This window comes from Gorilla gorilla, chromosome 19 (genome assembly GCF_029281585.2).
Source record: "Gorilla gorilla gorilla isolate KB3781 chromosome 19, NHGRI_mGorGor1-v2.1_pri, whole genome shotgun sequence".
NCBI lineage: Eukaryota > Metazoa > Chordata > Mammalia > Primates > Hominidae > Gorilla > Gorilla gorilla.
Window position 1 is genome coordinate 22,316,984 of NC_073243.2, and position 121,896 is coordinate 22,438,879.

The 121,896-nt window shown below is 54.0% G+C and overlaps 11 protein-coding genes and 1 non-coding gene across 35 annotated transcripts in view; 3 read left to right on the top strand and 9 right to left on the bottom strand.

Annotated features, from left to right (window-relative positions):
- ASGR1 (asialoglycoprotein receptor 1) overlaps positions 1-4,046 on the bottom strand; it is a 7,154-nt gene extending 3,108 nt beyond the window's left edge. Inside the window, exons 1-5 of one of the 4 annotated variants that reach the window (XR_008673144.2) lie at positions 3,594-4,045; positions 2,908-3,002; positions 1,618-1,734; positions 1,384-1,479; positions 1,221-1,292 (exon numbers count right to left, since the gene is read on the bottom strand). Coding sequence is in view for 3 of the 4 variants with exons in the window: in XM_004058447.5 (XP_004058495.1) it covers positions 1,221-1,292; positions 1,384-1,479; positions 1,618-1,734; positions 2,908-2,977 (355 nt within the window). In the remaining variant the exon portion in view is untranslated. Of the gene's footprint in view, positions 1-1,220; positions 1,293-1,383; positions 1,480-1,617; positions 1,735-2,907; positions 3,003-3,593 lie in introns of all 4 variants that reach the window. The other 3 variants (XM_004058447.5, XM_019012910.4, XM_004058448.5) reach the window with 3 other exon arrangements.
- A 9,487-nt stretch (positions 4,047-13,533) lies between these two features.
- Positions 13,534-42,837, bottom strand: DLG4 (discs large MAGUK scaffold protein 4). Of its 12 annotated transcripts, XM_031003197.3 has the most exons (24): positions 42,807-42,837; positions 42,315-42,414; positions 41,936-42,029; positions 41,646-41,744; positions 41,346-41,386; positions 31,743-31,808; positions 27,889-27,942; positions 27,698-27,748; positions 27,382-27,506; positions 27,114-27,283; positions 26,875-27,011; positions 26,585-26,729; positions 20,416-20,711; positions 20,132-20,234; positions 19,879-19,993; positions 17,980-18,156; positions 17,597-17,633; positions 17,477-17,504; positions 17,300-17,347; positions 17,116-17,217; positions 16,578-16,750; positions 15,529-15,638; positions 14,897-14,988; positions 13,534-14,456 (listed from the first exon to the last, which is right to left on the bottom strand). In XM_031003197.3, exons 3-24 carry the CDS (start codon positions 41,952-41,954, stop codon positions 14,350-14,352), a joined length of 2,295 nt encoding a protein of 764 aa, XP_030859057.1. In that variant the 5' UTR covers positions 41,955-42,029; positions 42,315-42,414; positions 42,807-42,837; the 3' UTR covers positions 13,534-14,349. The 12 variants fall into 12 exon arrangements, 11 of the variants coding, with proteins under 11 accessions (XP_030859057.1, XP_030859055.1, XP_055223301.1 ...); XM_031003195.3 differs by lacking the exons at positions 42,315-42,414; positions 42,807-42,837 and having other exon boundaries at positions 31,644-31,808; positions 41,936-42,059; XM_055367326.2 differs by lacking the exons at positions 42,315-42,414; positions 42,807-42,837 and having other exon boundaries at positions 27,698-27,756; positions 27,888-27,942; positions 31,644-31,808; positions 41,936-42,059.
- A 100-nt stretch (positions 42,838-42,937) lies between these two features.
- ACADVL (acyl-CoA dehydrogenase very long chain) lies at positions 42,938-48,352 on the top strand. Of its 2 annotated transcripts, XM_004058449.4 has the most exons (20): positions 42,938-43,143; positions 43,219-43,294; positions 43,568-43,633; positions 43,708-43,780; positions 43,870-43,934; positions 44,028-44,162; positions 44,623-44,767; positions 45,037-45,166; positions 45,265-45,390; positions 45,753-45,951; positions 46,219-46,323; positions 46,730-46,816; positions 46,899-46,961; positions 47,054-47,155; positions 47,232-47,329; positions 47,407-47,479; positions 47,566-47,638; positions 47,728-47,800; positions 47,895-47,970; positions 48,043-48,352. In XM_004058449.4, the coding sequence occupies exons 1-20, from the start codon at positions 42,944-42,946 to the stop codon at positions 48,181-48,183; spliced, it is 2,106 nt and encodes a 701-aa protein (XP_004058497.4). In that variant the 5' UTR covers positions 42,938-42,943; the 3' UTR covers positions 48,184-48,352. The 2 variants fall into 2 exon arrangements, with proteins under 2 accessions (XP_004058497.4, XP_055223311.2); XM_055367336.2 differs by lacking the exon at positions 43,568-43,633 and having other exon boundaries at positions 43,012-43,143.
- Positions 46,359-46,470, bottom strand: MIR324 (microRNA mir-324). The gene has a single exon (NR_106343.1). It is a non-coding gene; the product is annotated as a microRNA mir-324 (primary transcript).
- A 75-nt stretch (positions 48,353-48,427) lies between the features above and the next one.
- Positions 48,428-57,665, bottom strand: DVL2 (dishevelled segment polarity protein 2). 2 transcript variants are annotated; one of them, XM_019013120.4, is made up of 15 exons: positions 57,170-57,665; positions 53,811-53,880; positions 53,368-53,513; positions 53,132-53,241; positions 52,894-53,029; positions 52,672-52,762; positions 52,459-52,528; positions 52,216-52,355; positions 52,050-52,126; positions 51,060-51,127; positions 50,738-50,866; positions 50,487-50,618; positions 50,173-50,352; positions 49,506-49,724; positions 48,428-49,398 (listed from the first exon to the last, which is right to left on the bottom strand). In XM_019013120.4, exons 1-15 carry the CDS (start codon positions 57,361-57,363, stop codon positions 48,950-48,952), a joined length of 2,211 nt encoding a protein of 736 aa, XP_018868665.2. In that variant the 5' UTR covers positions 57,364-57,665; the 3' UTR covers positions 48,428-48,949. The 2 variants fall into 2 exon arrangements, with proteins under 2 accessions (XP_018868665.2, XP_055223310.1); XM_055367335.2 differs by having other exon boundaries at positions 53,144-53,241; positions 57,170-57,636.
- Positions 57,666-58,137: 472 nt separating this feature from the next.
- On the bottom strand, positions 58,138-62,808 carry PHF23 (PHD finger protein 23). 3 transcript variants are annotated; one of them, XM_063700571.1, is made up of 5 exons: positions 62,678-62,808; positions 60,730-60,761; positions 60,486-60,578; positions 59,032-59,869; positions 58,138-58,942 (listed from the first exon to the last, which is right to left on the bottom strand). In XM_063700571.1, exons 1-5 carry the CDS (start codon positions 62,721-62,723, stop codon positions 58,728-58,730), a joined length of 1,224 nt encoding a protein of 407 aa, XP_063556641.1. In that variant the 5' UTR covers positions 62,724-62,808; the 3' UTR covers positions 58,138-58,727. The 3 variants fall into 3 exon arrangements, with proteins under 3 accessions (XP_063556641.1, XP_004058503.2, XP_018868672.1); XM_004058455.4 differs by lacking the exon at positions 62,678-62,808 and adding an exon at positions 62,344-62,638; XM_019013127.4 differs by lacking the exon at positions 62,678-62,808 and adding an exon at positions 62,344-62,593 and having other exon boundaries at positions 59,032-59,668.
- A 703-nt stretch (positions 62,809-63,511) lies between these two features.
- GABARAP (GABA type A receptor-associated protein) lies at positions 63,512-66,157 on the bottom strand. The gene is made up of 4 exons (XM_004058456.5): positions 65,332-66,157; positions 64,691-64,769; positions 64,432-64,550; positions 63,512-64,012 (listed from the first exon to the last, which is right to left on the bottom strand). Exons 1-4 carry the CDS (start codon positions 65,419-65,421, stop codon positions 63,947-63,949), a joined length of 354 nt encoding a protein of 117 aa, XP_004058504.1. The 5' UTR covers positions 65,422-66,157; the 3' UTR covers positions 63,512-63,946.
- Positions 66,158-66,661: 504 nt separating this feature from the next.
- Positions 66,662-74,344, bottom strand: CTDNEP1 (CTD nuclear envelope phosphatase 1). Of its 2 annotated transcripts, XM_019013130.4 has the most exons (9): positions 74,211-74,344; positions 70,354-70,420; positions 70,141-70,259; positions 69,868-69,939; positions 69,331-69,447; positions 69,103-69,214; positions 67,623-67,707; positions 67,261-67,317; positions 66,662-67,023 (listed from the first exon to the last, which is right to left on the bottom strand). In XM_019013130.4, coding segments are annotated over exons 1-9 (732 nt in total). In that variant the 5' UTR covers positions 74,313-74,344; the 3' UTR covers positions 66,662-67,022. The 2 variants fall into 2 exon arrangements, with proteins under 2 accessions (XP_018868675.1, XP_018868674.1); XM_019013129.4 differs by having other exon boundaries at positions 66,662-67,317.
- Positions 74,345-75,079: 735 nt separating this feature from the next.
- Positions 75,080-82,973, top strand: ELP5 (elongator acetyltransferase complex subunit 5). The gene is made up of 8 exons (XM_019013131.4): positions 75,080-75,612; positions 75,792-75,852; positions 75,940-76,020; positions 77,610-77,830; positions 79,892-80,073; positions 81,628-81,723; positions 81,863-81,963; positions 82,607-82,973. The coding sequence occupies exons 1-8, from the start codon at positions 75,519-75,521 to the stop codon at positions 82,719-82,721; spliced, it is 951 nt and encodes a 316-aa protein (XP_018868676.3). The 5' UTR covers positions 75,080-75,518; the 3' UTR covers positions 82,722-82,973.
- A 198-nt stretch (positions 82,974-83,171) lies between these two features.
- On the bottom strand, positions 83,172-86,250 carry CLDN7 (claudin 7). 3 transcript variants are annotated; one of them, XM_019013132.3, is made up of 5 exons: positions 86,188-86,250; positions 84,851-85,372; positions 83,852-84,016; positions 83,673-83,757; positions 83,172-83,567 (listed from the first exon to the last, which is right to left on the bottom strand). In XM_019013132.3, the coding sequence occupies exons 2-5, from the start codon at positions 85,071-85,073 to the stop codon at positions 83,405-83,407; spliced, it is 636 nt and encodes a 211-aa protein (XP_018868677.1). In that variant the 5' UTR covers positions 85,074-85,372; positions 86,188-86,250; the 3' UTR covers positions 83,172-83,404. The 3 variants fall into 3 exon arrangements, with proteins under 3 accessions (XP_018868677.1, XP_018868679.1, XP_018868678.1); XM_019013134.4 differs by having other exon boundaries at positions 85,640-86,214; XM_019013133.4 differs by lacking the exon at positions 86,188-86,250 and adding an exon at positions 85,525-85,611.
- An 18,889-nt stretch (positions 86,251-105,139) lies between these two features.
- On the top strand, positions 105,140-111,498 carry SLC2A4 (solute carrier family 2 member 4). The gene is made up of 11 exons (XM_004058459.5): positions 105,140-105,440; positions 106,720-106,836; positions 106,948-107,120; positions 107,213-107,337; positions 107,449-107,564; positions 107,692-107,854; positions 107,960-108,147; positions 108,307-108,411; positions 108,560-108,661; positions 109,178-109,381; positions 109,899-111,498. The coding sequence occupies exons 1-11, from the start codon at positions 105,408-105,410 to the stop codon at positions 110,100-110,102; spliced, it is 1,530 nt and encodes a 509-aa protein (XP_004058507.1). The 5' UTR covers positions 105,140-105,407; the 3' UTR covers positions 110,103-111,498.
- Positions 111,499-111,731: 233 nt separating this feature from the next.
- Positions 111,732-118,124, bottom strand: YBX2 (Y-box binding protein 2). 3 transcript variants are annotated; one of them, XM_055367338.2, is made up of 9 exons: positions 117,712-118,124; positions 116,957-117,020; positions 115,509-115,542; positions 114,550-114,639; positions 113,706-113,990; positions 113,423-113,526; positions 113,003-113,180; positions 112,227-112,311; positions 111,732-112,121 (listed from the first exon to the last, which is right to left on the bottom strand). In XM_055367338.2, the coding sequence occupies exons 1-8, from the start codon at positions 117,983-117,985 to the stop codon at positions 112,261-112,263; spliced, it is 1,080 nt and encodes a 359-aa protein (XP_055223313.1). In that variant the 5' UTR covers positions 117,986-118,124; the 3' UTR covers positions 111,732-112,121; positions 112,227-112,260. The 3 variants fall into 3 exon arrangements, with proteins under 3 accessions (XP_055223313.1, XP_055223314.1, XP_055223315.1); XM_055367339.2 differs by having other exon boundaries at positions 111,732-111,954; positions 117,712-118,028; XM_055367340.2 differs by lacking the exon at positions 112,227-112,311 and having other exon boundaries at positions 111,732-111,954; positions 117,712-118,030.
- Positions 118,125-121,896: the final 3,772 nt, after the last annotated feature.

A 121,896-nucleotide genomic window follows, 5' to 3' on the forward strand; every position in this document is an offset into this window, starting at 1 on the left:
CGCACATACACACACATACATGCACTTACACATATACTTACACACATTCTTACACACGCAACACACTAACACACACGCGTTCTCACACACATACACTGACACATTCTCACACATATAAACGCAGACTCACATTCGCACACACACCCACACTCCCTCATTCTCACACACATAAACACACAGACTCTCACACTCACAAACACCCATCCACACTCCTTCTCATTTTCACACAGGCTTACACACACACACACTCCCTCTCATTCACTCACACACTCACACACACTCATACACACCCATCTCATTCTCACACACAAACACTCCCTCATTCTCACACACAGTCTCACACACACACTCCATCTCATTCTCACACTCACAGACACAATCCCTCATTCCCCCACACACGCAACACACACACACATACGTTCTCACACACATACACTGACACACATGCTCACACACATAAACACACAGACTCACACTCGCACACACACCCACACGCCCTCATTCTCACACACACTTTCACACTCACACCCATCCACACTCATTCTCACACACTCACACACTCCCTCTCATTCTCTCACTCACACACACCCATCTCATTCTCACACACTCACAGACACACACCTCAGCTCATTCTCACACTCACACTCACACCCCATCTCATTCTCACACTCACATTCACACACCCCAATCTTTCTCACACTCAGACTCACACACTCACACACAAACACCCCATCTCATTCTCACACTCACAGACACACACACTCACAGACACACACACCCCATCTCATTCTTACACTCAGACACACACACCTCATTATCACACTCACAGACACACTCCCTCTCATTCTCAGACTCTCACACACACTCCCTCTCATTCCCACACACAGTCTCACACACACACTCCCTCATTCTCACACTCACACACACTCCCTCTCATTCCCACACACACACACCATCTCATTCTCACACTCACAGACTCACACACACTCCCTCTCATTCTCACATCCACACACAGGCTCTCATACACACACCCAAAACACACTCCCCCTCATTCTCACACACAGACTCTCTCACACACACACTCCCTCTCATTCTCACATCCACACACACTCACACTCTTTCTCACACACATCCACACACACTCTCACTCTCTTTCTCTCTCTCTCTCTCTCAAACACACACACACACACACACACACACACACACACACCCTCTCTAACCTTCACTCAGGTCCTTCTGCTGTTTCTCCAGCTGGGACTCTAGCGACTTCATCTTTCTTCCCACATTGCCTCCTGCGGGAGAGGCTCGCTCAGCGTTCCCGACAGCCCCCCAGCCCCAGCCCCAGCCCCAGCCCCAGCCCCAGCCCCGCCCCAGCGCCCTCACCCTGGGTGCTCAAGCCCTTGACCTGGGCCTCCGTGCTCGCTGTGAAGTTGCTGAACGTCTCTCTCAGGCCCCGCAGCTCCTCCTGCAGCTGGGAGTCTGGCCAGGAGAGCGTGCAGAGAGAAGAAAACGGGATCGCTGTGTCCGCCACCACTACACCCACCACTCCCTCGCCACGGTCCCCCGTCAACACCCCCCAATGTTGCCCCCTTCCCTGCCCACCCATGGGGCACCCACTTTGGGATCCGATCACACAGACAACCACAAGCAGCAGGAGGCTGAGGCCCAGGGAGAGCAGGAGGAGGCGAGGTCCGGAGCAGAGACGCTGCAGGAGGGGCTGGGGAGGAGGTGGCCCTGCAAGAGGAGGGGGTGTCAGGAGCGCGGGGACAGAGGGGAGCCTGGCACAGCTCCAGGGTCCTAAAAGGGGAGCAAGCTAAGGCGGCCCTAGTAGTCTAGGAGGAACCATGTACATGAAGAAATGCGGGCGGTGGGCGACCCTGCAGGGCCAGAGGCAACTGGAAATCGGGGAGAAAAGAGGTCTGGGGAAGGGGGCTAAGCGCTGAGCCGCCCCATCCCACTGAGGCCCTGAGCTTTTGCTGACACCTAACGGCATGACTGCGTCACTGCAGCCAATCCAGGAACCTCAGTCCACCCCCTCCTCCCGCGCCTTGAAACGCAATTGAGTGGCCCGCGCCTCGGAGTCGCTGCTTCCCCTGAAAGTGGGGAAAGAAGGAAGGTTTCTTTCTCTGTCCATGAATTCCACTCGTCTTTGGCTGCGTGCAGGGAGAGAAGGTGCAATAGCTACCATTCAGGCCCTCAAGTCTTCCACCCAGCAGGGGGAAGAGACACGTTAGCCCTGTCCCCTGAGAGCTGGAGGGTTGGGGGGGCCTCCCTGCCGGGTCTCCTCCGCTGCGGACCCTCCTTCCGTCAAAGCGCGCTGCACCCCATCCCCCACGAACTTCATCCTTGCTCAGCCTAAACAATTCCCTGCTCGGAGGACAAAGAAATGGGTCAAGGGGAATTTGTTTTTGAAGCAAGAGAGTCTCGTTCTCCCTCAGGTCAGAGACCCCTCATCCCCCCCACCCCCACACAGAATCCTCAGACCCTTCACAGAAACCTTTCCCCCCTTCACCAAACTGATCACTGACACACACACGCACACGCACGCACGACCGGGGTCCCTGGGTGGTGTTGGAAGGGGAAAGGAAGAGGGGGCCTGACTTCGTCATAGGAAGCCGACAGTGACCTCATCTCTCCAGCTTCCAGCTGTTCCCACACCCCCTGGGTCCACCTCCGAGGGTCAGGAGGCACAGGAAAGCTTTGGGCACCTGTCACCAATAAAGGGACTCCAACCCCACACTCTGCCGCTCTCCTGAGAGAGGCAGCTCCGACACCTTTCCCAGTGTTGGGGGAGGGAGACAGACCCAGAGAGAGAGCCAGGCTCACGGGCAAGAGTAGGAGCTGTGGCTAGGGGGTGGAGAACCGCCAAATTCTCGCCTTGCAGAGGCAGGGCAAGGTGGCCCTCACCTTTTCTGAGCTGATGGTGGTCACTCTCCTCATTGTCCAGATGCTGAAGGTCTTGATACTCCTTGGTCATGATAGGGCTGGCGCTGGACCTGGGACTGAGTCAAGATTGAGGCTGGGGCTGAGGTGGGGTCTCACCAGGGCTAGAGCGGGAATGAGGGGCCCATCTCTTTACTCCCATCTGATTGACGGCTCCATCATGGAGACCTTTCTTCTTTCTTTCCTTTTCTTTTTTTTTTTTTTTTTTTTTTTTTTGAGAGGGAGTCTTGCTCTGTCCCCAGGCCGGAGTGCAGTGGCGTGATCTCAGCTTACTGCAACCTCTGCCTCCCGGGTTCAAGCGGTTCTTGTGCCTCAGCCTCTGGAGTAGCTGGGACAACAGGTGCACGCCACCACGCCTGGCTACTTTTTTGTATTTTAGTAGAGACGGGGTTTCACCGTGTTGCCCAGGCTTGTCTCAAACTCCTGAGCTCAGGCAATCCACCCACCCCAGCCTCCCAACGTGCTGGGATTACAGGCGTGGGCCACCGCGCCCCACCGGGATCTTTCTTCTTTCCTCCATCCCCTCCCAGGCCTGACATCCAGAATCCTTCCTCTGATGTTTCCCACCCAGCACCCCCCAACACACCCTGGGTTCCCTCCGCACCCCTGCACCCCCAGCCAGCCTCCCGCCACCTCTCTTCCCATTTTACTTGCTCAGGGTCGCAGGGTCTGACTCCCAGGTTCTTCAGTGCTTTGCAGGTGCCGAACTAAGGAGGGGGGCTGAAGCTTGGAGAATGGGGGTGGGTGGACAGCCGTGGACAATGGGAGGGGAGCGGGCAGGGTCCATAGGAGGGCCCTGGGCCCCGGTGTCTCTGTGTCTGCGTGTCTATGTGTCCAAGCACGCCAAACGTGGCATCTCCAGTGCCCGGGACTTTGGACAGTAAACAGAGGTGGAAATGGATTGGAACTTAGGGGAGTGTGGGGGTGGGAGTGGGGGATGGGTTGCCTCTGCTCTGCTCCCCAGGGAGGAGAATCGTGTTGTCCCCACACATGCCAGTCACCTCACTCTTCCGTGCACCGTTTGGGAGGGGTGCCAGGCCAGGAGGGGCTGGGGTGGGATTTGCCATATCCCCCCTCCCTCCCCGTTTCGCTTCCTGCCTCTAAATTCCCCAGAACTATTGGTGTCTCCCAATATCCCTGAACAGGATCAGAGGGACCGGTTCTCTGCTCTTGCCCAATCCAGACCTGTGACCCTGGCACCTGAGCCGCAGGCCCCAGTTTCCTGTGGGGCTGAGCCCCAGGCTTCCCAGCTCTGGCCTGACTTGCTTCCCTCTCCTGGGGAGTAAAGTCCTCCAAGCAGCATGAGGGCCAGCTTGGTTCCAGGAGAGGCAGGAGGGCCTCCGCTGGGACTGGTGCCAGCAAACCTCCACTCACTACTACTGTGTGCCTCAGGTCACTGCGTTCATGAACTTCTCCCATTATCCCCAGAGCACATCCCATGTGAAAGCTTAGCTTCCATGAGAAAGCTAAGGCCCTACAAGGTAAGAGCTTGCCCAGGGTCATGCTGCACGGAAGCAGCAAAGGGTAGACTAGAACCTGGGCAGCCTGACTCCAGGCACTGCGTTCGGGCCCCAGAACCACACCCATCACACAGAGCCAGGATCCCATCCGGTTGACACAGCTGGGCTCCAGTGTCCCAGAGATGCTAAACCATGGTCCCTCACAGCCCCACGGGGCTTCAGAGAGAGCCATGTGAATTTGAATTATGCTCACTTGGAAATCAGGCAATATTAAAGATAAGTCTCGGCTGGGTGCAGTGGCTTATGCCTGTAATCCCAGCACGTGGGAGGCCGAGGCGGGCGGATCACCTAAGGTCAGGAGTTCAAGACCAGCCTGACCAACATGATGAAGCCCCGTCTCTACTAAAAATAAAAAAATTAGCAGGGCATGGTGGTGCACGCCTGTAATCCCAGCTACTCAGGAGGCTGAGACAGGAGAATCGCTTTAAACCCAGGAGGTGGAGGTTGCAATGAGCCGAGATTATGCCACTGTACTCCAGCCTGTTGACAGAGCAAGACTCCATCTCAAAAAAAAAAATAATAATAATAATAATAATAAGTCTCAGCTGGGTACAGTGGCTCATGCCTGTAATCTCAGCACTGTGGGAGGCCGAGGTGGGCAGATCATCTGAGGTCAGGAGTTTGAGACCAGCCTGACCAACATGGTGAAACCTCGTCTCTACTAAAAATATAAAAATTAGCCGGGCGTGGTGGCAGGCGCTTGTAATCCCAGCTACTCGGGAGGCTGAGGCAGGAGAATCGCTTGAACCCGGGAGGCGGAGGTTGCAGTGAGCTGAGATCGCACCATTGCACTCCAGCCTGGGGGACAAGAGCAAGACTTCATCTCAAAAAAAAAAAAAGATAATAAGTCTCACTTTAGGCCCAAATGTGAAGTCATCCAAATCCTATTTTACAGTTATTTCAGTGAGAAAACAAGGCTTGAATTTTGAGAGTTTTCAATGATGTGAGATACTCAGGAACACATCTCTTGCATAAAATGTGACCGCTCTGTGTGTGCCCTCCTTTGTCTGTGTCCTGACAACCACCATGTCATTTATATGTGCTGGGACAATGGCCAGTGATTTTGTTGACTATTGGGCTGTTAATTAAACATCCTCTAATATAATCACTTACAATAGGGCTTATTCAGGCAAATGAACCTACATTATTTTGGTCGGAATAGTGGTCACCCGGCTGGGCGCGGCGGCTCATGCCTGTAATCCCAGCACTTTGGGAGACCAAGCCGGGCGGATTACCTGAGGTCAGGAGTTCGAGATTAGCCTGGCCAACATAGCGAAATCCCGTCTCTACTAAAAATACAAAAATTAGCCAGGCGTGGTGGCAGGCACCTGTGGTCCCAGCTACACGGGAGGCTGAGGCGGGAGAAATGCTTGAACCCGGGAGACAGAGGTTGCAGTGAGCCGAGATCGTGCCACTGCACTCCAGCCCGGGCAACAGAGGGACACTCCATCTCAAAAAAAAAAAAAGAATAGTGGTCACCCTCACAGAAATAGTGACTAGCCAAGAGCACAAGAGGCACGTCGGGGATGACAGAAAACTTCAGCTCTTGGGTGTGGATGCTGGTTACACCGTGGTGGTGTTCAGCTTGCAAAGCTGCAGAAAGGTATGCAGTTATGATATGTGCATTTTTCCGTTTGCACATTATATTGGAGTAAGAGGCTTTCAAATCTGATTTCTACTCTATAACCACATTCCCCAAACTCATTGATTAGGGAGCAGTGCTTGGATCAGTGCTGAAAAACACCCTCTAAAGCCAATAACGTTTATTATTATTATTATTATTATTATTATTATTATTATTTTTAGAGATGGGGGTCTCACTGTGTTGCCCAGACTGGTCTCAAATTCCTGGCCTCAAGTAATCCTCCCTCTCCAGCCTCCTGAGTAGCTAGGATTACAGGTTTGTGCCACCACCCTTGGCAAAGCAAGTAACTTTAGAATGGAAGTCGGAGATGGAAGGCAAACAAATAATACCATGTACCAGGCCACTAACTTCCAAGCCCTCTGCAAAATACCAGAGATAATACTGAAAACCAACAAGTAGCTAAAAACAAAACTATGCCACAATGGTGGTAGATTGATGCCCTCTGAGAATTCATTCACCCTTTACATTTATTCCTTTAAGAACATGTTAGGCCGGATCTGGTGGCTCACGTCTGTCATCCCAACACTTTGGGAGGTCAAGGCAGGAGGACTGCTTGAGGCCAGGAGTTTGAGACACATGTCCTGGGCAACATAGCAAGACCCCATCATGCCTGTAGTCTCAGCTACTTGGGAGGCTGAAGTGGGAGGATCACTTGAGCCCAGGATTTGAGGCCACAGTGAGCTATGATGGTGCCACTGCACTCCAGGCTGGGTGATAGAGTGAGAACCTGTCTCAAAATAAGTAAATAAATAAATTAAATTAAATTAAATTAAAGGTTATAGGCCAGGCGTGGTGGCTCATGCCTGTTATCCCAGCACTTTGGGAGGCCAAGCAGGTGGATCACGAGGTCAGGATATCCAGACCATCCTGGCTAACGCGGTGAAACCCCATGTCTACTAAAAATACAAAAAAAAAAAAAAAAAATTAGCCGGGCGTGGTGGCGGGCGCCTGTAGTCCCAGCTACTCAGGAGGCTGAGGCAGGAGAATGGCGTGGCGTGAACCCGGGAGGCAGAGCTTGCAGTGAGCCGAGATCGCGCCACTGCACTCCAGCCCAGGCAACAGAGCGAGACTCCATCTCAAAAAAAAAAAAAGAAAAAAAAAGAAAATAAATTTTTTGGCCAGGCATGGTGGCTCATGCCTCTAATCCCAGCACTTTGTGAGGCCGAGGCGGGCAGATGGTTTGAGCTCAAGAGTTCGAGACAAGCCTGGATAACATGGAAAAACCCTGTCTCTACCAAAAATACAAAAAATTAACCAGGTGTGGTGGTGCATGCCTGTGGTCCCAGCTACTCACGCAGCTGAGGTGAGAGGATCACTTGAACCTGGGAGGCAGAGGTTGCAGTGAGCCGAGATCATGCCACTGCACTCCAGCCTGGGTGACAGACCAAGGCCCTTTCTCTATGCGCCTGTAGTCCCAGCTACACAGGAGGCTGAGGCAGGAGAATGGCTTGAACCCGGGAGGCGGAGGTTGCAGTGAGCCAAGATCCCGCCACTGCACTCCAGCCTGGCGACAGAGCGAGACTCCATCTCAAAATAAATAAATAAATAAATAAATAAATAAATAAATAAATAAATAAATATTTTCTTTAATACAAATTAATAACGTTTTCAAATATTGAAGAATTTTAGAGGATATGGACCTTGGATTTTCCTTGTGGAGAAAGTCTCCTGTATTAATTTTGTATTGCTGATAACAAAGGAAGACCCATAAAGAGTTGCAGTCAGGGTAGTGGTGAGGTCAGATCTGTGAGTTTAACAACAGCCTGGCCTTGGAGTGGGTGATGGCTCAGAGATGGTTTGCCCAGAGGCAGGGAGATGAGGTCAGGAGGCTGCTGCGTTGGTCTCAGTGAGAAACTGTGAGGCTGGTGGCCAGACAGGGAAGGCCAGATGAGCAGAACTCTAGCAGAGGAATGAAGTGGACCTGTAGCTACTGAATGTGCAGTCAGGAGGGGACCAGGGAGGTGGGGGACAGTGGCACACCTGCCCAGGGTCCAGAGGCTACTGTAGATGGGTCTGGAGTCTGAAGAGACTTATGAGCAGGAGCCTCTGAAAGCAGAGTTGTGGGCGAGGTCCAGGTGTGGCAAAGTGCCCTGTGGCGACCCTGCTCCGTGAGAGGGCATGGTGGAAAGAAAGCAGCCCAGGACAGTCCCTGCCAGTGGGAGAAGCAGAAGGAAGTACCCAGGCCTGGCAGTCATCCAAGCTTCAGGGCCAGCTCTGGGGACCATAAGCACCAAGTTAAATATTGCTAAGGAGGCCGCGCGCGGTGGCTCATGCCTGTAATCCTAGCACTTTAGGAGGCCGAGGCGGGCGGATTGCCTGAGCTCAGGAGTTGGAGACCAGCCTGGGCAACACGGTGAAACCACGTCTCTACTAAAATACAGAACAATTAGCCGGGCATGGCAGCGTGCGCCTGTAGTCCCAGGTAGTCTGGAGGTTGAGGCAGGAGAATTGCTTGAACCCAGGAGGCGGAGCTTGCAGTGAGCCGAGATTGCGCCACTGCACTCCAGCCTGGGTGACAGAGCGAGCCTCCATCTCAAAAAAAAAAAAAAAAAAAAGTATATATATATATATATATATATATTTTGCTGAGGAGAGATAATGGAATGAACTTCCCATAAGGGTAAGTCAGGAAGACTGGAGTATTTTCAGATTGGGGGAGGCCTGAGCCGCTGGTGAACAGAGGAGAAGGGGCTGGAAGCAAGAGGGCTTGCGGCTGCTGAGCAAGAAGCTTGCTGAAGGCCGGAGGCTCCAGGAAGATGCTCACGCTGCAAAACCAGCCTGAGGCCCTCCATCAGCCAGACCTGCTCCACCTTGCCCTCATCTGGAAAATGGGTTCATGCCCAGCTCAGAGTGCTCATCAAGGTTAAATGGGATAATGAGTGAAAAGTACTTAGCGCAGTGCTGGCACACACCAGGTGCTCAGCACGTGCTAGCTGATTTTATTTTTATTATTCTCACTAGCAACACAGCCATGAGTTGCATTAGACCTCCAAGGCCTCTTCCAGTTTGGGAGGAGGAGAAAAGGGAGGAGATTGGGATCAGGATGGCAGAGGATGTCTGTCCCCACACCCCAGAAGGTGGTTATAGCAACTTCGCTGGGACAGAGCTGGAGGCCCGGGGGTTATCTGAGTTGAGACAGTCCCTTCCCCTGCTATGGAGAAGGATTCTGAGCTCCCTCAGTCCTTGCCAGCCCTCTCAGAGCACTTTCCAGCCTCATGTTTGGGATGGGCCTGTGCACCCAAGGGCTGGAGCTAGACCTCCTCCCAGGCCTGCAGGGAGTCTAACACCTGCAGATCTGAAAAGAGGCACCTGAACAAACAGGCAGGAGGGGCAAAGCAGAGGCTTTTCACGAACTTCCCAAAGAGGGCGGCCTATGGTCCCAGATCTAGAAAAGGCTGAGCAGGAATTGGGTTGAGATGAAGCAAGGGAGGTTGAGGAAAAGGAAGGCTATCCTCCAACCTTTCGGGCTGGAGGGCTGTGCGCCAGGGCAAGGGAAGAGGGGGACCACCAGTGCTGAAAGGAGCAGACGGGCCTCTGCACACAAGTTTAAATCTGAGCTGACACAACCCACCCCAAGAGCTTCAATATCCCATCTCTGCAGTTGACAAGAAGCAGGCCTGCAGGAATGGGGGCCCAAGCTCCCTGTCTCCAGTAGGGTCTCTCTCCCCCCAGCTCTCTCCTCCTCAATGCCACTCTGTCCACCCCAGGCACACCCACCTTTTCAACCTTGGGACAGCCAGGATTCTCTGACCCAGGACCCTCTCTATACCTCTTTCCTACTTTTTTTTTGAGACAGAGTCTTTCCCTGTCGCCCAAGCTGGAGTGCAGTGGCGCAATCTCGGCTGACTGCAAACTCCACCTCCCGGGTTCAAGGGATTCTCCTGCCTCAGCCTCCCCAGTAGCTGGGATTACAGGCGCCCGCCACCACCCCCAGCTTTGTTTGTTTGTTTGTTTGTTTAGTAGAGACAGGGTTTCACCATGTTGGCCAGGCTGGTCTTGAACTCCTGACCTCGTGATCTGCCCACCTCAGCCTCCCAAAGTGCTGGGATTACAGGCGTGAGCCACCAAGCCAAGCATGCCTCTTTCCTACTTTTTGAGGGCAAAATTTGTTAAAACTCCAAATGATTCCAGGCTTTAACTTTTGGGCTTATGCAAATCTGGAAATAGACCAAGAGGCCAATGACAATAATTGCTACCATTTTCTACCATGCGTCAGGCACTGTGCTGAGGGCTTTACATGTACTTTCCAGTTTATTCCTCCCAAGTATCCAGCAAGGTAGGTAGTTATTTCCATTTTACAGCTAGGTATACTGAGGTTTAGAGAGGTTAAGCTCTCCCCAGAGTGACAGTGACTCCACCATCGTCCCTCATCCTAACGCCAGCAACAGCCTAGCTGGCTCTCCATTGCCCCCTGCTGTGTATTCCCCTTCACACCCAGAGTAACTGGCTCACGGTTCCCTCCACAGCCCTCCAGCAGCTTCTACACCACTCTGAAAAATCCACGGAAAGTCCTGTGTGCCACGCCTCTCTGACTTCTCTGACACACCTCCTATTTCTCTCTGTCCCCCACCCTACTCCACTCCAGTGGCCTCCTTCTGTCCTCCAACCTTTCAAACTTATTCCTTCCAGACTTCGTCTCTCTACTTGGCACACTCTCACCACCCCAGTCTTTGTTGTCCTTCAGGCCTCAACCCAATGATGCTGCAAGGGGCCTCCCTGACTGCCCCGTCTAAACCAGCAAGGGCCATCACTCTCTTTCATAGTAGCACCCATCATTGTCTAAACACTCTGTGTTCACTTACTCCCTATAGTCTGTCATCTCCACTGGATGCACCCAAAGTTCCCTAAGGACAGGGATGTTGCCTTCCCAGCATCTAGAACACTGCCTGGTTCCAAGGAACATCCAAGGAAGTATTTACTGAAAGAAATAAAAAGTGTGGGGAGAAGAGGAACCAGGATTTGAACCTATGTTGTTTGGGAGCCCCGGGCTCCAATGCATTAATTACACTGCCTCCTCAAGCGGCCAGGGAAGAATTCTCCATGGCCTTGGAAGAATACAGCCCCAGCTGCAACCGTGCTTCCCCTGAGGAATAATGCCTGGAGGGAAACAGGAAGGAAACTTTTTAAAAACAGTATGTATTTCTATATTTATTTGAATTGTTGTCAGGTACATGTATTGATTATAATTTACAAAATAATGCATGCAGGCCAGGCACGGTGGCTCATGCCTGTAATCCTAGTACTTTGGGAGGCCGAGGGGGGTGGATCACCCGAGGTCAGGAATTCGAGACCAGCCTGATCAATATGGTGAAATCCCCATCTCTACTAAGTACAAAAAATTAGCCGGGCATGGTGGCATGCGCCTGTAATCCCAGCTACTCGGGAGGCTGAGGCAGGAGAATCGCTTGAATCCGGAAGGCAGAGGTTGCAGTGAGCAGAGATCGCGCCACTGCACTCCAGCCTGGGCAACAAGAGCGAAACTCTGTCTCTAATAATAATAATACATGCAAAATTATGTGATTCTACCCCATCCAGGTCAAATATGTGATTCTGCCCCTTCTAGTTTAACACGCAGACGCATTACCTGCACACACCTTCCTCAGCTCCTAGATTTCTCCCTTCAGCTCACGGTAGAGAACGTTATCACAGCCTCAAGCCATCTGCTATTACACAGAACCAAGCTAAGAGAAGGATTATTTGAAAAACATCAGGGCCAGGTGCGGTGGCTCACACCTGTAATCCCAGCACTTTGGGAGGCCAAGGCGGGCAGATCACCTGAGGTCAAGAGTTTGAGACCAGCTTGGCTAACATGGTGAAACCCCGTTTCTACTAAAAATATTAAAAAATAGCTGTGTGTTATGGCACGCATCTGTAATCCCAGCTACTTGGGAAGCTGAGGCAGGAGAATCACTTGAACCCGGGAGTTGGAGGTTGCAGTGAGCCGAGATTGCGCCATTGCACTCCAGCTTGGGCAACAAAAGTGAAACTCGACCTCAAAAAAAAAAAAAATCCTCTGAAGCAGTGCTTCTCCACCCAGTGAGACATCAAAATCACCCGGGAGCTTTCCAGAAATGCAGACCCCTGGTCCCTATCCCCAGGATCCTGATGGACTTGGTCCTGCATAGAAAATCCTGCAGGGCAATACGTGGCTACTGGTTGAAGTGACACCCCTTCAGCAATCTCTGCCTCTATTCTTGGACTACTTCAGGCTTGGACGGCCATGCCATCCACAGAATCACTACCCCTGGGTTGGTCTTTTGCATGAAACTCTCGACTTTAGTCAGGAGTGGCTACAAAAAATGCCCTTTTGCACTGTTTGGGATTTAACCACCATAACTCTTAGGGCCCTCTGCCTCAGCCTTACCCACTGGAGCACCTGAGAATCAGAGAAAGGAACAGTACCCCAGCAGGTGCCCCCAAAGGTTCATCTGTGCCAAACACATGAAGTAGGCAGAAGGCTGAGAGTCACCATTCTATATAGCAGGATCTCAGGAGCTTCAGTTAGGACTTAGGGCCAGGAAAATATGACTCCCTAAAAGAACTAAAATTATTTCTCCCTTATAATAAAGAAGTAGGTAATTGACAATTTCCTTTTTTGCCATGGCTATCAGGAAGCTCAGAGATCACATTTACCCTCATAGTTCGTATACATTTCTCCAGTTTTCATCTTTGGCATTTAGATTCTTATTTTCCTACCCTCATTATTTACAAAGCTGCCTCAGATCTTTCCCATAGAGATAGGACATAAAGGCTGGGCATAGTGGCTCATGCCTGTAATCTTAACACTGTGGGAGGCCAAGCTGGGCAGATCACCTGAGGTCAGGAGTTCGAGACCAGCCTGGCCAACAAAGCAAAACCCCATCTCTACTAAAAATACAAAAATTAGCCAGGAGTGGTGGCAGGCGCCTGTAATCCCAGGTATTTGAGAGGCTGAGGCAGGAGAACCGTTTGAACCCAGCAGGCAGAGGTTGCAGTGAGCCAAGATCGCACCACAGCACTCCAGCCTGAGCGAAAGAGCGAAACTCTGTCTCAAAAAAAAAAAAAAAAAAAAATCATTTCCAGATCCTAGCTCTGTCCACAACTCCATGAACATGAATGAACGAAGTTTCCTCTCTATTTTCCTTTAGGGACTGTTGTGCTTCCCAACAGGACTGAGACAGCCCGGCGGGGATCAGAGCTGGACTAAGTCTGCAGGGCCCCAGACAAGTTCCAGCCTCCCCTTTCCGGCCTGTCATGACTTTGGACAGAACTCCAGACCTTCCCAGGCTCAGCCTTCACCAACTCGGGTTCCTTGATTTGCCAGTTACCTCCATGGCCCATTTTCCAGGCCACTAACCTCTCTGGCTTGGAGTGAAGAAGGATCTGACTCTGCTGCGCCCATCTCCCTCCACACCCAGGTCCCAAATAACCAGGCCACACACCGAGTTTCAAGTATCTGTCTCTTCCTTTCACTCTCTCAAAAGAAAAAAATAAATAAATTGCAGAAGGCGGCAGCATTTCCAGTCTTCCCTGGCTCCCGGACACCCGACCCCCGACCCCTGCCCCCCACCCTCCCTCCCGCATTTCCCACTCCCTAGACCCATCCCTCCCTTTTCCCCAAAAAAATTCCCAGGAAAAAAAAAAAAAAGCCACATTTAGACCTTCCACTCATGCAAACCGGCAAAGAAAAAAGGTGGGGGCGTGTGGAAGGCAGGGGCCCGCTGCGGAGTCCCCTGCTTCTCCCCCCAAAAAACCACCTTTGAGAAGAAAAAAAGTGGAAAAAATAAATGAGAAATCAAGGGACATGGGGAATTACGATGAGGGCAGGGGTGACCCCAGACCCTGCCTTAGGAGAGAGCGGAGGCCTGTGGCCCTGCATCCCTGCAGCGGGTGCTCCTCGAGGGGGCCCTGACTTCTGGAATGTGTGTGGGAGAGGATGGGGGAGGGCAGGTGGCCCCCGGTGGGTCTGTGTGTGCATTGGGGGCAGGTGGGGGCAGGGATCCTAAGGAGCAAGGGCTCGGAACAAGGAGCCCAGCTCCCCTCCAGACCCCAGGTTCCTGGCGTTCAGGAGCCCAGTTCTGGGGTGCGGGGATACATGCAGAGGAGTGTCCCCCCTCCAATAGGCTGGATCCAGTTAGAAAGGAAATAAATAAGAAGGGGTGGGAGGGAGGCCAGGGGGAGCCAAGGGCTTGGGCAATTCAGTCCAGACCAAGGGCCCAGGTGATGGAGGCAGGGCGAGTCCAGGCCAAGCCAGGGCAGGAATCAGAGTCTCTCTCGGGCTGGAACCCAGATGTAGGGGCCTGAGAGGTCCTCGATGACACGCTTCACCTTGTGGTAGATCTCCTCAAAGCTGTCACCCTCCACGATGGCTGGGAGTGGGGTGGAGCAGGGAGTGAGGCCAAGGAAGGGCCAGAGGACACCTGGCCAAGGGGGTTGCACCAGCCCAGAGGAAGGGGCACCTCTTTCCAACTCTCCAAGCCATGAGTCCTGGGGCTGCACCCGCCCACAGGGGCACCTCTTTTTTTTTTTTGAGATTGAGTTTTGCTCTTAGCGCCAGGCTGGAGTGCAGTGGTGCGATCTCGGCTCACTGCAACCTCTGCCTCCCAGGTTCAAGCGACCCTCCTGCCTCGGCCTACCGAGTAGCTGGGATTACAGGTGCCCGCCAGTGCTGGGATTACAGGCGTGAGCCACCGTGCCGCGCCCACAGGGGCACCTCTTTCTAAGCCATCCACTGGGGGTGGCGGGGGAGCTCTTTCTAATCCGAGCAAGGGCACCCTACGTGCTGGCAACAGCCTTGCTGTGGCCTCACCTGAGAAGCACTCTGTGAACTCCTGCTCCAGCTTGGTGGCTCTGTCGAAGGCTTTGCGGGCTTGCTCCTCTGTGATCCGCTTGTTAATCTCTCTGTGAAGAGGGAGGGAGAGCAGGCCTGAGACTGGACCCACCTGACCCTGCCTTTTATCTCCTCTATCCAGGAATGTTAAGTATTCTTCTATTTGGAGCACATAGCAAAAAAAAAAAATAATACAATTCCCAATATCCTCTGGGGCCACAGATGAGACCCCCCCCCCCCCTCCCCCCGCCACCCGCAACCGCCCCAGCCAGGTGTGGCTACTCCAGGGACATCTACGGAGCTTCATCCTTCCAGCCTTCAGGCCCAGAGATGGGATTCGGACTCCAATTCCCAACAGCCCTAGAGGCCCTGACTCGCCCCAGCTGGTATGCCCCAGGGGCTGCTGGGAAATGTAGTCCTGTCTAGCCAAGGCAGGAGAGGAGGGGAAAGGCCCGATTCCCCCACATCCTCTGGGTTCCAGGGATCCCCCTCAGGGGCTGCTGAAACCGCTGTCCAGGGTTCTGAAGGGAGAGTTGAACGCAGACGCCTTGTCAGGCCCAGGGCCACAGGTGTTGGGGGAGCAGAGGGGAGGCCCCCAGGACCATACTCACAGCACATTCTCCAGGGAGCGGGGGCGGATGAAGATGGCGATGGGGTGCAGGTGGGCCGCCTGCAGCCGCCGCACGGCATTGGCCGAGACATCGAGGATGCAGTGCTTCCCCTGGGGGCAGGCAGGGTGGGCGGAGGGGGGCCAGCGGGTGGCGAGAAAGGACAGAGAGCAGTGCCGGAGGGACACGGGACGGGGAGAGGTGGGGAATGGGAAGTTGGCCGAAGGGGAGTGACATGGATGTCAAGAAACACGGGGGCAGAGAGTCAGGCAGGAAGCGGGTATGGACAGAGTAAAAGACAGAGAGAAAGGAAAGGGAAGATGGAGAGCACGGGAGAGGGCAGGGACAGGACAGAATGGAGGAAGGGAGGAGCACCAGGCAGGCAGGGACCCAAGAGATGGTGGCAGAGCCGGGGCAGCAGCGAGTGGGGCGGGGTGTGCAAGGCAGAGGTGACACAGGCGGGAAGGAAAGCCAAGAAAAAGGAGAAAGGAAGTAGGATAGAGGGAGGAGGGAGGGGAGGACAGACAGAGGACAGACAGATGGAAGGAACAAGGAGACAGATGGGAGGGAGTGAGGCAGATGGAGAAAGGAACCGTGGAGGGAGGGAGGGCAGGGTGAGGAGCAGCGGGGAAAGGAAAGGAGTTAGCAGAGGAGTGGGAGAGGGGAGCCGGGCCCCAGAAAAGGGTGAGGCAGGGGAGAGGGCCAGCGGGGAGTCAGGAAAAAGGGAGGGACCCAGTGGGGAAGGCCAAGCCACCAAAGACAAGGCCATGGGAAAAGAGGAGAAATGGGGCAAGGAGAAGGGAGTGGGGAGAGAAAGAGGCCAGATGGTGGTGGGGAATTTGGGGTCAGGAAGCGAGGGAGGCGGGAGAGAGAGCAGGGGCAGAGAGCAGGCGGTCAGACAGAGTTGCCCAAGAGGAGAAGGAGGTGGAGGAGCGGAGTCGAGACCCAGCAGGGAAAGAGACAGAGAGAGAGAGAGTTAGAGAGAGCTGGAGGGAGGCAGTGGGGTGGGGAGAGGGGAGAAGGAAGAGGACCGGGTGCCCGCCAGGTCCTACCTGCTCTGCCACCTCTCGCACGGACTGGACGCTGGTCCCATAGAGGTGGCTGTTGTACTGGCCGGCCTCAATGAACTTGTGCGCCTGAATGTCCTTCTCCATTTTCTCCCGAGACGACACAAAGTGGTAATCCCGGCCATCTATCTCATACTCCCGCTTGGGCCGTGTCGTATCTGCCAGGAAGTCACCCCACCCCCCAAAGATCTAACCACCATCCCTCTAGCTTAAATCCTGCCTACTTCAATCAAATCCCCATAGTGCCCAGCTGGTCCTTTGGTGAAAGGGAGCTGCCAGGGAGACCAAGACTGCAGAGGGCCAGAACCGCTTCCCCTAGCACCCTCCAGGGCCTCCAAGTCTCTGGCCTGGGCATGGGTACTGTGGAATGAGAGGGTGGCTGAGAAGCACCCCTTCTCGGAGAAACCCTGTATCTCCCTACACACTGATCCCCCAGGAGGCTCTGCCTATGGCCCCAGGGATGGGCCTCCCCTGCCCCACCCCCACTTCCACCTTCTCCTCCATCCAAGGCCCCAGCACTCACGGGGAACACAGGATCCAAACTTGTCGGGGAACTCGGAGAGAAGATCATCGTTGGCGCGGTCCTTGGTGGGCCCAAGGATGATGATGGGGCGAGCATAGTGCACTGCAGAGAGAGCCTGGCTTAGGCCGAGCGCAGGGTTGGGGGAGCAGCAAGTGCTGGGGCCAAGGCAGGGGTCAGGGCTCACCTTCCATCTGCGTCACTGTCTCGTAGCTCAGAACCGAGTCTTCTCGACCTGGTGGGAGGTGGGGCATCTGCAAGGGGCTCTGAAACAGGGGACCTGGAGCCCTGTCTCCCCCTTGAGGATATCAAAAGCAACTCAGTGCTCCTCTCACCCACATCTTCCCGAACTAACCCTACCTACCCTGTGATCCAGAGCTGGAGCCCCAGTCCTAGGAAGAAAAAGCAGGCCACGGGGTTAGTTACGAGCTCAGCTCCATGAGCCCTCACACTTCCACCCAGGCTCACACCCTCCTCCACCTACCTTGGCCTTTAACCTTGACCACTCTCGTCGCTCAACCCTGTGGGATACATGGAGGGATACGCGGGTAGGGGAATGCCCAGTGAGGAACCCTGCCACCCCCATGCTCTGAGCCAGCTGACAACCCCTTCTCCACACTCCAGGCCAGCTGACACCCCTTCTCCATGCTCCGGGCCAGCTGACACCTGCAGCCCTGGACGCTGTGCTCCTCAATAAGGAGCTGTCCTTCCCAAAGGCTCATGGGAGCCACGGACCCCAGGAGGGCCCAACAGACAAACCCCTAGGAGTTCAGAGGGCAAACCCATCCCCTGTTGGCTGCCCACCCCGGGGGACCTTGGGAACTTCAGTGCCTGTGGCAGGAAGGCTACAGAGCCCAGGAGCCTCACCGCCGTTTGCTGGGGATGAACCCAATGTCGTCGGTCTCACTATCAGAGTGGACCCGCCGTGCCTGCCACCACTCCTCATCACTAGCATCGATGACATGCAGCACATCCCCAAAGCGGAAGCTCAGGGCCTGGCTCAGGAAGCCGCAGTCCTTGGTCTTGTCGTAATCAAACAGGGCCCTGGAGGGCAAGTGGCTATCGGTCAGAGCCCAGCTGAGGACTCCAGGAAGGATGCCCCAGTCACCCTGAGACCCGGCCCAGAGGTCTGCAGATGGCACTCCCATGGGAGCTATGGATGCCGAGGAACCCAAAACTGTGTGGGGACCAAACGCTGACTATAACTCATAACAACTATTAGCCATCACTCAGTCCACACTGAGCACAGTTTCCAGAGGGAGGGCTTGAACTTGACCCTCTCAAGAAAGCAGTTTGGGCCAGGCGTGGTGGCTCACACCTGGAATCCCAGCTGACTTTGGGAGGCCGAGGCGGGCGGATCACAAGGTCAGGAGATTGAGACCATGGTGAAACCCCGTCTCTACTAAAAATACAAAACATTAGCCGGGTGCAGTGGCGGGTGCCTGTAGTTCCAGCTTCTCGGGAGGCTGAGGCAGGAAAATGGCATGAACCCAGGAGGCGGAGCTTGCAGTGAGCGGAGATCACGCCACTGCACTCCGGCCTGGGCAACGGAGCGAGACACTGTCTCAAAAAAAAAAAAAAAAAAAAGAAAGAAAAACAAAAAGAAAGCAGTGTGCAGTACACACGCACATCATAAAGTCACAAGGGTAATGAATCTGCCCAAATTCATAAGAAAAAGAAAATGTCCCGTGTTTCCAAATAATGGTTACCCTTACCAGTATCAAATTTCTATCAGTAAGTCACAACCCCTGGGGTCAGAACCAGAGAAGGAATGAAGACGCAGAAGAAAGCAATGGGCCTGGAGAGGAGCGAGGAGACCCCAGGCCCCCTGGAAGTGTGACAACCAGATGACATTCCCCCTGGGAGCTACTACACAACCTCTGTGGTCACTGGGAGGCAGAACAACCTTAGGGACCAACCGGACCCGAGCAGGGAGGAAGGGCAGAGCAAAGGCTCAGGTGGGAGCCAGTGTCTGGGTGGCTGGTGATGCCATCCAACAAGAGGGAAACTGCTGGCACAGCAAGATGGAACCCAGGCCCACAGCAGGATGATGAGCTCAGCGTGGGACATGTTGAGTGTGGGGCGCCTATGGGACATCCCAGTGGAGATGGCCAGAAAGCCAGTGGCCAGAAGTGCAGGTCTTGACCTCTGGAAATAGGTCAGCCAGGGCCAGCACCTCCGAGAGACATCTGCAGAGCGCAGCAGCAGACGAGGCCATGCAAGCCACAGGGCCAGAGAGGGACAGAAGTGGAGGGGTGACCCCCGGGAGCGGGAGAGAGGTGTGTTTTGGCAGAAACCTAAGCCACAAAAAGAGTCAATGGAGACCAGCCCTAACAGGGTAGCAAAATGCCGCTGGAGAGACGGGGGCAGGCACCACAGAGCTGCAGCCCACGTCTCTGGGACTGCCCACAGGGACGTGAAGGCTGGGGCAACACTCCAAATACCCTAGAGGACCCTGCTTCACCAAGCATTAACCTTCGAGATGCCAAATTGTGGGGTGGCCTGGGAGTCCCGGGGAAGTGCTGGGATGACCAGGGGCTAGAAGGCAATTGGGATACTTGGGGCAGAGGCTATTTTCCCATCGACAGGGAGTATTTCAAATGTTAACCTGTGCAGCCAAGCCCATGAACCCCGGCTGCGCCTCAGGCCTGGGGTGGGGAGCTAGAGCAGGCAGGGTGGAGAGGAGGAGCGGCTGAGGCCCGGGCCAGGCACAGAGTGCCCAGGAACGCAGAGGGGCTGAGGAGTCCCGCCCGGGAAGCCTCTGACCTGATGTAGAAACCCCTTTTGGGGTTGCTCCGCAGGGACGCAGTCCCTGAGCCCAGGCTGCTGTTCATGAGCTGTTCCCGAAGGTCGTGGATCTTGGCCTCGAATCGGCTGTACTCTGAGGAAGGACAGGGAGGTTCCTGAGCTCTGTCCCCATCCTACTGTCACCCCTGTCCTCCCCTACTGAAGCCATCAGCTGAGGAAGAGTTCTAAGGGCCATTTCAGCTCACAAGACAAGGAACTTCCGGCCTGGTACCTTCTGGTTTATACTGAGCGATGATCGTGACCGTCTGACCCGCATTCTTCAGGGCAATGGCAGCCTGCTCATGGCTGGCATTTCGGAGGTCCACACCGTTGACCTAGAGAGAGGACAACAGGCTGTGTCACCAAAGACAGGAGGCAGCACTTCTGGGTCCAGGTGGAGCAGGGAGTGGTCCCGCAAGAGGACTCGGCTGCAGCCCACCCAGGCCCCTCCCCAAGAGCTCTGCGCTCTGCCCTGTGGGGAGGGGGTGGTGCAGGTAGGGGCAGGCCTTCCCTCACCGACAGGATCTGGTCCCCCTTCCGCAGCTCCCCACTGAGGTCTGCAGGGCCCCCGGCCAGGATAAAGGAGATGAAGATGCCTTCACCGTCCTCGCCACCCACGATGTTGAAGCCCAGGCCCGTGGAGCCCCGGTGGATCACAATTCGCCTCGGTTCTCGGGGAATGTCTTCCTCCCCGAGCAGGTCCTTGGCCACTGGAGAGTAGCGCCGAGGGGAAGTGGGGGTCATGGCTGTGGGGTAGTCGGTGCCCAGGTAGCTGCTGTGACTGATCTCATTGTCCAGGTGCTGGGAATAAGCTGAGGAAGACAGGGCAGAGATGAAAGTGCCTGGAGGGAAACAGCACCCGCCCACCCAACCTTCTCCCCAGGGTGCCAGGAGAGCCAAAGTTAGGTGGAAGGGAAGATATTCTGCCAGAGATGCCAGGGTGGGGTGGTAAGGGGATATCAGATCACAGTGACATCAGGGGTCAGGAATTTATAGGTGACATCAGAGGCTGGTTGTCCTAGGGGATAAAGGATTTGAACGTTATACGTCCTCAGTATGCCAGGGATGGGGAAGTCAAAGGGAACATTAATATTACGCTTTGGGGGTTTTCTCTGGGTTCCTGTGTCACTCCAATCTCTTAATCCATAAAATTCTTCTCCCTCTTTTTTCCCCCCACCTCTTTGCCATCCATTCGTTGAAAAAACTAGGTCATTTGTCTAAAAGAATTTCCCACATTCTATGAGGGAAATTCTCTTTTTTGTTTTTTTGGTTTTTTTTTTTTGAGAAGGAGTCTCAGGCTGGAGTGCAGTGCCGTGATCTCGGCTCACTGCAGCCTCTGCCTCCCAGGTTCAAGTGATTCTCATGCCTCAGCCTCCCAAGTAGCTGGGATTACAGGCGCGCGCCACCATGCCCAGCTAATTTTTGTATTTTTAGTAGAGACAGTGTTTCACCATGTTGTCCAGGCTGGTCTGGAACTTCTGACCTCAAAGGATCCACCCGCTTATGCCTCCCAAAGTGCTGGGATTACAGGCATGAGCCACCTTGACCAGCCTATGAGGGAAATTCTAACAGGGAAATTACTGCTTACCCTCCTGTGGTTTGTTTAGCCTACGCCTCTGCCCCTGTATCTCCTGTAAACTGGCAGTTCATTCTGGAGGCTTGATCAGTTTCAAGTTCAATTCAGAGTTTTTTTTAGTAACTCCTGTATACTTCATAGGTAGCGCTACGTTCTTCCTACAACATCACCACAAGATGCAATAATGCCTGGTTGTCTTTCTGTCAGGTAAGATTAATGGTAGGTTCAGGGTCATCAGCCCAGTCCATCCATTATCTAGCGCCCCATCAGCCTTTCAGGTAAGTTTTAGCCACACTGACAATCACCGCCTGGTTCTGATACGTATCAAGGACTGCAAAATGGTGGTGATGTCATTTACTAGTGGGAATTCTTCTGTAAAAAAGAAAAATCTCGGCCAGGCACGATGGCTCATGCCTGTAATCCCAGCACTGTGGAGGCCAAGGCAGGCAGATCACTTGAGGTTAAGACTTTGAGACCAGCCTGGCTAACATGGTGAAATCCCGTCTCTACTAAAAATACAAAAATAGGCTGGGCGTGCTGGCTTACGTCTATAATCTCAGGTACTCGGGAGGCTGAGGCAGGAGAATTGCTTGAACCCAGGAGGCGGAGGTTGCAAGGAGCCAAGATTGTGCCACTGCACTCCAGCCTGGGCGACAGAGCGAGACTCCCTCTCAAAAAAAAAAAAAAAAAAAAAAAATCCTCCAGCTTGGGTAACATGGTGAAACCCTATCTCTACAAAAGACAAAAGTTGAAAGTTAGCTGAGGCTGGGTGCAGTGGCTCACGCCTGTAATCCCAGCACTTTGGGAGGCCGAGGCAGGTGGATCACAAGGTCAGGAGTTCAAAACCAGCCTGGACAAGATGGTGAAACCCCATCTGTACTAAAAGTACAAAAATTAGCTGGGCGCAGAGGCAGGGGCCTGTAATCCCAGCTACTCGGGAGGCTGAGGCAGGAGAATTGCTGGAACCCGGGCAGCAGAGGTTGCAGTGAGCCAAGATCATGCCACTGCACTCCAGCCTGGGTGACAGAGTGAGACTCCATCTCAAAAAAAAAAAAAAAAAAAAAGTTAGCTGAGCATGATGGCACTCGCCTGTAATCCCAGCTACTCAGGAGGCTGAGGTGGGAGGATCGCTTGAGCCCAGGAGGCGGAAGTTGCAGTGAGCCAAGATCACACCACTGCACTCCAGCCTGCTGGGTGACAAAGCAAGACCTGCCTCCAACAAAAAAAAAGCAAAAGCAAAAACAAAAACAAAAAAACAGCCCTATGTCAACCTGTTGGTTACTCTCTGAGGTAGCTGGTACATGAAAGGGAGGATAAATGCATGTCTCTCTCTGCATGCCTCTTTCCCTTTATTCACCAATTTCAGAATGAATGAGATTGCTTAGCATCCTCCAATTTTTATTTATTTATTTATTTTTTGGGGATGGAGTTTCACTCTTGTCGCCCAGGCTGGTGTGCAGTGGTGCGATCTTGGCTCACTGCAACCTCTGCCTCCCAGGTTCAAGGGATTCTCCCACCTCAACCTCCCCAGCAGCTGGGATTACAGGCGCCCACCACCACGCCCGGCTAATTTTTTGTATTTTTAGTAGAGACGGGGTTTTGCCGTGTTAGGCGGGCTGGTCTCGAACTCCTGACCTCAGGTGATCCGCCTGCCTCGACCTCCCAAAGTGCTGAAATTACAGGCATGAGCCACCACGCCCAGCCAAAATATTTTTAAGTATTATTATGATCTTAAAGATTTTAATATATTTAACGAGTTTTCACTGGCCAGTAGAAGCACCTTCAGTTTGGATCCTGTGTCTTTGCTGAGACCCTATTAGTCCTGGATACCTTCCTTGCTCTCTAGTATGAAAGAAGTTAGAAGCTCATCTTATACATTTATTGCCAAAGATTTTAAATTGGCTGGGCACGGTGGCTCAGGCCTGTAATCCCAGCACTTTGGGAGGCCGAGGTGGGGGGATCACGAGGTCAGGAGATCGAGACCATCCTGGCTATCACGGTGAAACCCCATCTCTACTAAAATATACAAAAAAATTAGCCAGGCGTGGTGGTGGGTACCTGTAGTCCCAGCTACTCGGGAGGCTGAGGCAGGAGAACGGCATGAACCCGGGAGGCGGAGCTTGCAGTGAGCCGAGATCGTGCCACTGCACTCCAGCCTGGGCAACAGAGCGAGACTCCGTCTCAAAAAAAAAAAAAAAAGAAAAGAATAAAAAAAGATTTTGAATTGACCCTTCTTCCAAGGAGCCCAGGTTCCTTTCGTTAGCTTATGGTATTTAGGAATAGTACCACGTGATTTTAATATGGTTTTACAGTATTATTTCATATTTTGTAGGGGCTGCCACACCTCATTATTTGTTTCCAAAATGTCTTAGCTTTTCCACACAAATTTTTCCAGTCGAACTTTAGTGTCAACCTTCCAAGTTCCCAGTGGGGAAACAACATTAAAATTCTGATTAGGATTGAATGGAATGTAGATTAATTTGGAGCCGGTTGAGATCTTTAGCATATTAAGTTTTTCCATCCAGAGACACGGTGTGACTCCTCACCCCTTCCAGTCTTGTTTTATGTCTTTCAGTAAAGTTTTGTCATTTTCTTCATACAAATCTTACATTTCTTGTCAAGTTTCTATTTCTAATAATTTTATAGAAATTTTTTCTATGGCAAAAGGGGGCTTTTTATTCACTACATTTTCTTATTGCTGGGAAGTTACTAATTCCTGTTATTTATCTTACAAATAGCCACATTCCTTTTTTTTGTTGTTGTTGTTGTTTTTTGAGACAGAGTTTCACTCTTGTTGCCCAGGCTGGAGTGCAATGGCGCGATCTCAGCTCGCCGCAACCTCCACCTCCCAGGTTCAAGCAATTCTCCTGCCTCAGCCTCCTGAGTAGCTGGGATTGCAGGCATGCACCACCATGCCCGGCTAATTTTGTATTTTTAGTAGAGATGGGGTTTCTCCATGTTGGTTAGGCTGGTCTCGAACTCCCAACCTCAGGTGACTCACCCATCTCGGCCTCCCAAAGTGCTGGGATTACAGGCATGAGCCACCGCGCCCAGCCTATTTTGTTTTTTTTTTTTTTTTGAGATGGAGTCTCACTCTATCGCTCAGGCCGGAGTGCAGTGGCACGATCTTGGCTCACTGCAAGCTCCGCCTCCCAGGGTCAAGCAATTCTCCTGTCTCAGCCTCAGGATTAGCTGGTATTACAGGTGCTCGCCACCACACCCAGCTAATTTTTTTTTGTATTTTTAGTAGAGACAGGGTTTCTCCATGTTGGCCAGGCTGTTCTCAAACTCCTGACCTCAGGTGATCCGCCCGCCTTGGCCTCCCAAAGTGCTGGGATTACAGGCATGAGCCACCTCGCCCAGCCAACAAATAGCCACATTCTTAACTTCGCATATTTTTCCAGTTAATTCACTTAGATTTTGATCTAGATGCACAGTAGTATAATTTACAAATAGAGATAACTTTTGTTTTTCCCTTCCAGATGTAACTATTCTTCTTGTCTTGTTACACTGTCTGAAATCTCTAAAGCAGTGATTCTCAACCACCATAATTTCGCTGGGGCAATTCTGTCATAACATTTTTTAATTGTTATGACTGAGGGGGAGGAGTACCATTGTCATCTGATAGACAGAGGCCAGGGATGCTGCTTAATATCCCACAAGGCACAGAACAACCCCCCATAATGAAGAGTTATTGGGTCCAAAATGTCAGGAGTAACATTGAGAAACCCTGCTCTAAAGCAATGAAGAATAATAGCAGTGGGAAGAGGCATCCCTGCCCTCTTCGTAAGTTAACGGAGGCCGGGCGCAGTGGCTCACGCCTGTAATCTCAGCACTTCGGGAGGCCGAGGAGGGCAGATCACCTGAGGTCAGGCATTCGAGACCAGCCTGGCCAACATGGTGAAACCCTGTCTCCACTAAAACTACAAAAATTAGCCAGGCGTGATGGTGGGCACCTATAATCCCAGCTACTCGGGAGGCCGGGGCAGCAGAATCACTTGAACCTGGGAGGCAGAGGTTGCAGTCAGCCGAGATCACACCACTGCACTCCAGCCTGGGCAACAAGAGCGAAACTCCATTTCAAGAAAAAAATTAAAATTAAAAATAAATTTAAAAATAAGTTAATGGACACACTGCTAAAATTGTATCATTATAAAATGTTTGTTACTGGTTCCTGATAACTAGTCTTCACCATCTTAAGGAAAATTTCTGTGTTCCTAGTTTACTAAAAGCTTTCATCCAAAAGAGATGGTGAATTTCACCAAATGCCTTTTTCACGTCTATTTGAGATAATCACATCGTTTTCTCCTCTCGCTCTGTCACCCAGTCTGGTGGGCAGTGGCGCAATCATTGGCTCACTGCAGCTTCCAACTCCTCGGCTCAAGCAATCCTCCAGCCTCAGCCTCCCAAGTAGCAAGGAGTATAGGCACGTGCTAATTTTTTTAATTTTTTTAGAGACAGGATCTCGCTATGTTGCCTAGGCTGGTCTCAAATCCCTAGCTGGTCTCAAATCCTCCCACTTTGGCCTCCCAAGTGCTGGGATTACAAGCATGAGCCACCACACTTAGCCTCCCGTAACGTTTTAATATATGAATCATATTAAGAGATTTCCTACTATTGAGCCATCTTTAGTTTTCTGAAACAAACCCTATGTTATTCCCTTAATATGCTGCCATGTTTGCTTTGCTACTATATTATTGTAAACTCTTGTATCTCTATTCAGAAGCAAAACGGGTCTATACTCTCCTTATTTTACATTATCCTTGTGACCATTCGAACTGGCCTTATAAAATGAAATGTGAAATCTTTTATCTTTTCCTGTACGCTGGAAGAGCAGAAGAATGATCTATTCCTTGAGAATTTCACAAAATTAGCCATAAAACCAACCAGGCTTTGTGCCTTCCAGGAGAGAGATCGTTGATGATCTTTTCTAGTTCTTTGATGGTAATTGATTTTCCATCTCTTCTCCAACAACAGCAAGGATCAGAGGTTGTGGCTATTTCATAGGGAATATCTGAAGAGGGACAGCTACAGGGATGTCGTGGGGCTGCATGTCATGGGTTAAACGGGATGGGTCATGGGGAGCTTTGGCGTTTGAAGGGCTCTCACAGGTTGTGATGTCTGGGGGAGCATAGCTGTCACTCAGGTAGGCATTGCTGGGCTTGGCCACCTTTAGGTAGACAACATCATACGTGTTCTTCAGGGCTGCCACAGCATCTTCATGCATGACGTCCTCTAGCCCCACACTGTTGACCTGGAGTCAAGGAAAGCAAAGCTCAGACAAAGCCACAAATGGCCCAAGACAGAAGCACTGGGGTGAAGTGATGAACTTGGGCCTGCCAGGGCTGGTAGGTGAGACCCAGATCTGGGCTAGAAAATGGGCTAGATGGGGTCCTCACCGCCAGGATCTTGTCTCCAATCTGCAACCTCCCATCCTTGTGGGCAGCACCCCCTTCGATGATCTTTGTTACATAGATGCTATTATCTCCTGGGATGTGCTGGTTCCCTACGCCCCCTGCGATGCTGAAGCCAAGACCTGGATGGAGGGGAGGCCAGAGGTGGGTGCCCAGGTGCCCAGGAAGCAGGCTTGGGGGCACAGGACAGTTGGGATGGGGGTGGGAACAAAATGAGTTACTACCTTTAGGCCCCTTGATGAGCTTGATCTCCATGACCTTCTCAGCCGGGGGCTTCCGGCGCATGACATAGAGGCGAACGATGGAGCCTGCCTCTTTGAGGGCTTCCACTGCCGCTGAGTGGGTCACCTCACGCACGTCCACTTCATTTACAAACAGGATGCTGTCGTTGACCCTGGGAGCAGCAAGGTGGGCCTGAGCCAAGAGCTTCCTGCTGCCCTGGCCCTCCCTCTCCAGGGACCAAGCAACCTAACCCCTGTCTCCTCTCCCCACCTGAGGCGGCCATCCTGGGCCGCAGCCCCACCAGGAATGATCTTGGTGATGAAAATGGATGGGTCGTCACCGATGTGTGGGTTGTCAGTGCCACCTGCGATGCTGAAGCCCAGACCTGAGTTACCCTGGGTGAAGGAGGGGAAGAGGGTCAGCTCCCCTCACTGCCCAAGTCTGGCAAGGCAAGTGGGGTGGGAAATGGCTTGGAGCAGCCAGAGGAGGAAGGGACAGGGTGAGGGGCTAGCCACCCAGACCACATGGCAGAAAGAAAGGTACAGACGGGAGGCCACGGGGACTGCCGATGGAGGAGCCTGCTCACCCTTTCCAATGTGATTTCCTCGTATTCCATCTCCCCCTCGGTCCCGTTCACCTGCAACTCCAGCACGGGACAGAAACACAAAAGCAGTGAGACAGACATTCCTGCCTGACCACCTGCCCGTCATCTGCTGCCCTCCCTTACTCCCTCCTTCCTTCTGCAATGGCCCCAGCCCCAAAATCTAAACAACTCACATATCCTGGGGCTTCTAGGGTATCTGTGTTGACAATCACTGGGGGAGAATTGGCCTGTTTGGGGAAACAAGAGACAAAAAGCAGCCTGAGCCTTGACTCGAGAGGGAGCCCATAACGGAGGGTCCCATCAGCGTGGCTACCCTTTCAGCCTCTTAGCCAAGCCCACTCCGCCACCCTGAGAGCTGCTCAAGGGCCCAGCCTCAATCCACATCACACACACGCACACGCGTGCACATGCGCACGCGCACACACACGCACAGATGCACACGCGCAAGGATCTAACTCTGCCCAGCCCGGGGCCCCCTGCATGTGGAAGGAGGTGTAGGAGAAGCGGGAAGGGAGACAGCCAGACGGAGAGGGGAGCAGCAGATGGCAAAGAGTGGGGAGGGGGGGTAGGCTTGGGGGAAGGGAGCTTCTCACCGGATGTAACACCACAGGGTGTTACATGCCTTATGTGCTACACACGGACACCCCAGGGATCATGTCCACCGGGTCCTGGTCCCCATTTCCTGCCCCATCCCCCCAACCCCCCATATCTACCCAGATATTTTCATAACCCTCCCCTAGACTTGCCCCTCACTTTCACACACATTTGCCCTAAACCCTGCACCCCGGGAATCCGGGGTTCCCCAGCTGCAGGCCCCTCCCTCGGTCTCACCAACCAGCCGTCCAATCCACCCCTTCCTCTAAGGACCGTGTTGCCTAGCAACGGTATCTAGGACCAGTCAAGACCCGGGGAGACCCACCTCCAGGAGGCCCTGTCGTCAGGACAACACGGGGGTGGGGCGTGGCCTGGGGCTGACCAAACTCCTGAGCGCAGAAGGGATCCGCTAGCCCCGCCTCTCCTGCCCTGGGCCCCGCCCCACGTTAGCCAGGCCGAGAGGAGGCCGGGCTGAAGAGGTTTGTGGGCGCAGCGCATCCTGAATAACCTGCCTTCCTCGCTCCCCTACGCCCCTCACCCTACGCAGTGCAAAGGACGTCAGGAACGGGGAGTGGTGAAAGACATCCGGGTCCTATCCCGCTCATCTACTCCCTCCCCCCACTTCATTCGGGAAAGGGTTAAAGTGGGGCGTGCCCAGGTCCCTGACGTCAATCGCCTGGTCTCTAGACTCCCAGGCGGGGCCAGCTTTAGCCCGGTCCTAGGGGCTTCCCCAATTGCCAGGGCAACCGAAGCCACGTCTCTATGGCAATGGGGGGAGGCCGCCAAGAGCCTCCTTCCGGGGTCCCCAACCTACTTCCTCCTTAAAGAAACATGTATTTGCAGTCGCCCAAGCGCAAGGATTCCCCAGTCTCCTTCCCGCTCTCCCCGTCCAAAAGGGTCCCTCCCCTCTCCTACTGCTATTTCTCAAGCCTACAAACTACCGACCATTTTCAAGCTGTATCACAGATTTCACACCCATAAATCTATTAACACCACCCTCCAACCCTTCACATATCAGCAAATGCTGTTGTCCAACCAACAGCCACTGACTGCCAAAATCTCATCCACGTGTTCATCCTCCATCCCATAGCCCATCCTCAATCCCCATCCCCATCCCTATCCTGGAACCTCCTTCCCAGCACACCCACCTTCATCCACTGCGACATTCATTTGCTTCCCATCCCTATCTCTGCCCGCATCCCACATGCTCCATCTCCATCCCTGGCTCGCCCTTCAACATCCATCTTCCAACCCCAGCCTCCATTCTCCATCCGCTTCCCTGGCCCTATCGCACCCTCCAGCCCCATCCCTTACCAATGTGGCCTCATCCTCCATCCCAATTTCTTTTTTTCTTTTTTTCCAGAGACAAGGTCTCGCTGTGTCACCCAGGCTGGAGTGCAGTGGTGTGATCATAGCTCACTGCAGCCTTGAACTCCTGGGCTCAAGCAGTCCTCCCACCTCAGCCTCCTGAGTAGCTACAGGCACATGCCACCCCACCCAGCTACTCCATCTCAATTTCTGATTCCCCAGAGAGTTTATCACCATTCTCCCTTACCCTACCTTCATACCCTCAAGATTATTCTCAAGTAACAATCTTACACTTCTCAATCAACTCCCCTCTCTTCTGAAAATTGGGGCTTCTCCTGTTCCCCAGGTGAGGCCTTGTCCTGAGACCTCCACCCCATGCTTATGGCCTCCAACACTCTCTCCCTCCACCCTCTTCTGCTCCTGAGCTCTGATCCGCAGCAGCTCTGTACTAACTACCACCCCTCAGGCTCCCTACCTCCTCTTCCCCCTGCTCAGGGATTTAATGGCCCTGCCTTGCAAAAAGCATCTCTAGTCTTCTTTCTCTCACTCCTAGCATCCACAGAATTCGCACAAACACTCTGTACCATCCCTGTCTCCAGGGCCTTCCTTTCCTTGCTCTGTCAGCCTCATTCACTGCCCTGATCTCACAGTCTTATCCCTATCTGGCCCCTGACCCAGGACGTCTTACCCTTCCTATCCCCCAACTCCTCTCTTGCCAGTTCTCACTCCAGAACCTGCTTGCCCACTCCCTAGGCTCAGAGACCTCCTCCCCATCTTCTTGGTGAAATGTCAGCAACCTCCCCCTTCCCAGAGCATCCCACAACATCCTAGAATCCCCACCCTGACCCCACAGTGTCCCCTCAATCTCACAGCTTGCCTGGTGCTCTCCAGTCCTCCCCATCCTGTGTCCCCAGAAGAGGAGATGGAGGGAGGGGAAAATGGAAAGTGGACTGGAGAATGGAAGGTCCCAGAAACCAGGCCTCCCGGGACTGGAGAGAGGAGGACGCTGTGAGCAGAGAGGAGAAAGGGTAACAGGTGGTGGGGGATGATGGAGGGGGCAGAAGGGGACAGAAAGAAGATATGGCAGAGGTGAGAACCCAAGAGGATGAGAGAGGGGAGGAGGAAAAGAGGGAAGGTGAAGATGAATAGGCAAGAGGGAACATGGGAAAGGGGAGCTGGCTGATGGAGGGAGAGGACTGATGAGGGAAAGGACTGATCAGGCCCCAGCGGCCTAAGCTGGGGATCAGGGAGAGGGAGAGGAGAATGCGTGGGAGGAAGAGAGAGACAGCATCAAGAGCCAGCCAGCCAGCCAGCCAGCAGGGAGGAAAGGCTGCAGAGGGGGAAGAGAGCTCAGGAGTGGAGCAAAGGCTGGGGCAGGGGACGAGGCAGCAAGGCCCCACCATGTGAAGTCTCAGGCCAGACAGATGGAAAGGGCTGGAGACTTGGGGACAGGGCGAGCCAGGCCCAGAGGCGGAGGTAGGGGGAGGAGGCGGGGAAGGAACAAGAGCAAATGAGGGCAGCAGGCGCTTGGAACAGAGCTCTGGACACAGAAAATGGAAATGGAGGTTGGGGGTGTGAAGGAATGAAGAGGTCCCAGGCGTGGGGGCCTCCTGGGGGATGCACACACCTCAACACACACGCATACAGCACACGCACAGGCACACAAACGGCGCACGCACACACACACACAGCACACACACACACACACAGGCACGCATGCGTGCACACACGCACAGGCACACACACAGCACACGCGCACAGGCACGCGCACACACACACATTCTTGCTTTAGGCTCTACATCCACTCCCATTGGCCTGGCCTGTTTCTCCTCTGTGGGACCAAGGTGTTTCCAGCCCCACAAACGCCCCCTCCCCCAGACCCCAGGAGCCCAAGCCCCAAACCCCCGCCCCCAGTCCCAGCATCCCCCTCCCCACGGCTCTCTCTCACCCTACCGGCCCTTAGGGATTGCTGCAGCTCCGAGGCTCCGAGGGCCGCACTGGGGAGGGGGCCACCAGGGTCTCCTACCTTGAAGGGGGAGAGGTGGGCGTGGCCCACGACCCCGTGGCCAGCCTCGAGGTGGGACAAGTTCCTCTCCGCCACGTGCACCAGCTCGGGGGCGTTTACCTGGTTGGGGAGGTGGGCCGGGCTGTGCTCCAGAGGGGGCGTGTCTTCATCTTGGTAGCGGTATTTCTGGGGATGGGGACGGAGGTGTCACTGGGGCCAGCCCGGTGCCTCAGGCTCCAGGCTGGCCGCCCTGGCCGCCGCCTCTTCCCCCAGCCAGTGCAGTGCGGAAGGCCCTGGGGCCTGACCAGCTCCTCCCCCTCCCTCTCCTCTAGCCCATTGGCTCCCCTCTCTCCACTCTCCCAACAGCCCCCTCTCCCGCCAGGGCCTCAGCACCTCTCATCAATCCCCAGGTCCCAATCCCATCCCCCAACTCCTACTCCTCACATCCTGGGACACTGGCCTTCTGGTGGGCATAGCCCCTCTGGCATCTGTGTCTTCACCCCTTTCCCCGCCACCTTCATCTTCGAGTCCCTCCAGCTTCTCAGAGCTCTAGCCCCGGACACTCACATCTCCATTCTCTGCATCCAGTCCCCAACTTCCTTGCTTCCCTCACCATCTCAGACTCACTCTTGTTCTAGCCTCCCCTCCCCTACCCCTCTGGCTGCTCCTACTCTGCATGGCATCCTCCCCGCACCCCACCTCCATGGCCTCAGTCTCCCCATTGCAGCCTCTACCCCACAGGTGATTGGCTGTCCTTTACCTTGCACTCCTTAGGCAAGGACTGAAGTCACCCCTTCCACCAGAAGGTACTTGGCATCAGCCCCCGAGACAGGACAAGGCTAAGCCTGTCCAGTTCACTGCCCTTGCTGGTTTCCAAGCAGTCAACAGAGGGGCCCCGGGAGTCTGGCCCTACCCCTGCAACAGCCCACAGCCCAGCCAGCTAATCCGGATATGCTATAAGGGCATGGGCTGGGGGAGGAAGGGGAAGAACAGAGACAGCAGGGCTCAGGACAGGGGCAAGAATGGGTGCCAGCCTCCCTGGCTGGGGAGGAGGGTGGCATGCTGAGCCTCAGAGTGAATTTCTGGTCTCCCTCTGCTCTTTTGGGGTGAAAGGCCCAACATGACCCCTGACTCCCTGCCCAGTTAATCAGCTGCCATCCCAAGGGCCTCCTGTGCTAGCTTAATAGGGACAACAGTAAAATGAGATTAACTGGGGGCCAGAGAAGGAGGAAAAGGGCAGATGGAGACAGCAGAAGAAGACAGCGATTCCGCCTGGGTCCTTCCATGTCCGCCTCTGCCCTCGCCTGCTCCTCTCCTCTGGAACGGGCCTCCACAGAGACTGACCCTCCAAGCTCCAGGTTCAGGAAGGGGAAGGTATCATATGCAGGGCTCCCTCAGGAACTGAAGAAGACAGAATGCACCACCCAGTCAGTACACATGGGTAAAAAGAGAAGGCACGGCAATCCCAGCACTTTGGGAGGCTGAGGCAGGCAGACAGCTTGAGCCCAGGAGTTGGAGTTGGAGACCAGCCTGGGCAACACAGTGAAACCCTGTCTACAAAAAATACAAAAATTAGCCAGGCATGGTGGTGCACACCTGTAGTCCCAACTACTAAGGAGGCTGAGGTGGGAGGATTGCTTGAGCCCAAGAGGTGGAGGCTGCAGTGAGCCATGATCACGCCACCGCACTCCAGCCTGGGCAACAGAGTAAGACCCTGTCTCAAAAAGAGGGAGAGGCCAGGAGCAGTGGCTGATGCCTATAATGCCGAGGTGGGTACATCACCTGAGGTCAGAGACCAGCCTGGCCAACATGGTGAAATCCCATCTCTACTAAAAATACAAAAATTAGCTGGGCGTGGTGGCGCATGGCTGTAATCCCAGCTACATGGGAGGCTGAGGCAGGAGAATTGCTTGAACCTGGGAAGCGGAGGTTGCAGTGAGCCGAGATCATGCCACTGCACTCTAGCCTGGCGACAGAGCAAGACTCCATCTCCAAAACAAAAAAGAGAGAGAGCGAGCAGAATTTCCCTCCCAAAAGTTTCTGAGAGGCTGAGAGTGCCCTAATACTTAGAGGGCAGCAGCTGCGAGATCAAATGGGAGGAAGCTTATCAAGGTCAATGGCCAATCCTTGAGTAGGATTCTGAAAATGTTAAGGATGATGAATCAAGGCTGAGAATATAACACAACTTTGGCTGTAGAGTAAGGGTACAATAAGAGAATGAGAGAAGGGAAGTGGTCCTGTCAGCACGAAAACTCTCAAACCCAGAACACAGAGACAACTTGAATCAAGAAGCACCCTGATACATTTAAAGAGTCTTAAAGAAGGAAAACAGGGGCTCAGCAAGATTGAGTCTATTCTCTGGGCCACAGACTTGGAGAGAATCCTGAACTCCAGATTTCAATCCGATGGGCACAAAAAGTAGAGAAGGAAAATAGGAGAACACACAAAATAGCCCTCCTCCAAGGCTGAGCTGTCTTGAATAAAGGAGTTCTATGAACCAACAGAGACTGTTCATTCCACATCCTGAGAAGGTGGTCTTCTACCTGGGCAGTGCACAAGCTGAGGGGCAAGCCCCATAATTGAGACCTGGGGGAAGGGGTGGAAGCCGCTCTCCGCTACCCACTCTTCCTTCACAAAGCCTCCAATTCCCTGCAAGGTAAATTAGGACCAAAGCTCCAAGTTTTGGAGTCTGGGGGAGGGTTTGAGTCCAGTGCCCCTCCATCTTCACTCCACCTCAGAGAGAAAATTCCTGAATCTGAGGAGGAAATGTCAGCGTGCACCCAAAGAAAATGGAAACATGAGGAGGGCCATTTCATCATTTATTCTAGGGAGGAAATGAAGGTAAACTTTTATCTCAGCGAGCCCCCAATACCTCTCCCTGCCCCACCCCCATGGAGGGAGGGTGGTGTCTGGCACTGAAGAAAAGGCTCCTCAGGATTGGGAGGCAACATGGAGAAAATGGGGAACAAGAAATGGGTACCAGGGTTTCCAGAATGTGGCTGGAAGAGGTTAGGGACTAGGTTCAGTTTCTGGAAATTTTCGACGTACATGTAGGGGGGCGGGGAGAAACGTCGGGAGGGGTGGGAGTAGGGGTGGGGGAGAGTAATTCTAAAACTGCAGACTGGGGGGTGGGGCGGTGGGGGATCAGCACCTCTCAGTCTTGGATTACAGGGCAACTAAAGCAGGACGGGAAAGGAGGACCCCCCCCCCTTTATCCTACTGGGACTCAGGGCCCTAACCCAGACAACTCAGATGCTACTGGGACATATCTGCACCCCCAATATATTAGGGCTTAAAACAAGTAAAAGGCCTGGGGAATGGGGGACACGGACGGAGTCTCTGTTGTTCCTTCCCCTTTGGCCCCCTCCTCACCAGAGCCCCAGTTGCACAGAATGACCTGGAACCGAGGCTTGCACCCCCAAAACATAGGGGTGTGAGTCAAAGTGAATGATAAGAGGGGCGACCCACGGCGCCTGTCCACGAGAAGTTGCAACCCAGAGACCCCGCACCAAGCAGAAGGAAGAGCGACAGCGCTTCAAGCTTGCACCCTGATATTTGCGGGGGTCCGGGAAGGGGGAGCGGGCCGGAGCCCATACCGCGGCACGTACCACGCAGAGACACATGGAGGCGAATCTGTTCCGAGCCGACATGGAGAAGGGGAGGGGGACTGAGGGAAGGGGGCGGGTGGGATATCAAGGGTCCCGGGGGTTGGGGGAGGGGGAGGGGCAGAGGGGCGGGGGCTGCGGCGGCCGCGGCAACTGGAGGCTGCGGTCGGAGGAGGGGGGGGGAACGGCGCCTGCGCAGTAAGGGAGAGCGTCACGTTGGGAGAGAGGGGTGAGGGGAGACCCTCTTAGCCACCAACTTCCCTGGTTCACGCTGTTTCTCTGTGAACTTCACTTTCCACAGTATACTTCTATTCCGACCCCTCTACAATTAAAGACAGACTTAAATTTACCAGTTTATCTCTCTAGTTCTCAGGGACCCCTTATTCCATCCCATCTAATCCCCCAACCCCAACATCGCGAGACCCCAAACCATTCCAAAACCTCACTGGACATCTCGTCACTACTGGCCTCCCAGAGTCCAGGGAAACAAACAGCACTTCTCTCACAAGAACCCCCAAGGGATCTACACTGCCTCTCCCACCCCGCAAGATTGGTGCTGTGGATAGCATTGGTGCTGTGGATAGCATCTCCTCAGATTCCAAGGCATCTCCTACTCTAACCAGCATAGTTCTCCCCTGCAGTCCAGCCCCACCTGATAGGCAGCCCATGTTTCTTCAAGAGTTTAAGGAACCACAGAGCCTTGTTGGCCCCCCAAATTAATATATGCTAAATCATCCCTTTCTATATCACATCTATCTCCCAATCCACTAACAGAGATGTTGCAGTTAGTGCAAATATTACTCTTGCTCTAATATAAACATCCAAATAACAAGTCCTCTAATTTGTTGGGGATCCCCTGTCCAAACCCCCGAATCTAATAAGATACTCATGACTTCCTAATATGCCAGTCTCCAAATCCACACCAGAACCCAATTTCAGGAAATATTTAATCTACTTTAAAGCAGACCCTCCAAATTAAATAGCAATCTCGTCAATTTTTTCCAAAACTCTTATAAAAAGAAATTTAGACGGGAAGATCGCTGGAGGCCAGGTGCCCAACACCAGCTTGGGCAACATAGTGAGATCCCATCTCTAAAAAAAAAACTTTGGCCTGGCACGGTGGCCCGCCACTACGCCCGGCTAATTTTTTTGTATTTTTAGTAGAGACGGGATATCGCCATGTTGGCCAGGCTGGTCTCGAACTCGTGACCTCACATGATCCGCGCGCCTCGGGCTCCCAAAGTGCTGGGATTACAGGTGTGAGCCACCGCACCCGGCACCTCCTCTCCTTTTCTTTACCCCTGAGGTTCATAGATTACACCCTTTTCTGTCTGCCCAGAACATCCCCTCCACGATTCTGAATTCCAACTTTGTCGGAAGATTGCTCCCAAATATATCTTCTCCACACTCAGGCCTCAAAAAATACACACCAAAGATACGGCCGGCAATCTGCAATGACCCACAAATCGTCCAGAACACTCCCAACCGCCTCCTTCAGGTCTCTTCAGAGATTTCCATTTTCTCCCAAACAACTTAACCTGAAAGCGTCTCTTCCAAATATTCTCCCATTGAACCCCCACCCTTCCAGCTCTTAAAACCCAGTGAGGGGTCTCCTCAAATCGGCTGACTTCTATAAAATGCCCATACATGGTAGAAATGACGACTTCCCTAGAATCTCACCCAAGCGAGATTGACCCCGTTGATCGGCATCTGTTACATGCGCCCCCAAGATGACCCCCAATCTCCTAGTTTCATATCTGGTAGGAAGGCTTGGATCACCAGAGGATCCAAGGAGTCAGTGCGGAAGGGGCTGGACTCAAAATTCCTTCTAGAATAGAAAACGTGCAGGCCCTGCTTATCCACCAGTGGGCGCCATGGCCCATAAAGACCCTTCCCCATCCCCCATTTCCCTTTTCCCTCCATTTTCCGTTTCTCTGTTGCCTGGCAACGCAGCAATCAAGGACTTTGCCGTCGCCTAGCAACCGTCTCCTGGGAACACAGAGCTGAGGTAGGAGGGGTGCTCTGATGAAATCTGAACAGACCTCCATCTTAGGAAAATTGAGACGTCAGACTTCCCAATCCCCGGATTCTCCTTTCCAAAGACCCCCGCGCCCTGAAGTTACTTGGACAATAGCTCCTCAAACCCTGTCTCCTTCACGCACGGGGGACCACGCCACGCCCATCCCAGGCAGCCCCGCCCTCATTTCGGTCAGGTAACCCAGCCCCAAGGTTCCTCCCCTTTCCGAAGGTTGCTGCCTCCCTCGATAGAGTAAGCCAGACTCCACCCACCTGCCCGGGAGGCCACGCCTCCGTCCACTTCCCGCCCGTTCGCTCCCCCTGCCTCGCCCACACTGTCCCTCCGCCACGCCCCTGACGGCCAATGAATGAGGCCGTCGGCCACACTGCCCCGCCCCCGGCATCTCGGCTTTGCCCAATAAGGACCACCCGGAGGGTTTAACCGCTTCGCTCCTGGGGCTCTGGCAAATAGCCTCAGTCTTTCCCCCACTGTATCCCCACCCCCACTTGTTCTGCTCCGCCTTCCGCCACCCTCGCCCGGCCCTCCAGTCCGCCACGCAGCTTCAGTCGTCGCCGGTTACCATGGCAACGGCGGCAGCAGCGCGGGGAAAGGGGGATGGACGGGGGCGGAGTGGGAGAAAGAGATGCTCAGAGACGAGAGATGCTGGCAGAGATAAAGGCACCAAGAAAGACAAAGTGATCGCTGTAGAGTGGAGTTTGCACACAACACAGGGCCTAGCACGCAGTAGGCTTTCAATAAATGTTCCTTAAATTACTGCGGCAGGAGTCTAAATATAGGCAATGAAAGATGGAAGACTCAGGCAGAGCTGGGGAGCTCAACGACCGCAAAGCCTGAGCACTCCCTACCCCATCCAGCATTTGGGGAAGCAGGAGCCATGTGCCCCCTGCAGGCTCCTCTTGGGCTACCCTCCGCTGGCTGCCCTGGATAGAGATGAACCACAACTCCCAACAGCGCCATGGGCAGCAACCCTCTAACATTGAGAGATCTTGTGCCTCGGGGCCTTATGGGAGTTGGAGTCCCCACCATACCGAGGCTGACAAGTTTTCCAGCCAAGGAATGTGGCAAGCCTGGGTCTCCACGCCTCTGTAAACCCCAAATGCATGATCTGCTCTGTAAGCCTCCTTCCTTCAGGGATGCTCAACCCTGGGCTCCATGGAAGAAGTAGGAGTCTGGAGTGGGTAATGAATAAGGCCACCCACCCACCCAGAATAGCTGCCTGCTGGCAAGCCCCTCACCCTCGCTCCCATTTGTGTGTTCACGTGTTGGAAGCAGAGCCCACACATTCCAGCGGGCTTTCTATTTACACCTGGAATACAGAGGACCACAGCCATGGAGCCTAAGGCCAAGTGACAGGCCTAAGGGCAGGAGACAGCGGGAGCAGAGGAAACCAGGCCAGAGAAACTGAGGCATAAAAATCCACCGAAACTACAGGGGATGTGGGGAAGAGGCAGCCTGGGAGAAAGCCCGAAACCCACAGAATGAAGGACAAGCAAGTTGCCCTGGTGGAGAGAGGGTGGGGGCTCCAGATCTAAAGGTCCTCAGCCCCCAATCTCTTCCAACCATCCTCACACGTGCACAATGCATGTGTACACACATGTGTGAGTTTGTGGCAGGGAACATGTGTGTCCTCAGCTCCCTCCCATGAAAAGCTGCAGTTCCCACTAAATATAACCCCCTCCCCAGCCTGTGACTCACCCGGACCCCGCCTCCCCCGGCCCCCACTTCCTGTCCCACCCCCCAGCCCCCAGCTGCCTGCCACCCGCCCAAGCCTCCCTCCACACACCAGGCATCCAGCTCTCCAGTCCCAGAGTCTCCAAGCAGAGCCTAGGTATCTGCATCCCACCAGGAGCTCGCCTATGCTCCATCCAAGATCTCCTGCCTTTGCCAGGCTCCAACCAGAGGGACACTCTTGCACAGATCCCCATCGCTGCCAGCCCTGCCCTCCTCCTACACCTTTTCACCCCAGTAACCTCAGTAACTTCGGTCATAAGCCCTCAGGGACCCTTAAATCCAGGTGTCCTCCCCCACCTTGATCCCAAGCGTCAGGGGTATCTGGAACAGTCCCCACATCTGCTCTTCTCCCTCTCTCTTGATCAGGGCTAGATACAGTGTGGGAGGAGATGGGGATATTGGGCACCTGCCTTTGGGCCACCCCCAAATTGTGCACCACCCACCCGGTCCCCCTCCTCAAATCCCCTCTCTCCCTAAGCCTCTCATCCTCCTCCTCAGGGGCTGGCAAGCTCGGCTGCTGCAATCTTCTGCCTCCTATGGGAGTACCCCCAAATCCTTGCCTCACCTGGTCCATTCCCTCAGGTGATCCCATGCCAGGGCCCCAGCCCTCTGACAACTTCCAACTACCTCCATTCTATATGACTGAACCCTAAATTAACAGTTCCCTCAAATTGAGAGAGCATCCCTAAATGCAGCCACCACGAGATGCTTGTTCTAGAGTCTGAAGGCCCACCCCTTCCCTGCCAGCTGACACCCCCAGATCAGTCAGGCACTCACAACCAATAACCTTTACCCCATGCCAGGAGCCCCCCAAAACTGGACAAGGCCCTTGGAAGCCAGCTTTTCCCTGGGGAGGAAAGAGGAACCCCCCAACATAGCCCACCTTCCCACATACACCAGCAGGACTCCCTTATGAGCCAGGCTTCTCCTTAAATAAGTCTCCCTCAAACAGCGCTGATGAACCCCCAAACCCGCCAGGCCCCCCGAACCATGGAATATCCTAAATTTTCCATATCCCTACAGGTACAAAGGGATCACTCCAGGGGGCACCTGTGGCCAAATCCAGCATTTTCTCAGATGTGAACCCCAAAACTAAATTAAGACCCCCAAATACATCTTACTTCTGATGCTGCCACTCCAGGGGCGCCAGTCCCAGATAAGGCCTACTAACCCCTCCCCACAAACTCATACCCTCCCCCCAGTTTATAGCCCCCCCATCATGCTTACCTTGGTTGTCACTATACAGAGACAGTCCATGTTGGGGGGCCTGGCCGCGGCGGCGGGTAAGGGGCTCTGACTTCATCGGAGTTTCGTTCCTCCCCTCCGTGGGTTCTCACCCCTCCCCCCTCCGCACCCCACTTTTGCAGGGGGGGCCAGGATGGGGGGAGGGGTGAGAGGGGAAGGAGGGGGTTGGAGAAGGGAAGGGGAGGGGAGCGTGGGAGGGAGGGGAAGGGGGCCCTAAAAGGGGCTCCCCAGTGGAGGGGAGGGGGCTTGGGGAGCACACCCCGATTCTCAGGAGGGGCGGGGGCACCGGGGGCTGGCAGCCCCGGAGTTCGGGGGCTGGGGCATGAGCTGGGGTGGGGGAGGGGAACTGGATTTCGGGGAGCCCCGGGGTAGGGGGGGGTCTTGCCAAACGGCCAGGGGCTAGGGGCCGTGGCGGGGGAGTGGGGTGGGGGGGTTGGAAACGGCAGCGGCCGAGGGAGCCGTGGAGCCGAAGAGGGAAGGGGAGAGAGGAGGAGAGAGGAAGCAGGGGGAGGGAGGGAGGGAGCTAGGAGCCAGAATGGGGGGGGTGCCTTGGCAGAGTTAACTCCTTCTGTGCTGGTAGGAACCCGGATAATGGGAAAGGAGATAGAAGCAGAAGCACAGAGGCCCTGAGGCAAACATGGAGACCTGGCCAGCCACCAGCGATGACAGCAAAGACGATGAGGCTGGATTTCATTTCTTAGAGAAGGAAGCATCTATAGTTGGGCTGGGAGCACCCACGGTTATTTGAATACGGGAGGGAGGCCTCTCAGCAGGCGGTAGGGGGTCGGGTGTGAGGGAGGAGCTGCAGGAGGCAATCCCTGGGGGCCTAGTTCTCCCTCAGGTTTCTCAGGGGAAAACCTAAAAAGTTAAGCCCTAGACTCTTTAGTGCCTGAAACTGGGGCAGCCAAAGAAAACGAGGAAGAAAGGGAGAGTGGGTACAGGACCACAGAGAGTGCATTCTTGGTGCCCCAAGTCCCTGGGCCACCGACTCAGGCTTTTGTCAGCAGGGCCCCCAAGTTTCCAGGTAATATTAGCGATATTTGGCTCACCCCTCCAGCCCTGCCTGCGCCTCAGGAAGTTAGGCGCTCGCCCCCACCTCCTTACCTGACTCTCTGAGAGGGAAGCCTCATAATAGTCCAGGATGTCTGTCACAGGAACAGAACTGAGTTACCTCCCCACCCCAGGCCTCTCCAGGCACATCACCCCTGTCATCACCGCTGCTGGCTGGCTGGCAAGGGAGGAGCCCTTTCAGCCAAGGCTGGTCCACACTCATGGAGGACACCATAGGCAGGACCCTGCATGGTGCTCCAGCTTGGACCAAATGATCTCCGGGCTCCCAAACAGCCCCCGAAGTTCAGTAATGGCCCTTGGAGGCCCAGGTCCCTCAGAAAACGGGCTACTCACCCAGCAAGGCCTGGAAGAGGTCGCTATGCAGCACTGTGAGGAGGGGGGGTGCCCACCGCAGCAGTGGGGGTGCCAGGAGCCAGAGGGCTGACCTGGGAGCTAGTGAGATGCAAGGAGAATTGGGACAGGGAAGACGCCAACACAGGAAGACGAACACACTGTCACTTCATCTCCCCAGACTGTGCCCTTCACCCCAGCCCCCATGGAAAGATTTGGGGAGAAGGATCTCCGAGCCCCAGCCCCCCACTTCGCTCCCAGACCTCCCCTCCACAAGGAGCCCTGTTTTTCACCTCTTGGTCTCTGGGACATCTCTCTCTTCTCTCACTTTAATCTCCCTAATCCTCCAGGATTGGAGTTGAGCTGCTTCTCCCCACTAAATTCCAGCTGTGAGTAAAGTAGGCCGTCTCTGAGCCGACCAGCTGTCCCATTCCCCCAGGTCCCAAGGCACCAGCGCCGCCACCATCTTGCTCCACACACCCTGGCCCCCTCTTCCCATAGGCAGGCAGAACCTAGCCACACTCTCCTGAGAAGCCAGCAAAGAGGGCCTCCTCACAGAGGGCTCCAGCAGCTCAAAAAGAAGCTGAGCCCAGCTCTCTCTCCTCCTGGGCCTCCTCTCACCCCAAGGAGAATTGCGGAAAGAGGGGTAGAAATTGTTTGGGACTTCCTGACCTAGGGCTAGAGAAGTTGGGGTTTTACTGGTAAGAGGCAGGAGAATTCCTGCGGTTCCTCTCAGGCCCGGGAGGAATCCATCTGCCTGGGCACATGGTCTCTGGAAGGAACAGAGGGCAGAGACAGAAGGGAATGTTCAGGAAGGTCTCAGAGGCTTTATTAAGGGAGGGGCAGTGAATCTGGGGGGGTCTTCCTACTGTGAAACTGTAGCTGTTCCAAGAGTTAGTGAAATGGCCTACATCTCAGAAGAATACACTTAGGGTACTCACACCCTAGCTTGGGTGCCCCCCACCACTGTACCCTCCCTTTTGTGTTGGCCGAGATAGATTTCATCAGGAACCCTAGAGTCTGTCTTTCCATGTCTCTACCTCTGCCATCTACCTTACACTTCTCTTTCCCTACTTTTCCCTTCTAACCCCACCCGAGAAGCCCTCCCTTCAGTCCACCTCCATCCCTCTAACCCTAACCCCTTCCTCTTCTGTCCCATCCTACCCCATCACCCCGTCGGAGGACTAGACTCTAGGTCGGACGGGCGGGATTAACGAGTTTGGGGGAGACGAGGGACGCTTGGAGATCCCTCTAAGTCAGCGGAACGCAGGGCCGGGCTCCAGGGAACTACAGCTCCCAGCATGCCCCGGGGCCCGCAACCGTCCGCCGCCCGGTGCACTGTGGACGATGAGTCAGGGCTAGGGGCGCCAGGACTTGGGCTTGCAGGACGCCAGAGCTGGGTCAGAGCTCGAGCCGGCGGCGCCCGGAGAGATTCGGAGATGCGGGCGGCTCGGATGGCCGCGAGCTTGGGGAGGCAGCTGCTGAGGCTCGGGGGCGGAAGGTCTGTGTGTGACAAGAGGGACGGTGGGCAGCGGCCCTGGGCACCGGGCCAGGACTGAACCCCCACTCCCCACAGCTCGCGGCTCACGGCGCTCCTGGGGCAGCCCTGGCCCGGCCCTGCCCGGCGGCCCTATGCCGGGGGTGCCGCTCAGGTGAGTCACCGCAGCCTTGGCAAGGGGGTGTGGGAGCGGTGGTCCGCTTCGGCGCCCGCCTCCCGCCGTCGGCAGGGATCTCCCTCTTGGTGCCAGGTACCTGCCTACTGCTCTGTCGCCGAAAGTAGGGGAAAGGGCAAGCCAGGGTGCCCTAGGGCGAAACTAGGGGAAAGGTCACCGCTTCGCGCCGCCTCCCCGCGCGGCTCTCGCCTGTGCTCCCCTTGACACAGCGGAAGTCCCTTCCCTGGACTTGCTAACCGTCTCTTTTCCCAGCTGGCTCTGGACAAGTCAGATTCCCACCCCTCTGACGCTCTGACCAGGAAAAAACCGGCCAAGGCGGTAGGTAGCCCCGAGGCCAGGTGGACCTTAGCCAGACCCAACCAGAGCCCTGAAATTCGCCTCTCTCTGCCCAGGAATCTAAGTCCTTTGCTGTGGGAATGTTCAAAGGCCAGCTCACCACAGATCAGGTGTTCCCATACCCGTCCGGTAAGGGAAGGGATAATCAGAGCTGGGTGGGGCCAGGGTGGTTTCCCCTGCCAGCCTGGCCTGACCAGCCTGTCCCCCACCCTCTGCAGTGCTCAACGAAGAGCAGACACAGTTTCTTAAAGAGCTGGTGGAGCCTGTGTCCCGTTTCTTCGAGGTAAGGAATGACTCGGGGCTTGGTCCCTGGTGAGGTGTTTGGAGATGTTAAGCTCAAAAGGAGCCTGGATGTGGGATCCTGTGCCTTCCCCAGGAAGTGAACGATCCTGCCAAGAATGACGCTCTGGAGATGGTGGAGGAGACCACTTGGCAGGGCCTCAAGGAGCTGGGGGCCTTTGGTCTGCAAGTGCCCAGTGAGCTGGGTGGTGTGGGCCTTTGCAACACCCAGGTGAGGGCGCCCTATCGCCACATCCCAGTATCCCATACCCCAGCTTGGCAGACTCAGCTCCTTTGCCATAGACCTAGAGACTAGGGCTAAGGTCTCTTCTAAGCACCTGCCCTGGGTGCCTGTGGGATGGATGTTAACTGTCCAAACATAACACAATTTACATGCAGTCCCCTAGGCCTGAGCCATGGGCCTCACCCTGGTTCCCGAGTCCTTACAAATCTCTAAGTTGGGGATTGCCTAACAATAGACTGACTAGTAGCAAGTCACCCTCCTACCTAGACCTCACAGACCAGCATTCTCTGCTGTGCCCTTTGCACACCCCACTTCTTTTCTACACACTGGGGATGCCCCAGGTCAGGCACTGCCCTAGGTCAGGAACTGCCCTGTTGCCCACACTCTCCTGTTAAGGTCAGGTCCCCCTGCAGCCAGTGACAGCCCCAGATTCCTGCTTCCCCTCCAGTACGCCCGTTTGGTGGAGATCGTGGGCATGCATGACCTTGGCGTGGGCATTACCCTGGGGGCCCATCAGAGCATCGGTTTCAAAGGCATCCTGCTCTTTGGCACAAAGGCCCAGAAAGAAAAATACCTCCCCAAACTGGCATCTGGTGAGGCAACCCTAGGAGACCCAGGGATTGGGGGGCACACTGGGCTTGGCACAGATTAGGCCAGTTGGCACTTAGATTATCAGATGGCTGGGCATTTCGGTTGGGGGAAGGTTTTGGGGAGGCATCACAGTGTGCTGGTTGGGACATGCAAAAGAACTGGATACTCCCAGGTGTTAAGGGGGAACTGCCTGCTGGAGGGATGGGGAAGTGGGCCGAGGGGACTTTGAAGCTCATCAGAGCTTGGGGTAAAGTAGCTCTCTCCCCAACAGGGGAGACTGTGGCCGCTTTCTGTCTAACCGAGCCCTCAAGCGGGTCAGATGCAGCCTCCATCCGAACCTCTGCTGTGCCCAGCCCCTGTGGAAAATACTATACCCTCAATGGAAGCAAGCTTTGGATCAGGCAATCTGCCTCCCATTTCTCCTCTTCTCCTCCGCCCAATTCCAGGCCCCACTGCTCCGCGTCCTCCATGCCCTGAATATCCCCTCATTCTTCCACAGTAATGGGGGCCTAGCAGACATCTTCACGGTCTTTGCCAAGACACCAGTTACAGATCCAGCCACAGGAGCCGTGAAGGAGAAGATCACAGCTTTCGTGGTGGAGAGGGGCTTCGGGGGCATTACCCAGTGAGTGAATTTGGGTTGGGGGAGCTTAGGACTGAGGGGCAGGACTGGGCTCCTGGGCAGATGGCTGTTGCAATTCACCCTGGGGATGTGTGCAAAAGCCAAAGCAGGTGGACTGAATGTGGCCTTTGGGACTAATATGTATGCAACTGAGCTAAAGTTTTGGCTCCAGCAACCAAGTCCAACACAAAATAGGACATAGCCAGGCCTCCTTAGCCCTCAGGGCCTGAGGGGAAGTGGTGGCTGTAGCCTCTAATAGTCTAGGAGTTGTCATTCCTCCCTGGTGCATAAGGAGCGAAGGAGCAGTTTTTCCCAGTGACAACCTGTTGAACACACCTCTGCTTTCCCACACTGCCCTGACACAGTGGGCCCCCTGAGAAGAAGATGGGCATCAAGGCTTCAAACACAGCAGAGGTGTTCTTTGATGGAGTACGGGTGCCATCGGAGAACGTGCTGGGTGAGGTTGGGAGTGGCTTCAAGGTTGCCATGCACATCCTCAACAATGGAAGGTTTGGCATGGCTGCAGCCCTGGCAGGTACCATGAGAGGCATCATTGCTAAGGCGGTGAGTACCCTGCCCGAGTCCCTAGGTAACCCAAACAGAAGTCTCACTGTCCCCCTTGCCATGTGTCCCTGATCACTTGCAGGCACTCCCTACACTAGAAACTCCTTCCCTACCAGCAGCCCGACTTGCTAGCTTAGGTCTCCGTCCAGCGTAGACGGAACTCTGGTTGTATGCAAAACCCATCCCTCTGGCGCAAGCCCAGCCCCTCTCCTAGGGAGACTGCAGAACCACACTGAACCACAGCGGGATGCGTGGACCCTCTTCCAGGTAGATCATGCCACTAATCGTACCCAGTTTGGGGAGAAAATTCACAACTTTGGGCTGATCCAGGAGAAGCTGGCACGGATGGTTATGCTGCAGTATGTAACTGAGGTGAGGGCCTCCCAAGCCCCTCTCCCTGGAGCCCTGGGGCTTTCTTCCCAGTCGGGTCAGACTACAACCCCCAGCAGCACCTGGGGCAGTGGGTCTCCAGCTTTACACCAATGCCCTAGGGGATGCGGGGAGGCATAGTCAGCTCAGCTTCTGCGAAGAGAGACAGCAGTGATGTTCTGCTCAGGTGCCTGCCAGCAGTACCAGAAGTTAATTCTACCTCATCCCTTACATCCACCCCTTTTAAGAAAACAAATACCTGGAAGCACCTGATGAACTGACCCAGAACAAGTATCTGCCTGACCTGACAAGCTAGGTCAGCCCTTATCTTGGAGATCTGGGTGATGAGGCCAAGTCTGACAAAGCCCTTTGCAATTTTCCTTCCCATGTCCCAACCATGCAACCTCAGTCCATGGCTTACATGGTGAGTGCTAACATGGACCAGGGAGCCACGGACTTCCAGATAGAGGCCGCCATCAGCAAAATCTTTGGCTCGGTGAGGTCCCAGGCATGCTGGGAGGGAGTCCAGTTTGGGTGCTCAGCTCCCAAAACCAGTCTCATCTGTTCTTTGTCCCTAGGAGGCAGCCTGGAAGGTGACAGATGAATGCATCCAAATCATGGGGGGTATGGGCTTCATGAAGGTACAGGACGGTCTTCTGCAGAGCCTCGGCTGGGCCAGGGGTGGGTAGGCACATCTCAGCACGGGCATATAATTTGGGTGGCCCTGTGCTAGGAACCTGGAGTAGAGCGTGTGCTCCGAGATCTTCGCATCTTCCGGATCTTTGAGGGGACAAATGACATTCTTCGGCTGTTTGTGGCTCTGCAGGGCTGTATGGTAAGAGAGAGAATCGGGTGGGGGTAGAGGTGGGGAGGACAGTGAGTCCTGACTGCTGGACCCTCTTCCCCCATAGGACAAAGGAAAGGAGCTCTCTGGGCTTGGCAGTGCTCTAAAGAATCCCTTTGGGAATGCTGGCCTCCTGCTAGGAGAGGCAGGCAAACAGCTGAGGCGGTAGGCTTAGGGCCAGAGCCAGGGGAGGGCAGGGTGGTGTATGGCAACTAACCAGTCATTCTCCCTCTTCCTCTCAGGCGGGCAGGGCTGGGCAGCGGCCTGAGTCTCAGTGGACTTGTCCACCCAGAGTTGAGTCGGAGCGGCGAGCTGGTAAGTGGCCAGGAGTCCGGGAGAGCCTGCATCAGGGACTGCAGCCGATGGCCCCTCTGAGCCCCGCACTGTCCCCATCTCTTCAGGCAGTACAGGCTCTGGAGCAGTTTGCCACTGTGGTGGAGGCCAAGCTGATAAAACACAAGAAGGGGATTGTCAGTAAGTGAGCTCTACACCGTTCCGCCCCTCCCTTTCCTCTCCTAGAGACTAATGCCCCCACCCCCACCCCCACCCCACCTACCGGACAGATGAACAGTTTCTGCTGCAGCGGCTGGCAGACGGGGCCATCGACCTCTATGCCATGGTGGTGGTTCTCTCGAGGTGAGGAGGCAGGCAGGGAATGCCCAAGCCGCAGGGGCCCTGGGCCTGGATCCCAGCCGGCCCAGATTTATTTTCATCTCCTGCTTCCTGCCAGGGCCTCAAGATCCCTGAGTGAGGGCCACCCCACGGCCCAGCATGAGAAAATGCTCTGTGACACCTGGTGTATCGAGGTGAGACTCGGGGCTGCCAAGCTCAGGTGAGGGCTAGAGGTGCAGGCCCAACCCCTCCTTCCCTTTCCCCAGGCTGCAGCTCGGATCCGAGAGGGCATGGCCGCCCTGCAGTCTGACCCCTGGCAGCAAGAGCTCTACCGCAACTTCAAAAGCATCTCCAAGGCCTTGGTGGAGCGGGGTGGTGTGGTCACCAGCAACCCACTTGGCTTCTGAATACTCCCGGCCAGGGCCTGTCCCAGTTATGTGCCTTCCCTCAAGCCAAAGCCGAAGCCCCTTTCCTTAAGGCCCTGGTTTGTCCCGAAGGGGCCTAGTGTTCCCAGCACTGTGCCTGCTCTCAAGAGCACTTACTGCCTCGCAAATAATAAAAATTTCTAACCAGTCATGCTTTGCTCCTGTGTGACGGTTCTTTCCCTCTGCTGCCTGCCTCCCTCCCAAAGAAAGGAGCCAGAGGCGTGGGGAGTTTGCCTCTATTGCTTTATTTGGTGTTTTATACAAGTGACTAAAATAAATAGAGTAACAAAGGCAGCTACATGGCCCAAATCTCCCAGCTTCCTCAGGCTGCTGTCTAGGATGCCTAACCCTGGGGTACCGCTGACCACCCCCAACCCTGCACAGGGCAGGGCTGTGGGTAACTGGAGGAGGAGGTCACATTCTGGGGTTAGAAGGGGCCCAATGGACGGGAATTCTTCATATAAAAGAGGAAATGCCTATTAAAAAAGTCCTAAAAATGTAAGAAACTCTATTTTAACCCCAAAAAGGCTTATAAAAAAACAAAGCTAAAAATAATCAAAGGTCCCTTGTCTACCCCTGAGGGAAGGGGGAGGAACCAGGCACTGCTGGTGAGAGTCACAGTGGCCACAATCTCCTGTATGGCAGCAGCTGGTAGGCTGAGCCCAGGCACTGTAAGAGCAAGCACGTGACGGCCAGGACACCCAGTCACACACCAGGAGCGCCAGGCCCAGCCTGGCCCCACAGTGGGCTACATAACATCCACAAAGAACTCGCTGGGATTGCCCATGGCCATGTGGAAGCTTTGGCGGCTGGCTGTCAGTTCTGGGGGCACAGAGCCCAGGTCTCTGACTGGAGGGGCCCCCGGAGGCTGCACTGCTGGAGGGACTGGAGGTGGAGGTGGGGGCATCATGACCACCATCATGGGGTTGTAGGGGAGGGCCATGCCAGGGGGCGGTCCATAGGGATGGAGCCCTGGGTGGGCTCGGAGATTAGGGGCACCCCCAGTTGAGCCTCTGGATGGAGGAGGGCCCCCATCGCTAGTCCCACTTGCTTCCCCACCCCGCCGAAGGCTGCCCCCTCGGCTGGAGGGCTCGGACTCACTGCCACTGCCGGACTTGGACTCGGGGGCCCGCTCCTCGGGCCTCCCCGTGCGCCCTGCCCCCCCATCACTCCGTGTCGACCCACTGCTCCGGCTGCCTGTGGAGGGAGGGGAGGGGCAACTGAGTCCTCACCCAGGCTCCTCCCTGGCTCCCCTCTCATCCACCCTCAGATCCTGGCCGTACAGGTATGTGGGGATGACTTACCCTCACTGTGCTGGCTGCTGGCACTGCCCCCACCATAGGTGTAAGATGAAAGCTCATGGTAGGGTGGAGGCTGCGGGCTGTAGGGGTGTGGGGCAGGGTATTGGTAGGAGAAAGTGGGCAGCAGGGGCCAGGGGGTGGCCCCAGGCAGAGGAGCCAGGGTATCCTGGTCTGAAGCCCCACTGGAGCCATCGTTGTCATTGAGAGACAGGTTGACTAGGTCTGGAAAGCAAGGGAAGAGAGGAAGAAATCACTGCTTCAAGAGGCTAGGGCCCCAAGACACCGAATGGAGAGGAAGTGGGAACAGTTCTCCCAGACCTACCCATAATGGGGCTCAAAACGGGTTCACAAGGGTCTCTGACAGGAAACTCCCATCTACTTCTGCCATGAGGGCAGGGGCACAGCCACTAGCCCACGTCTTTGCGGGACTCAGGTAAGAGGTGCACCTTCCCCCGGTGGACACAGTCCTGCACCTGGCACATGGCTTGTCCAGCAGCACATGGGTGGACGTCAGCCCCCATCCTCGGCCAGTGCAGGACCTAGCGCGGGACACACGCTGCTCGACCATCCATGGTGGCCCTGGCTGTGGTTTCTGGGCTAGGTCTAGGGTTGGAGAGGCAGAACGAGGCAGGCAAAGCCACACTCCCAGAGTTGGGGCAGGGGGACTTACAGCTCTCACAGCCACCACTGAGATCTCCGAAGACGTAATAGCACTGCTCAGAGAAGGTGATCTTGTTGACGGTGTGTCGGATCAGGCCTGCTTTGAGCAGCCCGCTGGCATACTTGCGGGCCTCCCGCCGCTCAGGAAAGCCCTCCACGTGATGGTAGAGCCAGTCAACCACATCCGAGCCTGGGAGCACCCACAATGGAAAAAGTCCTCAGGTTCTTCTTCCAACTCCTGCTCTCATCTCTGCCTGTGCCATTCCTGGCTTTGGTCACCTCCTCCTCCCCTTCTCCAGCCACGTGCCCAGGACCCAGCCATACCCAGAAAGGCATTAGGGATGGTGATCTTGAGCCACATGCGGTCCCGGACTTCCAGTCCAGACTCTGGAGCTGCCATGGCCTTGGTCACCGATGCCATGTCCGTATGGACGGAGAGACCCCGGCCTTCACAGCCTGGCAGAGGAGACAACGGGGAACCCGAGTCAGGGATCCCTCCCACAAGGGCAATGGGTCAGACCACTGCGGGACAGCCTTCTGCTGGGAGGGTGGGATGAGGTGGGCTGGCGGCTCACCATCAGGCAAAGACGATCCAGATGTAATGGTGCTCATGGAGGAGGAACCTGGATAGGCTGGGAAGGTGCCAGTCAGAGCCGCAGAATGGGACACCCAGGCAGCAGGGTCAATTGGCTGGATGGGCTCATCTGGGACAAAGATGGCACCAAAATGACCCATTCTCAGTCACCAAAAGCCAGCCCAGTCCCTCCCTGACTCAGCCTCCTGTTCCACCTCTGCCTGGACCCTCCTCCCACCCATTCCCCATGACCACAGGCCCGGCCCCAGCCTCCTGGCCAGCCCCCACCCCCAACTTCAGGCCCCTCCCTGAGTGTCACTCACTTCGGGGGAGAGTGAAATAGGCCTGAGGAGAGGGATCCCAGCACTTGGCCACAGTCAGCACAATGGGGCTATGGGGAAGAGAAGTCCAGTCAAGGGCGCAGGGGAAGAGGAGGCCTCAGGAGGGAGGGGGTCTGAAGCAAGGATGGATTAAGAGACACAAAGAGGGGGAGAAGCAAGCACATCGCGGCTAGGCTAGAGAAGGTGAGGGTGGAAGGCACCACAATGTGGATGACTCATCAACATGGAAAACTCTTAAAAACATACTGCCAAGTGAGACAAGAGAGTACACGCTGTACAATTCCATTCACAGAAAGTCCAAAAACAGGTAAAACGAAACTACAGTGTTCAAGGATACGTGCAAGGGTGGTAACTATCCAGTGAGGCAAAGCTTTTCTTTGTTATGGCGATGGCCAAAGAAGTCAGGAGAGTGACTACCCCTGGGGCAGTGAGGCATTTGGGAGCAGGAAGGGACATCTGAGGAGGAAGTTCTAGGGTATCAGCAATCTCCTATTTGATGATCTAGATGGCAGTCACATGGATATTTACTCTAGTATTATTTGCTACATCATGCATTTGTTTCATATACTTTGAACGTTATGTCTTAGCACTTTTTTTTTGTTGAGACGGAGTCTTGCTCTGTCGCCCAGGCTGGAGTGCAGTGGCGTGATCTCGTTTCACTGCAACCTCCACCCCCCAGGGTTCAAGTGATTCTCCTGTCTCAGCCACCTCACTAGCTGGGACTCCAGGCGCGCGCCACCATGCCCACTTAATTTTTCTATTTTTAGCAGAGACACGGTTTCACCACATTGGTCAGGCTGGTCTCGAACTCCTCACCTCAGGTGATCCACCCATCTCGGCCTCCCAAAGTGCTGGGTTTACATGCTTGAGCCACCACGCCCGGCTGTCTTAGTACTTATTAAAATTCCAAAACAAAACATGAAAGAGAACAAAAAAGAGGACTGAGGACCGGCAACCTGCTCGGCAACTCACCCAGGCTTGTGCACAATGTCCCTCAGCACCCGCACGGCGTCATCATTGCTCATGTTCTCAAAGTTCATGTCATTCACCTGGAAGCGACGGCAAGTGGGTCAGAGACATGGTGGGAGAGGCTGAGGGCCCCCGTGCAGGGCAGCTCAGTGGCCCTACCCCAGCACACCTGCAAAAGCATGTCCCCTGGCTCAATGCGCCCGTCGGCCGCCACAGCCCCACCCTTCATGATGGAGCCAATGTAGATGCCTCCGTCTCCCCGCTCATTGCTTTGGCCCACAATGGAGATACCCAGGAAGTTGTACTTCTCTGTGGAGAGAGGCCATGTGAAGAAAGGAGCCCCTGCCGCAAGACGCCCAGAACCCTAGAGACCAGGCCCTCCCCACGCCCTAGCCACAGGCTCTCCCCATACCCATGTTTAGCGTGACTGTGATGATATTGAGAGACATTGTGGAATCTGTGACGCTGCTGAAGGACGACGTCTGTGGTGGGAAAAGAAGGAGCTACAGTGCCCTTCAATAACCCAGGGTCAACCCTGGGGTGCTGCCGGTGTCCTGGCACCGCCCAAACCAAAGCCCATGCCCCACCTTCTCCCAGCACCAGCCTTCCTGTAGGAACCCCTCACCCTCTCCAGGCGGGGTGGCCTCTGCTTCCTTCGCCGCCGGTGGCGCTTAAGGAGGCGGGAGGCACTGCTCTGCTCCGTGGAGCTGCTGAACCTACCAGGAGGTTGGGAAGTAGAGCAAACGTAGGCCAAAGTGGTCATGGGGCCAAGAGAAAGAACAAGAGGATTGACTGGAAGACGAGAGACGGGGCTGGGTGCACTGGGGAGAGCTGTGCAGAGCCACACCTGCTCATGGTGTCCTCCTCGTCCGAGTCCCCCAGGCTGGTACTCTCCAGCTCGCTGGTCATGAGGGTAGAAGAGCTCTCGTATCCGGCCAGGTGGCGCTCCAGCCTTGAGGGGCCACCAGTCCTGTGGCCCCCAGCTGCATATGGACAGGAAGCTCAGGAACCAAGCTTCCCCCTGCTCACCCCACCAAGGCTGGGGTCTGGCCCAGCCCTTCCCGGCCCCCAGGCCTGCCCCTCACCGCCATGCTCACTGCTGTCTCTCCTGCGAGGCCGCTCCCGCCTCAGTGACACTACTGACTCGGTTTCTGTCTCAGGCTCCAGATTCTCATGGCTGCTGGACACATTAGGGCTGGACAGGCAGAGATGGTTTTCAACCCACATCAGAACAGGGCTCCGGATCCTAGGCGTCCCCTACCAAAGGCCTGGGTTCCCTCCTCACCTCCCTCCCCTGCAGTCAAGAATCTGAAGGACTCACTGGAAGGATGGAGGCCTTGAGTCCCCAATGCCGCTGGTCCTTTCGGGTGGCAAAGGAGGTAAAGGTGGGGCTGGAGGCGCCAGTTCTGCCCGAGGCTCATGGACTGGAGGGGCCATCTCGGGTTGGGGATTATCTGAGGACACCAGCTAGAAGGGTGCAAATGATAAACAGTGGCTCACCTGGGAGTCAGGGTGTGACAGGTGGCAGTAAGTGAAAGAAAGAGAAAGGGTCTCAGAGAGCTGGAGAAGAGCAAAAAAACCTAGCAAGTATTAGAGACTCCAGAAGGAGAAGGCTGAGGGCCTCTCGCCGGCTCTCCAGACAGACAGGAGGTAAAGAGCCAGGGCTGCTAACGCCTGGCCTGGGGAGGCTACAGAAACAGACTGAGGCTTGGGGGAGTTTGGCAATGCTGAGGGGACCCGGCCCTCTGTGTCAGAACCTCTTACCCAGGATACCACCCTTCCGTTGAAGCAGGGGAGGCGGGCGTTGTCATCTGAAATTTCTTCCTTCACCACCCTGCCAAGCGACAAGGTAGAGGTCAGTGAGCTGGACCAACCATCCCCACCCCCACCCCCATCAAATTTTCTCCCAATCTTCACCTGGCTCCAGGATGTTGACTTTCTCCTGCCCTGTTCAGGTCTTCTCTTACATTGAAAGAACTCACTCTGACACCTAAGAAATCTCCAAACTCAATCCCCTTTCCTTATTTCTCCTCTCCCTAACGCACCCTCAGGGGCACAGTGCTGCTCCAAAGACTTCCTTGAGTCTGACTCAAACCTCTTAGTCCAATTTCAAAGGCAATCCCCTACACTGATGCAGCTGCCTAAGATACCTATCTAATGAGACTGGCTGGTAGCCTCCTCTCAACCCCATCCCTGTTCCTTACAAACCTTCCAAAAAGGTCAGGCACGGTGGCTCACACCTGTAATCCTAGCACTTTGGGAGGCTGAGGCGGGTGGATCACCTGAGGTCAGGAGTTCAAGACCAGCCTGGCCAGCATGGTGAAACCCCATCTCTACTAAAATACAAAAATTAGCCGGGCATGATGGTGGGTGTCTATAATCCCAGCTACTCAGGAGGCTGAGATGGGAGAGTCGCTTGAACCCGGGAGACTGGTTGCAGTAAGTCGAGATCACGCCACTGCATTCCAGCCTTCGCGGCTCAAAAAAAAAAAAAAAACCTTCCAAAAAAGGCTTTGGTCCTCATCAAAGCCTCTACTCTTATACTTTCCTTTAGTTTTCTCTAATTCATTTCTAGAAGACTGTCCTTTCTTGAGTAAAAACACCCATTAGAGGCCAGGCATAGTGACTCACACCTGTAATCCCAGCACTTTGAGGCCGAAGTGGGCAGATTACCTGAGGTCAGGAGTTCAAGACCAGCCTGGCCAACATGGTGAAACCCTTTCTCTACTAAAAATACAAAAATTAGCCAGGCATGGTGGTGCACACCTATAATCCCAGCTACTCCAGAGGCCAAAGCAGGAGAATCGCTTGAACCCCGTAGGCGGAGGTTGCAGTGAGCTGAGATTGCACCGCTGCACTCCAGCCTGGGCAGAGTGAGACTCCACCTCAAAAAAAAAAAAAACAAACAAACAAAAACCACCCATTAGATCAAAGAAACAATGGAAGTTCCTCATTAGACTGAAAGCTCCCAAGGAGAGGGCAAGCTGGGGTTCCCATTCCCCTGTGCCTCATTGGGCACAAAATTCTGCACAAAGCAATCTGCTCAACCTGACAGATCCCAAAGCCCAGCCTTGGGGTCATCTCTCCAATGGGTTCCCTGTGGTGGACTGGACCTGCCCCTTCTTCTTGACCACGACATCACACCATGAACACTTACTCTGGTCAACACCATGTCCTAGCCACACACCACACACTGACACTTAACCATTAACAAATATTGTCGACTAAATGAATAAACGTATAAAGCATCAGACTCTCTACCCTAGTTGTTCCTCTCTCTCTTTCCACACTTTCCACACACAACCTTAGCCCCAAATTAGGACACCTTGTCTAACTAACCCGTTAGCCTAATATGGTCATGGGAGCCACGATATATATCAACATAATCCATTTGCTGTCAATGTGACAACACAGCCCAGTCACTACCAACCCGTCTCAGCATAATGCAGGATTCTTCCCAACATAACACAATCTCAGCACAGCTTGGTCCACTCTGAGGCAAATTATTCTGTATCACCATAACCTACTTTACAGAGTAGTCAGCCTCAATGCTAATTACAATTACCATTCACCAAGAATTTCCCGTGTGCCACACACGTGAACTAACCATTTCATTCTGTGATTTTCTCCATGTCACAGATGAGATAAAGACACAAAATTTAAATAAATTGTCCAAGATTACATTGCTGACAACTAGAAAAACCTTGCCTTAAAGCCAAGATAACTCCCAAGATAGTATCAGCATCCCCATGTCAAACAATCTTTCTAGCTAGAGTCCAGTTTGTTCAGTTCTTCTAAAACCCATGCTATCCCAACTTAATCCAGCCTGCCTTCAAAAAAGCAGAGGTTGGGCCGGGCGCAGTGGCTCACGCCTGTAATCCCAGCACTTTGGGAGGCTGAGGCGGGCGGATCACGAGGTCAGAAGTCAGAGACCAGTCTGGCTAAAACGGTGAAACCCCGTCTCTACTAAAAAATACAAAAAATTAGCCGGGTGTGGTGGCGGACGCCTGTAGTCCCAGCTACTTGGGAGGCTGAGGCAGGAGAATGGCGTGGACCCGGGAGGCAGAGCTGGCAGTGAGCCCAGAATGCGCCACTGCACTCCAGCCTGGGCGACAGAGCGAGACTCTTGTCTCAAAAAAAAAAAAAAAAAGCAGAGGTTGAGGACCCAGAGGGCTCAGCCCCAAAGACCATAAACACAAAAGGGCTTTCTCTGCATTATTTACATGCCAATCTAGTCCAAGATAGCCCTGAATGTCCCAAATTACCCTAGGATAGCCCAATCTATTCTAGCACAGCCTACAATGCCCCCACACGCAGCTGTCTGCACCAATCTAGATTGGAACATCCCAATACGGCTGCCTGTGCTAGCACAGGCCCCAACAGCCTTGTCTGCCCCTATACCGAGTGCCCAATAAAACCAAGTCTTGCCCCAAGAGAAACCAGGATTAACCAATACAACCCAGTAGAGTCCATAATGGCCCAAGTGTTTTTTGTTTGTTTGTTTGTTTGTTTTTCTGAGACGGAGTCTCGCACTGTCGCCCAGGCTGGAGTGCAGTGGCGCGATCTCGGCTCACTGCAACCTCCGCCTCCCAGGTTCAAGAGATTCTCCCTGCTTCAGCCTCCCAAGTAGCTGGGACTACAGGCGCGTGCCCCCACGCCCGGCTAATTTTTTATATTTTTAGTTAGTAGAGATGGGGTTTCACCGTGTTAGCCAGGATGGTCTCGATCTCCTGACCTCGTGATCCGCCCGCCTCAGCCTCCCAAAGTGCTGGGATTACAGGCGTTACAGGACTCCTGAGAACGTACTAAACAACCAGACAATGGATCAATTTACTCAGTACAGACTAGAATACTCCAAAATAAACCAGTATGCCCCCACCTATTCCAGTAAAGCCTAATCTTGTCTAATCTGGTTTATGATATCCTAGTCTGTCCGTGTGCCTCAATCTATCCAAGCATAACCTTGTCCATCCTGGGATAGTTAACCTACCTCAGCATAGTACAATCTGCTCCACCATAGGCCAGAAAATCCCAGTGTGGCCCAAAGTAGATGTGTGCCCCTCCATGTCGCCCAATCCACTCTAGCAAAGCCCCCGCCGGTCCTATCTAGGCCTTGCGCTCACCCGAAATCCTGATCCATAGACTTGAAAAAGTACTTGGCGCCCGCGGGCCGCTGCAGGACGCTCTTGAAATCGCCGAGGGTGATGCGCTCGGCGGGGACAGGGATCTTCACCAGGTAGGGAGTCTCTTCCTCATCCAGGTGGTAAATCACCTTCGTCTCCCCAACCCCACCGCCCCCAGTGCTGCTACCCGCCATGGTCTCGCCCGCGCGCTCCCGGGCTCCACCGCCCACCCAAGGGGCTAATGGCCCCTGCCGCGCCTGCGCACGCCCGCAAACCGACGCGCGAGCGCGGACAGGACTGACCCAGTACGGGAGAGAAGCAAAGGGAAAAAGGCAGGGATCTGCGAGGGTGGCGGCCGGGGGCGGGCCGCGGGGTGCGACTCAAAGCCCCGGTCTCAGCGGCCGCCGCGCGCCACCGCCACCGACGCCGCGAGCGTCCTCCACGTCCCCGCCCACCTCTCCTCATGTCACGTGACTTAAAGGCGCCCACCCCGCGCTCCTCAGCCGCCCTCCGTCACGTGATCCCCTCCCAATCACGTGACCGCCTAACTCCGCCTAGTGCCCCCGCCACATGATCGCTGCCTTCAGCAACGGTCTCCCAGCCCCCCAAACGTGTACCCCAGCCGAGGTCCTCTGAGCACCCAGGCTAAGCTGGCCTGTGCCTTCAGGAAGCGGACCATCGGCTCCCACCCCGCTTTACCCCACCCAGGATGGAGCACGAAGCAACTCTGACCCGGAGGAGTGTGCGTGCAGGGAGTGAAGGTGGGGACTGTGAGGGTTCCTAGACTCGAGCGGGGAGGGCCAAATACAATGAAAGCTCTAAGGTGGCTTACTTGTCTTGGGGTGGGAAAGGCCCAGTGCTGTGATATCTTCAGATTGGACTTTGAGAGGTGGGTTTCAGCCCCACCTCCAGCTAGTCTTCAGCCACCAAAGCCTCCCTCCCGAGCAGGACAGTGAGGGCTATAAACACAAAAGAGCCCACTCTGCTTTATTTACAACACGCAGGCTGTCTGTACAAACAGCGGCCAATATTATTAAAAACAAAAGAGGTGAGTGAGAATCGTCACCTTTCTGCTTTCCTTCCTCACTTGGCCAGGCTCTAGTACTCCACCTTTGAGCTGCCATGCCCAATAAGGGAAGTCCAAAATTAAAAATACAACCGGTGTAGAAGAAAATAAATGGGGAGTGAAATAGAAGAAAAGATGAGGGAGGGGAGTGCTAATATTTACACTAGAGTTTTATAGACAACTGTCCCATTCCATCCCAATTCCAATCCTGACCCAGAAAGTGATGGTGGCAGGTCCAAGAGACAGAGATTATGTGTCGGGACACAGACAGCCTCCCATCCCCAACCGTAATGGGTTCAATTTCAAGTCCACAGAGTGGGGAGGAAGGATAGGGTAGGAAAGTGAGACACTCATTTTCAAACAAGTCTCCCTTGGGAATTCCTGCCTTGAAGTGCAGACAGTATCCAAGCTCCAGGGGATAGGCTGAGAACCCTGAGGCTCAGTTCCCAAATCATGTTGTCATTTGGAAGTTCCAGGCTAAAGTTGGTGCCATCAGGGCTCTCCAGATTTGGGAGGCCCCCCTAACCGCCGGGCCTCTGGCCTCAGTTCCTTGCATTTCTGGCAATAAAAGAAGTCGGGGACGTTGGTCTTCTTAATCTTAGCACAGGAGAGGTGGATCCACGTCCCACACAGGCTGCACTCAATCATGGGCCGCCCTGCAAAGGGCTTTCGACAGTAACACGTGATCAGATCCCATGAGTCATCACCTGGGGAAAAAAAGGTTTGTTTGGTATTCTGCCTGAGCTGTTGGATCCACAACACCCTCAAACCCCTCGCCCCAGCCCAAACCTCTCACCTGATTCTACCATGATGTCCTCGTCCATGACCCGCATCTCGCCTTCACTGGAGCTGGCATCTCCATCTTGGCTTGTTTCAGTGCTGCCCACCTCCTTGCTTTCACTGTCAGCAGGAGGGACTCCTTCAGGGTGCACTGTGGCAGGGGGCCTAGGAGCCTCAGGGGGTGTTGGCAGCACAGGGACTGGGGCTTCACCCCCTACCACTGTTGCCATCTCTTCTTCTTCTTCCTCTTCCTCTTCTTCCTCCTCCTCTTCAGAGTCTGTATCACTGGGGGGTGCCTGGGGAGGCCCAGGAGGTGGGAGTCTATCCCCCCGTTCTGCCTTTTTTAACTTCCGCTTCTTGCTCTTCTTGATTCGAGATCTCTTTTCCCCATCCCCAGGAGTTGGCCGAGGCCTCCGAAGCACCCCAAAGCCAGCCCCAGCTCCTGGCCCCAACTTTCGGTTCTTTCGGTCCTTCTTTCGAGGAGGATGGGAGAGGTCCCCCTGGGAAAGGGGCACGGGGGTAAGAGCAGCAGGGGGCCGGGAGGTATGTGTCAGGGATGTGGGGGACAAAGGAGATGCCACTTTGGGCCCATCCAGATCAAAGAGAGAGTCCTTGAGCTTCATCTTCTCAAGCAAGGTAGCACTGTCGGGGGCCTGCAGACGAGAGAAAGTGGACCTTGGGGGTCCTGGCTGGGTGGGACCTGCTTGAGCTGCCCTTCTCTTGGATGACTTTGCTTTCTTAACAAAAGTCTGGATGGTTCGAAGATCTGAGGGGGCCGAGTCCCAGCCATCACTGTCGGCCGCACTCTCTCCTCGCAATGGAGAGCTGGAGCCAGAGGCTGGCCAGTCACTTTCCTTAAAAGGGGGAAGAGACCAGGGTCAGCAGAACCCCAGTGTCTTCTCAGCCCCTCCACAAACCCAGCTTGAAAAGGAGTGACTGGATTTACCCCAAAATGTCCTACCTCAACCACTAAATCCCACTGTACTCCAAAAACTTCTCCCCACCCCAATTCCCATCAGCATGTCCTCTTGACCAGTCCGTGTTACCTCTACCCTCAAGTCTGATACCTCACCGCTGCCCCTGCCCAGGGCCTGTGGAACACTGTATCGCCCAGACCAGAGCCGTATGTCCTTAGCTCTTTTTCTGTATAGCCTCATTTGTTACCATTTTCATCTCCCTAAAATTTATCCATAAACACCTTCCATTCACAGCACCTCAAGACTATGCCAAAATCTCGACCAGCGACTCCAAATCCCCCTTCCTTTTCACTGCTGTTCAAGCTAGCTATCCCGGCCATCCACTCCCCGCATACCAACTTTCCTACCACAGCCCTAAGAGTCTCCAGCTTCCCTGGTCTTACATATAATTTCTAGGGGCTTCCTTCTATAAAGCAATACAGTTCTGTTTGAAAAACAGCCACTCTATAGTCCCACCACACCAGCCTCAAGTCAGTAATTCTCTTGCCCCTACCTCTTTGCTAGGGGGAATGTAACCAGCATATGCCAAAACAAAACTGCAGAATTTGTTGAAATCCTCAATTGTTCTCCGCCGTTTCTCTGGTGGCTGAAAGGAAGGAGATATGGATCACATGGAAAGCCACACAGTTTAAGGAGGGCATTCCCAGAGACACAGTCCCTAAGTGAGGTCTAGAAAAGGGGGGCGGGGGGCGTTGTCAGGCAGGGCTACTAGGCTGCAAAGGTAAGGCAAACCTCACCTGAGTCTCTGGCTTAAGGGTCGGAGGTGGATCTGGAAAAGCAATAAAAGCTGAGTCAAGACACTAGGAAACAATCTGTGTAAAACTCCCCCTCTAAACCCCGTTGTTCCTAAGTGAACCCCCTGCTCTCCCAGGTCCCTCTGCCAGGCCAGCAGGCCCCCAGCTGTGTTGGATCCGCCCCGGCTCCCCCTTCCGCCCCGCGAGGGGCGGAGCCTGGGCGCGGCGCCCTCTGAGGCCTCGCTATAGCGCTCCCCTTCCCCCAACCGGAGGCCCGGCGCCCCGCCCCCCCAACTCACGGTCTCTCTCGACTCCAGTCTACTCGGATCCCTCAGCGCCCCACCCCACCGTACCGCTCCCGGGGCCGCGTCCGGGCCGCCGCCCGCCGCCCCCGTCCTTCACACGCGCCCGGAGCCCCGAGTTCCTACCCGGCCGCGCTCCACCGCCTCGGGCCCTCCAAGACCGCACACGCCGCCCGCCGGCCCCCAGGGTCCAGGATGACCACGCCGAACCGCTCCCCGCCCTCCGGCCCCTTCTACTCGAGCACGCGGCCCGGCGCGCCCCTCACCCCCACCCAAAACACACACAGGCACACGCATCCAACGCTACTTCACGGCCGGGACAGACCCGGGAGCTCTAACCCGGACGCGGCCCCCACCTGCCCCCCCCCGCCCATACCGCGCTCCCCACAATTTCGCCGTCCCTCCGCCCCCATCCGGGGCTTTGGCCCCTCCCCGTCTCCAGCTTCTCGGGCTCCCCACCGGGCCCCCCGGCCCTGTTCCGAGCCCTCTCCGGCCGCTGCCCCCCCCCCTCCGCCCCCGTACTCACCACCCAGTTACTAGGCTATGGACCCCTCAACTCTGGCCCCTTCCCCCCAACCAGCCACTCTCTCTCTCTCCACAGCAGCCACCGCTGCTGCCGCCGATGCCCCCCTCACCCTCAGCAACTCCCAGGCTCTTAACCCTCGCGAACCAACCCTACCCCCCCGCCCGACAAGTCGCCGGTCTTAACCCCCCCCACCCCGCCCCACCACCCCCTACAACTACCCAGCTCGCCTCGCTTCCTGGCTCGCTCTCTCCACAACTACCCCCCGGTACAGGTCCGTCTGCCGTAGACAATACCCAGACCCCCTCTTCTCCCCACAACTACCTGCCCACCCCTCCGACAATCACCGGGCATTCTCCGGCGGCAACTACTCGGAGCTCCGGTACCACCGCCACAAACTACCCCACCTCGGCGAACTACCGGGCCCCTCACTCAGCCTCTTCTACGTCCTCCCTCCTGAGCAACTCTCCGGCCACTGGATTCCCCCAACCTTCCAGTTCCAGGGCCCCAATCTGCCGGTGGCCCTTTCGGGCCCTAACCCCCGAGGCTCCGGGTTTCAAGCTCCTATCCCCCGCACCCCCACACCGTCTGATCTCCAACTGCCCCAGCCCAGTCTCCCACTCCTCTTTCTCCAAGGTCTCTCAACTCGTCGCTCTCCCACCTCCAGGGCCAGCCTCCCGACCCCCTCCCCGAACTCCCCCGCTGGGCTCCGGGGCTCGACCTCCAAGTTTGCCAATTGATTCCTCGCCCGCCCCCCGCCGGCTCAGCGCTCCGCACCAGTCGAGAGCTCACCTTCGGGACTGGGCTCCGCCATGGCTTCCAGCATCGCCCCCTCCCCTCCTCCCGGTCCGGCGCCCCCCTCCCCAGAGCCGGGGATCCCGGTGCCGCCTCTAGTGCTCGATGCTCCCACTGCTTCGCTCCACAGAAGTGTCCGCCTCAGCCCGGTTGAGACTCGAGTCCGCTAGCCGCTGCCGCCACCTCCCTCTACCACTGCCTCCCGCACTCCCGGACCGGGCCCCCTCCCCCCGCGCCGCCGGCCGCCTGCTCCCTCCTCCTCCTCCTCCTCTCTCCTCCCTCCCTCCTCTTCTCTACCTCCTCCCCCCGCCGGCGCCGAGGCGCAGTGCACCAAGGGTTTTGTAGTCCGTCCGGGAACAGCGGAAAAGGGACCGCATGAACCTCCGGAACTTTGATTCCCAGAAAGCCACAGGCTGGCGCAGGCGCACCAAGCCGCTCCCCTCCCCCGGGGAGCGGCGGGGAGACCAGGAGCCGGAGGGGAGAACGGAAGTGCGCGCGCAGGCCCCTGGGAGATGTAGGCTGGGCGGGACCAAGAAAGAAGAGGAAGAAGGGATTAGAACTCTCGGCCACCATACTGCCTCGTTCTGCAGCTTCTTTCTCCCCGAGGGGACCGTCCCACTTCCGGCCTGCCGGAGAAATGATTGCTGGGAGTTGAAGTATTCCTGGCGATAATGGCTCCCCCTCCCAGTCTTCTCCCTCCCTGATTCCACTCTGCCGGATCCCACACACCGGCAAAAGTCTGGCCAAGTGACATGCAACTGAGAATAGCCGTTTTACTAGCTTGCACACATGAAAATATCTTAATTAGAATGTTCTAGCAAATGTGGATGTTCACCTAAAGCAGGTACTTCGGAACTTTCTCCACAGGAACCCACAGTAAAAAAAAATTTTTTTTTTACATGAGCATTTTTAACATTTAGTTTCACATGCGTGTCATAAAACTAAAGTTTCAAGAAATAATCCTCAGTATTCCATTCCATCACAACAAAAGCACCCTCTTTTTGCAGACAGGGAAAAGCCCAACATGAACAGAATAAACCAAAATATACTTCTATCCCTCCAGCTTGTACCCAGTACTCTTCTTTCCCCACCACTGACACCCACTGACACCTTGGAAAGACTTAAAATCAGCGGGACGAGGGGAGCAACACAAGGCAAAATTCAGTTCAGCTTGGTGGTTTCCTCTTTATTGATGTGCCTCCTACCTTCCCCCCACAATTTCAGTCCCTTCCAACTACCCCCAAAAAAGAAGGTAGTGAAAGGAAGGGATTGCTGGGTTTCTGAGCCCCTTGGGCAGTCAGAAAGGGAACAGAAACCAAAACAATCACTGGATGTGACACAGACTGACAATCAAGAAGTCTAAAGCAGGATGGGAAAGGCGGGCAGAGAAAGGGGAAGAAAGGAGAAAGTAGAGTTACAAGATGCCAACTCCACCATTACCCCTCCTAAAAGAGGCTGGAGAGAAAGCCTCAAACATTAAGAAGTGCCGGTCCTGAATAAGGGAGGTGTTGTTTGAGCTTGAAGGAGGAGGAGGTCAAGAAAGGGGGGCCACCTCTCTCTTTGTAGAATGAGACCCCCCTCCAGCTCAGGGGCAGCAGCTTCACAGACCGTAGACACTTTCGTCACTGTAGGCAATGTAGAGAAAGAAGTCTTCTTCATGGTGTTCCTGGGATGAAAGCAGAAAACTGTTCAGCAACTGGGCTCCAGTTACTTAAACCAACCACGACCCAGACGCGTTCTAGAACCACAAACCATTGCCCGACTCCTTCACTGACTCCAAGGCCTACCACACGAGCAGTATAATCTCTGCAGTCCTGGGCAAAAAGGCCTCAAACTGTTTGCTGCTGCTTTGGAATGGGGAGGGGGACTGGGAAGAGTCCCGAACAGATAGTTTCTCTAGCTCACTGTTCTCTTTCCTTCTCTCTACTCCTACTGTTCTGTCCAAACCCCCAACCCACGGCTATTATGAAACTTTAAGGCAAGCCAGGAAGCTAGTCCAAAACTACTGATGTAACAACACTTTCTTCCCCTCACGCTCTTCCAAGATTCCTCTCCAAAGCCTCCACCACTTCCCAGTCACCATACCTGGTAGAGCTGACCCATTGTGGCACTGGTGGGTGGAATGACATTGTTGACAAAGAAAAACAAGGCATCCTCAGCTCGGAGATGAATTCGCTTCCGGATCAAGAAGTAGAACTGACCAACTGCAAAAGATACAAGATGCAAGAAAGTCACAGAGGTCAAAAATGCCCTCAAAAGAACAGCTGCTAGGTGGAGCCTCCTCCCGCAGAGACTGCACTCCCACCCACAGGAAGCAAGCCTGAGTCTTGGATCAGGTTCCCACCTGTGAGATCAGAAGGCACCAGGTATTTCTTTTTGTCCAGGTCTCCTATCCGAGCTTTGGGAGCCTTTTCTACTATCACCTGATAAAGAGATGAAAATTAGGAGACAGAAGGAATGCAGCCCCAAAGCTGCACCTGTCAAGAACTCAAGAAACAATATTCCTAGTACCTAAATCTACCCCAGACTCATCTCTTTGTCTTTGTACACGCGGTGCAGCACTGAGTCCCAGAGATCCTGACCTCACTGACTGGAGCTCATTTAAATATCCAGGATCCATCCCCCAATAGGGCGTCACCATAAACAACTATCTTAATCAGACGGAGATGACTTGTCTGGGTCGACTAGTGATTCAATCTCGCAACCTTAGCTAGCTGGGGGGATGACCATTTGAAGCTCAGGCTGTCAAACTCTCTAAGGCCTCAAATGCTAAGGTTTCTCTCTCCTGCCCACATCCCTCTCAACCCCACATCCACCACTACCCCACTCCTTTCATCCTGGGTCCCAAGGACAGCAGTTTCAGGCTCGCTCCCAACCCCACCACAGCCAGCAGCCTGATCCCTGCGCTGCCTGTCCCAGATCCAAGGCCAGGCTCTGGCGTCAGCGTAAGCGTCCCGCGCCCTCGGCCCTAGCTACTGTCCTCACCGGCACCCGGTCCGGGTATTTCTTTCGGATCTTCTCGCCCTCAGAGCGGCGCTTCTCGAACGGATGCTCTTCTTTGTACACGAACTTCATCCTCCCGGGAACCGGGCTGGACCAGGCTGGGCTGAGGGAACCCGGGGGGGGCCGGGACGGGGGGCGGCGGCGACGGCGGCGACGCGCGGGCGGATTCGGCGGAGCGATCCACGAATTTGCGCCACTTCCCTATTCACCAACCCCGCCCCTGACTATCGAGGACTGCCCCCCCGCTAAGATACGCCACTACCTCAGCGGCGCTAACGCTGCTAGCGTAGCACCACCCACTGACCGGCCCCCTCACGCCATTAGCGTAATCGCTTTGGAATCAATTTGTGGGCTACGCAGGCAACGTAGCAAAGACGGTTGGCTTTTGCTCATCGAAAATTACTCTAAACCTGTTCCCCAACCGTCCCCTCAAGGAAGCTGGGGCTGAAGAGGAGTAAAAGATGGTAATCATCATACGAGACTTGGTTCTCCAAGTTCCTTTCGTTAACAACGTAGAGGAACAGCAGAGACAATTACAAGGTTAGCTATTCACGAACCGTGTCGCTACGCTGAAGGCGGCCGTTGACACCAAAACAAAGTAGTACCCAAGTGGCGGAGATGATCTCCAGAAATAAAAGGTCAAAAAGAAAACAGATGTTTGGAGAGATCTACAGAAAGCTTAAGTGCCAAAATGAGTAGACCAATAGGGACTGGAGAGGAGGTTGGAGAGGTAGGGACTATGCCAGCGCGGAGGAACACTGCAGGGCTTGAGTTAAATCATGTGATCTCAAAGAGGGCGGAGCGTCACGTGGCGGGTGCGCGAAGTAGGTCCGGCTTGGGAGGGCGCCGGGGAGGCGGGGCCGGCTGGGCAACAGCTGGGAGGGGGACCGACGCCTTCCGGGACAGCGGAGGTCGGGGGCGCCAGCCACCTGGGGGCACCGCCCGCTTAACCTGTCCACGTCGGTGCCCCGGACGAAGCCCGGTTTCTCCAGCTCTACGCCCTTTGGCCGTCCAGGTTTCTCCTTTCGTGCATCCGTAGCCTGCTTCTCCGAAGATATCCTTCCACTCCCCACCAGCGCGCCCATCCTGTCACTCGGCCCTTCCCGCCAAAGCATCTGGTGTCAGCATTATTGTATCCCAAGCATCTGGTGTCCGCATTATTCTATCCCTATACTTAACACCACCTTTCCCCCTGCCCCTTGAGTCCAACAGCAGTCTCTTCCCCCTCTGCCTGGGGGACAGGGACAGAGTGCATGTGAACAAAGTCCCCTCTCTTCATTTCCCAAAACCCCAGAGAAGGACCTAAGGCCGCTTTGGTTTCAAAGTTATAATGCATGGTTTAAAAGAGAGAAAAGGAAAAAAGACACAAAGCTGGTTACAGGTCTGAGGGAGTCTAAGGAGAGAAAAATAGAGGGAGAGTAAAGGGGGGACAAATTTAGGGAAAATCCAGTGGCCCAAAATCCCAGTATCCCACCCACAGCCCAGCCCTTGGAGCAGGAGTGAAGAATTAGATCAGTTTTGTACAAGAGTTTTTAAAAAAAAATCAAATCACAACAAAGCTGACTTGGCTTCTCTTTTGAGCCTCCTGGATCACCGTATGTCTGTCACTCTGGCCAGTCCTGCCTCTTCACAAACACTGGTTCGGCTCTCCTAGGCTTCCGCCTGTGTCCCAGTCTGGGGTTTCCATGGAGTGTGAACACGAAGTTAAGAGTGAGGCTGCTTCAGAGCCCCCGGCCCATGTGTCCATCCAGACTCCAAGTGGAGTGTAGGGCTCCCAGGGCAGAGAGGGGTGGGAGGGGCAGACCCTGCCCAGGCAGTCCTCACATTGGACAGGGCATCAGACGGCATCCCAAGGGCTCGCCCTCCCTTTCCCCCCCACCCCAACTCAGGTGGAGGGGGAGCAGCTGTCACCAGAGCCGATGTTGGTGAAGGTTTCGGCTCAGCACGGAACGAACATCAGCGGTGAACCTGGGGTGACAATAACTTGCATTGGTAGAGTACCTTATAGTTGATACCCTCACAACACTCTTGTAAGGTGGCATCACTGGAGATGTGGGACCTAAATTATCACCATATTCATGATTAGATAGGTTCAATTTGCCCACAGCCTACTAGCTAAAGTGATGAGCTTTGAAGTAAGAAGACCTGGGTCCAAATGTTAAATTCTTAAGGGAACAGAGTTAAAACAGGACAAACGTTTTTTATTCCCTCTGAGGATCCCCCACCTCCTCCTTTCTTGAGATATCCAAGTGTCCAGAGCCCACTTCCCTTACCTGAGGGCATCCAGCATTGGGAGCAGGTTGAGAAGGGCTGTGTCGCTGGGGTCACTGAACCAGGATTTGATGGGGATGGCATTGTCTAGGGTGGGTGAAAATGCAGATGAGAAGAAACAGAATTCAAGAGAGACTGGGTGTTTTTCTCTTCTTGGAGGGAAGGAGGAATTATTATTAAAAATATATGCCTCCCACTACCGGAAGTCAACAACCTAAGTAAAACTTTCCTGATTTATGCTCCGAAACTAAGTTTTAATCACCAGATCTCATACCTATTGATGCTTCTAGTCAAGCTTACTGCCATTGTGCCTCACTTGAAACACACTTGGCCAGGCACAGTGGCTCACACCTGTTATCCCAACACTTTGAGAGGCCGAGGTGGGAGGATCACTTGAGCTCAGGAGTTTGGGTCCAGCCTGGGCAACATAATGAGATCCCTTCTCTACTAAAAATCAAAAAATTGGCCAAGGGCAGTGGCTTACGCCTGTAAGCCCAGCACTTTGGGAGGCCGAAGCGGGCGAATCACGAGGTCAGGAATTCAAGACCAGCCTGGCCAACGTGGTGAAACTCCGTCGCTACTAAAAATACAAAAAATTAGCTGCGCATGGTGGCAGGTGCCTGTGATCCCAGCTACTTGGGAGGCTGAGGCAGGAGAATCGCTTGAACCTGGAAGTCAGAGGTTGCAGTAAGCCGAGATCACGCCACTGCATTCCAGCCTGGGTGACAGTGTGAGACTCTGTCTCAAAAAAAAATAAAAAATAAAAAAATTAGCTGGGCATGATGGTGCACGCCTGTAGTCCCAACTACTGAGAGGCTGAGGCAGAAGGATCACTTGAGCCTGGGAGATCGAGGCTGCAGTGAGCTATGATCATGACACTGCACTCCAGCCTGGGAACAGAGTGAGACCCTAACTCAAAAAATAAATAAAAATAAATTTTATTTTTATTTATTTATTTTTTTTTTATTTTTTTGAGACAGCGTCTCGCTCTGTCACCCAGGCTGGAGTGCAATGGTGCAATCTCGGCTCACTGCAACCTCCGCCTCCCGGGTTCAAGCGATTCTCCTGCCTCAGCCTCCCAAGTTGCTGGGATTACAGGCGTGTGCCACCACGCCTGGCTAGTTTTTTCTAGTTTTAGTAGAGATGGGGTTTCACCATGTTTGTTAGGCTGGTCTCGAACTTCTGACCTCGTGATCTGCCTGCCTCGGCCTCCCAAAGTGCTGGGATTACAAGCATAATCCACCGTGCCCAGCCAAAAATAAATTTTAAAAATGAAAAAAATGATATAAGAAATCCGACTTATGAAACGGACATATATGGTATCTCATTTGAAACACAAAAATAACTTGCATTTCGACTTAGAGCAAAGTAGGGATAATCTAGGGAATCCCAGCTCTCAAGGACCAAAGCCCAGGTCTCCTGCAAAAATACCTTCTCAGAACCATGTTCTGGTCCTGCCAGACTCACCACCTTCCCCCGTACCTGGATGGCTCCTGTAAGCCCCTGGGGAGTTATCCAGGATCACAATGCTGGAGAGGTCACTGTGGACCACAGAGAGGTCCTTGATGTAGCTGCCCAACTCCAAAGTGCAGTGCTGGAAGGCAGGGGATCATGTAGCAGGCCTCTCTCCAGGATACTCTCCTCAAACCCAGATCCCTCCCTGGTGGCCTCCCTCCCAAGCCACACTCTTAGACTGGGATTCTAGCTTACCTGTCTGTAATATCTCCTCTTAAGAATGCTTCTGCTATTGTCCAGTTTATCTGCCACAGCAGAGCCATAGATCTCCATGCTTGCTGTAAACACCACCAGCTCGTACCACTGGCTCACCTGAAATAGATTGGGGGAGAGGGCAATGCCATACAAGGTGATGATTCCTTTAGACATACAGTTATCTTTCAGAAGGGCAACGGCATAGTCCTTCAGGCCTTCCATCAACATCAAATGTCTCTGAGGACACGAAATTCTGAACCCCCAGCCCAAACCTCCAAACTCAGTGTTAGGCATCCTACACTCTTATGATTCAGAAATGCAAGAACAAAAGAGAAAGATGCCAGCGGAAAAGAATTACATCAGCACAACAAATGAACCCCAAGTACTGAAAGCCACTCCCCTACCATTCCACAGCCTCCCCTCTAGAAAACTGCTCTTACCCGTTTCTCCTCACCCCTTCCTCCAAATCCTCCCAATTCCCAGAGCCCTAAAACCATTCCTTCATTACAGAGCTCCCTTTAGCTCTCCAAAACTCACCACTTCCAGGAAGAAATCCACATGGGGCCTCTTATGTACGAAAAACCGGACAGGATGTTTGTCTATTACCACCTACAGAGGAGCAAGATGGGCTGGGGGATGTCATGACCACCACAACCCAGGCCTAGAAAACGCCCCACCCATCTGCTTCCCTCCTCCAGGCTGACACTGGTGCCAGCGGATGGAGACAGATGTTCTGGGACGGGGAAAGGGCGTCCAGGTTTGGGCAGAGGAACAGATGGAACCATTTCATCACTCCCCACTGCCACACACCTTGAGGATGAAGTCAGGAGGCGTACCAGGCCGGACTGTGGGCCTCAGGACCCCATCATGGTGGGAGTGAATAAGTGTCTCATCCAGATCCAGCACCAGGATCTTCCTCTTCACCTGGGCTGAACCAGAGTGGGGAGGAATAATATTGACCGACCTCTGACCCAGAGCTGGCCCCTACTTCACCCTAAAGGAGGCTTCCCACCACATACTTACCTAGCCGATTCCGGGACACAGGAGATAAGGGGAGGATATCATATCGAACAGTTTGGTACTGAATTACCTACAAATAGCACAAAAGAGGATTGAAACCCTTGATAAGGAAGCCTTCCCCAGTAACAGTAACAGGGAGCACATAATGAACATTTACCACAGGTACTATGTATGTAATTTAGGCTTATTTCTTCTTCTTTTTTTTGAGATGGAGTCTCACTCTGTTGCCCAGGCTGGATTGCAGCGGCATGATCTCGGCTCACTGCAACCTCCGCCTCCTGGGTTCAAGCAATTCTCCTGCCTCAGCCTCCCTAGTAGCTGAGACTACAGGCGTGCACCACCACGCTCGGCTCATTTTTGTATTTCTAGTAGAGGCGGGGTTTAACCATATTGGCCTGGCTGGTCTCAAACTCCTGACCTTGTGATCCTCCTGCCTTTGCCTCCCAAAGTGCTGGGATTACAGGAATGAGCCACCATGCTGGCCTTTTTCATTTAATCCTCAAAACAACCCTATTACTGTTATACCTGTTTTAAGGTTAAAGAAACTGAGGCCACATAGCTAGGAATTAAGTTGTTTCTCTCCCTAATTAAAATGAAAACTCCATGAGAATATGATTTGTCTAGATCATGGCTGTATTCCCAGTGCCTAGAACACAGTAGCAAAAGTGGTCAGTTAATATTAGTAGAATCAGCTGGGCGCAGTGGCTCACGCCTGTAATCCCAGCACTTTGGGAGGCCAAGGCAGGCGGATCATGAGGTCAGGAGCTCAAGACCAGCCTGGCCAATATGGTGAAACCCCGTCTCTACTAAAAATACAAAAATTAGCTGGGCGTGGTTCGCGCGCCTATAGTCCCAGCTGCTTAGGAGGCTGAGGCAGGAGAATTGCTTGAACCTGGGAGGTGGAGGTTGCAGTGAGCTGAGATCGCACCACTGTACTCCAGCCTGGGCAATGGAGTGAGACTCCCTTCTCAAAAAAAAAAAAAAAAAAGTAGAATCAATGAAGTGATAGAGCCAGGATTGTACCAATGCAGTTCAACCCAAGAACGTGCCCTCTTTTCTTTTTTTTTTTGAGAAGGGAGTCTCACTCCATTGCCCAGGCTGGAGTAGAGTGGCGCGATCTCAGCTCACTGCAACCTCCACCTCCCAGGTTCAAGCAATTCTCCTGCCTCAGCCTCCTAAGCAGCTGGGACTATAGGCGCGCGAACCACGCCCAGCTAATTTTTGTATTTTTAGTAGAGACGGGGTTTCACCATATTGGCCAGGCTGGTCTTGAGCTCCTGACCTCATGATCCACCCGCCTCGGCCTCCCAAAGTGCTGGGATTACAGGCGTGAGCCACCACCCCCAGCCGAACCTGCCCTCTTAACTGTGATATTATCCTGCTACACTGAACAAAGAAACGACCCCCACAACGCAACCTTCACCCCAAGAATTATTTGTAGCAACTACCATCATTGGGAACTAAGTGCCTCAGATTCCCTAGTGCACATGGAGTAGGAGTCGGGAGGAGATCCCTGGGTCCTTAATGGGAATATAGAATGAGGGAATCCAGAGGTTGTCAGGTCAGCTAAGTTCCTCTGGCTAGAAGCCACCAGGCCTATTTTAACCAGCCACCTGTCCACTTCTGTCCCTTCTAGCCAAGTCACAAGTTCAGAGAACCTCAGTCCTCTGAACAGTCTCCTTATCCTGGTACCCAGGGTGAGGCAAAGAACACTGGAAAGCCCCTGCCAGGCTGACTGGCAGGGTCTGGAGGAGGCCAGAGTGAAGTCAGGGCCGTTAAGTGAGAGGTGAATAAGGGACAAGGACGTCACCACCTCATCCAGCTCTGCTTCTCCAAGCATTCTCTAGGGGCTATTTCCTAATACGCACATCTCCCCATACAAAGCCTGGCAATTCCCTCCTCCACACTTTTCTTCAAAGGCACAAACCCTCTTCAGTGCATACCTAGGCCCCAAGCCACACCAGAACCAGGTTCTCCCTTCTAAACCCACAGGGCTCTCTCCCCCTAGTCAAGATCTGCCCTTCTTTTCTCCCTGGGCCATGATGAGGTCTGAAAGAGCTCCAGTGTCCAGCCTTGCTATCTCGGGTTGCATATGCTGGGCATGTAGGGAATGCTCCAAGCATCTGCCAGAAGCGGGGTGGGGAAAGAAACCAGATTGGAAGGGAAGGGAGGACAAAAGGCTATGGGGTCAGTGCTGCCCAAAGGAGAGCAATTTTGGAAGTAACCTGTGGATGAGCTGAAGCACCACTGCATATGCCCAGAAAAGTGATGTGTTGGAGCGAGAACGTCAGAGAAGACAGCAGTCAACCCATAAAGAAAACCCCTGGAGGCCGGGTGCAGTGGCTCAATCCCAGTACTTTTGGGAGGCCAAGGCGGGCAGATCACTTGAGGTCAGGAGTTTGAGACCATCCTGGCCAACATGGTGAAAACCCGTCTCTACTAAAATTACAAAAATTAGCCAGGTGTGGTGGCAGGTGCCTGTAATCCCAGCTATTCGAGAGGCTGAAGCAGGAGAATCGCTTGAACCCAGGAGGTGGAGGTTGCAGTGAGCGGAGATGGCACCACTGCACTCCAGCCTGGGCGACAAAGCGAGACTGTCTCAGAAAAGAAAAGAAAACCCCAGGAGATAGCCCCACACATATCCCAGCATCTCTGACCCTAAATTTTTCTTGGCTCCTAGCTCTTGTCTCGGGGGAATAGCGCTGCTGCCTACAGCCACAACCATCCTGTACTGTTCGCGCCCTAAATCAGGAAGTGGAAGCAGACTGGTAAAGGACAGAATGAACCCAAGGCCAGACCCATTCTCCCAAATCAGTTAAATCAACCACCACTACCACTGAGGGCTTTCTGGAAATTCCCTGGACCCCAGGTCACCCCAACCTGGGTTTATTCTTTCAAATTGTATTGAGGTATGCTAAGGGGTACAGACCACAGTACAGACCCAGAACCTGTGTCTCCGCTTACTAAATTCTCCCCAGACTCCTTCCGAGGATTCTCCCTGGTGGTGGTGAGACCACAAGAGCACATTCATTTAAAGTGCTGTTAGCTGAAGGACCTCTGACCTTGGAGAAAAGCTAAGAGGGAGGGGACCCAGAGATGCTTGGGTCCAGACAGTTTCCCTCAGAATGCTAGGCTCTCCTGGAGAAGCAAACGTCCTCATTTTCAAGCCCTACAACTGCCCAGCGCTGTCCTCTGACAGGGACACCCAAACTTCAATGGTGGGCACAGCACCCACCTTGAACTCCCTCCCACAATTAAAGAGGCCCATCGTAAAAGCATCTGCTTTAGTCTTCAATAAATCCAGATACCTACACTCACACTATGAAATAAATTTTCACAGCCTTTTTGGAGGAATTCTCTTAATGGGAACCGCAGGCGTTTCTCCTTCACACCCTGGGCTTTCCCAAGTTCCAGTCCTTGTTTGTAACGTATGCCCTCCCACCCACCTCCACCCTTGACACACAAGTCTGTCTCTTCCTTGCTATGGGACCAAACACACACCGAGGTTCCAAATAGGGTCTTTCACAAGCCCACATCCACAGATCCGGCTGTCATCAAACAGGTGTTCCCCGCCTCTCGGTTTCTTTAGCAACAACTCCAGCTTCCTTAAAGAGCGCCCCACCCACCACCTTAGCCCCCAAGAGTTGCCAAATCCTGTCCCATCTAGCCCCATCAAAACCCCCAAGGGCAAGGTTCTATTACAAGGGTCTCCCACCTCGCCCCGCTTAGGGTGCCCAATTCTCTGGCGAGAAAAGCCCCAGCCAGGATTCCCTTCCTAGGCCCAGAGGCCCGACACTCCGAAAACCCCTGAGCACCACGGACAGACGTCCCCAACACCGCCAGCGCCCACCCTGGCTCACCGTGCGGATCTGCCTCCGCAAAAGGTAAATGAAGAAGCTCCAGAGCTTGGCGGCGAAGGCCACGAACGTGCGCAGCCCCAGCAGACACTGCGTCCGCATCATCCCGATGACCCCGGCACCGCCGGCCCCGGGGCCCCCGCGGCCCAGCTCCGCCAGCCCCCCGGGGGCAGCCCCCCGCCGCCGGGAGGGGGAACGGGGGCCCCGAGTGGCAGGAGAGGCTGCAGAGAGGGGCACGGAGCGGGCGGCTCAGAAAGCCACCCCTGGCGAGGGGAAAGCCCAGCGGAACGGGGAGCTGGGGGACAGGCGTGGGCAGCCCGCGGGGGCCCACATGGGCTGGGAGTGGCACCGACGGCTTCGGGGAGGTTGCGGGCCGAGACAGGTAGGGCTAGGATGGGGTCCTCCGAGACCAGGAGGGAAGGGGAAGGATAATTGGGGGAGGGGGCAGTGGGGGAGGGGGCTAGGGAAAAGGGAGGAAGGGAAAAGGGAGGGGGAGGGGGGAAAGCGGAGAGTGGCCCGCTGCGCAGGCGCGCTAGGGGGCTGCCCGCAGGAACGGGGAGGGCGGGGGCAGCGGCGCGCAAAGGGCCGCTGCAGCGGAGAACGGGCCTGCAGAGCGAAGGAGCAGGGAAGGAGGGGGAGGGGGAGCCGGAGGGCGCGGAGCGCTGGGCCGGAGCGGCCTCCCCCTCCCCGAGCTCGGGGGTCCTTTAGCCGCTAGGGAGCGGGGCTGCAGCCTCTGCAGCTGGGTTTCCCACTCTGACAGGCGCCATTTTACCGTCCAAAGGACTCCCTGTTCCTGTCTTTCCCCCTCCTCTTCCCCTTTGACACTACTTCCGGTGGTGACGTGTATTCGCTTCACCGGGACTAAGTTCCTCCTGCGCGGTCTATGGGGGGTAGGTATAAGGAAAGCCAAAAGCACTCCAAACGAGGCTGCAGTATTGCGCACGCGCAGAAGGTGGCCGCGGGGCGGGGCCTGAGGCGAAACAGGCCCCGCCTCAAACTGCGTGGGCGGGACGAGTGACGTCACTTGGCCCCGCGCTTAGGGCCCTTGAGGGGGACTTGTGGGTCCTCCTTCCCCTCCCACTGACAACTGCCCCAACTGCTCTTCCCGCCCCGGTCACAGTGAAAATGTAGACGGGGTCGTTGTCCGTACGACTGTGCGCCAGGGCTCGGGGAGGGGCGCCCTCCGCGTGAGCGCCCCCCTGGGAATATTGAACATAATCACCTCTCATTCCAGACTATGTTAGGTCTTAATGGTGGGAGGACGCCCGAGTGCTCCGCCCGTTTCACCCCGAGGGGGCGGGACACTGGGTCATGACGCCATCAGAGGGCGCCAGAGCAGGGACCGGACGCGAGTTGGAGATGTTGGACTCGCTGTTGGCCTTGGGCGGCCTGGTGCTGCTTCGGGGTGAGAGCCAGAGGCACGGGGCGGGGGGGGGGGGGGGGGGGGGGGTTCGGGCCTGGCTGAGGGGACGGAAGTGGGCAGGAAGGGCCAGGGGTCACAGGCTAGGTGTGGAAATCGCGACGGGTTCGCGAAGGCGGTAATCCCAGCGCTCTCATACTCTTTATCCGTCTCTTGCTCTGCAGATTCCGTGGAGTGGGAGGGGCGCAGTCTCTTGAAGGCGCTTGTCAAGAAATCGGCGCTGTGGTGAGTATCCCACAGTGTCTCCCCGGCCTACCCTGGATAGGGCACCTGTGCCCACTCTTTGACAATCCCTTCTCATCTCTGCCTTAGTGGGGAGCAAGTGCATATCCTGGGCTGTGAAGTGAGCGAGGAAGAGTTTCGTGAAGGTTTTGATTCTGATATCAACAATCGGTAAGTACCAGTTGGAAGAGATTTGATTAAATTTGAGACCTGTATTGCTAAGGAAATTTCTTTACAACAAGCGCAGAACCTGGTATGTAGTAGCAGTTCCTTAAATATTCATTGAAGAATTGGATATGGGTCTTTCAGGAGGCAAGAATTAATAAGAGGAGTGATGAGTATTTGGGGAGTCCAAAGCAAAGATCATAGAAGTCGAGAGAGAAATAGCCTGGAGATAGGGAGAACATGTGGGAAGGGTATTGCAGTAATCCATTAATCCGGGTTCACTCTTTAAGGTACATATGTACCGAGCACCAACTATAAACCAGGTGCTGTGCAAGATACTGGAGACGGCAGTGAGTGAGACAGACCTGTTCCTGACCTAATGAATTTTAGGGAATAATGGTAGGAAGTGATAGAGGCCTAGTTTAAGGCAGTGGCAGTAGAGATGGAAAGTTTAGAACACATGTAAAGGACTTTAGTGGGTAGAATTTCCAGGATTTATTGACTAATATGGAGGAGAAGAAAGTATTGAGATAAGGAAGTCCCTAAACCCAGCCGCATGCCTGATCAGGAGACATTAAGAACCATTAGTAGGATGCTTTCTACTTCCTAGTCCCAGCAACTCAGTGGATGATAATAGTAGTTTACATCTTATCTGTTGAGCCTCCAATTTTGCATCAGCCGTTGTTGTGATAGAGGCGGTGGTGTATGTTAAGATGGCATTCCATGGCTGGGCGCGGTGGCTCACGCCTGTAATCCCAGCACTTTGGGAGTCTGAGGCGGGTGGATCACCTGAGGTCTGGAGTTCGAGACCAGCCTGACCAACATGGAGAAACCCCATCTCTACTAAAAATACAAAAAATTAGCTGGGCATGGTGGCACATGCCTGTAATTCCAGCTACTCAGGAGGCTGAGGCAGGAGAATCGCTTGAACCCAGGAGGCAGAGGTTGCAGTGAGCGGAGATCGCGCCATTGCACTCCAGCCTGGGCAACAAGAGCGAAACTCTGTCTCAAAAAAAAGACGGCACTCCACAAGAGAACCAGAAGATAGAAAAGAGATATCTGGGAAAAAAGTTCTGCTACCTATGCCAGTCTCCCTTTCCTGAGCTGTTTTTTCTGTAGTTGTTACTCCTTGACTTAATTCTTGACTTTCTTTAAGCTGTTCTACAGGCAGGACCAAGTCTCACGTCCTCTGCTTTCTCTTTTTTCATCCAGGGTGATAAACTTTAGGTGCCACACACAGGAAATATTTGATAATGGTGATAACTAACATTTATCAGGCATATACTATGTGTCAAAAAGCACTGTGCTGAATGCTTAGAGGTTGGCATCTCATTTCACCAATGAGGCAACTCTTAGAGATAATGTATCAGTTAGCTGACCTTGGGCAAGTAGCAAAGCCAAGCTTGGAGATCAGGCTGTCAGACACCAAAGTCTGTGCTCTCAATCACTGTATGCTCTCTCTCAGTAATTATCTTTCACTAATATTTAGGATATTCATAAAAATTGAGAAAACAGCCATAAAGATCAGAGGATGAACTTTGTGATCCTCTGGGGGAAGGGGCAATATTATATTGTGTTTTATTTTCCCTTTGCAGGCTGGTTTACCATGACTTCTTCAGAGACCCTCTCAACTGGTCAAAAACTGAGGAGGCCTTTCCTGAGGGGCCGCTGGGAGCCTTGAGAGCCATGTGCAAGAGGACAGATCCTGTTCCTGTCACCATTGCTCTCGATTCACTCAGCTGGCTGCTACTTCGCCTTCCCTGCACCACACTCTGCCAGGCCCTGCATGCTGTGAGCTATCAGGACTCTTGTCCTGGTGAGACCCCTCCTTCATTGTTTCCCCTCATACATCTCCCTCTGCCAAGGAGTGTGCCCCTTTTCCTTTCTACCCTAGAAGAAACATCTGGGTTCTCCAGTCAGACCTTTTTTCATTTTTTTGACCTTTTTGTCTGTTTTTTTTTTACTTCTTAATGCCATCTACCATTTGCTTTTTTTTCTCCAAGTTATTTTTTTACTCATTTGTTTCACTCATTCATTCATTTAACAAATCAATAGTAAATACATAAAATGTGTCAGGTACAATTCTAGATAATGGCAAAATACAGACTGTAGCTGGGTCCTTGCCTTCCAGGAGCTCGAAGTCCCATAAAAGATGGAGATAAGTAAACAGGCAGCTACAAGATGGTCTGATAAAGGCCATGATGATACAGGACATGCACAGGGTACCTTAAAGAAGGGCACTCTCGGCCGGGCGCAGTGGCTCACTCCTGTAATCCTAGCACTTTGGGAGGCCGAGGTGGGCAGATCACAAGGTCAGGAGATCGAGACCATCCTGGCTAACACGGTGAAACCCCGTCTCTACTAAAAATACAAAAAAAAATTAGCCGGGCTTGGTGGCGGGCACCTCTAGTCCCAGCTACCCGGGAGGCTGAGGCAGGAGAATGGCGTGAACCCGGGAGGTGGAGCTTGCAGTGAGCTGAGATGGGCCACTGCACTCCAGCCTGGGCGACAGAGCAAGACTCCATCTCAAAAAAAAAAAAAAAAAAAGGCAGTCTCTTGAAGAGCAAGAGGTCATCCAGGCAAATTTGGCTGTGCAGGGGCACTGAGACTAGCCTTGAAGTGCACTGTGGGTACTCGAATGGACTTAGGAGTCAGATGCCCAGCTTTGTATTAAGGTGCTTGATCTCTCATTGCTTCACTTTCCCCTGTATATGGGGGAAGGTACAAGGGAAGTATTAGGATGAACCACTATATTGCCATTTCTTAGGTTAAAAGTTGCTAAATATTGTCTGGGCGCAATGGCTCACGCCTGTAATCCCAGCACTTGGGGAGGCCAAGGCGGGCGGATCACCTGAGGTCAGGAGTTGGAGACCAGCCTGGCCAACATGGTGAAACCCTGTCTCTACTAAAAATACAAAAAATTATCTGGGTGTGGTGGTGCACGCCTGTAATCCCAGCTACTTGGGAGGCTGAGGCAGGAGAATCACTTGAACCCAGGAGGCAGAGGTTGCAGTGAGCTGAGATCACGCCACTGCACTGCAGCCTGGGTGACAGAGAAAGACATCATCTCAAAAAAATAAAAACAGTCCGGGCGCAGAGGCTCATGCCTGTAATCCCAGCATTTTGGGAGGCCAAGACAGGTAGATCACGAGGTCAGGAGTTCAAGAGCAGCCTGGCCAAGATGCTGAAACCCCGTCTCTACCAAATACAAAAATTAGCCAGGCGTGGTGGCACGCACCTGTAGTCCCAGCTACTCGGGAGACTGAGGCAGTATTGTTGAGCCCGTAGCAGGGGTTGCAGTGAGCCGAGATTGCGCCACTGCACTCTAGCTTGGGCGACAGAGCAAGACTCCATCTCGAAAAAGAAAAGAAAAAAAATTGTTAAATGTCAGTGATTTCATACGGTTTGACCTAAAAACCCTGGCCTTTGTAAGGATTCAAACATTGTGTTAAAGCTTTTAGCATAGTACCTGACACTCTCTAAATGCTCCCAAAAAGGGAGGCAGAGAATTGAAGGCACTGACTGAGATCTTGGGAAGTTCCAGAAACTACAAGTACTTCCGTGTGTAAGAGATGAGGCTGGAAAGTAAGTGGACACCACCTGCTGGAAGCGTTCATTCCATCCTGAAGGCAGAGGAGCTGCTGAAGGATAGAAGTTAGAGCAGTGCCTTGATCAGCTTTACACTGGGATGATAGAGGAGATTAAGGTGTGGGCTGGAGGAGGCTCAGAGCACGGTAGTGAGATTGGCCAAGGGACGTCAGGATTTTGGCAGCACTGTGATGGAATTGTGAGGCTCTCTCCTTTCCTCTTCACTGTTAGCTCCCAGGCCACCAACCTGAATGTTCCCTACTATCCTACATTTCTTGTCCTCCTCTAGGTGACAGCTCCTCAGTGGGGAAAGTGAGTGTGCTGGGCTTGCTACATGAAGAGCTTCATGGACCAGGCCCTATGGGAGCTCTCAGCAACCTTGCTCAGACTGAGGTGACCCTGGGCGGTACCATGGGCCAGGCCTCGGCCCACATCCTGTGTCGGAGGCCCCGACAGCGCCCAACTGACCAGGTCAGAAGAACCAACAGAGAAGGACTGGAAACGGGGGACAGAGAAAGGGGTGGCACGATGGGAAGAACAATGAAAATGCTGATGTTTCAAGGAGACTTTAATAGAAATGGGGTTTCACTGTGTTGGTCAGGGTGGTCTCAAACTCCTGGGCTCAAGTGATCCTTCCACCTCAGCCTCCCAAAGTGCTAGGATTACAGACATGAGCCACTGTGCCCAGCCCTCAGTGAGACCTTTTTTTTAAAAAAAGCTGATTTAGGTATTTCTCTGTTTTCTATCACTCACTTCATTTAATCCTCTCAGCTATGGTTAAGGTAGATTGTTTTATTATCACCATTTTTCAGGCTGGAAAGCCAGTCCAGGGAGGGTTTTTTTCCCTTGGGGTTTTTTTGTTTGTTTGTTTGTTTGTTTGTTTGTTTTTTTGGACAAGGTCTCACTGTTGCCCAGGCTGGAGTGCTGTGGTGCAATCATAACTTACGGCAGCTTTGACCTCCCATGTTCAAGTAATCCTCCTGCCTCAGCCTCTGGTGTAGCTGGAGGTGGGAGCACAGGCATGTAGCACCACATCCAGCCAGCTTTTTAGTTTTTTATACAGATGAGATCTCACCCTGTTGCCCAGGCTGGTCTTGAATAACTAGGCTCAAGCCATCCTCTGGCCTTGGTCTCCCAAAGTGCTGGGATTACAGGTGTGATCCACTGCACCCGGCCCAAGGAGGTTTAAATTTAAGTCACTTACCAAGGTTATAAAGTGTAAGTGGGGCCCAGGCGAGGTGGCTCAGGCCCATAATCCCAGCACTTTGGGGGGCCGAGGTGGGCAGATTGTGTGAGGTCAGGAGTTCGAGACCAGCCTGGCTAACATGGTGAAATCTCGTCTCTACTAAAAATACAAAAATTAGCTGGGCATAGTGGTAGGTGCCTGTAGTCCCAGCTATTCGGGAGGCTGAGGTGGGAGAATCACTTGAACCTGGGAGGCGGAGGTTGAGGTGAGCCGAGATCATGCCACTACACTCCAGCCTGGGCAACAGAGTGAGACTCCGTCTCAAAAAAAGAGTAAGTGGGCTGCTCTGCCTAAGGAGTCGCCATCCTTTTATTCCTTTACTTCCTTAATCAACTTGCTTCCACTTTTGAAAATAAGAGGCGGGGCGCAGTGGCTTACACCTGTAATCCCAGCATTTTGGGAGGCCGAAGTGGGCAGATCACCTGAGGTTAGTGGTTCGAGACCAGCCTGGCCAATATAGCGAAACCCCATCTCTACTAAAAATACAAAAATTAGCTGGGCGTGGTAGCATGTGCCTGTAATCCCAGCTACTCGGGAGGCTGAGGCAGGAGAATCACTTGAACCTGGGAGGCGGAGGTTGCAGTGAGCTAAGATCACGCCACTATACTCCAGCCTGGGCAACAAAGCCAGACCCTGTCTCAAAAAAAAAAAAAAAAGTTGAGGGCAGGAGCTGAAAGCAGTCAGTTAAATAGGTGATTGGGGGCTGAGGATGTGAGGTCCTGGAGTCTGTCTAGTTTCTTCAGTAAGATGAAAAAAACTCTTTTCTTTTTTCTCTCCAGACTCAGTGGTTCTCCATCCTTCCGGACTTCAGCCTGGATCTCCAAGAGGGGCCCTCTGTAGAGTCCCAGCCCTACTCCGATCCTCATATACCCCCGGTATCTAAGAATGCCAAGGCCAGAACAAGGAAATGTTTAGTGTCTGGTCAAGGGAGAGAAAATAAAAGCTGCAGAGGTTGGGGGTGGGGTCAGGGATTCTAGGGATGGGGCAGAGTGGCAGCATCCTTTGTACCTACAGGTGGATCCCACAACTCATTTGACCTTTAACCTTCACCTGTCCAAGAAGGAGAGAGAAGCCAGAGATAGCCTGATCCTGCCCTTCCAGTTCAGTTCTGAAAAGTAAGGTTGGGACCTGGGTACGTGGATCCCTGAGTAGAGCCCAGCATCTGGGCCGTGGAGAGGTGGGGCAACAGGTTATTGATTAACCTGACTTTATAGGGACTGAAGTCCACCTCCAGAGACAAGTCCAAGTTCTTGATCCACCCATTCCCCCTATAATGGCAGAGGACCTTTATGTCTCTTTTCTCTCCCTTAGACCCTTGGGTCACAGCTCCAGTTGTCCCCAGAGCACCCTGGGCCTGGGCTGAGCCAGACCAGACCCTTGGGAGGTGGCCCTATCCCTAGGCAGTGGTGCTAGGAGGACAGAAGGCTATATGGGCGTGGCAAAGGCTGGTTAACAAGGGCTTAGTACATGCCTGCTGTTCTGTGCCCAGTATGTGGGTGGATGAAGCAAGACTACAAGATCCTTGCCCTCAAGCTGCTAGGAACTTACGGTTTTATTAGGAGAGCAGTACAAGGGTATCTATCCCAGTACCAAATGGTGCTTCAGCTCTAACATGGAGGTCAGAGAAGGGGACTTGGACCAATAAAATGACATGGAGGCCTAACAGGTTGCCTGAATGAGAGTCACAGTCACCTGGAAGAAAGTATCCAGACCCAACCTGTTAGCTACCCTCAGCAGCACCAAATCTTCCCTTCTCAGACAGCAGGCTCTCCTGCGGCCTAGGCCAGGGCAGGCTACCAGCCACATCTTCTATGAGCCGGATGCCTATGATGACCTGGACCAAGAAGACCCAGATGACGACCTGGATATTTGACTGGCCAGATTTGATTAGATTGTAATTGGAGGGGGCGCGGGAAGACTTTGGGCCCAGAACCATCTTTCTGTTGTTTGTGTTAGCCTTACCCTGTCCCTGCCCCACCTTGGTTCCCCTTGTCTATGGAGCCCCGCCTTGTGAGCCAGGGAGCAGCGTCTCATCAGGACAGAAGGTAGGATGAAGACATGGGGTAATGTGAGAGAGTAGAACACCCCCGTACCTAATAAAAATCTTTATTTTTTTATTAAAAAAGAAGTACTTTGGTAGCTATTTAAATAAGAGGGGGGTGGGAATGGATGTCGAGATACGAGCACCTGCATCTTTTAGTCAATTGTCAATGGAGTCAGTTGGGTGCTAAGTGTTCTGAACCGAAGTAGGTGCACTAAGGTTCCAAGCTCCCTGCAAGGATCTGGACGGGAGGAAAGCAGAGGCCCTGAAGGGAAAAAAGCCTGCTTCCCAATACTTATTTTTTATTACTGTACAAAAAGCACACTCTCCCTCTTTTTGTCTCTCCCACCAACAGCCCCACCCCCCAACCCAAGAGGACTATACATGGAGTGCAGGGACAGAGTCACCAGGAGGCCTTTGTCCGGCACCCTGCCCACAGGCTGAGCTCAGCCCCGGCCGTTTCAGGCATCTAGACACTCCCATAGCCTGTCAGGCTGGGGCGAGGAGATCCCAGGTCACACATACTCCTTGGAAGAGTTGGACTTAGGGTAAGAGCGGGGTGCACGGTACCCAGCCTTGCTCTCATTCCCAGGACAGGAACAGGAGAGCAGTGCACCTCCCAGGATGACTAGGGCAGACCCTGCCCAGCCAATAAAGATGGCAGGGCCAAACTCATACCTGTGAAGAGAAGGGGGTGGTTAGAAACCCTGGCGTGCCTCGGCCCTCCTTCCTATTCCAGGACCCCAGACCTGTCCCCTTAGGAGGCACGGTTCCCAGACTTACTTAATGTTGGTAGGGATCAAAGGGTTATAAAAGTCTGTGACAATCTGATGGCCATACCAGGAGCAAGCTACCAAGGCGGCAAGACCTGGAGAGAGAATGAGGGTTTCGGTATAGTGAGGCCCCAAATGGGCGCCTTGCCCAGCCTTGCTCCTCCCAGATGGGAGAACCCGGGGGCTCACCTGCCACGATGAAAATTATGCCTCCACCCATGGCTATACGGGCCTTCTTCACTTTGTCGTCTCCCCCACAGCGCGTGCACTTCATGCCCATCGTGGCCACAAACATGGCCAGGAAGCCCAGCACCAGGGAGACCACCATTAGGGCTCGAGTGGCCTGCAAGGCCGCTGCGGGCGAGGGGAAAGGGCGCCGTCATTGCTGGAAATGCAGGCGGCTCCAGCCTTCGTGCCGCCGGCCGCGCCCACTAACCGCTGGACCTCTTCTGTCCGGCGCCGTGTTCTGCCGAGGGCCAGGGGCGCCCAGGTGTCCAAGGCCTGGGCCAAGCGGGCAGGTCCCCGCCCCTCCCGACAGCACGGCCTTCCTGCTCCCGCCCCGCCCTCTCCGCTCAAGGATCCGCCCGGGGCGCCGGGGTTTCGGTGAAACTGCCCTGGATAGGGGGAAGGGTGAAAGGGTGCAGCGAAGAGAAGCCGAGACGGTGGTCCGAGCCCCGCGCGGCGCACATGCCAGCCGGCGTCCCTGCTCTGAGCCAGCTATCGAGGCTACCGGGTTTGTGGCTTCGGCTAATCGGCCGATAAGATTAGAGGCAGCAGGCGGCGGCCCACTCTGACCAGCCGCACCGTCCTTCGGCCCTCGGCGCGCCCCGTGCCCCGCGCCCCGGGGCCATTTCTGTCTGAGAAAAGGATGGGAGATGACGGAGGCCATGGCCTGCCCGGGAATGGAGGAGGGGATGGCCCCGGCCTAAGCACCGCTGCTCCGAGCCGCGGACGAGGCTGGGTTGGGGGAGGAAGAGGACCGTGGGCGACCGAGGTGCGCGCCCACGTGCAGCCGCCGGAACCCCGGCCCGCTCCCGCCCAGCCCCGCCGCCCCCAGCCGACCACTTCCTCGCCCTGCAGCTCCCCGGCAACCCAGGGCCCCCAGCCGTGGGGCCTCGGCTCTCCCACGCGCGCCACCCCGCCACCTCGGTCAAGGGCGCGTCCGCCCCGTCGGTCCCGCGGCCTTACCGGACAGGGCGAGCACCGAGTCGTACATTTTGCAGCTCATCATCCCCGTGCTCTGCGTGACGCAGTCCATCCACAGCCCCTTGTACATGGCCTGGGCCGTGATGATGTTGTCACCCGCATAGGAGCTCATCTGCCACTGCGGGATGGCGGTGCAGGCCACCAGACCCACCCAGCCCAGCAGGGCCATGGAGAAGCCCAGCAACTGCAGGCCCGAATTGGCCATTTCCGCCCTCAGAAAACACTGGAGGCGGCGGGCGGGAGACCCTACAGTAAAACAAACGACACTTGGGGGGCAGCCCCACAAAAGAAAACTTGAGGTGGAGTTTTCCGGTCACCCAAAGAGACAAAAAGGGTTTGGGCCAGGTGAATGCAAATCTTGTCACCAAACTACACACAAATCGACCCCTCCAGTGAAGCGATGGCCTCGCGGCAGAGGGAGTAGGATACGCCGGGAGGCTGGTTCCAGACAAAAGCGGTGGTCCCCGAAGGCCAGGCGGTTCCCTCCGGGCGCTCTCGGCGACCCTAGGCAAACAAAAGGTGGAGGGGCCGTCTGGGCGCGGTTCTGAGCGCCGGCAAGTCCCAAAGTATCCTGGGCTGTAGGTCCGAGGCTGCGGTGCGCAGCAGAGGTGGCTCGGAGGTGAGCCAGCAGGTGCGGGCGGACAGGTGGGGCGCACCTGAGTATATGTAGGGCGTCGGGGGCGCGGCCCGCGGGCCCCGGGAGCGCGGGAGGGGGAGGCGGGACCGGAGGGGCGGCCGAGGATGACCTGACGTCACCGAAGGGACACTCACCTGAACCGGAAGTCGTGGCCCCCACCCCTCCTTGCCCAGGTGAGGAGGAAGAAACCTGAGCACCAGGGTCACGCCCCTTCGCTTGCCCGGTTTTGACCGCCGCTGGGGAGGACGCGGTGGTTCCCCAGGAGTCCCAAGCTCCGAGTCAGCCCCTCCGGACTGGATTTCCCTCGAACACCGGGAAGCCCCTTCCTTTCTTCCCAACAGGTGCGCCTGGGACGCTGCGGGGCGCCCCTGACCAGCCTCGGCGCCGCCCTTTCCCCGCCGGGTTCTGTCCAAAGTGCTCTCTCCCCGGCCCTGCTTTCGCCCCCACCCGCTGCTCTCCTTTTTTTTTCTGCCTCCTACCCTGGTCGATCCCACCTTCGGGGGCCCTGGCCCGATCCCTGAGAGTCGCCCCCTTCAGCACCCTCTTCAGTGTCCCGGTTCTCTGGCTCCGCTACAGACACCCGGCTTAGCGTGGCTCCCCAACAGCCCCACCTTCCTGTGCCCCCATTCCAACCCAACATGATTTACAGCCTGAACCCTTTGCACTCAACCTCCCCACCTACCACTATCCCCTCCGGCATCAAGGCTCCTAACTGGAGGAAGAAACCACTGGGACCTAAAGCCGGCCGAGGGTGGGGAGCAGGGTGAGGGCTAGGTCAGAGTCTTGGCCACACCCATCTTTCCCCTCCCTTAGAGTCTTTTCAGACCTATCCTCCACCTTTCCCACCCCTCCCCCACACTCGCCCGTTTCTCTTTCCCTCCCGGGCCTGGGCTTGGACTGCCAATTGCTGTGCACTCCCTCACGCCCTCACTGTTCTGTCCTCCCTATAATCTGGCTCTCTAAGGTGGTCGTCCATGGTCCCTCACCCTGCAGTCCTGCTATCTCTCCCCAAAGCATTGCTCCCTCCTTCCTCCCGGCACCCCTTCCAGCCTTTTGCTCCTTCCTCCTTCATCTTTGGTCATCTCCCCTTCCTGCCTTTCCTGCTTTGGAGCTTCCTATTTCACTCCTTGTCTTTTTTTTGTTGTTTGAGAGGGGGGAGTCTGTGTTACCCAGGCTGGAGTGCAGAGGTGCAATCTCGGCTCACTGCAGCCTCGCCTCCTGGGCTCAAGCGATCACCCCGCCTCAGCGTCCCCAGTAGCTGGGACCGCGGGTGCACACCACCACGCCCAGCTAAAGTTTTTGTATTTTTGGTAGAGAAGGGTTTTCACCATGTTGCTCAGGCTGGTCTTGAACACTTGAACTCAAGCAATCCCCCTGCCCCCACCTCCTAAAGTGCAGGATTACAGGCGTGAGCCACCGCACCCAGTCCACTCCTTGTCTTTTCGTTTACCTTTGCGCCTTGTCTCCAGTCTCCTTGGAACCCAGCATCAGCAATTAATCTTTCTTTCGTCTTAGGTGCACACTGCACTTTCCCCACCCACCCTGCCCAGTTTCCTCCCAATCTTCCTACTACCCTCCAACCTCCTCATACTTCTCAGATTCTCACATACCCTGCTTATTCTGGCTCTCTCTCATTTCATTTTCCTCTCTCCATTTTTTACCTCAACTCTCACGTTTTTTATCTTTGTTTTGCCCTCTCAAACATTTCTCTGTCTTTCCTTTGTTTATTCGCTAAACATATTAAAGTCCCCCTTATGCTAAGCTAATTGACCTGCTTTTGTATAAAATGAAGACTTTCATGAACTCTTTTTTTTTTTTTTTTTTTTTGAGACAGAGTTTTTGCTCTTGTCGCCCAGACTGGAGTGCAATGGTATGATCTCGGCTTACTGCAACCTCCACCTCCTGGGTTCAAGTGATTCTCCTGCCTCAGCCTCCCAAGTAGCTGGGAGTATAGGTGCCCACCACCACGCCCAGCTAATTTTTGTATTTTTAGTAGAGACGGGGTTTCACCGTGTTAGCCAGGCAGATCTCGAATTCCTGACCTCAGGTGATCCAAACCCACCTCGACCTCCCAAAGTGCTGGGATTACAGGCGTGAGCCACCGCTCCCAGCCATGAACTGTTTGTTATTCGTTTTTATTGTTGTACTTTTGGATTAATGGTACTTTTCTGGATTAATGTACTCTTAGAGGCAGGGTCTCACTCTGTCGCCCAGGCTAGAGTGCAGTGGTGCAATTATAGCTCACTGCAGCCTTGAACTCCTGGGCTCAAAGGATGCCCCCCCACCCCCCAACAAATAGCTTCAATTACAGCCATGTGTCGTCATTGTTCTGGCTTTGTTTGTTTTTTGAAACAGAGTCTCGCTCTGTCACCCAAGCTGGAGTGCAGTGGCACGATCTCGGCTCACTGCAACCTCTGCCTCCCGGGTTCAAGCAATTCTCCTGCCTCACCCTCCCGAGTAGCTGGGATTACAAGCGTGCACCACCACGCCCAGCTAATTTTTTGTATTTTTAGTAGAAATGAGGTTTCACCATGTTGGCCAGGCTGGGCTCAAATTCCTGACCTCAAGTGATCTCCCTGCCTCAGCCTCCCAAAGTACTGGGATTACAGGAGTGAGCTACTGCAACTGACTTTCCTTTTTTTTTTTTTTTTGAGACGGAGTCTTTCTCTGTCGCCCAGGCTGGAGTGCAATGGCACGATCTCAGCTCACTGCAACCTCCGCCTCCCGGGTTCAGGCCATTCTCCTGCCTCAGCCTCCTGAGTAGCTGAGACTACAGGCACCCGCCACCACGCCCGGATAATTTTTTTGTATTTTTTTAGTAGAGACGGGGTTTCACCATGTTAGCCAGGATGGTCTCGATCTCCTGACCTTGTGATCCGCCCGCCTTGGCCTTCCAAAGTGCTGAGATTACAGGCGTGAGCCACTGCGCCCAAGCTGGAGTGTAATGGCACAATCTCAGCTCACTGCAACCTCTGCCTCCCAAGTTCAAGCAATTCTCCTACCTCAACCTCCCAAGTAGCTGGGATTACAGGCATGTACCACGACACCCGGCTAACTTTTTGTATTTAGTTGAGATGGGGTTTCACCATGTTGGTCAGGTCGGTCTCGAACTCCTGACCTCAGGTGATCCACCTGCTTCGGCCTCCCAAAGTGCTGGGATTACAGGTGTGAGCCACCGCGCCCGGCCCCGACCTTTTTTTTTTTTTTTTCCGATGGTGAGATTTTCTTTTTTTCTTTTTAATTTTATTTTATTTTGAGACATAATCTTGCTCTATTGCCCAGGCTGGAGTGCAGTGGTGCGATCTCGGCTCACTGCAACCTCCGCCTCCCGGGTTCAAGCAATTCTCCTGCCTCGGTCTCTTAAATAGCTGGGATTACAGGCGCGCACCACCACGCCCAGCTAATTTTTGTATTTTTAGTAGAGACGGGGTTTCACCATGTTGGTCAGACTGGTCTCAAACTCCTGACATCGCGATCCGCCCGCCTCGGCCTCCCAAAGTGCTGGGATTACAGGCCTGAGCCACCACCCCCGGCCTTTTTTTTATTATGTTAAAAGACTAGTCAGATGCAGTAGTGAGAAAGCAGCGAGGGTGGAAAAAGAAGTTCCGTCTGTAACTGACTGTGAACAATCAATTGAAATAATTCACTACCTTCAGATCAGCTGAGATTTTCTTGAAAATTTTCCTTTAGCTCTAAAGGAAAATATTTGTCATCACTTAACTATATCCAGCTTCTCTCCAAACTCACTGCCGCCACGCCACACCAGCCCAAGACTGGACACAGCAACTGCCTCCAAACCAATCTCCCTTCCACACTGGTCATTTTAAACTCTATTCTCTGGAGTGACCACTTCTTACTCACTCAGAGCTTTGTCATTTCCTGTTTAAAATCTTTCAGTTGGCCGGGTGCGGTGGCTCATGCCTGTAATCCCAGCACTTTGGGAGGCTGAGGCGGGCGGATCACGAGGTCAGGAGATCGAGACCATGGTGAAACCCCGTCTCTACTAAAAATACAAAAAAAAAAATTAGCCGGGTGTGGTGGCGGGCGCCTGTAGTCCCAGCTTCTCGTGAGGCTGAGGCAGGAGAATGGCGTGAACCTGGGAGGCGGAGCTTGCAGTGAGCCAAGATCCCGCCACTGCACTCCAGCCTGGGCGACAGAGCAAGACTCTGTCTCAAAAAAAAAAAGAAATAAAATAAAATAAAATAAAATCTTTCAGTGACACTCGTGTTCTTGCCAGTAAGTGTCACACCATGGCTGACCTGACTGCCTCAGCCACACTGGCCTTCTCTGTTCCTGCCCACTGAATTGCCTTTGTACAGTCTGTTCTCTGGGTCTGGAAGCTCTTCTCCATCCACTCCCACCCACCTTCCTCTATCCAGCTAACCAACTAATCCTTCAGCTATCCCTCAAATAGCACTTCTTTTAGAAAGCCTGGCCTGACCACCCCACCCCAAACTGAGTCAGATCATCTGCATAGTGCTCTCACGGCTACCAGTACTTTGCTTTCAAAGCTCTTATCACAGTTTGAAAATACTGTATTTACTTTATGTACTTATTTATTCAATGTCAATATCCCCACTATACTGTATGCTCCAAGAGGGTAGAGATGTGTCTGGATTTTATCACCAATAAATATTTGAGGAATGAATGAATAAATTGCAAATAAACAATATTTTCATTCACTGTTCAACAAATATTTTCTTTTTTCTTTTTTCTTTTTTTTTTGAGATGGAGTCTTGTTGTGTCACCCAGGCTGGAAGGCAGTGGCACGATCTTGGCTCATCACAACCTCTGCCTCTCAGGTTCAAGCGATTCTTGTGCCTCAGCTTCCCAAGTAGCTAGGGTTACAGGCACGGACCACCATGCCCAGCTAATTTTTAAAATATTTTTGGTAGAGATGGGGTTTCACCATGTTGGCCAGGCTGGTCTCGAACTCCTGACCTCAGGTGATCCGCCCACCTTGGCCTCCCAAAATTCTAGGATTACAGGTGCGAGCCACCACACCCAGCCCTCAACAAATATTTTCTAAGTGTCTATAATGTGCCAGACATGGCCAGGCACAGTGGTTATGTCTGTAGTCCCAGCTACTCAGGAAGCTGAGGTGAGAAGATCACTTAAGCCCATAAGTTCGAGGCTGCAGTGAGCTATGATCATGCCACTGCACTCCAGTCTGGACAACAGAGGGAGATCCTGTCTCTTAAAAAAAAAAAAATGGTGCGGCCAGGTGTGGTGGCTTATGCCTGTAATTGCAGCCCTTTGGGAGGCAGAGGCAGGAGGATAACGAGGTCAGGAGTTCGAGACCAGTCTAGCCAACATGGTGAAACCCCATCTCTACTAGAAATACAAAAAATTAGCTGGGTGTGGTGGCAGGGGCCTGTAATCCCAGCTACTCGGGAGGCTGAAGCAGGAGAATTGCTTTAACCTGGGAGGCAGAGGTTGCAGTGAGCCAAGACCGCATCACTGTACTTCAGCCTGGGCAACAGAGCAAGACTCTGTCTCAAAAAAAAAAAAAAGGGGGGGAGACCAAGCATGTTGGCTCATGCCTGTAATCCCAGCACTTTGGGAGGCTGAGGCGGGGGGATCACGAGGTCAGGAGTTTGAGACCAGCCTGGCCAACATGGTGAAACCCCGTCTCTACTAAAGGTACAAAAAATTAGCCGGGCGTGGTGGCACACGCCTGTAGTCCCAGCAACTCTGGAGACTGAGGCAAGAGAATCCCTTGAACCCGGGAGGCGGAGGTTGTGCGGTTGCAGTGAGCCAAGATCGCGCCATTGCACTCCAGCCTGGGCAACAGGCTGTCTCAATAATTTAAAAAAAAAAAAAAAAAAAAGGCTGGGCGCTGTGGCTCACACCTGTAATTCCAGCACTTTGGGAGGCCGAGGTGGGTGGATTGCCTGAGGTCAGGAGTTCGAGACCAGCCTGGCCAACATGGTGAAACCCCGTCTCTACTTAAAATACAAAAATTAGCTGGGTGTGGTGTCAGGTGCCTGTAATCCCAGCTACTCGGGAGGCTGAAGCAGGAGAATTGCTTGAACCCGGGAGGCAGAGGTTGCAATGAGCCGAGATCGTGCCATTGCACTCCAGCCTGAGGGACAAGAGTGAGACTTCGTCTGAAAAAAAAAAAAAAAGGACCAGGCACTATAGTTGACCCTGGAGATACAGCAGGAAACAAAATGGATAAGGATACTGAACTCATGCAACTTATTTTCTAGAAGGAAGAAGCAGACAATAAAGACATAAACAAAACGGTGCATGTTTTGAAAGCAATAAAGCAGTGTAATCTGATGAGGTCGAATCTACTCTAGGATGAGGTTAGAGAGAACTTTTTGAGGAAATGACTGTTAAATAATTTGCCAGTGGCCAGGCACAATGGCTCATGCCTGTAATCCCAGCACTTTGGGAGGCTGAGGCAGGTGGGTCACCCGAGGTCAGGAGTTCAAGACCAGCCTGGCCAACATGGTGAAAACCCGTCTCTACTAAAAATATTTTTAAAAATTAGCCGAGCATGATGGTGTGTGCCTGTAATCCCAGCTACTCGGGAGGCTGAGACAGGAGAATCGCTTGAAACTGGGAGGCAGAGGTTGCAGTGTGCCAAGATCATGCCACTGCACTCCAGCCTGGGTGACAAGAGCAAAACTCCATCTCAAACAAACAAAAAATAATAATAGTAAGCCACGAGGGAACCATATTATAGGCAGAAGGAACAGCAAGGGCAAAGGGCAAAGGCCTGCTGTTGATTGCCCCTTTGAGACTCATAGTAATTAATTTAAAGCAGAATTTCTCAACCTTGACACTGTTGACATTTTTTCTCCTGCTATCTCTTGGGCTAGATAATTTTTTGTTGTCCCATGCATTATAGGATATTTAGGAGCATCTCTGACTTCTATCAATTAGATGTACCCTCCCCTGCACCTAAGTGTGACAAAAATGTCTCCAGACGTTGCCAAATGTCCCAGGGAGGAGAGGAGTAAAATGGGTCCCAGTAAAGCGTGACTGGTGAGCATCATCATGGATTTTTTTTCCTCTAATAGCCTTGAAGTAACTAGTTGGATAAAAGGATCCAAGTAGGGGCCGGGCATGGTGGTTCACACCTATAATCCCAGCACTTTGGGAGGCTGAGGTGGGCGGATCACCTGAGGTCAGGAATTCGAGACCAGCCTGACCAACATGGAGAAACCCGGTCTGTACTAAAAATACAAAACTAACCAGGTGTGGTGGCATGTGCCTGTAATCCCAGCTACTCGGGAGGCTGAAGCAGGAGAATCACTTGAACCTAGGAGGTGGAGGTTGCAATGAGCCGAGGTCGCACCATTGCGCTGTAGTCTGGGCAACAAGACTGAAACTCCTTCAAAAAAAGAAAAAAAATGGGATCCAAGTACATGAATAGTTGAAATTAACTAGGGTTGGGTGTTACTAAAAAGAGGAAGACGGAATTTTACAATATTTTCTTTTTTTTTTTTTTTTTGAGACGGAGTCTCGCTCTGTCGCCCAGGCTGGAGTGCAGTGGCGCGATCTCGGCTCACTGCAAGCTCCGCCTCCTGGGTTCACGCCATTCTCCTGCCTCAGCCTCCCAGTAGCTGGGATTACAGGCGCCCGCCACCACGCCCAGCTGATTTTTTTGTGTGTTTTTAGTAGAGACGGGGTTTCACCGTGTTAGCCAGGATGGTCTTGATCTCCTGACCTCGTGATCCACCCGCCTCGGCCTCCCAAAGTGCTGGGATTACAGGCGTGAGCCACCGCGCCCGGCCTGGAATTTTATAATATTTTCACGAGAGTGATTGTGTTAGATTATAGATATAAATTGGGTAAGAGAGAGAGCAAACACAAAAGAGTTGGTGGATAGTGAAAAACTGGTAGGATCAAAAGTTTAGAGGTCCCCATGAGGTGAAAGAAGTGAGGATACATGAGTCTGGACATGGTGGCTCATGTCTGTAATCCCAACACTTTGGGAGGCTGAGGTAAGTGGATCACTTGAGCTCAGGAGTTGGAGACCAGCCTGGGCAACATGGCAAAACCTCACCTCTACAAAAAAAATACAACAGCAAAAAGTTAGGCAGGCATGGTGGCTGGCACCTGTAGTCCTAGCTACTCGCTCGAGAGGCTGCGGTGGGAGGATTGCTTAAGCCTGGAAGGTCGAGGCTACAGTGAGCCATGATCATTCCACTGCACTCCAGCCTGGGCAACAGAGGGAGACCCTGTCTCAAGAAAAAAAGAGGCCAAGTGCAGTGGGTCAAGCCTGTAATCCCAGCACTTTGGGAGGCCGAGGCAGACGGATCACGAGGTCAGGAGATCGAGACCATCCTGGCTAACACGGTGAAACCCCGTCTCTACTAAAAACACAAAAATTAGCCAGGCGTGGTGACACACTCCTGTAGTCCCAGCTACTCAGGAGGCTGAGGCAGGAGAATGGCGTGAACCCGGGAGGCGGAGCTTGCAATGAGCCGAGATTGCGCCACTGGGCAACAGAGTGAAACTCTGTCTCAATAAATAAATAAATAAAATTTAAAAAAAGGAAAAAAAAAGTGAGGATATGTGAGTAAATGAACTAGAAGGCTAGAGGTGATTATGAAACATTCCTGGTTTGAATTCAAAAAATTGGAAGAAGGCCAGGCACAGTGGCTCACGTCTACAATCTTAGCACATTGGGAGGCTGAAGCAAGCAGATCACTTGAGGCCAAGCAGATGCTTGAGGCTTGAGACCAGCCTGACTGGTTAACAAGGCAAAACCCCGTCTCTACTAAAAATACAAAAATTGGCCAGGCCTCGGAGGCCTGCAGAGAGCCGAGATCACGCCACTGCACTCCAGCTTGGGTGACAGAGCAAGACTCAGTCTCAAAAAAAAAATAGCCAGGCATAATCCCAGCTTCTTGGGAGGTTGAGCCATGAGAACTGCTTGAACCCAGGAAGCAGAAATTGCAATGAGCCGAGGTCACACCACTGCACTCCTGCCTGGGCAATACAGCAAGACTCTGTCTCAAAAAAAAAAATTGTTGCTAGGCATGGCAGCTCATGCCTGTAATCCCAGCCTTTTGGGAGGCCAAGGTCAACAGATAGCTTGAGGTCAGGAATTCGAGACCAGCCTGGGCAACATGGTGAAACCCCATCTCTGCCAAAAATACAAAAATTAGCCAGGCATGGTGGTGGATGCCTGTAATCTCCGCTACTCGGGAGGCTGAGAATCGCTTGAACCCGGGAGGCAGAGGTTGCAATGAGCCGAGACGGCGCCACTGCACTCCAGCCTGGGCAACAGAGCGAGACTCCGTTTCAAAAAAAAAAAAAAAGTTGGAAGAGTTTGTTTTTGGAGATGACAAAACCTAGGGTAGAGGTCTGAGGATGGGCTGAAGAGGAAGATCACTGGAGAAGAGACTGAGGAGCGGAGAGGCCACAATGGATTGCCCTGATGGATTATGAAGTTATCAACGATGATGTTAGGAAAAAATAGGTGAAAAGAGGAAGAAGATGAGCCAGGTGCTAACATTATCAGTGAATGTGGGTGAACAACCAGGTTTGAAGACCCTTGCAACAAGTAGAGGCAGCAGATCATATAGTTTGAGACGTTAATTTCAAAGAGCAGAGAATTTTGAAAGATGAAGAAAGAATAAGGGTCTAAGGCCAGGCGCGGTGGCTCATCCTATAATCCCAGCACTTTGGGAGGCCGAGGGGGGCAGATCACGAGTTCAGGAGTTCGAGAGCAGCCTGACCTACATGGTGAAACCCCATCTACTAAAAATACAAAAATTAGCCGGGCGTGGTCATGCACGCCTGTAATCCCAGCTACTCAGGAGGCTGAGGCAGGAAAATCGTTTGAACCCGGGAGGCGGAGCTTGCAGTGAGCCAAGATCGCGCCACTGCACTCCAGCCAGGGTAACAGAGTGAGACTCCATCTCAAGAAAAAAAAAAAAAAAAAAAGGCTGGGCACGGTGGCTCACGCCTGTAATCCCTCCCAGCACTTTGAGAGGCTGAGGCAGGTGGATCATGAGGTCAGGAGATCGAGACCATCCTGGCTAACATGGTGAAACCCCGTTTCTACTAAAATACAAAAAAAATTAGCCAGGCGTCGTGGCAGGCGCCTGTAGTCCCAGCTACTCAGGAGGCTGAGGCAGGAGAATGGCATGAGCCCGGGAGGCGGAGGTTGCAGTGAGCAGAGATTGCGCCACTGCACTCCAGCCTGGGCGACAGAGCAGGCTGTCTCAAAAAAAAAAAAAAAAAAAAAGAGTCTAGACGCAGCACTAGGGAGCAATACACCCAACTCTACTCTGCAGTATGCAAAGACCGAAGAACAAGCCTCTGTAAAGAGGGCTGCCAGGGAAGTGTGCCCTCCAGACGCCAGGTTTCAGTAAGGTCTAGGAAAGGGAGGTTCAGAGGAGAGGATGGGCTTACAAGGATGATGACAGACATTGAGTCCAGAGGTAACAGTGGAAAAATTTGAAAGGTCAAGTCTGGTTGGAAGATTGGGTGATATTAGGGGATGTACACTACAGTATGGGGTGGTGGATGATGATATTATGAGTTAAACAACCTCATATGAAAACCCAACCAACTTGTTTGTTTCTACAGGAAATTGTTCTGAGCTCTAAAAACTGATACATAAATTAACTTTGGAAACTTGCAGCATTATTTATAAAGTAATTGGTTACTGATTATTTCAAGGCAAATGATATTCCAGGTTCTAATTCTGCTTCCTTCAGGACTTCATTCTTGGGCTTCGACTATCTCATCTTTAAAATAGGAGTGATAATGTTTTTGCCTACTTGGGAAACAAGAGGCTGGGCTAAGTGGTCTACTATGGTTCATTCTGGAGTAGATATTTGAGATACAGATTTGGAAAAGAAGTGAAAAAGTGACCAACTCATTTATGAGGCTAGGGTAATCTTGCCTCTGAAATCAGTTAGTAATAATATAAGAAAAGAATTTTAGGCCCATTTAATCTATGAATATAGACACAGAAGTCTTTAATAAAATATTACTTAACTAGGCTGGAAGCGGTGGCTTACGCCTGTAATCCCAGCACTTTGGGAGGCTGAGATGGGCAGAACACATGAGGCCAGGAGTTCAAAACCAGCCTGACCAACATGGTGAAACCCCGTCTCTACTAAAAATGCAAAAAAATTATTTGGGAGGCTGAGGTGGGTGGATCACGAGGTCAGGAGATCGAGACCATCCTGGCTAACATGGTGAAACCCCGTCTCTACTAAAAATACAAAAAATTAGCCGGGTGCGGTGGCAGGCACCTGTAGTCCCAGCTACTTGGGAGGCTGAGGCAGGAGAATGGCATGAACCCGGGAGGCGGAGCTTGCAGTGAGCCGAGATCATGCCACAGCACTCCAGCCTGGGTGACAGATCGAGACTCTGTCTCAAAAAAAAAAAAAATACAAAAAAATTAGCCGGGTGTGGTGACGCACGCCTGTAGTCCCAGCTACTCAGGAGGCTGAGGCGGGAGAATCGCTTGAACCTAGAAGGCAGAGGTTGCAATGAGGCTAGATCATGCCACTGCACTCCAGCCTGGGTAACACAGCAAGATTCTGTCTCAAAAAAAAGAAAAAATTACAAAATCCATCAATGTGGTTTATCACAATAATAGACTAAAGGAAAAAAATCAGCAGGATGTGGTGGCTCTTGCCTGTAATCCCAGCATTTTGGGAGGCCGAGGTGGGTGAATCATGAGGTGAGGAGATCGAGACCATCCTGGCTAACACAGCAAAATCCTGTCTCTACTAAAAATACAAAAAGTTAGCCAGGCGTGTTGGCACACACTAGTAGTTCCAGCTACTCGGGAGGCTGAGGCAGGAGAATCACTTGAACCCAGGAGGCGGAGGTTGCAGTGAGCCGAGATCGCACCACTGCACTCCAGCCTGGGTGACAGAGCAAGACTTCATCTCAAAAAAAAAAAAAAAAAATAGAGGCTGGGCGCGGTGGCTCACGCCTGTAATCCCAGCACTTTGGGAGGCTGAGGCGGGTGGATCACCTGAGGTTGCGAGTTCGAGACTAGCCTGACCAACATGGAGAAACCCCGTCTCTACTTAAAATACAAAATTAGCCAGGCGTGGTGGTGGGCGCCTGTAATCCCAGCTACTCGGGAGGCTGAGGCAGGAGAATCGCTTGAACCTGGGAGGCAGAGGTTGTGGTGAGCCGAGATTGCACCATTGTACTCCAGCCTGGGCAACAAGAGCAAAACTCCGTCTCAAAAAAAAAAAAAAAAGGAAAAAAAATCATATGGCTATCTCAAATGAGAATTTTAAAGGGCATTTGATGAGGTTCAATACCTGCTTATCATAAAAACCTTTAGCAAACAAAGGTTAGATAGGAAATTCTTATACTTAATGAATAATGTTGGACTCATCTCTTTTATTATTGGGGAAAAAAACAAAGATGTCCACTGTTACCACACTTATTTTACAAAATCCTAGAGGTCTTGAGCAATACTACAAGGAAATAAAAGAAACAAGTAGTGCAAAGATACGAAAGGAAAAAATAAAACTGATTATTTGCCGGGTGCGGTAGCTCACGGCTGTAATCCCAGCACTTTGGGAGGCCGAGGTGGGTGGATCAACAGGTGAAGAGTTCGAGACCAGCCTGGCCAACATGGTGAAACCCATCTCTACCAAAAATACAAAAATTAGCTGCATGTGGTAGCTCACACCTGTAATTCCAGGTACTTGGGAGGCTGAGGCAGAAGAATCGCTTGAATCTGGGAGGTGGAGGTCACAGTGAGCCAAGATCGTGCCACTGCACTCCAGCCTGGGCAACAGAGCCAGACTCCGTCTCAAAACAAGAAAACAAAACAAAACAAAAACCCTGATTATTTGCAGGTAATATAATCATCTACTTAGAAAAACCAATAAAATCGCCGGTCGCAGTGGCTCACGCCTGTAATCCCAGCACTCTGGGAGGCCAAGGCAGGTGGATCACCTGAGGTCTGGAGTTCGGGACCAGCCTAACCAACATGGAGAAACCCCGCCTCTACTAAAAATACAAAATTAGCTGGGAATGGTGGTGCATGCCTGTAATCCCAGCTACTCGGGAGGTTGAGACAGGAGAATTGCTTGAGGCCCGGAGGCGGAGGTTGCAGTGAGCTGAGATAGCACCGTTGCACTCCAGCCTGGGTAACAATCGAAACTCCGTCTTAAAATAAACAAATAAATAAAATAAAATCAACAGAAAGACTAGTAGAACAAGCAAGGGTATTCATAAAGGTTGTTGTGTACAAAATTAACCTATAAAACAAACCAACAAACAAAAACTACTAGTATTTTACTGCACCAGAAATAACCAATCAGAAAATGTTTAAAAAAGAAAAGAAAAAAGAAAAAGAAAAAGAAATGCCAGGCACAGTGGCTCACGCCTGTAATCTCAGCATTCTGGGAGGCCAAGGTAGGTGGGTACTTGAGCCCAAGAGTTTCAGGCCAGCCTGGGCAATATAGGGAAGCCCTGTCTCTACAAAAAGATACAAAAATTTGCTGGGCATGGTGGTGTGCACCTGTAGTCCCAGCTACTTGAGAGGCTGAAGTGGGAGGATTTCTTGAGCCCAGGAGGTCAAGGCTGCAGTGAGCCATAATTGCACCACTCTACTCCAGCCAGGACAACAGAGTGGCACTCTGTCTCGAAAAAAAAAAAAAAAGAAGAAGAAGAAGAAAGAAAAAGAATAATAAAAATAACATTCAATGGCCAAGCACGGTGGCTCACGCTTGTAATCCCAGCACTTTGGGAGGCCGAGACAGGTGGATCATGGGGTCAGGAGTCAGAGACCAGCCTGTCCAACATGGTGAAAGCCCATTTCTGCTAAAAATACAAAAAATTAGCAGGGCATGGTGGCACACGCCTGTAGTCCCAGATACTCAGGACAGTGAGGCAGAAGAATCGCTTGAACCTGGGAGGCGGAGGTTGCAGTGAGCTGAGATCTCACCATTGCACTCCAGCCTGGGCAACAGGGTGAGACTATGTCTCAAAAATAAATAAATAAATAAATAACATGCAATTTACATCAGTGACAAAGTTATAAGGCATCTAGGAATTAACCAAGAATTCTTAAAACTTTAGTGGAAAAATCTTTTTTAATTCTCATAAAATACATAGATAACAGCCTGAATATATAAATCAATAGTCCATGCTCTCAAATGGGATGACTTAATATTATAATGATATCAATTGTCCCTAGAATAATTTATAATTCAATGTTACCAATAAAAATCCAACTGGCAGCTAGGTGTGGTGGCTCATGCCAGTAATTCCAGCACTTTGGGAGGCCAAAGCAGGTGGATCACCTGAGGTCAGGAGTTCGAGACCAGCCTGACCAACATGGTGAAACCCCCATCTCTACTAAAAATACAAAAATTAGCCCATAGTGGTGTCTCACACCTGTAATCCCAGCTACTTGGGAGGCCAAGGCAGGAGAATATTTTGAACCCAGGAGGCAGAGGTTGCAGTGAGCTGAGATTGCGCCATTGCACTCCAGCCTGGTTGACAAGATTGAAATTCCGTCTCAAAAAAAAAAAAAACAAAACAAAATCCAACTGTTGTTTTAGGCTTTTTTTTTTAACGTTAAATTTATGTAAGCAAGTTTTTTTAAAAAACAGATCTTGTTAAGTGTATCCCCAAATTTGTATAGAGCAATAAAAAACAACAAATATTAAGTCTACAGTGAAAAGAAAGAGTAGTGGCCGGGCACGGTGGCTCACACTTGTAATCCAGCACTTTGGGAGGCTGAGGCGGGCGGATCACTTGAGGACAGGAGTTCAAGACCAGCCTGACCAACGTGGTGAAACCCTGTCTCTACTAAAAATACAAAACAATTAGCCAGGCATGGTGGTGGGCGCCTGTAATCCCACCTACTCAGGAGGCTGAGGCAGGAGAATCGCTCAAACCCAGGAGACAGAGGTTGCAGTGAGTTGAGATCGGGCCATTGCAATCCAGCCTGGGCAACAAGGGCAAAACTCTGTCTCAAAAAAAAAAAAAAAAAAAAGAAAGAAAGAAAAAAGAAAGAGTAACAAGAAGTCTCTTGCCCTTCTCAGAAATTTAAACTTGCTACAAAGTATCATAAAAATCAACTTGTGCAAGAACAGACAAATACATCAATGGAACAGAATACAAATTCAGAGACAGACCCTTACATCATACATTCGAATTTGATATATGATAAAAGTGGTTCACTAAAGAGAAAAATAAATTGGATCCCTAACACCTAAAACAAGGATGAATTCTAGAGGAATCAAGAAGACTTAAATGTGAAAAGTAAAACTATAAAGTTACTGGAAGAAAATGTAGAAGAATGCATTTGTGGTGCAGAGTTGGGAAAGAATATATACAAATTATCAAAAATTGCAAACCATAAGGGGAAAAAATGGTCATTTTCATTACACTTAAATTAATAATTTCTATTCTGGCCAGGAGCGGTGGCTCACACATATAATCCTAGCTCTTTGGGAGGCCGAGGTGGGTGGGTCACCTGAGGTCAGGAGCTCCAGGCCAGCCTCACCAACATGGTGAAACACCGTCTCTACTAAAAATACAAAAATTAGCTGCATGTGGTAGCTCACACCTGTAATCCCAGCTACTCAGGAGGCTAAGGCAAGAAAATCACTTGAACCCGGTGGGCAGAGGTTGCAGTGAGCCGAGATTGCACCACTGTACTCCAGCCTGGGTAACAGAGCCAGACTCCATATGAAAAAAGAAAAAAAAATCTATTTCATGAAGTTCATGAAGGAAAAATTAATATAGAGATGATAGAATGGGAGAAGGTATTTGCAGTGCCTAAATCTGACAAAGTAACTGATCTCTCTCTCTCTTTTTTTTTTTTTGAGACGAAGTTTCACTCTTGTTGCCCAGGCTGGAGTGCAATAGCGCGATCTCAACTCACCACAACTACTGCCTCCCTGGTTCAAGTGATTCTCTTGCCTCAGCCTCCTGAGTAGCTGGGATTACAGGCATGCACCGCCACACCCGGCTAATTTTGTATTTTTAGTAGAGACAGGGTTTCTCCATGTTGGTCAGGCTGGTCTCAAACTCCCGACCTCAGGTGTTTGGCCGGCCTTGGCCTCCCAAAGTGCTGGGATTACAGGCGTGAGCCACTGTGCCCAGCCTGATCTCATTGTGTTTGTTTGTTTGTCTGTTTGTTTGAGATGGACCCTCGCTCTGTCACCTAGGCTGGAGTGCAGTGGCATGATATCGGCTCACCTCAACCTCCGCCACCTGGGTTCACACCATTCTCCTGCCTCAGCCTCCCGAGTAGCTGGGACTACAGGCACCCACCACCACGTCTGGCTAATTTTTTGTATTTTTAGTAGAGACAGGGTTTCACCGTGTTAGCCAGGATGGTCTCGATCTCCTGACCTTGTGATCCGTCCGCGTCGGCCTCCCAAAGTGCTGGGATTACAGGCGTGAGCCACCACGCCTGGCCACGAGTGGATTTTAAAAACATCGTGATTACTGAAAATAAGATCAGAGTGAAATATATAACAAGATGCTATTTATGGAAATTTAAAATGTTTGGGCCGGGCGTGGTGACTCACACCTGTAATCCCAGCACTTTGGGAGGCTGAGGTGGGCAGATCACTTGAGGTCAGGTGTTGAAGACCAGCCTGGCCAACATGGTGAAACCCTGTCTCTACTTAAAATACAAAAATTAGCCAGGCACAGTGGCGCAAGCCTGTAATCCCAGCCACTCCGGAGGCTGAGACAGGAGAATCACTTGAACCTGGGAAGCAGAGGCTGCAATGAGTGGAGATCGCCCCACTGCACTCCAGCCTGGGTGACAGAGCGAGACACTGTCTCATAAAAAGAAAAAAAAAAACTTTGCACACAAAATGATTTATATTTTGTAAGAGCACAAAGAAAAAAATGAACATTTAATGCATTGGAATAATTGACTTTTTTTTTTTTCTTGTGAGACAGGGTCTCACGCAAGTGATCCTCCTGTCTCAGCCTCCCAAATTGCTAGAATTACAGTGGGATTACAGCCATAAGCCACCACACCCAGCCTGGAATAATTGACTTTTGAAGGAGGAAAAATGAGAAATGGATATGGAAATAGATAATTTTAAAAATAAAAATAAGCATTTGGATGTGGTGACTCAGACGCGTAGTCTTAGCTACTTGGGAGGCTGAGGTGAGAAGACCGCTTGAGCCCAGGAAGTCTAGGCTGCAGTGATCGGTGACTGTGCCTCTCACTTGAGCCTGAGCAACAGAGACCTCAACTCAAAACCAGTAAAATCGCCGGGCATGGTGGCTCACGCCAGCAACCCCAGCACTTTGGGAGGCCAAGGCAGGTGGATCACCTGAGGTCGGGAATTGGAGACAAACCTGACCAACGTGGTGAAATCCCCCATCTCTACTAAAAATACGAAATTAGCTGGGCCCGGTGGCGCATGCCTATAATCTCAGCTACTCGGGAGGCTGAGGCGGGAGAATGGCTTGAACCCGGAAGATGGAGGTTGCAGTGAGCCAAGGTCGTGCCATTGCACTCCAGCCTGGGTAACAAGAGCGAAACTCTGTCTCAAAACAAACAAAAATAAAAATGAGACATAGATCAGTGAAGACAGTGTGCTAATAACTGTCATTCGTTCAATCTTCTGTGTGGAACTCAGGGATCAAGGTCCCCAGAAGCCGGAAGCAAAGTGAACCTGTGGAGCAGGAACTGGGTGAGGAAGCTTTCTTTGAAGGATGAAGAGGAGTCCTTTGGCATTCCGGATTTTTTTTTTTCTTCTTCTTGAGACGGAGTCACTCTGTCGCCAGGCTGGAGTGCAAGGGCACGATCTCGGCTCACTGCAACCTCCACCTCCCGGGTTCAAGCCATTCTCCTGCCTCAGCCTCCCGAGTAGCTGGGATTACAGGTGTGCATAACCACGCCCGGCTAATTTTTGTATCTTTAGCAGACATGGGGTTTCTCTATGTTGGCCAGGCTGGTTTCAAACTCCTGACCTCAGTCGATCCACCTGCCTTGGCCTCCTAAAGTGCTGGGATTACAGGCATGAGCCACCAGGCCGGGCCGGCATTCCAGATTTTTCAGGGGATTAGTGCAGCAAAGGGATCAAGAAGGGATGTAAAGGCACAGTGTGTTCTGGGTACAATAAGGACTTAGGCATTGCCCAGAACAGGAGGCGAAGGAGATAGAAGGAGAGGCAGGAGAGATAGGTAAGGCCAGAGATCGGATAAGAGAGGCAGGAGGTTTTGTTCACTCTGAAAAGGGATTTGAACTTGGCAATTGGGGCAACAGAGACAGTGACTTCTTGCTTGAGAGATGAGATTGGACCTTCGAAAATTGTTCTCTGCCCTCGTCATAAAGGAAATAAGAGGAGCAGGAAGACCAGTGAGGGTGATGGTGATCTGGACTGAAGTGGCAGCCGCCACGGAGAATATCGGATGAATGTGAGAGAGTTTTGGAGGTCAAAGCACCAATGTTGGAAACTAACTGGGTAAACGAGGAGAGCGGCGCAGGACAGGAGGAATCGAGCATGACTTCTACCATAGGGGTGACTGGGCGGGTAATTCATTGAAATAAGGAAGTTAGGAGGAGGAGCAGGTTTGGACATGCTGATCACTAGAGCTGCCACATCCGGGCGGTAACGAACACCTGGATCTGCAGCTCCAGAGAAGGGCCTGGGTCAGATGTCACTGAAGCCTTACTTACGGTGGCGGAAAGGCGAGAGATAGTGGGTTGAGATTCCAAGTGCAATCCACTGCGGCTCCTCGCTCGCCCTCCAGGTGGCAGCACAACCCTGCGCTTCCGAAGACCGTTTTCTGAGCCAGACACTCTCCACGCTCTGGGTATTTCGGCTTCTCTCTCCCCACACGCCGACCCTAGGTCGCGCACTTTCTGCCTGGCAGAATTTGGCCGAGGATCCAAACCCGGAGCAGCCTCCAGAGAGCGTGTCGTTCACGCGGCCAGCATATGCTCAGAGACCTCAGAGGCTCAGAGACCTCAGGGCTGGTGGTGTGGTCGGTGTGACCACTTGTCCCTCGGACCGGCTCCAGGAACCAACCTGGGGAATGTGTGTAGGGGAAGGGCGGGATAGACAGTGCCCGGAGCAGGGAGGCACTGAAAGACAGGACCAAGCAGCCCGGCCACCAGACCCGTTGTGGGAACGGAATTTCCTGGCCCCCAGGGCCACACTCGCGTGGGAAGCATGTCGCGGACCCCTTAAGGCGTCATCTCCCTGTCTCTCCGCCCCCGCCTGGGACAGGCCGGGACGCCCGGGACCTGACATTTGGAGGCTCCCAACGTGGGAGCTAAAAATAGCAGCCTCGGGTTACTTTGGGGCATTGCTCCTCTCCCAACCCGCGCGCCGGCTCGCGAGCCGTCTCAGGCCGCTGGAGTTTCCCCGGGGCAAGTACACCTGACCCGTCCTCTCCTCTCAGACCCCACTGTCCAGACCCGCAGAGTTTAAGATGCTTCTGCAGCCCGGGATCCTAGCTGCTGGGCGGAGTCCTAACACGTGGGTGGGCGGGGCCTTTTGTTCCAGGGACTCTTTTCTCAAAACTTCCCAGTCGGAGGCTGGCGGGAACCCGAGAGGCGTGTCTCGCCAGCCACGCGGAGGGGCGTGGCCTCACTGGCCCGCCCCACCAACTCCAGCCAAACTCTAAACCCCAGGCGGAGGGGGCGTGGCCTTCTGGGGTGTGCGGGCTCCTGGCCAATGGGTGCTGTGAAGGGCGTGGCCCGCGGGGGCAGGAGCGAGGTGGCGGGGGCTCCCCGCGTCTTTTCCCCCAGCCCCGCTCCACCAGATCCGCGGGAGCCCCACTGCTCTCTGGCTCCTTGGCTTGTGGCTGTGGGTGCCATCGGGCCCGCCCTCGCACGTCACTCCGGGACCCCCGCGGCCTCCGCAGGTTCTGCGCGCCAGGCCGGGGTCAGAGACTCCCGGATCGGTTCTTTCATCTTCGCCGCCCCTGCGCGTCCAGCTCTTCTAAGACGAGATGCCGTCGGGCTTCCAACAGATAGGCTCCGAAGTAGGATTCATCATGAGGGGGCGGGGCGGGGGGGCACGGGTCCCGCTTTTCTTGGGCTGGGGTCGCGGTTGGGGTCAGCTGGGGGTGGTTCCTGCGCAGGCGCAGGGGGTGAAGGTAGGGGGCTGGCTATTTATACCCGGCCTGGACAACCCGTGACTGTGAGATTCCAATCCTACCAAAAGGCAGAGTGGTTCTGGAGGGCCTTTCGGGGCACAGGCAGCAAGAGGATTCTGCGAGCCAGGGTTCACCCCCTTGCCTAGTAGGCGGCGCGGCGCTCCGGAATCGGGGACACCCTGCCCTCGATCCGACTCGGGAAAGCAGATCCAGGCGGGTCTTGCCCTCCGGGAGCTGGTCCGTCCGTCTTCGCTCACGGGCAGTGTTTCGAGGACCGGAGGCTCTCCGTGGGCCCCCACCCCCACTCCTGGCCGCCCTCCAGGATGCTGAACTTTCCCTTGGCCCCATGGTTGGTGGAGGGGCAGAGGGGACTGTCAGCCCCCCCTCCCCCAGCTCAGGTTTCCGCTTGGAGACAGTCTGTGCCGCCAGCGAGCGGCCACCACTGCCACCGCCCCTCACACCACCTTCCTACCCTCCTCCCCTGGGCATGGCTCTCCCAGGCAGAACCCCTGGACGGCCCTCCCTGCACGGAGGTTAGAGGGGGAGGGCAGGCCACGACGTAGATAGAGAAGGCCACCCCTAGATGACCGGGATGTCCTTTCTGGAACAGCACTTCTTGGTCCTGTTGGGGGCCTCCTGGAGCTGGCTGACAGAACCCCCAGAGGGGAGGGAAGAGGACAGTGGCTGATGATAATAATGCACTTGTTAATTTATGAAACCAGCACTGTCAAGGATACTGTTAACATGTGATGTTGATTTTCACAACACTCTCGCAGATAGGTAGGCAAGGCAGGCAACATCACCCCCATCTCACAGAGGACACTCAGGTTCGGGGCAGGGAAGTGACTTGGCCAAGGTCACACAAATCTGAGCTCTTAAGGCCAAGCCTGTCTCAAGGTCACAGAAGAATTTTGAGACAAGTTCTCAAACATTTCTCTGCCTTATGGACTCAAACATCCAGTTTCTCCTTTATGCCCAGGTTGCAGTTCAGCTCCTGTTTACATTGAGATCTTTGTGCAATTCCTAATATGGCCCAGTTTCCCTCACCCAACATGTTGGGTGGAGCCCAGTATCTTCAGGCTCCAGCTGGGCCCCGGGCCCCTAGCGGAAGGAAAAAAATCATGGTTCCATGTGACATGCTGTGTCTTTGCGTCTGCCTGTCCAGGATGGGGAACCCCCTCAGCAGCGAGTGACTGGGACCCTGGTCCTTGCTGTGTTCTCTGCGGTGCTTGGCTCCCTGCAGTTTGGGTACAACATTGGGGTCATCAATGCCCCTCAGAAGGTGAGGGCCTGCAGCTGGCAGGGTGGGGGTACCCAAACGAGGAGGACAGGTGTCTCGGGGGTGGTGGAAATGGGACAGTCTGCAGGAAATCTGTCCTCTGCTGTCCCCCAGGTGATTGAACAGAGCTACAATGAGACGTGGCTGGGGAGGCAGGGGCCTGAGGGACCCAGCTCCATCCCTCCAGGCACCCTCACCACCCTCTGGGCTCTCTCCGTGGCCATCTTTTCCGTGGGCGGCATGATTTCCTCCTTCCTCATTGGTATCATCTCTCAGTGGCTTGGAAGGTTCGCAGCTGGAGGGCAGGGGTGGGGGAAACAGGAAGGGAGCCACTGCTGGGTGCCCTCACCCTCACAGCCTCACTCTGTCTGCCTGCCAGGAAAAGGGCCATGCTGGTCAATAATGTCCTGGCGGTGCTGGGGGGCAGCCTCATGGGCCTGGCCAACGCTGCTGCCTCCTATGAAATGCTCATCCTTGGACGATTCCTCATTGGCGCCTACTCAGGTACTCACGGGCACCACAGCCCTGTCTAGCGCCCTGTTCTCTTTCACCATGCCTGGGCTTTCAGATGGGAATGGACACCTGCCCTCAGCCCTCTCTTCTTCCCTCGCCCAGGGCTGACATCAGGGCTGGTGCCCATGTACGTGGGGGAGATTGCTCCCACTCACCTGCGGGGCGCCCTGGGGACGCTCAACCAACTGGCCATCGTTATCGGCATTCTGATCGCCCAGGTGACCGGAGCAAGCCTCATGGGTGCCTGGGCAGTGGTTAGAGTGGGGCTCTGGAGAATATAGTGGGCTTCCAAGGTAAGGCAGAAGGGCTGAGTGACCTGCCTTCTTTCCCAACCTTCTCCCACAGGTGCTGGGCTTGGAGTCCCTCCTGGGCACTGCCAGCCTGTGGCCACTGCTCCTGGGCCTCACAGTGCTACCTGCCCTCCTGCAGCTGGTCCTGCTGCCCTTCTGTCCCGAGAGCCCCCGCTACCTCTACATCATCCGGAATCTCGAGGGGCCTGCCAGAAAGAGTAAGCTCTCCCGCTGCAGCCTGGCCCAGGCCCATGCCTCCGCCTCATCTTGCTAGCACCTGGCTTCCTCTCAGGTCCCCTCAGGCTTGACCTTCCCTTCTCCAGGTCTGAAGCGCCTGACAGGCTGGGCCGATGTTTCTGGAGTGCTGGCTGAGCTGAAGGATGAGAAGCGGAAGCTGGAGCGTGAGCGGCCACTGTCCCTGCTCCAGCTCCTGGGCAGCCGTACCCACCGGCAGCCCCTGATCATTGCGGTCGTGCTGCAGCTGAGCCAGCAGCTCTCTGGCATCAATGCTGTATGTGTGGAGCAGCCTCCAGGCAGGGCACAGCCCCGGGAGGGTAGACGAGAGTGGGGAGCAAACCCCCTCCACCAACACCCAGGGTAGGGCCAGCCTGTTGTGGCTGCAGTAGAGGAAGGGGCATTCCTGCCATCACTTCTTCTTCTCCACCTCTAGGTTTTCTATTATTCGACCAGCATCTTCGAGACAGCAGGGGTAGGCCAGCCTGCCTATGCCACCATAGGAGCTGGTGTGGTCAACACAGTCTTCACCTTGGTCTCGGTAACTGCTCACCTCTGGAATGGCCCGAGCCACTGGCTTCACCTCCCTGGGTGTCCCGGAGGTCCTGCTCTTGGTTGCCCTCACCCACGCGGCCCCTCCTACTTCCCGTGCCCAAAAGGCTGGGGTCAAGCTCCAACTCTCCCCGCAGGTGTTGTTGGTGGAGCGGGCGGGGCGCCGGACGCTCCATCTCCTGGGCCTGGCGGGCATGTGTGGCTGTGCCATCCTGATGACTGTGGCTCTGCTCCTGCTGGTAAGGCCTGGAGGCTAGGAGGGGCTAGCAGCCCAGCCCATGGGAATGGTCCTGTGAGTCTCTGTGACCAGCCAGGGTCCCTTCTTAACACACATGCTTTCAATCCTGGCGCCAGCTCCAGACCAGGACTGGGGCTGACTGGCTCCAGAATCTGCTGGGATTGTGGTCTGCTCCTGAGGGATTTGGGCTGCACTGGGAGGCAGCTGTGGCACAACTCTGGCAGCCAGGAGGGAGAGCCCCTGTCAAGCCTCAGGAACAATCATTCCTAAGGACCCAGCTTTAGAGTCCAGGGAGAGCTGACCGTCATAAGAACTGAGAGGCCATAACATTTCCTCTGCCTTGAACCCACTTGGGATAGCCAGCAGAATGCCAGTCAAGGGCCTGCTCTAACCCGGGACAGCAGGCCCCCTACAAGCTGCTGGGGAGGGGGTTAGGTTTCACTTCTCTGAGTTGAGGGCAAGGGAAGATCCAGAAAGGCCTCAACTGGATTCTCCACCCTCCCTGTCTGGCCCCTAGGAGCGAGTTCCAGCCATGAGCTACGTCTCCATTGTGGCCATCTTTGGCTTCGTGGCATTTTTTGAGATTGGCCCTGGCCCCATTCCTTGGTTCATCGTGGCCGAGCTCTTCAGCCAGGGACCCCGCCCGGCAGCCATGGCTGTGGCTGGTTTCTCCAACTGGACGAGCAACTTCATCATTGGCATGGGTTTCCAGTATGTTGCGGTAGGTCCCCCCGCCCCAGCCTCCCACACTGTAGGCCAGAGGTGGGCATCACACAGCTAGCCCACCTGCTTCCCCATCAGGGACTCCTCCAGCCACAGACCATGGGTCTTTGGGTCAGTTTGGTGGACCACCTGCTCCACAGAATCAAAGCAAGGAAGGGAGCTGACCTAGATTGGATAGTAACTGAGGTGTCTGAAACGCACCAGTGGCATAACTTACCTTACTCCAAGAATAAAATGATACACTTTGCATTAATACTGCAAACAGCTGGGACTCTCCTCTGAGTGCAGTAACTGAGGATGGTGAAGAGGGCGAAAACTAAGAGTGTTTGGGGTTCAGAGAATCCTCTTTTCAGTGTAAATTCTCATTCCTGCTCATTTCCCTTGTCCCTGGAGGAGGCAGCTGCTGTCTGCCTTCCCCCCAGCTCCCTATGAAGGCCTTTAGCTCCTGGTTGCCTGAAACTACCCCTTCCCTCCCCACCTCACTCCGTCAACACCTCTTTCTCCACCTGTCCCAGGAGGCTATGGGGCCCTACGTCTTCCTTCTATTTGCGGTCCTCCTGCTGGGCTTCTTCATCTTCACCTTCTTAAGAGTACCTGAAACTCGAGGCCGGACGTTTGACCAGATCTCAGCTGCCTTCCACCGGACACCCTCTCTTTTAGAGCAGGAGGTGAAACCCAGCACAGAACTTGAGTATTTAGGGCCAGATGAGAACGACTGAGGGGCCAGGCAGGGGTGGGAGAGCCAGCTCTCTCTACCCGCCCCAGAGACCCCTTCCTTTCCTCTGCAGCACTTTAACCCTCTCTTCCCTATTACTTCCGGGTGGAAAAGAATCCCTGCAGCCTGGTAGAATTGGGAAGCTGGGGGAAGGGTGGTCTGAGCACCCCCTCATTCCCCTCGTGTGACTCTCTTGGATTATTTATGTGTTGTGGTTTGGCCGTGGCCATCAGGGTGGGCCACTCTCCCCTCCCTCTTCCTTCCCCCATCCCCTTTCCTCCCCACCTCCCCCCAGACTCAGCTCCAGAATACCTTCTTCGCTGCTAGAGAAGGGGGATTGGAGGGAAGACAGGTCTAGACTTTCTCAGTGGGACAAACCAGAGCAGAGAGCAGGACAGGAGACAAGAAATCCAGTTTCCCACCACCTTGGACTCCTCCCACAATCTGGGACTTTCACTGAATTCTTGCCACGCAGACTCTGGGCAAAGGGGGTTCTCTTTTTTTTTTTTTTTTTTTTTTTTTGAGACAGTCTCGCTCTGTCGCCCAGGCTCGAGTGCAGTGGCGTGATCTTGCTTCACTGCAAGCTCTGTCTCCCAGGTTCACGCCATTCTCCTGCCTCAGCCTCCGGAGTAGCTGGGACTACAGGCGCATGCCACCACACCCAGCTAATTTATTTTGTATTTTTAGTATATACGGGGTTTCACCATGTTAGCCAGGATGGTCTTGATCTCCTGACCTCGTGATCTGCCTGCCTCAGCCTCCCAAAGTGCTGGGATTACAGGCGTGAGCCACCGCGCCCGGCGAAGGGAGTTCTCTCTTGACCCCTGCAGGGAAAAGGACTCACCTCCCTCACTGCAGGCTCAGCCTTCCAGGGCAAGAGGGAACAGGAAAGTATGTGCCCATGTGTGGCAAGATGGAAGGACGGCAGGCTCCCGCCTCTAGGCTTGGGGCTCTACCCCGATTGTTTCCCAAGGCTGTCAAGAAGGAGCCCTAACTTTCTTCCTCTCCCTTACTGGAAGGGTGCTGCACCCACAGGCTTTTGACCAACTAAGGCAAAGAGGGGATTTGAAAGGCTGCCTGGAAACACTGGGCTGGGAGGAGCCTTTGGATATTTTTATATACGTTTGAAAAGGGGATTGAGAGAAGAAACCAAAGGTCGGTTGTACTAAATGTATATATATAGATACTTCTATAAAGTCACTGCTGAAGACAAGCATCCTATTGTGGAGGTACTTGAGGACGGGCTGAGACAGGGACCATAACTCTTCATCCCTCTTCCTCCCTCTGTCCTGCCTCAGCTCAAGGCCTCAGAATCTTCTGGATGCCATTGCTCATGCCCCTACTCACATTTCTACTCATTGCTTTATTAATAGTAAATGCTCAATAAATTGTAGCTGCCAGTGCCGGGCACTGCTCTTGGCATTTGCAGAATACTCACTCTGTGAGGGAGGTGTCAGCCCATGTCACAGATGGGCAGTGAAACCCATGATAGGGGCACTCTTCACCAGGGACACAGCTGGAGACATGGCAGCAAGGATGCCAGGCCCTGCCCACGGCCCCACATCCCCTCCTCCCCACCTTCAACAGTGAGTTACTAGCGATTCTCCAAAACAGAAGAGATGGAGACCAAGACCACAGGAAAGCCTGTTTTTGTTTTTACTGGAGGCTCAGGTGGCACATGACAGATCATAAAATGGCTTCAGAGGTAGGGGGCCGGGGGAAAACAAAAATAAACTTGGGGTGGGGGGAAGAAAAGCAACCAGGAGGAGGTAAGAGCTGGCTGGTTCCTTCTCAGCCTGAGTTACGGGAGGGAGTTGCTGTCTCTGAACAGTAAGGATGGCTCCCTTCCTTCAACCCTTGATAAGGGAAGGGAAGAAAAAAGAAAAAGCAAAAGGCTGCTGCTTTGGTCCTCCTGAGTCTCAAGGAAAAGGTGAAAAGCTGGTGTTTTGATGTCATGAATTATGGGAAAGGGGGAGCAGGGTACTGGGTAGGGTACAGGTCATTTGGAAAAACTGGCAGATACCTGAGAGAGAAAAGGAAATGGACGGATTGTGAACAACAGCGACTTGTCATCGCCACCCAGTACCTCGCCTTCCTGGCCACCCACCCAACTGCACCAGCCACTCACCAGATAGCAGCTCTGGGTGTCCTTTGAGTTGGAATCACTCCAGGATGGTGGTGGTGGGGTCCCCACTGTTGACAGGGGCTGAGGTCTAAAGAACAGCGGTGGCCAATTGAGACTTGTTCTTTTTGTTTTTGAGACAGAGTCTCACTCCAGGTTGGATGGAGTACAGTGGCGTGATCTTGGCTCACTGCAAACTCCCCCTCCCAGTTCAAGTGATTCTCCTGCCTTAGCCTCCCAAGTAGCTGGGATTACAGGCACGTGCTACCATGCCCGGCTAATTTTTGTATCTTTAGTAGAGACGGGGTTTCTCCATGTTGGTCAGGCTGGTCTTGAACTCCTGACCCCAACTGATCTGCCTGCTTCTGCCTCCCAAAGTGCTGGGATTACAGGCATGAGACATCGCGCAGGGCTGAGACTTGTTCTTCAGAGCCCTGAACTTCAACCTTCTTTCACTTTCTCCCTTCCCATTAAAACCTCAATCACACCCCTCAGTTCACATCTACAAGCTGGTAGGATGGCTCCAGGCAGCAAGTGGGGGATGGGTTGGGGGGGGCATGGCCATCATGGGCAATCATGGGCTTGATTGCCTCTGTGGGGGCTTCCTGGTGGGAGGGGGCACCTGCCAGGGGTGGACCCAGCAGGCTGCATGGAAGAGGGTGGTGGCAGGGCCAGGGCAGGGGAGGGGAGGAGCCAAAGGATAGAGTAGGAAAGAAAAAGGAGCGGGTGGGGGAGGGAGCTGGTCTCAGCCTTTTCTTTCATCCCACATCTGAGGTCCTCACCTCAGGGGCTGCGGGCTGCCGGGGGCCAGGGGCCTGCTGCCGTCTCCGCTGGAAGTAGGGGCGGTTTCGTGGGCGCTGGGGCTCAGGCCGGGAACCATCAGCGGGACCTTGGCTGGGCTTGGTCTCACCATCCCCACCTTCTGTGGTAGGCTGCTGGCGTGGCCTGGGGCGGAAAGGCCTAAGGCAAGGAGGAGGGCTCTGAGGGGACCAGGGAATACTCCCTCCCCAGGGCTCACCCAGCTGCCCCACCCCACCTCCAGGGGCCAGGCTTCCAGCCCATGAGCACTGCCTCCCCGCAAGGCACCTGTCTTGCCAGGAGCCCAGGCTCTGCCTAGAGCTTCGCCCTTCCATCCTCCTGTCCCTTGCCCCAAGGATCCAACACTGGAAGGGGAAGACCAAGCCCCAGCAGGGGGGTCTTACCTTCGGTACCTGGGCCGGAATCTGGGCGGGGGGACCCGCTCATCTCCCTGCTGTTGGTGCCCCTCCAATGGGGCTGTCTCTTTGGGTTCTACCCTGTCAGTGCCCTGGGAACATGCAAAGACCCCGGTGAGCTGTGGGGACAGCAGCTGCTCCGGAGCCAGGTTATCCACAGCTCTGCCCAACCCTCAGTTCCTCCTTCTTTGGGGACCCATGGTCTCTATCCTAACTCCCACTCCTCTCCTGAACTTGGGGAACTGGCTCCCATATTCCAGCATCCCCTCACCTCTATAGGCTGCTGCTGGTTGGGAGGCCGGGGGCCTCGCACAAACCGCCGTCGGTAGAAGAAGGGTGGGGGGCACCATCGTCTGGGCCGTTGCCCAGAGTCTTCAGCCCGCTCCCCTTTACTGTCAGGTCCTGTCCCCGCCGAGGGGATCTCTGCCACCATGGGTGGTGGGGCAACTGAGGGAGGCCGGGGGATGAATCGGCGGGACTTACGTCGGTTGGGGGCATAACGGCTGCCCTTCACGGGTACTCCCCCGGGCCCAGTTACATTAGTGGCTTCTGCGCCCTGGGAAGGTGGTAAGGGAATAGTGAGAACCTGCTCCAACAGCCACCGTGCATTTCCCAACTTGCTTCCCCTTCTTTCAGGGGAAGACCCCTCTCCAGCTTTCCTTTAGCTCCTCTAACTTCTTTCTACCCTCCCTGGAGAGGCAGTGGAATGTGTTTGCACCCATCTGGGAAGGAGCAACATGTCCTTTTGAAATAATTGCTACTGCGCCCTCCTGAGTATACGACTGGGTGGAGAAAGGCCTGGCAGCCAGCATCCACCTTTTTACTCCAGAGGCGGACTCGGGAAGTCTAGGACAGGGCCCCACGTGGAGAACGGATGTCGAAGTGCTTGGTGAACTACAGAGAAGAAACCCAGACACTGCCGACCGATGACAGGGGCATACTTAGGACATCCCTTAGCCCTAGCGTTAAGGAAGAGGACATCAGGGTGAGAGAACACAGTCCCATTCCCGCAGAACGGGTCAGAGCTGGCCCCAGGAGGGTCTTAGCCTGTGATGACCTCCAGGCCACCCTCCCGTAAGCCTAGTCAACTCTATACCCCATAGCAGTCCCCAGACCTTCTCTCCTTCCACGACATCAAATTCCACAGTCTCCCCATCTCCAACGCTGCGCAGAAACTTCCTGGGGTTGTTTCTTTTAATAGCTGTCTGATTGGGGAAAAGGCCATGTGAAAAGTGAGACAGCAAGACAGGAGTCTCTGTCACCCCTGCTGGGGCCACCACCCAATTTCATTCTTTCAACATTTGACTTGGGGTCTAGAGCTGGAGGGTGGAGCAAAGAGGTGGTCAAAGTTTAGCAGGGGAAAAGTCCTGAACTCAGGGCCTCAGCAAAGATTGTGCAGTTACCACCATCCCCAGGACGCACTCCCCGCACCTCCCCTCCCGCCCCGCTTTACCCCTCAGGGATTTCAAAAAGGGAGGCAAGAAATATGAACTCCAAAGCAAAAGGCAGGGACAGCCTTCAGTTGCAAAGTGGGTAAAATGCACTGTGCTTCTTACCTCAGTCCCAGTGAGAGCTCTTTCCACCAAGCAGTGGTTCTCAAGCTGTAGCATGCATCAGAATCACCTGGAGAGCTCGTTAAACCGATTGCGGAGCCCCAGCCCCAGCTCTGATTGATTCACCAGGTCTGGGGTGGGACCTGAGAATTTGGATGTCAGGTGATGCCGCGGCCGCTGGTGCAGGGGCCACGCTTTGAGAACCACTGCACCTAATGACCTTCTCCCTCTGAAAATTGCCTCAGTGCTTCCTGGAGTGTTAACAGGTCCCAGTAGGTAGTAAGCGTGCCATGCCCAGGGGCAACATGCTCAGTTCTGACGGACGTTTAGTAACCCAACACAAGTGCGGCTAATGGTGGTTGACACAGGCACTCAAGGCGGATGGGGGGAGCTATTCCCTGGCAGATGGGCCGTTGTGAAGAAGAGCCAGAGAAACATGGCGGAGCGCACTGCTAAGGATCACAGCAAAGGCCTTCAAAGACGGCCGGTTCTTCCCCTCAGAAAGCCAACCTAGCTCTTACCTGGTGGACAAAGACATCTTCCTTGGTGTCATTCCTGCAGAACAGGATGGGTCGTTAAGGAAGGGACTTTAACAAAGCCCTCAGCTCCTCACTGAGGCCCCCCTAGATGCCCAGTCTAAGCTCAGTGGGCCCATCCTCTCCAGCATTCCAGTTAGCAGTAGACAGGGCCTGGGGAATGGGAGGGAGAGCCAGCAGGGCCCCCAGAAGCTGGTGTAAAGAGACATACACCTAAAACCTCAGTGCCAAACCTGGACTTCACAAGGAAAGGGCAGGCTGGGGAGGCAAAGGCACCTTGAGGAACCTCAGACAGCTCTGCCCCTGCCGGGACTCCACCTTCCACCCCAGGCTAGCCTTACAACCTGCCAGCGCTGGGTGCAACTGTCCCTGGCCAACACCCCCTCCCCCAACCCCCATCAGGGTTGGAAAATTCCAGTCTTCTTCCTTCTATAGTCAAGGAGGCAGAAAGTGCAGATGGGGCCAGAGGGGCAGAACAAGTTTGAGAAGGGAACAACGTGTCAGGAACTTGCTCTAAACAGCTGCCAAACCTTATTCTCATCCTCAGCCTGGAGGTGAATCCCAGAGTCAGGACCACTCTCAACACGCGTGGGACCAAGGGTGAGAGAGAAGAAAACATTCACCCATTCTCTATCATAAGAACCCCAGTGGGTGGCGGGAGGGGAGAAAGGAAAAGTTTTCCTGGAGGCACTCTGCCCCCGACCCAGTCTGCCATTTCCAGAATTAGACAGGGACCCTTCCCCAGAACAAACGTTTTAGCTTTAAAGCACTTGGATCTGCACAAAGGTCAGCCTGCTAAGAGGGAACTAGGGCCTCCCAGGAGAGCCAGGCCGGGCAGGATGCCTGGACTGGGGAAGGGCCCACTGGGGGAGACCTGGCTCTGCTCAGAATCCACTGCCACAGCCTCTCCCAGTGCTGAGGGGTGGGGCTGCCTACTGAAGGAAAGCAGCAGCCTCTGGCTCCTTCCTCCTGACCCCCACTGTCAGCCTCAGTCCCAACAGGTGGAGGGCTCGAATGAGCCGCAGCTCTTTAAGGGAGTTGAGTTGTGAGTGCTGCCATAACAGGAAATCAGTGAGGATTCCAGCCGGGGGCCCTGAGGCACAGAGAACCCTATAATACATTCTGCCCCAAAGGCATGTCAGAGTAAAAGTAATGAAGCAATTCCAGAAGGTGAGATGAGAAGCTGGCAGGGTCAGAGCCAGGTTTGCCAAGTTCCTGAATCATTAATCCTCCGCTACCCTTGAAGATGCGGAGGAGGCTTCCTCTTGTCATGAAGCACACATTTGTGCTGCGGTTAACGGCTTTCAACCAGCATCAGCTGGGCATTGCAACCATGTGCCTCCGCAGGGGTCGATGAGGTTGGGCGGGTGTCCAGTCCCACAGGCCAGCTGGGAAGACACCCATTCCACCCCCGCCCTGAGTTCCTTGGATACCTGTTGATGAATCCGTAACCATTCCGGACGTTGAACCATTTGACAGTGCCCAGGACTTGGATTGCTGCCAGGCAGAGATGCAGTGGGGACAGTGAGATAGGGGGAAGAGATGGAGTTGAACTCAGTTTTGAGACACTCCAAAACAAAAAAAAATCTAGCCTACTGCCTTATTACCTATTCAGGTTACCTTCAAGCCAACCAGGTTTCACTAGTAGCTTCAAGGTATTCTTACCCTATTCCACCAAATGAAATCACCCACACAGGGACTCAGGCTTTCAAAAAGCCTTCCAACTCTAAGTCATGTTCCCCACATCCTACAAATCCAGCCCCTTCACCTAGAACTGGGTACTCACCTGGTCTGCAAAGTGCCGCCCCCAGGTCATAACTGAGGGTTTTTCTAGCCCTCCCAATGCAAGGGTCCCCAGTGCACCTGCTTGCCGGGCTCAGAGGTTTGCCTACTTCTAACCCAGTCAACTAGGCACTGTGTCCCGCCCGGGGGCGTGGCCGGACCCTGGGGCTTTATTCTCCACCCCAAGACCTTAGCTGAACCTGCCGGCCCCGCCGTCTCTCCCAGGAAGGTACGGCAGGATTTCCCACCAGGGGAATCCACTTTGGTGCGCAGCTCCCAGCCCAGTTAGCGCTCTGGGCCTGCAGGCCAGGCCGCCTTTGGTTTTCCGGATCCTGCCGGGCTCCACACTGCCCCTCCCCCAGCCCGCCGACCCCTCAGAGCCGCCCTGTGCGAGCCTGCCCCTCACCCAGCACCGGCTTGTCCGCCTGACTCCGGGCCGGGGGGGCGGGGGTTCCCGAGGCCGCCGTCGCCGGATTGCCAGGGGTGCGGGGGCCCGGCGCCGAGGGGGTCCCAGCAGCGGGGCCCGAGGCGGCTCCGCCCCCGCCGCCCGCCCCGCCGCCTGCTTTCTGCGGCTCCCCTGCGGGCACCGGTACCACCACCGCTACCACCCCTGCCGCCGTCGCGGGCACCGTCGCCGCGGGGACCGCTGTAGCCACCGCTGCCGCCTCCACCTCGCTCATCCCGCCGGGTCCAGTACCGGCCACAGCCGCCACCGCCCCGGCCCCTCCCCCCGGCTCGCGAACCCACCGCCCTGCTCGGTCCTCGCGCCCCGAGCCTCGCCCACACGCCGGCAGCGGGCCCGGAGCCGAGGCCAATGGCAGCCCGCTGCCGCCGCTCGCGCAGACCCCGCCTCCCGACCACGGGCCAATCCCAGCCCAGCAGCCCCCCCGGCCCGCACGCCGACCCCGCCTCCCGGACTTCGCACCGCGGCCCCGGCCCCCGCCAGCTGCCCAGTAAGTACACCTGGGCCCCGCCCCCGGGCCGCCACGTGACTGCCCCTGGCCCAACCCATTGGCCGGCGGCCCTTTTCCCCTCCCCCCTCCGCCCCTTTCCGCCGGCCGCGGGAAATCAAACGGGCCGGTCGCGCCCCAACCGCCACCTGGCCTCTGCGGGAAGGGCGGGGCCGGGGCCGCAGCGCCAAGGTTGCCCCTAACGACCTGAGCAAGGGGCGGGAATCTGCAGCCTCGGTTCTGGCAGTGAGTAGCACCGCTCGCCTCCACCCTCGAGACCGACCTTGCCCGTATGCTGCCAGGTGCAGACCCCTTCCGGCCACCACCGCCCTTGGCACCCTCTCCCCACAGTCCCCACAGGACGGCCCTGCACACCGTGGGGCTGCGGGGTCCGCCCGCAGGATAGGCTGGAAAGCGCAGCAGAATGGATTTCCCGGCTCACACTTGCTCCCATGAGCCAGGACCCCCTACTTTTCTTGTTTTCTTTTTTCTTTCTTTTTCTTTTCTTTTCTTTTCTTTTCTTTTCTTTTCTTTTTTTTTTTTTGAGACAGGGTCTCGCTCTGTCGCCCAGACTAGAGTGCAGTGGCGCGATCTCGGCTCGCTACAACCTCCGCCTCCCTGGTTCAAGCGATTCTCCTGCCTTGAGCCACCTCAAGGTGGCTCCCGGCCTGCCCCTACCTATGTTTGTATTGGAAATAAGGTTTACAAGTAGTACAATGCGCAATTCTTCGCTGAGTTGGTTTGTTTGTTTGTTTGTTTGTTTGTTTTGACACAAGGTCTCCCTCTGTCGCGCAGGCTGGAGCGCAGTGCGCGATCTGGGCTCACTGCAGCCTCTGCCTCCCGGGTTCAAGCGATTCTCCCTCCTCAGCCTCCTGAGTACCTGGAATTACAGGCGTGCGCCACCACAACCTGGCTAATTTCTGTATTTTTAGTAGAGATGGGGTTTCACCATATTGGCCAGGCTGGTCTCGAACTCCTGACCTCTGGTGATCCGCCCGCCTCAGCCTCCCAAAGTGTTGGGATGACAGGGTAAGCCACCGTGCCCAGCCTTCGCTGAGTTTTGATCAATGTGTCCACCCATGTGGCCCATACCGACCTCTGCAGCTCTGATGTCTACCGCCCTAGACTGGCTTTGGGGTCTCTCACGTCTGTATGCCGGGGGCTGTGGTCTCCGGCCAGGCGTCAAGCTCCAACGGACTCGAGGCCTTTTGCACATGCAGTTTCCTCTGCCGAAAACGCGCCTTCGTGTCTCAGGGTGGCTCTCTCCAAGTAGCAGCTTACGTGCCACTCTTCGCCATCACACCATTCCTTATTTTTCTAATGGCATTTTTGAAAATATGACATTATCCTGACCATTTGCTTATTTTATTTCCCTGCACACAGTGGGCTGTAAACTCCACAGCAGTAAGAGCCTTGTAGTTAAGCTGGACGCCTGCAGCAGTGCCTGGTACAACCTACACATTCAATATTTATCGAATACATGAACGGCCCCCATTCCACAGATGAGAGGACTGAGGGGCAGTGCGAGGCTTGTACCAGGTTTCTCGGGAGCCTGGGAAGATTAAGAAAATGGGCCGGGCGCGGTGGCTCACGCCTGTAATCCCAGAAAAACGAGGCTCCAGCAGTATCTCCTCCTTAGGGCCGCCTCCCCCACCAGGGAGGACGCGGGTGCGCGTTGTATTTTTAGCCAGGGCAGCGCGCCCCGGGGCAGCACACGTGCCCCCAGGCGCTGCTGGGCAAGCCCCACGTGCGCTTCCCAAGGGCTGGCGTCCTCCGCGTCCCCTTCGCCGCCAGCTGCCCGCAGCAGCCGCCGTCGCCTCTCCCGGTCCCGGCGCGCCCTCTGCCGGCCGCTCCCGGAGGCCGCCGGATTCCGCTTCCTCGCTGACCCTCCACTTGCTATCGCCCGCCGCACCCCTCCGGCCCTTTCAGAGTTGAAGATTCTGATTTCCGGGGCATCGGGCACAGTGGACAGAAAAAGAGAAGAGACAAGAAAACAACTAAGTAGCAAGACGAGGCCGTGAAGCATACAAGAATGACCACTGGCCTTAGACTGTTAAGGACCGACTTACCCGTGCCTAGCCCTGAGCTCAAGAAATTGGAGAAGCCTAAGACCAAGACTGGGGAAGGCAGGCAAGAAACCTCACAGTGTGACCGCTGCAGCAAAAGAATCACATGGAAGGCGGAGCTCAGGAGTGGGCCAGTTAGCTACAGGCTGGAGGGTGAGAAGAGAGGACCTAGGAAGGGAAGCTGAACCTTTTTGTAGTAAGATTAAGAAAATGGCCGGGTGTGGTGGCTCACACCTGTAATCCCAGCATTTTGGGAGGCTGAGGTGGGTGGATCACCTGAGGTCAGGAGTTCGGGACCAGCCTGGCTAACACGGTGAAACCCCATTTCTACTAAAAATACAAAAAATTAGCCGGGCGTGGTGGCGTGCACCTGTAATCCCAGCTGCCTGGGAGGCTGAAGCAGGAGAATCGCTTGAACCCAGAAGGCTGAGGCTGCAGTGAGCCAAGATCATGCCATTGCACTCCAGTTTGGGCAACAGGAGCGAAACTCCGCCTCAAAAAAAAAAAAAAAAAAAAAAGAAAGAAAGAAAGAAAGAAAAAGAAAATGGGGCGGGCGCGGTGGTTCACTCCTGTAATCCCAGCACTTTGGGATGGGGAGGCCGGTGGGTCACCTGTGGTCAGGACTTCGAGACCAGCCTGGCCAACATGGTGAAACCCCTGTCTCTACTAAAAATACAATAATTGGCCAGGCGCGGTGTCTCACGCCTGTAATCCCAGCACTTTGGGAGGCCGAGACGGGCGGATCACGATGTCAGGAGATCGAGACCATCCTGACTAACACGGTGAAAACCTGTCTTTACTAAAAAAAAAAAAATATATATATATATATATATATATACAAAAAATTAGCCGGGTGTTGTGGCGTGCACCTGTAATCCCAGCTGCCTGGGAGGCTGAAGCAGGAGAATCGCTTGAACCCAGAAGGCTGAGGCTGCAGTGAGCCAAGATCATGCCATTGCACTCCAGTTTGGGCAACAGGAGCGAAACTCCGCCTCAAAAAAAAAAAAAAAAAAAAGAAAGAAAGAAAGAAAGAAAAAGAAAATGGGGCGGGCGCGGTGGTTCACTCCTGTAATCCCAGCACTTTGGGATGGGGAGGCCGGTGGGTCACCTGTGGTCAGGACTTCGAGACCAGCCTGGCCAACATGGTGAAACCCCTGTCTCTACTAAAAATACAATAATTGGCCAGGCGCGGTGTCTCACGCCTGTAATCCCAGCACTTTGGGAGGCCGAGACGGGCGGATCACGATGTCAGGAGATCGAGACCATCCTGACTAACACGGTGAAAACCTGTCTTTACTAAAAAAAAAAAAATATATATATATATATATATATATATACAAAAAATTAGCCGGGTGTTGTGGCGGGCGCCTGTAGTCCCAGCTACTGGGGAGGCTGAGGCAGGAGAATGGCGTGAACCCGGGAGGCGGAGCTTGCAGTGAGCCGAGATAGCGCCACTGCACTCCAGCCTGGTCGACAGAGCGAGATGCCCTCTCAAAAAAAAAAAAAATTAGCCCGGCATGGTGGTGCGCGCCTGTAATCCCAGCTACTCAGGAGGCTGAGGCAGGGGAATCGCTT

Bases quoted from the DNA above. Each gene is read 5' to 3' on its own strand.
- DVL2 (XM_019013120.4), bottom strand. From the start codon at position 57,363: ATGGCGGGTAGCAGCACTGGGGGCGGTGGGGTTGGGGAGACGAAGGTG. The intron at 52,529-52,671 runs GTGAGGGGTTCC...TTCCCACCACAG, and splicing joins GGCCACCCCGCCTGGAGAGG to ACGTCGTCCTTCAGCAGCGT. The intron at 50,353-50,486 runs GTATGGCTGGGT...GGGTGCTCCCAG, and splicing joins CATCCCTAATGCCTTTCTGG to GCTCGGATGTGGTTGACTGG.
- DLG4 (XM_055367326.2), bottom strand. The intron at 20,235-20,415 runs GTGAGGGAAGGC...TCCTCTCTCTAG, and splicing joins AGGGGGACCAGATCCTGTCG to GTCAACGGTGTGGACCTCCG. The intron at 14,457-14,896 runs GTGAGGCCACAG...CCCCACTCCCAG, and splicing joins GTTCACAGAGTGCTTCTCAG to CCATCGTGGAGGGTGACAGC.
- ELP5 (XM_019013131.4), top strand. From the start codon at position 75,519: ATGACGCCATCAGAGGGCGCCAGAGCAGGGACCGGACGCGAGTTGGAG. The intron at 75,613-75,791 runs GTGAGAGCCAGA...CTTGCTCTGCAG, and splicing joins CGGCCTGGTGCTGCTTCGGG to ATTCCGTGGAGTGGGAGGGG. The intron at 75,853-75,939 runs GTGAGTATCCCA...TCTCTGCCTTAG, and splicing joins GTCAAGAAATCGGCGCTGTG to TGGGGAGCAAGTGCATATCC.
- GABARAP (XM_004058456.5), bottom strand. From the start codon at position 65,421: ATGAAGTTCGTGTACAAAGAAGAGCATCCGTTCGAGAAGCGCCGCTCT. The intron at 64,551-64,690 runs GTGGGAACCTGA...TATCTTTTGCAG, and splicing joins GGTGCCTTCTGATCTCACAG to TTGGTCAGTTCTACTTCTTG. The intron at 64,013-64,431 runs GTATGGTGACTG...CTTTCATCCCAG, and splicing joins CAATGGGTCAGCTCTACCAG to GAACACCATGAAGAAGACTT.
- CTDNEP1 (XM_019013129.4), bottom strand. From the start codon at position 74,312: ATGATGCGGACGCAGTGTCTGCTGGGGCTGCGCACGTTCGTGGCCTTC. The intron at 69,215-69,330 runs GTAAGCTAGAAT...CCTGCCTTCCAG, and splicing joins AGAGGAGATATTACAGACAG to CACTGCACTTTGGAGTTGGG. The intron at 67,318-67,622 runs GTAAGGGAAGTG...TTGTCACCCCAG, and splicing joins CCAATGCTGGATGCCCTCAG to GTTCACCGCTGATGTTCGTT.
- PHF23 (XM_063700571.1), bottom strand. From the start codon at position 62,723: ATGCGGTCCCTTTTCCGCTGTTCCCGGACGGACTACAAAACCCTTG. The intron at 60,762-62,677 runs GTGCACTGCGCC...TTGCTTTTCCAG, and splicing joins GACGGACTACAAAACCCTTG to ATCCACCTCCGACCCTTAAG. The intron at 60,579-60,729 runs GTGAGGTTTGCC...CCTTCCTTTCAG, and splicing joins CCCTTAAGCCAGAGACTCAG to CCACCAGAGAAACGGCGGAG.
- SLC2A4 (XM_004058459.5), top strand. From the start codon at position 105,408: ATGCCGTCGGGCTTCCAACAGATAGGCTCCGAA. The intron at 108,148-108,306 runs GTATGTGTGGAG...CTCCACCTCTAG, and splicing joins AGCTCTCTGGCATCAATGCT to GTTTTCTATTATTCGACCAG. The intron at 108,662-109,177 runs GTAAGGCCTGGA...TCTGGCCCCTAG, and splicing joins CTGTGGCTCTGCTCCTGCTG to GAGCGAGTTCCAGCCATGAG.
- CLDN7 (XM_019013132.3), bottom strand. From the start codon at position 85,073: ATGGCCAATTCGGGCCTGCAGTTGCTGGGCTTCTCCATGGCCCTGCTG. The intron at 84,017-84,850 runs GTAAGGCCGCGG...CCTCGCCCGCAG, and splicing joins CTCGGTGCTCGCCCTGTCCG to CGGCCTTGCAGGCCACTCGA. The intron at 83,758-83,851 runs GTGAGCCCCCGG...TTCTCTCTCCAG, and splicing joins CATAATTTTCATCGTGGCAG to GTCTTGCCGCCTTGGTAGCT.
- ACADVL (XM_004058449.4), top strand. From the start codon at position 42,944: ATGCCCCGGGGCCCGCAACCGTCCGCCGCCCGGTGCACTGTGGACGAT. The intron at 45,952-46,218 runs GTGAGTACCCTG...ACCCTCTTCCAG, and splicing joins GAGGCATCATTGCTAAGGCG to GTAGATCATGCCACTAATCG. The intron at 47,801-47,894 runs GTGAGGAGGCAG...GCTTCCTGCCAG, and splicing joins ATGGTGGTGGTTCTCTCGAG to GGCCTCAAGATCCCTGAGTG.
- YBX2 (XM_055367338.2), bottom strand. From the start codon at position 117,985: ATGAGCGAGGTGGAGGCGGCAGCGGTGGCTACAGCGGTCCCCGCGGCG. The intron at 117,021-117,711 runs GTGAGGGGCAGG...TCTGCCTGGCAG, and splicing joins GGCGGACAAGCCGGTGCTGG to CAATCCAAGTCCTGGGCACT. The intron at 114,640-115,508 runs GTAAGAGCTAGG...TTCCCCAATCAG, and splicing joins AAGATGTCTTTGTCCACCAG to ACAGCTATTAAAAGAAACAA.